The sequence below is a fragment of the Phyllostomus discolor genome, chromosome 1 (assembly GCF_004126475.2).
Source record: "Phyllostomus discolor isolate MPI-MPIP mPhyDis1 chromosome 1, mPhyDis1.pri.v3, whole genome shotgun sequence".
Lineage (NCBI taxonomy): Eukaryota > Metazoa > Chordata > Mammalia > Chiroptera > Phyllostomidae > Phyllostomus > Phyllostomus discolor.
This window is the reverse complement of record NC_040903.2, coordinates 128,308,520-128,452,698: the sequence shown is the minus strand read 5'-3', so window position 1 is coordinate 128,452,698 and position 144,179 is coordinate 128,308,520. Positions and strand designations below refer to the sequence as shown.

The 144,179-nt window shown below is 35.5% G+C and overlaps 1 pseudogene; it reads right to left on the bottom strand.

Annotated features, from left to right (window-relative positions):
- Window positions 1-63,267: 63,267 nt before the first annotated feature.
- On the bottom strand, window positions 63,268-129,942 carry LOC114492058 (annotated as a pseudogene).
- Between the last annotated feature and the right edge of the window lie 14,237 nt (window positions 129,943-144,179).

The window sequence follows — 144,179 nt, the reverse complement described above, 5'->3', positions numbered from 1 at the left end:
TCACACAATCTCTGCATTTAGATAAAGATGAGGGGTAAAAACTACTGAATTTGCTGAGTATAGGATTAATATACAGCAATACAATTCAAAAAATATTAATTGATAGTCCTGAAAACTAGATGGATATTTCCCTTTGCCATAGAACTTAAAGTTTAGCATAAATACATGTAATTAGTAACAGGCACCTTAAGTGTTACGAAAGAAGACATATTAAGAAATTCAGTAGTCTCTTTTAAGGTGCTTAACCTAGTACAGGGAGTTAAAGAAATCTTTCCTGAGTGACTATAAGTTACAATGAAACTTAATAAAGCCTGATAGCTTGGTAACAAGCTGTGGTAGAGTACACTCTCTCTAGCACAGTGGTAACCTGTATTTACAAACAGAAAATGAGCAAGCTGAGCAAAGCAAACTTCCTGGCATCAGAAAACCCCACAATAGTGGGCCACACAATAGTGACTAAAAGTCATATTAAATGAATATGATGTTTTCACTCTAGGTGGGGCAAGCCGATAGTAGCCATTACTCATGGACACATCATGTGTCAGATACTTCTTACACCTTAATCCATGTAATCCTAACTGTATCCTGAGAAGATGGCTATGTCATCTCCCAGGAAGACTGATGAATTTTCCCATTGCTGAACAGAATCGGGTAGGGACTCTTTTCAAATACATATCTGAGGTTAAACCTCAGAATATCTTTTATCCCAAATTCTTCTACTAATGCCTTACTGCTGCTTAAATACACATGTAAGGATCTGTTAGGAGTTTAGTGGTTGCTGTAGATGCCCCTTGAGCCTGGCTTCACTGGCCACCTCTGATTTCAGCTGCAGCTGGGTGCTCGGTTCCAGACCACACCAATACTGCACTTCAAGCACCCACATCATACTATGTTTTTCTGCCCTTGGTCTTTCCCTGAAACAATGGGATTTGCTCAGCCTGGGTAATTCTGTGGGTGTTATAGCACCCTCTGAAGTAACTCTTACCCAATGGAAGAGGGTAGTCTGGTTGATGAAGGCCCCCATCTTCTCTCCTTTGAGGGACAAATCTGAGGCACCTTCTGCATATGAGGCACCTTCCTCAGAAGGGCTCCTGGTGGACTGAAACCCAGCTGTCCTCAGAGACGGCCACCTGAATAAGCACACTTCATTTTTCTTTCTCCTTTGTCTCCCTCTCCCCACTCTTTCTGAGATTATTTCCCAAATAAATTACTTTCACCCCACTTATCTCAGGTGTTTTTATCAAGGGAATTTGAACTAAGACAATGGTTTCTAGCATTTAATTTTTAGTAAAAATTTACCACTGCATTCATGTTGGAATCTGTTAGATCTTTAGCTAAAAATAATGTTATATTTTACTGGTATTTTACTATTATATGGGAGTCCTCAGAAATTTCATTTAAAAAGAAAAAAAACAAGAGCAAAACATACATGAAACATGGTATAAAATCTGAAGGAAATTCAACTACTTAGAAAAGTATCATTGGAAATATCTCTTATAGAAACTAAATTTCAGAGTTAAAAATATCAAAGTCCAGATTCTATTAACACTACATACATTTATGAAGTCATCACTGAGTCTGAAAATTATTTGTGCCAATTTCATTGAGTTTGTATAATTGCATTGATATTCATTTGATCATCTCACTGATGTTATAAGATAAAGAGTACCTTCCTATAGCCATTTAAAACCAATCCTCTTGTAAATGACTTTTAAAATATAATTAATGTTATTTAATTTAGTGTTATATACATGGCACCACTGATTTCAAATTTATCTGAAGTAAGTGAAATATCTCTGATCTAGCTTCCTTATAAAATGCTACACAATTTTTCAGAAAATAGTCTCCTCAGCTTTTTTTCTCTCACTCTCATATATTTCAGAAGCAATTGCTGTTGTAAAAGGTTAGTCTTTGAAGAGTTTCTGTTTTTCTGTCTTTAAGTGTCAAATATAGGAATATAGAAAAAGCAAACATCTTGTATTGAACAATCTATCATTCATTGGAAGGTGATAGATGGGGTCAGACTCATTCAGGTAGTAAATTCACATCCATTTTCTCAGAAAGCTTTTTGACATAGTTTTGAAAGTCCTCTCTTGATGTAAAATATCTCCCTCTCCTTGTTGCTCCTCTTTCTCCATTTCCTTCTCCCTGGTGTAGAAGATAGTGAGCTTTCAACTATTCACATTAAAGACCTTTTAAAAAATCAAGCACAGTTGATGTATTCAGTGAAAATCCATGCCTTGAAAATCTAGAACTTTAAAAAAAGTAACCTGTGAGTCTTCTCTTAAAATTCATTAAAATGAGTTGGAGGCAAAGGTAATTATTTGTTTCACACATTGAGAAACAGGTGTAAAGGCTATTTGAAGATGCAAATAAATATGCCAATTAGTGCATTAGGTTTATGTGCAAATGTAGAGTCACTTAATTGCCATGTCTGAGACAATTTGACTTTTTTTATAAAGTAAGTTTTGGAAAATAACACTGCTCATGATTCACGAGTTATGATGATAGAATGCTAATGGGTGAGTAGAAAATGTCTCCACACTGCATCTGCATCTGGACCTTTTGGAGATGCCAAATTGCAATGCCCTGGGTTCTGCCCTCTCAATTAACACTTTGGATTATTGCATGTGCCACCAGGGTCATACACTGCCTGGAGCACAGAGCTAAAGAAAATCGGTTCTGATATAGCCTATATGTGTAGGTGATGGGAAAGACAGAAAATGATGATGTTATATTTTGGAATAATTTAGTAAGGCAGGAAAGCAATGCTTCTCAGATCTGATACCATGATTACATTTCAAGAGAAATAGCAAACTTAAGAAACATTCTTAAGTTTGCTATTCTCTTGATATGCAATCAGGGAAAGAAGGGAAAGGGTTGTCAAGGAGCATGTATAAAGGACCCATGGACAAAGCCAAAGTGGGGAAGGAGTAAGGGTGGAAGCTAGTGATGGTGGGTGGGGCAGGAAAAAATGGTGGTGGGAAAATGGGGACAACTATACTTGAACAACAATAAAAAAGAGAAATTAGTTTACTAGAAAAAGAAGCATTTGTCTTAAATAATCTTGTTAAAGATTAATGTTAAGATGACAGATTTTATTTTCTTTTTAAAATAGTTTCATTAATTTTAATCTATAGAATGGAGGCTAACTTTATGAATTGTGACTTTTGTTAGATCAGGAAAATAATACATGTCCAGCAGAATGAATTTCTATAAAGTAAGCAATATGTAAAACAACTGATTATTTAGAAACATCTTTTGTGTATATAGGTTATGACTTGTGGTAGGAGGTTGGCAATCTAGAAATAGAACCTCTTTTGAAAAATGCTGGTGCTCTCACAATGTAGCACTTGTTTGAATGCCTCTGAACTTTGTTTAGAAGAACAAAACGTTGTCAGGGAAGGCAAAGCCTGTCCTTGCAGTGAGAGGAAAAGCATGACATTCTTACCTGGACAAAGTATATCAGTTTTAAGTGCTGGGTCTACTCAGAGCCTTCTTGCTTTTGTAGCAGATAATTTCAAATAGCTGTGTTTGAAATGTTTTTTGACAATACAGATATTTTGAGGACACAGTTATAAGAGTATAGAACAAAAGAATGTTCTAGTGCAGTTAATGTAATCAGATTCCTCCTGTTCAGGGAACTTTAGAAGCTGACACACCTGCAAGTTGTTACTTGGTCTGTATACAAAACAGTCAGTCAATATTTTAGCAAGATTTACTACTTAATGTGCAGACTGTTTTTTTTTATTAAATGTATTACATAGCATTTCTTTCACTACATGGTGGGAGAAATAAAGTTCAACTCTACTATTGGTTCTACAACCCCTCAAAAAGCTTGCAACCTAGTTGTGAGGACAAAGCATAATCACATTAATAAAATGGAGCAACCGAAAAGTCATAAAACTAAGGGAGCAGGCTGTGTAGCCCACATATGTGGAAAATACAGTTATTTTATATGCAATAAGTATTTTTTTCAGGGCAGCTTTTATCTTATCTTCACATAACTTCTTGATTGAAACAAGGATGATCTCTTTATTCCCACCATCCCTTGACTTTTTAATATTTCTTAAGGAAAAAGTGCTTTTGCTTTACTTTATGTTGATGGCTTGACTGGCCTACTCTTGTGGTTTAATTAATTGTTCATAGCTTAGAATGTTGTTATAGTAAACAATATAGTATAAATCTCTCCTGTTTAACATTTCTTATACATGTATTTTTATTTTTAATTTCTAGTATTGTTTCTCAATCCTCTTCATTTTACATATATGTTTTTGCTTGTTTCTGTTGTCTTAGAGTTAAGTCCATGCTTCCTAAAAAGGAAGTATTTGTTGAGAAGCTAAAAGAGCAGTAACCAAAAGTTTACTGTTGGTTTTACGTTTGGTATCACTGATATACTCCATGAAAGGTTAACAGGTCAGATTTAAAAAGCCATTCAGTCTATGTTAAAACTTTATATAGGGTCTGAATATCTGTAGCATTTATTTGCTATATTCTTGAGTCAAAAGAAAGCATTTTGAGAGACATAACTTTGTTCTGCTGGTATAATAGTCCATTTTGTTAGTCACGGGCTTCCAGCTGCTTCTTAATGAGGTACAAGCATAATTCAGAGAAAAATAGATGAAGAAACCAAGACTCTTAGCAGCAAACAATGTAATAAGAGTTAAGGAGGAAAGAATATGAGCCACAAAAGGACTTTTTACCAGGCTGCCCTGTGGTACACTGATTGCACACAGATGCGAAATGAGACTCATCATTATATTCAAAAGTTACCAACTGTTAAATTGGCAACTTTATAATGGAAAGAGGAAAGTTTAAAATTCTTGCAGCTCTAAATAAAAGTTATCTTTTAATGACGTATGTAACATTTGAACTTTTTTCTTGATAATTAAAATAATTTTTGATGCAAGTTCTTTGAAATGTGATTATTGTTAAGAGTGCTTAAGCCCAATAGATATCTTAGAAATATTGTAAAGTTTCAAATGTTATCAATTGATCGTTTTACTTGAGAAATTCTGGATTTTTTTGGTATGAAATCACTACAGATTAGATTTAACACCAAGCCAATGCCAGATATATTTTAGATGCATATATAATTTGCCAAATAGACAAGCAGACAGAATTCTAATGGACCAGTTGAAGGATGTCTACTCTCCTGAAAGATGCTAATCTATAACTTTGTGGAAGAATTTTTTCTATGATAATCACCCAATGTATTTAGTTCTCTGAATGACAGGATGTAAAGGAATTTGCTGCGTAAAGCATTTGCTATGCAATTAGTAGATTAGCCTTGGACAGGTCAGCCCTGAACAAGTTTAGTGAAATATTATAGAGAGCCAGTCACAGGGATTTGTTTGCCTTTCAAATGACATGATGTTCAGTGGAATTATGAAAAGAAAGAATTTCAGCTGAAATGAAAAGGCATATACACAAAGGAGTGAAATAATATAATCCATTTTTATTGGAAACATATTTTTAAATGCATGAAAGCATCTGATATGCATCGGTTTTCTCAAGAGGCTATGTATTCACTGTGAAAAATGAGTGAGTAACCAATTACAGGTCATCTAAATTATTGAAGTGAGAAATTTGTCATGCTTTTAATAAAAATGTATATAAGTGAAAACAATTTTCATCATATTTGTCATAAGATCCACAGCGTCTCCTACTTGACAGTATCAACATAAATTGAAGTAAAAATATTTTGTTACTACACCATTTCCAAATATTCCCTCACATGAAGTAGCATTTTTTGTAAGTTCTGGTGAGTCCTTTAATTTGTATGCATCCCATTTCTTCTATGCAAAAGACAGACCACTCTGACATGGAATGTCATCCAATTCACTTTTATGCAGATAAGGAGAATTTTACCTTCAGTTTCCAAAATGATGATTGTTCTCGCTTCAAGATCTCTAGGATGAAAATTTGATGAAATAGTAATTTCATTACTTGATCACCCTTGTACAAGATATGTATTTTTTCATCTTTTCATCAAATATTAAAAATCTAAGTTACAGGTTAAATGGTTTTCCTTTAACTCTGAGCATTATGGCTCTAGGTAAAGGCAGCAGAAGCCCCTTGAAACCACTCTCTAAGTTCTGCCTCCCTTCAGGTGCAATACTTCTCTCATGCTGACCATTTTTTTTGTGAAATGGCTCATGTAGTTTCAGTAGATATTAAAAATTCATTCAAGTGGTATCACTGTTTTTCCTTAGAATATGTATAATACATGGAGTCTATGGAAGTGTTCATCCAGAAAGTTAGGTTTAAGAAATGATACAATTTAATTCCTCATTCTGTAATTTTCCTTAGAGATGTTATTCTGATTAATGAGGTAGCTCATTAAAATTGCTGTACATGGTATTTAGACAATTTGGAAATTAGTCAGTACACTATTAGAGTGACTTAGATTTCCTGAGATCTAAGTTTTACTTATGACTCTGATTCTTGAGTGACCTTGAGTAACTGTTGAGATATATGAACTGGAGTAAAGTTATTATATTTAGTTTCTATATTGTTAATGTAATATTAATTGAGACAGTGTGTGTGCATGTGTTCTTTTTGTTTTCATTCAAATACAGTTGTCTCTATTTTCTCCCTAGCATACCCCTGCATCTCACCTGTTCCCATCTCCCACCATTGAACCCACCCCCTTTGGCTTTTTCCATGTGTCCTTTATACATGTTCATTGATGGCCCTTGCCCTATTTTCTCCCATTATCCCTCTCCCCACTCCTCTCTGGTTACTGTCATTTTGTTTTTTATTTCAATGTCTCTGGTTGTAGCTTGATTGCTTGTTTTGTTGACTAGATTCCACTTACAGGTGAGATCATATGGTATTTGTCTTTCACTGCCTGGCTTATTTCACTTACCATAATGCTGTCCAGTTCCATCCATGCTGTCACAAAGGGTAGGCACTCCTTCTTTCTTTTTGCTGTGTAGTATTTTATTGTGTAAATGTACCATAGTTTTTTGATCCACTCATTTACAGATGGGCACTTGGGTTGTTCCCAGCACATGGCTATTGTTAATTGTGTTGCTATGAACATCGGGCTGCATAGGTTCTTTTGAATTGGTGTTTCAGGATTCTTAGGGTATTATGTCAGCAATGGAATTGCCTGGTCAAAAGGCAGTTCCATTTTTATTTTTCTGATGGAATTCCATACTGTTTTCCACAGTGGTTGCACCAGTCTGCATTCCCACCAACAGTGTGATACGGTTCCCTTTTCTCTACAGCCTGGATGAAGAGCACTTGTTTGTTGATTTGGTTATGATGGCCATTCACACCAGTGTGAAGTGGTATCTGATTGTGGTTTTAATTTGCATCTCTCTGATAGCTAGAGACACCCTTTCATATGTCCCTAGGTCCTCTGTATGTCCTCCTTGGAAAAGTGTCTGTTCATGTCCTTTGTCCAATTTTTTTATTGATTTGTTTGTCTTCCTGGAATGAAGTCATGTGATTTCTTTATAAATATATAAGCCAGGTGGTGAACCATGATCTCACCTATTACTGGAACCTAACCAATAAAACAAATAAGCAAGCAAAATATAACCAGAGACATTGAAATAAAGAACAAACTGACAGTAACCGGAGGGCAGGGGGTAGGGATAACAGGGGAAAGAGGGGGAAGAGTTGTCAAGGAAGAAGTGTAACAAACCCATGGACAAAGCCAAAGGTGGGTAGGACTGAGTATGGGAGGTAGGGGTGGTTGGAGTATCAGTGGAGACAACTGTGCTTGAACAATAACAAATAAAAATTTAAAAAAGAAAAGAAATAAAAAAAAACAATGAACAAAGCTAAAATGTTAGAATATCACTAGATATATTGTGGGAATAATGGTGTAGAGAAGAAGAGATGAAAGTGAGGCAACATTAATGAAGCATGTAGATACCTCTACTGAAAATAATTTTGAATAGCAAGCAGGTAGAGAATCTGATCTTCATTCCATATGAACAAGGAACACAGGTCTGACAATAATGATTTGGGTAGATTTGAGAATGCTATTTAATGAGAAACTAAGATTTAACTTTGTCTTTACTTTTCTATTATTCACTGTTGATTTTTTTTGTATTTTCTGAATATTTATGATTTGTTATTACAAGAAATGATTTTCAGCTTTTAGGGCTTGTTAATCTTACTCAAGTCTCCAGAGATAAAATTGTTTTAAACTTTCTTTATGAGTATGGTCTCTGCTATTCTACTTTTTACTTTTTTATTGTACAATTGCAGTTGTCCCCATTTTCCCCCCATTAATCTCTTCTGCCTTACCCACCCCAACCTCTCACCTTAAACCCCTCTCCTGCCCATTTTCTTTGTCTATGGGTTCTTTATACATGTCCCTTCCCCTTTTTAACCCAATTGTCCCCCTTCCCCTGACACCAGGTGACTGTCAGTTTGTTCTTTATTTCCATGTCTCTTGTTCTATTTTGCTTGTTTGTTTGTTTTGTTGATTAGGATCTACTTGTAGATGAAATCATATGGTATTTGTCTTTCACCACCTGGCCTGTTACACTTAGAATAATGCTATCCAGTTCCGTCCATGCTGTCATGAAGAGTAAGAGTCCTTCTTTCTTTCTGCTGGGTAGTATTCCATTGTGTAAATGTATCACAGTTTTTTTAAACAATTTTATTTTTGTTCAAGTACCTTTTTCTGCCTTTCCCCTCACCCCTCCTCACCACTCCAGCCCTCCCCATCTCCCTCCCCTGTTTCCACCCCCCTTGTTATCATCCATGTATCCTTTATAATTGTGTTCTATAATTTATAATTATGTTCCTGCAAACCCTTCACCCTTTTCCCCTGTAATCCCCTTCCCACTCCCCTCTGGTCACTATCAGCCTATTGTCAATTTCAGTGTCTTTGATTATATTTTGTTTGCTTGTTCATTTTGTTGATTAGGTTCATGTTAAAGGTGAGATTATATGGTATTTGTCTTTCACTGCCTGGATTATTTTGCTTAGCATAATGCTTTCCAGTTCCACCCATGCTGTTGCAGTAGGAGCTCCTTCTTCTCTGTACTGTGTAGAATTCCATTATGTAAATGTACCATATTTTTTTGATCCACTCATTTACTGATAGACAATTACATTGCTTCCAGCACTTGGCTATTATTGATTATGCTGCTATGAACATTGGGGTTCATAGGCTCTTTTGGATTGGCATTTCAGGGTTCTTAGGATATAACCCTAGCAGTGGAATTGCTGGGTCAAAAGACAGTTCCATTTTTAGTTTTTTGAGGAAATTCCATACTGTTTTCCATAGTAGTTGCACCAGTCTGCAGTCCCACCAACAGTGCAGTAGGATTCCCTTTTCTCCACCACCTCTCCAACACTTGTTGTTTGTTGGTTTGTTTATGATGGCCATCCTGACTGTGTGAAGTGGTATCTCATTGTGGTTTTAATTTGCATCTCTCTGATGGTTAGTGATACTGAGCATTTTTTCATGTGTCTCTGGACCCTCTGTATGTCCCCCTTGGAGAAGTGTCTGTTTAAGTCCTTTGTCCATTTTTTAATTGGGTTGCTTGTCTCTGTAGAGTGCAGTCATGTGAGTTCTTTATGTATTTTGGAGATTAAACGCTTGTCTGAGGTATCATTGGCAAATATGTTTTCCCAAACGGTTGGTTCTCTTTTCATTTTAACACTGTTTTCTTTAGCCGTGCAGAATCTTTTTATTTTGATGAGATCCCATGTGTTTATTCTTTCCTTTATGTCCCTTGCTCTAAGGGACATATCAGTGAACATATTGCTGCATGGAATATCTGAGATTTTCCTGCCTATGTTCTCTTTTAGGACTTTAATGGCATCACGGCTTATATTTAAATCTTTTATACACCTTGAATTTATTTTTGTGTATGGTGTAAGTTGGTGCTCAAATTTCACTTTTATGCATGTAGCTATCTAGGTCTCCCAATACGATTTGTTGAAGAGGCTATTTTTACTCCATTTTTTGCTGCTGCCCCTTTTGTTGAATATTAATTGACCTTGGAGACTTGGGTTTCTTTCTGGGCTCTCTGTTCTGTTCCATTGGTCCATGTGCCTGTTTTTATGCCAGTACCAGGATGTTTTGATTACAGTGACCTTGTAATACAGTTTGATATCAGGTATTGTGATCACCCCTACTTTGTTCTTCTTTCCCAAAATTGCTGCAGCTATTCAAGGTTGTTTATAGTTCCATACAAATTCTGGAAATGTTTGTTCTATGTCTGTGAAATATACCATGGGTACTTTAGTAGGTATTGCATTGAATCTGTAAATTGCTTTGGATAGTATGGACATTTTGATGATGTTAATTCTTCCAATCCATGAACATGGTACATGTTTCCATTTGTTTGTGTCTCCCTTAATTTCTTTCTTTAGTGTTGTGTAGTTTTCTGAGTATGGGTCTTTTACCTCCTTATTTAGGGTTATTCCTAGGTATTTTATTATTTTTTGTTGCTATATCAAATGAGATTTTATCCTGATTTCTGCTTCTGATGTTTCATGGTTGGTATATAAAAATGCCTTGGATTTCTGAAAATTGACTTGTACCCCACTGTTTTGCCAAATTTATTTATTAGGTTGAGCAACTTTTTAGTGGAGTCTATAGGATTTTCTATGTACACTATCATGTCATCTGCAAACAATGACAGTTTTGCTTCCTCTCTTCCAATTTGTATGCCTTTTATTTCTTTTTCTTGCTAAAACTTCCAGTACTATATTGAATAGAAGTGGTGAAAATGGACAACCTTGTCTTGTTTATGATTTTAGTGGGAAAGATTTTAGTTTTTGTTCATTGAGTATGATGTTGGCTGTAAGTCTCTCATATATGACCTTTATTTTGTTGAGGAATGCTCCGTCTACTCCCACTGTGCTGAGTGTTTTTTATCATAAATGGGTGCTGTACCTTATCAAATGCTTTTTCCACATCTATTGATATGATCATATGATTTTTGTCTTTGCTTTTGTTTATGTGATGCATTGCATTTATTGATTTGTGAATATTGTACCATCCTTGCATCCCTGGGATGAATCCTACTTGGTCATGGTGTATGATCTTTTTAATGTACTGTTGGATGCGGTTTGCCAATATTTTGTTGAGGATTTTAGCATCTATGTTCATCAGCAATATTGGCCTGAAGTTTTCTTTCTTTGTTGTGTCTTTACCTGGTTTTGGGATTAGAATGATTCTGGCTTCTTCCATTTTCTTGGATTTTTTGGAATAGTCTGTGAAGGATAGAGGTTAGCTCTTCCTTAAATGCGTTGTAAAATTCTCCTATGAAACTATCCAGTTGAAAGCTTTGTTGTTTGAGGAGTTTTTTTGATTACTGATTTGACTTCTCCAGCTATTACTGGTCTGTTCAGGCTTTCTGGTTCATCTTCATTCACTTTTGGAAGATTATATCTTTCTTTCTTTTTTTTTTAAGGTTTTATTTGTTTATTTTTAGAGGGGAAGGGAAGGAGATAGACAGAGAGAGAGAAACATCAATGTGCGGTTGCTGGGGGTTATGGCCTGCAACCCAGGCATGTACCCTGGCTGGGAATCAAATCTGGGACACTTTGGTTCCCAGTCTGCACTCAATCCACTGAGCTATGCCAGCCAGGACTGGAAGATTATATTTTTCTATAAATTTGTCCATTTCACCTGGGTTTTCAAATTTCTTGCCATATATAGTTCTTGTAATTTCCTACAATCCTTTGTATTTCTGTGGTATCAGTTGTTATCTCTCCTCTTTCATTTCTAATTGTGTTTATTTGGGTCCTTTCTCTTTTTATTCTTAATGAGTCAGCTTAAAGGCTTGTCGATTTTGTTGATCTTTTCAAAGAACCAGCTCCAGGATTTATTGATCCTTAGAATTGTGCTTTTAGTCTCTATGTCATTTAATTTTGCTCTGATCTTGGTTATTTCCTTCTTTTTACTTGCTGTGGGCTATCCTTGTTGTTCTTTGAGTTCTTGTAGGTGTAGGGTTAGGTTGTTTATTTGAAATGTTTATATTTTTTTTTTTTTAGGTAGGCCTATAGCACTGTGAACTTCCCTCTCAGGGCTGCCTTCACTGTGTCCCATAAATGTTGGCTTGTTGTGAGTTCATTTTCATTTGTTTCCAGAAAATTTTTGATTTCCTCCTTGATCTCATTCTTGACCCATTCATTTTTTAATAGCATGCTATTCAATCTCCATGAGTTTGAGTGTTTTGTTGTTTTTTTCCTTGAGGTTGGTTTCCAGTTTCAGTCCCTTGTGGTCAGAGAAAATGCTTGATAGGATTTCAATTTTCTAGAATTTGTTGAGGCTTGTTTTGTGTCCTATCATGTGATCTATCTTTAAAAATGTTCCATGTGCATTTGAAAAGAATATGTATTTAGTTTCTTTGGGATGAAAGGCTTTATCAGGTAAGTTCATTTGATCTGGGACATTGTTCAGTGCCTCAATACCTTTGTTGATATTTTGCTTGGACGATCTGTCCAGTTTTGACAGTGGAATATTGAAATCTCCTACTATTATTATGCTGTTGTCAATATCTTTCTTGAAGTCCTCCAAGATTTTTTCTTATATATTTGGGTGCTCCTACATTTGGTGCATATGTGTTTATAACTTCTTGATGGATTCTTCCCTTGAGTATTATGAAGTGTCCTTCTGTGTCTCTTTTAATGTCCTTTGTTTTGAAGTCTATTTTGTCTGATGTAAGTATTGCTACCCCAGCTTTTTTTCCTGTTCATTTACTTAGAATGTTTTTTTTTTCCAACCCTTCACTTTCAGTCTGTGTAGGTCTTTTGTTCTGAGGTGGGTCTCTTGTAGGCAACATATGTGTGGTTCATGTTTTCTTATCCATTTAGCTATTTATTCTATGTCTTGATAGGAACATTTAATCCATTTATATTTAAGGTTGTTATTGATAGGTACTTATTCACTGCCATTTTTCATACCTGTGTTTTTCTCTCTCTCTTTTCTTCCTTTTCTTAAAGCAGTTTCTTTAGCATCTCTTGCAGAGCTGGTTTAGTGGAGGTGTATTCTTTTAGAGTTCTTTTGTCTGGGAAGCTCCTTATTTGGTTTTCAATCTTGATGGAGAGCCTTGCTGGGTAAAGTAACCTTGTTTGCAGGACTCTGGTTCTCATTACTTGGAATATGTCTTGCCATTCTCTTCTGGCTTGGAGCATTTCCATTAAAAAGTCAGGCACTAGCCTTCTTGGGGCTCCTTGTATATTACTTCCTGTTTCTCCTTTGCTGCCTTTGAGATTCTCTCTTTGTCTTGGAATTTTTCCATTTTAATTATGATGTGTCTTTAAGTGGGCCTCTTTGGGTTCCTCTTGATTAGGACTCTCTGTGTTTTCTGGATTTGTGTGGCTTTTTCTCTCATCAAATTAGGGAAGATTTCCATCATTAGTTTTTCAAACAGGTTTTCTATCCCTTGCTTTCTTATCCTTCTGGTATCCCTGTTATATGAATATTATTACATTTCATGTTGTCCTGCATTTTCCTCAACCCTTCTTCATTCTTTCTGAGCCTCTTTTCCTTTTCTTGCTCTTTCTAGGTGTTTTTTTTCTACCTTGTCCTCTAGTTTGCTGATCCTATCCTCTTCTTCATCTAGCCTAGTTTTGATTCCTTCTGTGTTCTTCAGTTCAGAAATTTTATTATTCATTTCCTCTTGGCCCTTGTCGATAGTTTCTATTTCCTTTTTCATATCTATATAGTTTTCAGTGAGTTCATTTTAATTTCCCTGCAGTTTTTGGTAATTGTCTGTGAGCTCATTGAGCTTCCTGATATCCATTGCTGTGAACTCAGTATCTGATAGTTGACTTGCCTCTATTTCATTTAGCATTCTCTCTGAGACTTCCTCCTTTCCTTTCATTTGGAGATTGTTTCATTGTCTTCCCATTATTTGTTAGACTCTTCTTGTTAGCCTCTGTTTCTTCAATCGATCTGTTCTGACTCCTTGGGTTTCTGGTGTGAACTGCTATGGTAGAATATCTGTGAGATTCAGTTGTGCAGTCTCATTAATCTCCCGAGCTCACTGATCTTATACTGTTGTTTCTATTGGCTCTCTGTATGTCTTTGGGTTTTGATTGTTGTTGGGTCTTTCTTTGGTGGGTCTTTCTCTCCAGCTGGTTAACTGAGGGTCACTCCATTCACCATGTCTTGTAATCTGTTGTTCATATGTGGACAGGTTGTGTTGAAGCTGATTCTTCTGTGTGTAGAAGGTTTTGAGGCTTCTCTCTTACTCTTGTTCAGTTGTTTGTTCTGGGTAATTTCTTCACTATTTAGTTGTATTTCCAGATTAGTCCTGTATTGAGGTTAGTGTGGCTTCCTCTCCCTCCTTCACCTTCCTATGTTGTTATCTGTTGGTGGTTTCTTTGTTGGTGGGTTTCCTTTTCCAGCAGGTATCCTGGTGTTCACAGCTCCCACCTACTCTTTTTTGTGATCAGTTGGAGGGGGACAGCAAAATGGTTTAAGATAGCAGGAGTGTATTCTATGGTATTTAAAATACCAACCTATAGAGAAGAGATAGGAGATCCTTTGAATATGTATAGTGTTAACCATGATGTTTCATCCAACTAGCCACTTTTTGTAAAGGGTGGGAAAAAGATACGACTCTTATAAGGGGTGGGGAAGGATTATGAGTTGGATCTAGAAAGCAGTGAGCTTGTGTGGGGGTCAGATTATGCAGTAAAGAGTAAAGGATAGAAAATAGGTGTAGTATGTGAGAGAATAGAGTTAACCACCATAGTAATAAAGTTCAGGAAACAGTGAAGTGAGCTAAGATTTGGAAGGGATGCTGTGTAGTATTTGCAATTATGGAACAGCAATTATTTGGAGCAACAGTCATAACAGTCAAACAATGCAACTTAACCAGCCAAGTGAGGAAGACTAAACAGAAAGAAGAGAAATACAGAAATACTAACAAAATAAAAAATGTAAGAATAATGAAAATAATAATACAAATATACAATAACTTGCAAGTTCTCTGGAGTAGCAAAGTGAAATTTGCCTGTTTCATTTGTTGGGATGACCTTTCTTTGGGTCCAACTTTGGTCTTTTCAGAGCTTCAGGTTTTATTGTCCCACTTGTGGGAATAAAAAAAAAAAAGGAAGGATGGAAGGAAGGAAGGAAGAAGGAATACAAAAGAAAGACAGGAAAAAAAGAGGGAATTTTTTAAAAAGTCTTCTGCTGGCTTTAAACCAGCCAAGCCAGTTCTTCTGGTCTTCCTGGCTGCAGCAGGGTGAGGAGCAAGTGGTTTCACTTTTCTCACTTCCTAAGCCACACTCTGCTATTGCCCAGTCCCCAGCCCAGTTCCTCAGTTCGTTCCCCGGTCCCCAGTGCCCTTCTGTGCCCAGTCCTATACCTTCAGTCCACCAGTTGTGCTTTCCTTGAGGTGCACCAATTAGGGACAACTTGAACACCACCTTCTTGATCTTACTGTCCTAGTTGTTAGGGACTCTCAGAGTCCCTTCAGGGTAGTTCATCGCTCCACTGAGTTAAGTCTTTCTAGGGATTGCTAACTCCCTGAACCCTGCAGCTGTCCTCTGTGGGGCATCTCTGCCTTCCTCTTAGAAAACTAGTCTGCCCTGCAGGGCCCTGGGTGCAGGGCCCAGGTGGGAGGGGCTGGGTTGTGGGGCTGCAGGTCTGGGCCTGAGCACTCTGAGGAGCTGCTGGGACTGGACAGGCAGCAGCCGGGCCACGTGGTCAGGTGCGTGCAGTCATAGAAGATGCTTGATATGATTTCAATCTTCAATTCAAAACACTTGTTCTGTACCCTAACATGTGGTCTTTTCTAGAAAATGTTTCTTGAGCTCCTGAAAAAGTGTATATTCTTTTGCTTGGTGTGATATGCTCTGAAAATATCAATGAAATCCATCTAGTCTAAAGTGTCATTTAAAGTTCCTGTTTCCTCATTGAATTTTGGCTTGGAGATCTATTTATGTCAATGGGATGTTAAAATCCCCTACTATCAACAAATTGACAGTAATCAGAGGAGAGGTGGGAAGGGATAATGGAGGAAAAGGGGGGAATGGTTGTCAAGGAACATGTATAAAGGACACATGGACAAAGACAAAGGGTGGTAGGATAGAGGGTGGGAGGAGTGGATGGCTTAGGGGGAGCGATGGGGAGAAAATGGAGACAACTATACTTGAACAAAAATTAATTTTTTTTTATTTTTAGAGAGGGAAGGGAGGGAGAAAGAGACAGAGACAGAAACATCATTGTGTGGTTGCTGGGGGTCATGGCCTGCAACCCAGGCATGTACCCTGTCTGGGAATCGAACCTGCGACACTTTGGTTCGCAGCTCGTTCTCAATCCACTGAGCTATGCCAGCGAGGGCTTGAACAACAATTTTAAAAAAGAGAGAAAAATAAAATAAAATCCAATTATTTAACATAAAAACATCCCCTACTATGACAGTATTACTGTCAATCTCTCCCTTTATGTTTATCAAGATTTACTTTATGTATTTAGCTGCTTTTATGTTGGGTGCTTAAATGTTTATGAGGGTTATATCCTCTTGTTGGACTGGTCTTTTCATCATTATGTAATGTTCTTCTTTACCTCTTATTGTAGTTTTTGTTTGTTTGTTTTAAAGTCTATTTGTCTGCTCTAAGTACTGCTACACCAGCTTTTGTTTTTTGCTTCCATTTGCATCACATATCCTTTTCCATCTATTTATTTTCAGTCTGTGTGTGTCTTTAGTTCTAAGGTGGGTCTCTTGTAGACAGCATATATATAGGTCTTTTTTTTCTTATCTATTCAGCCACCCTATGTCTTTTCTTTGAAGTATTTAATTCATTTACATTTAGAGTGATTATTGATAGGTATATATTTATTAACATTTTATTATGTATAACTATGTTTTTCTGTTTTTTTCTTTTCTTCTTCATCCTCCTCCTTGTCTTCTTCTTCTTCTTCTCCTTCTTTTCATTCTTTCTTCTTCTTTTTGACCCTTTAACATGTCTTATAATACTGGTTTGGTGGTAATAAACTTCTTTAGCTTCTTCTTATCTTAGGAGCTCTTTATTTCTCTTTCAATTTTAAATAATAGCTTTGTTGGGCAAAGTAGTCTTGGTTTAGGTCTTTGCTTTTCATCACCTTGAATATTTTATGCCACTCCCTTCTGGCCTGAAATGTTTCTGTTGAGAAGTCAGCTGACAGTCTTATGGGAGCTCCCAACAAGGTTGGGTATCTGTGGACATCTCCCTTTGTGTATGCTACTTGTGGAGCTAATTAGGTCATGCTTGGGTGTGTTTTGAACCACTTGTAGCTTTGGTTCTGGGGCTTCTAGGGAGGGAAACCAGCGTCCATCAGTGTCAGGTGCTTCCAGTGATGGGCTCTGGGCTACCTTTTTGGAACTACAAAGAAATCCACAGTTTTCAGCTGCCTCTGCTGTGCCTGGGTGTGAATGGAAGGGGTCCAGCTATTCACCAAGGTTAGTTTTCACCAGCTCGAAGCCTGGGAGCAGGTCAAGCAAGGATTTCCAAGCTCTGCTCTTGTTAGCTGCCTGTTAGGCTCAGTTGCTGAACGGGCCCATAGTAGTACATGATTTGCTTACAGGAGGCTCTCAGTGACTCACCAGGTAGAGGACAGTAGTGTTCACCAGACTGATACAGATCTAAACTCAATACCAGTGCTAGGTTTGAGGTCATTTGTCCTTCCTCTGCAGGATCCCAAGAAAAGTGGCTACAAAGATTGTGTGTGCTGGTCCTTTAAGAGGTCACCTGGCTATTTCAGGGGGCTCCAGATGTTATATGAGCACCTCCTCTCCTCTGTTACTTCCACACAGATTAGAGTTTAGATCCCATGCTCCTCAGGGAGGACTTTGACATTTCCGGGATTCTTAGCCACGGCACATGGGCATGGGAACAACCCTCCTAGCCACTCTGCTCTTCCTACCACTGTCAATGCGGCTTCTTTTGTAAATACTTGATTCTAAGACTTATGTTTAGCTAATCTTCAGTTGGTTATTCAGGTCTATTTTTCTAGTTTGGGGCTGGGAGGAGGTGAGTGCAACTCCATTAACTCTGACACTATCATCTGGAAGCTAAAAATATATTTTAAAAATATATTTTAGTATTCTGTCAAATTTACACAAAGAGATTTGACCATTTTATGATATTGCTACAGTGAAAATATGAATACTTTGTATATTTAATACATTTATTTAGGCATAATTTAATTTATATACCGTAAAATCCATGCATTTTAATGATAAAATTTAATAATCTTAGTAACTTTATATTCATAGTTATGCAGTCATCAATGTATTCCAGTTTTAGAACACTTTTATCAACCCCCCAAATTTTCTCACATCAGTTTGCCATTAACTCTGCTCCCATCCTAGCTTGGGTAACTCTTAATCTGATTTCTTTCTCTATATTTGCCTCTTAGGGAAATTTAATAAATATAGAACTGTAAAATATGTAATCATCTGCATTTGAATTCTTTCATTCAGTATAGTATTTTTAGGCTCATCCATATAGTGGCATGATTGATGGCCTCCTCTTTTTTGCCTTTGGGTGCATTCTAAGTCAACCCAAAGGTAATAATTGCCAATAGCAAGATATTTTTGTCACTTCATTTTCAAAACATTACATGTGTATTATACAAAGATTTATTTATGAGCACATTTAAGATTTTGAAATATAACTGAGTCATATTTAGTAATTAAAAGTAATTATAGGCAACAAATACTTGAGACATGCACATCGTGCTATAGATAAGGGGATTACATAGATATTTAAAACATGATATTTTCTAGAAGCTTATTCTATCAAAAAACAAATATGCTAATTCTTGTGCACACCATTTCATATCTATTCATCTCTTCCAATGTAACAAAACACTCTATATTTGTAGATTGAAGCAGGGTTCACAAATTATAGTCCATGGGACAAACCTGGACATATTTTGTGTGACCTTTGTGAGCTAAGAATTATCCTTACATTTTACAGTAATTATTTAAGTGAATAATATGCCACCTGTAGTTTGCTAAGACTAAAATATTTATTATATGATCCTTTACAAAAAAAAGTTCTGTCCCCTGGCTTAAACAATAATCATTATCACCTCTGGAGATTCTGCAGTTGACTGAGTTCAGATGGGTGATTCTTGCTTTGAGTCTTTTATGGTAGTCAGCTCTTGACTGGGATGCAACCATTGTTCATTTACATGGAAGATGATGCTTGCTATTGTCTAGTAAATCAGCTGGAACTGTTTTCCAAAACTTACTCTTGTTCTTTCTATGTGGCCTTACCCTTCTTGTTCTCACATCATGGATTCTGGATGCTTAAGTTGAACATCCCAATGGTAAACATTTTTTAAAATATTTTTTATGGATTATGCTATTTCAGTTTTCCCAATTCCCCCCCTTGTCCCCCCTCCACCCTGCCCCCCCAACCCTCCAGCTTCCCCCCACCATTAGTTCATGTCCATGAGTTGTGCATATAAGTTCTTTGAGCCCTCTGTTTCTCATACCATTTTTATCTCTCCCCATCTATTTTATGACTACTAATTATGCTTCTTCTTCCCTGTACCTTTCCCCCCATTCCTCCCCTTCCCCTCCCCACTGAAATCCCTCTGTGTGATGTCCATTTCTCTGATTCTGTTCCTGTTCTAGTTGTTTGCTTAGTTTTTGTTTTCATTGTTTTTCATTCATTTGTTGATAGTTGTGAGTTTGTTTTCATTTTACTGTTCATATTTTTGATCATCTTTTTCTTACATAAGTCCCTGTAACACTTTCATTTAATAATGACTTGGTGATGATGAACTCCTTTAACTTGACCTTATTTGGGAAGCACTTTATCTGCCCTTCCATTCTAAATGAAAGCTTTGCTGGATAGAGTAATCTTGGATTTAGCTCCTTGCATTTCATGACTTTAAATACTTCTTTCCAGCCCCTTCTTGCCTGCAAGATTTCTTTTGAGAAATCAGCTGATAGCCTTATGGGCACTCTTTTGTGGGTAACTCCTGTCCTCTTGCTTCTTTTAGTATTCTCTGTTTATATTTAGTCCTGGGTAACTTAATGATGATATGCCTTGGTGTGTTCCTCTTCGGGTCCAACTTTTTTGGGACTCTCTGGGCTTCCTGGACTTTCTGGAAGTCTATTTCCTTCACTGGATTGGTGAAGCTTTCCTTCATTATTTGTTCAAATAAGTTTTCAGTTTCTTGCTCTTCCTCTTCTTCTGGCACCCCTATAATTTGGATATTGGAACATTTCAAGTTGTCCCAGAGATTTGTAAGACTCTTCACCTTTTTTGAATTCTTGTTTCTTCATTTTGTTCCTGTTGGATGATTATTTTTTTCTTTTGCTCCAAATCATTGCTTTGAGTCCTGGTTTCCTTCTTGTCACTGTTGGTTCCCTGAATATTTTGCTTCATTTCACTTTGGGTATCCTTCATTTGTTTTTTCATTTCTTGACCAAGCTCGATCAGATCTGTGAGTGTTTTGATTGCCACTGCTTTAAATTCTCCATTAGATATGTTGGCTATCTCCTCTTGGCTTAGGTTGGCTATCTCCTCCTCGCTTAGTTCTCTTCCTGCAGTTTTTCTCTGTTCTTTCATTTGGGCCATATTTCTTTGTCTTGGAACACCTGGTATGCTGTAAGGGTGTTTGGCCTTCGGTATTCACCTGGGCAGGGCAACCGGCTTTGGTGCACTGCAACTACCTGTAGGGGAGGGGCCAGAGAGGGAATAGTGCATCTCATTGCACTTTCCAACAGACTCTTATGTAAGAGGGGAGTTTCTCCCACCATGGCAACCACTGTAGTCCATAGTCAACTCTGAGTCTCAGTTTCACCTTTAGACTACCCTGCCCACCCTGTCCACCTCCTCACTGCAGTTTCTCTGAGTCAACCTGCGTGGTCTGATGGTCTAGTTATTCTGGTTGATTTTTTCTTTTTTTTAATTTTAACCATTGTTCAAGTACAGTTTTCTCCCCCCTACTCCCATTCCAGCCTACCCACCCAACCCTCCCCCCTTCCCCCATTACCCCCCTACCCCTAGTTTTTGTCCATGTGTCCTCCAAATTTGTTCCTGTAATCCCTACCCATTCCCCCCTGAAATTCCCTCTTCTCTCCCCTCTGGTCACTGTCAGACTATCACCTATTTCAGTGTCTTTGGTTATGTTTTGCTAGTTTTTTTTTGTTTTGTTTTGTTGTTTAGATTCCTGTTAAAGGTGATATCATGTGGTATTTGTCTTTCACTGCCTAGCTTGTTTCACCTAGCATAATGCTTTGCAGCTCCATCCATGCTGTTGCAAAGGGTATGAGCTCCTTCTTTCTTTCTGCTGCATAGAATTCCATTGTGTAAATGTACCATAGTTTTTTGATCCATTCATTTACTGATGGGCATCTAGGTTGCTTCCAGCATCTAGCTATTGTAAATTGTGCTGCTATGAACATCAGGGTGCAAAGGTTCTTTTGTATTGGTGTTTTAGTGTTCTTAGGATAGAGTCCCAGCAATGAAATTGCTGGGTCAAAAGGCAGATCCATTTTTAGTTTTCTGAGGAAGTTCCAAACTGCTTTCCATAGTGGTTGTACCAGTCTGCAGTCCCACCAACAGTGCACTAGGGTTCCCTTTTCTCCACAACTTCTCCAACACTTGTTGTTTGTTGCTTTGTTTATGATGGCCATTCTGACTGATGTGAAGTGGTATCTCATTGTGGTTTTAATCTGCATCTCTCTGATGGCTAGCGATATTGAGCATCGCTTCATGTGTCTTTGGATTTTCTGTATGTCCTCCTTGGAGAAGTGTCTGTTCAAGTCCTTTCCCCATTTTTTAATTGGGTTACTTGTCTTCTTAGAGTGGAGTCGTGTAAGTTCTTTATATATTTTGGAGATTAAACCCTTGTCTGAGGTATCATTGGCAAATATGTTTTCCCACACAGTTGGTTCTCTTTTTATTTTGATACTGTTTTCTTTAGCTGTGCAAAAGCTTTTAATTTTGATGAGGTCCCATTTGTTTATTCTTCCCTTTATGTCCCTTGCTCTAGGAGACAAGTCAGTAAAAAAGTTTCTGCGTGAAATATCTGAGGTTTTCCTACCTACGTTCTCTTCTAGGACTTGAATGGTGTCACACTTTATATTTAAGTCTTTCATCCACCTTGAATCTATTTTTGTATAAGGTGTAAGTTGGTGCTCGAGTTTCATTTTTTTGCACGTAGCTGTCCAGTTCTCCCAACACCATTTGTTGAAGAGGCTATTTTTATTCCATTTTATGTTGCTGCTTCCTTTGTCAAATATTAATTGACCGTAGAGGCTTGGTTTATTTCTGGGCTCTCTGTTCTGTTCCATTGGTCTATGTGCCTGTTTTTATGCCAGTACCAGGCTGTTTTGATTACAGTGGCCTTGTAGTATAGTTTAGTGTCACGTACTGTGATTCCTCCTACTTTACTCTTCTTTCTCAAAATTGCAGCAGCTATTCGGGGTCGTTTATGGTTCCATATAAATTGTTGAAGTGTTTGTTCTATGTCTGTGAAATATGCCATTGGTACTTTAATAGGTATTGCATTGAATGTGTAAATTGCTTTTGGTAGTATGGACATTTTAATGATATTAATTCTTCCAATCCATGAACACGGTACATGTTTCCATTTGTTTGTGTCTTCCTTGATTTCTCTCCTCAGTGTTATGTAGTTTTCTGAATACAGGTCTTTTACCTCTTTGGTTAGGTTTATTCCTAGGTATTTTATTTTTCTTTTTGCTATTTCAAATGGGATTTTTTTCTTGATTTCTGCTTCTGCTGTTTCATTGTTGGTGTACAGAAATGCCTTTGATTTCTGGATATTGACTTTGTATCCCGCTGTTTTACTAAATTCATTTATTAGGTCAAGCAGTTTTTTGGTGGAGTCTATAGGATTTTCTATGTACACTATGATGTCATCTGCAAACAGTGACAGTTTTGTTTCCTCCTTTCCGATTTGGATTCCTTTTATTTCGTTTTCTTGTCTGATTGCTGTGGCTAGAACTTCCAGTACTATATTGAATAGAAGTGGTGAAAGTGGACATCCTTGTCTTGTTCCTGTTCTTAGTGGAAAAGATTTTAATTTTTGCCCATTGAGTATAATGTTGGCTGTAGGTTTCTCATATATGGCCTTTATTATGTTGAGGAATGCTCCCTTTATTCCCACTTTACTGAGTGTTTTTATCATAAATGGGTGCTGTACCTTATCAAATGCTTTTTCTGCATCTATTGATATGATCATGTGGTTTTTGTCTTTGCTTTTGTTTATGTGATGTATTACATTTACTGATTTGCGAATATTGTACCATCCTTGCATACCTGGAATGAATCCCACTTGGTCATGGTGTATGATCTTCTTAATGTACTGTTGGATGCAGTTTGCCAGTATCTTGTTGAGGATTTTAGCATCAATGTTCATCAGCGATATTGGCCTGTAGTTTTCTTTCTTTGTTGTGTCTTTATCTGGTTTTGGAATTAAGATGATGTTGGCCTCATAAAAAGAGTTTGGGAGTCTTCAATCTTTTTGGATTTTTTGAAATAGTCTGTGAAGGATAGGTGTTAGTTCTTCCTTAAATGCTTTGTAGAATTCTCCTGTGAAACCATCTGGTCCAGGGCTTTTGTGTGTTGGGAGTTTTTTGATTACTGCTTCAATTTCTTTTGCTGTTATTGGTTTGTTTAGGCTTTCTGCTTCCATTTTTTGAGTTTTGGAAGGTTATATTTTTCTAGAAATTTGTCCATTTCATCTAGGTTTTCAAATTTCTTGGCATACAGCTCTTTGTAGTAATTTGTTACAATCCTTTGTATTTCTGTGGTATCTGTTGTAATCTCTCCTCTTTCATTTCTGATTGTGTTTATTTGGGTTTTCTCTCTTTTTTTCTTGATGAGTCTGCTTAAAGGCTTGTCGATTTTGTTTATCTTTTCAAAGAACCAACTCTTGGATTCATTGACCTTTAGAATTGTGCTTTTAGTCTCTATGTCATTTAATTCTGCTCTGATCTTGGTTATTTCCTTCCTTCTGCTTGCTCTGGGCAGTCTTTGTTGTTGTTCCTCGAGTTCGTGTAGACGTAGGGTTAGGTTGTTTGTTTGAAATGTTTCAAACTTTTTTAGGTGGGCCTGTATCGCTATGAACTTCCCTCTCAGGACTGCCTTGGCTGTGTCCCATAAGTTTTGGGTTGTTGTGAGTTTGTTTTCATTTGTTTCCCAAAACCGTTTGATTTCTTCCCTAATATCATTCTTGACCCATTCATTGTTTAATAGCATGCTGTTTAATCTCCATGAATTTGAGTGTTTTGGGTTTTTTTCCTTGGGGTTGGTTTCTAGTTTCAGTCCCTTGTGATCCAAGAAATTGCTTGGTATGATTTCAATTTTTTTGAAATTGTTGAGGCTTGTTTTGTGTCCTATCATGTGGTCAATCTTTGAAAATGTTCCATGTACATTTGAAAAAAAATGTGTATTTAGCTTCTTTGGGATGGAGGGGTCTGTAAATATCAGTAAAGCCCATTTCATCGAGGGTATTGTTCAATGCCACAATATCTTTGTTGATATTTTGTTTGGAAGATCTGTCCATTTTTGATAGAGGGGTGTTAAAATCCCCCACAATAATTGTGTTGCTGTCCATATCTTTCTTGAAGTCCTCTAAGATTTTCTTTATGTATTTGGGTGCTCCTATGTTGGGTGCATATATATTTACAATATTTATGTCTTCTTGGTGAATTCTTCCCTTGAGTATTATGAAATGACCTTCTGGGTCTCTCTTTATGGACCTTCTTTGGAAGTCTATTTTGTCAGATATGAGTATTGCTACCCCGGCTTTTTTTTCCTGTCCATTTGTTCGGAAAATTTGTTTCCAGCCCTTCACTTTCAACCTGTGCAGATCTTGTATCCTGAGGTGGGTCTCTTGTAGACAGCGTATGTGTGGGTCATGTTTTCTTATCCAATCAGCTATTCTATGTCTTTTGATTGGAACGTTTAATCCATTTACGTTTAAGGTTATTATTGACAGGTACTTATTCATTGCCTTTTATGTACGTGTGATCCTCTCTCACTCTCTCTTTTCCTTTCTTTCCTTAAAGCAGTCCCTTCAGCATCTCTTGCAGAGCTGGTTTAGTGGAGGTGTATTCTTTTAGACTTCTTTTGTCTGAGAAGCTTCTTATTTGGCCTTGTATCTTAATTGAGAGCCTTGCTGGGTAAAGTAGTCGTGGTTGCAGGCCTCTGGTTCTCATTACTTGGATTATTTCTTGCCATTCTCTTCTGGCTTGGAGTGTTTCCATTGAGAAGTCAGCTGTTAGCCTTATTGGGGCCCCCTTGTATGTTACTTCCTTTTTCTCCCTTGCTGCCTTTAAGATTCTCTCTTTGTCTTGAAATTTTGCCATTTTAATTATGATGTGTCTTGAGGTGGGCCTCTTTGGGTTCCTCTTGATTGGGACTCTCTGTGTTTCCTGTATTTGTGTGACTTTTTGTCTCATCAAATTAGGGAAGTTTTCCATCATCACTTGTTCAACTAGGTTTTCTATCCCTTGTTCTTCTTCTTCTCCTTCTGGTATCCCTATTATACGGATATTATTACATTTCATATTGTCTTGCATTTCTCTTAATCCCTCTTCATTTTTTCTGAGCCTCTTTTCCTTTTCTTGCTCTTTCTGGGTGTTTTCTTCTATTTTGTCCTCTAGCTCGCTGATCCGATCTTCTGCTTCATCGATCCTGCTTTTCATTCCTTCTACTGTGTTCTTCAGTTCAGAAATTGTATTCTTCATTTCCTCTTGGCCCTTGTTGAGAGTTTCTATTTCCTTTTTTATGCTGATGTAGTTTTCATTGAGTTCATTGTAGCTTCCCTGTAGTTTCTCATAGCTCATTGTGAGCTCATTGAGCTTCCTGACAATCACTGCTTTGAATTCAATATCTGATAGTTGAATTGCCTCTGTTTCATTTAGCATTCTTTTTGAGGCTTCCTCCTTTCCTTTCATTTGGGGATTATTTCTTTGTCTTCCCATTGTTTGTGAGACTCTTCTTGTTCGCCTCAGCTTCTTATATTGATCTGTTCTGGCTCCCTGGGTTTATGATGTCAACTTCTTTAGTAGAGTAGCAGTGAGTTTCAGTGGTGCTGTTTCCTTGACCCCCTCAAGCTCACTGGTCTTGGGCTGTCGTTTAAGTTGGCTTTGTGTTTGCCTTTGGGTTTTGATTGTTGTTGAGTCTTTCTTTGGTGGTTCCTTCCCACCAGCTGGTTAAATGTGGGTCACTCTGTCCACCACCTTCTGTGTTTTGTTGTGCTGGTGAGGGCAGGTTGTGTTGAAGCTGGTTCTTCTGTGTGTACGCGGTTTAAAGAAATCTTGTTCAGTTGTTTGTATTGGGTACTGTCTCTACTGTTTAGTTGTATTTCCAGATAAGTCCTGGATTGAGGTTTGTGTGGTCACTACTCCCTCCTTCACCTTCTTCTGCTGTTATCTGTTAGTGGTTCCTTTGTTGTTGGGTTTCCTCTTCCAGTGGGTATCCTGGTGTTCACCTCCTCCACCTATTCTTTTTTGTCATCAGATGGAGGGGAAGGCAAAATGGTTTAAGACAGCAAAAGAGAATTCTATGCTATTTACAGTAGTAGCAAGTAGGGAAGATATAGGAGATCCTTTCACTATGTATAGTGTTAACTGTGGTCTTCCACCCAGCTAGCTGATTTTTAGAAAGGATGGAAAGAAGATAAGACTCTTGTTGGGGGAGGAAGGATTGTGAGTTGGATCTATAAAGCAGAGAGGTTGTGGGCGGTCAGATTCCGGGGTAAGGTGAGAGTAAAGGATAGTAAATACGTGTAGTGTGTGAGAGAATAGAGTTAACCACTACAGTAATAGAGTTCAGGAAACTTTGAAATGGGATAAGATCTGGGGGGGGGGGTGTTGTGAAGTAATTACAATTGCATGGAACAGCAGTTATTTACAATAATATTATGACAACATTCATATGGCAGAGTCTATGAGATCTAGGTAACAAGAATAGGGAGTACAGAACATAGAGTAGTATGCTGATGGGACACAGGTGAGTTAATGGACAGTAGATTAGTAATACAGTATAGAAAATGATATCAGGGGAAAGCTGTCAGGTCATACAATAAAACCAGCCTAGCAAAGCAGGCTATATAAAAATAAGAGGGATATAAAAATACTGTTACAAAAAAAGATGTAGGAACACTGAAAAAATAATAATAATACAAATATGCAATAACTTGCAGGTTCTCTGTAATAGCAGAGTGACATTTATCTCACTGTCCCAGCTGTTGTGATGCCCCTTCTTTGGGTTCAACTTTGGTCTTTTCACCGATCCAGGATTTTGTCTCACTTGTAGGTATTTAGGAAAAAATTTTAAAAAGTAAAAAATAGAAAAGGCAGACGAAGGAAGGAAGAAGAGATAAAATTGGAGGACAGGAAGGAGGAAGGAATAAAACAAGAAATCAGGTAAGAGAAGAAAAAGAAATCAAAAGAGAATAAAAACAATAAAACTTAAAAAGTTAAAAATTGTTAAAAAAATAGAATCAAATTAAAAAGTCTCTTGATTTCAAAGTGGCCAAACCGGTTTTTCTGCTCTTGCTGGTTGAGGCAGGCTGAAGGATGATTTGTTTGGCTTTTCTTCCTTGGCCCGTGGAGTTCGCACTGGCTCCTCAGCTTTGGGCCCTGGGTGTGGGAATCAGGTCTTTCCCCAGGGTTACTGCTGTGGGCTGGTGTGCGGGGATGCTCCCCTTGCAGGCGCCGCCCCTGCGCCAGTGCTCCCGTGAGTGGGTGCGGCCCGTCCGCCGCTGGTGTGACCGTGCCTGCGTACTCACAGCTGGGGAGCAGACAGGCCAGAGCCACTGATCACTTCAGGAGAATTCCCCAAACAGTGTCTGTGTCTATTCACTCCTTCCTCTTGAGAAATTCCTCCCGTTCGAGCCCGCCTCTCCCCACAAAGGCCTGGCTTCTCTCACTGCCAAAGCTCCAGCCAGAACAGTGACCGTGGGAGTCCGGGTCTGCTGCACGACTGGGCTCTGGTGTTCACCGCCTCCAAAGCTGCTCACCACCCCGGTGTGTTTGCCAGCACCTGGATTCCTCCCAGAGCCGCTCAGACCTTGCTCGGCTGGGGAGGGAGCAGTTGACCTGGCTCTCTCCCAATAACCCTATGGTAAACCCAGCCGCGGCCCCCGGGCCTGGGGCTACAGCCCCGGGACCACACGCTTGTCCTGGGACCCTACCTTGTTGCAGCACTCCCCTTAGGATCCGTTCTTTGTTCTTTCAGTTCTGCCACAATCCTTGGTCCTCTGTTTTCAAAAATGCTGAAATATGTTGGTTGCTTGCCTTTCTACTCCATAGATCGGTCAGGATTTTCTCCCCTGAGCAGAGGAAAGCCGAATCTGCTCCTTCCTACTCCGACGCCATCTTAGATCCCTGATTTTTTCTTTATTTCCTTGGTTGTCAGAGTTCTGTGCAGTTTCATATTCTGGCTATTTTGGTTATTTATTTGTTTTAGATTGGTTGTTATCCTTCTTTTGGTTGTACAAGGAAGTGAAGGGTTTCTACCTATGCCTCCATCTTGGCTGGAACTCGATCCAATGGTAAACATTTTAAGAGACCTATGCAGAAGATGCAAGTGTTTTTAAAATAATTTCTGCAGCAATCTATTGGATATACAAATCAGCTGAGATTCAGTGTGTAAGGTGTCCATCATACTAGAGAGTAAATACTGGGAGGTGTGATTCACTGGTCGGGGTTAGGGGGTTCTTTGGAGACTAACTTCCACAGTCTCCACTCTGGATTCCAGTGATTCTTCTTCTCTAGTACAAAATACACTCAGCCCCTCCCAAGACTCCCAAAGTTTTATCACACTATGCTGTGAGGATCAGGTTTTGAATCTGGAATTCCATGATCTAAATCAGGTCCAGGTATGGATAGGATTCCTCAAATAAGATGCTTCTTAGTATGAAGATCTGTGGATCAAAGAAACAATTTATCTCCCTCCCACACACACTCGGCATGGGGATGGTTGTTGACCAAATACATTAATGTGATAGGCATGCCCATTTAAAATGGAAAGAAGGCACATAGAAGTCATTGGCCTACAGAAATCTGAAATACAGAAGGTGATAATTCACCTGCTTTGGGTGCAGGAAACATGCTTAGGACCCAGTTGTGCCTCCTGGGACATTTTACTTTTGATTTGGCTTTATCTTAGCTCCAAATTGAGTCATTTCTTATTTTTTATAGAAAATGCCTCATTACCGTGGCTGGGTGGCTCAGTTGGTTGTAACATTGTCTTATACACCAAAAAGTTGTGGGTTTGCTCCCAAGTCCAGGCACATACTTAGTTTGCAGGTTTCATCCCTGGTCAGGGCACAACTGATCAATTGGTTTCTTTCTTACATTAACATTTCTTTCTCTCAATCTCTCTCCCTGCCCCCGCCCCCCATCCCCTTCCTCTCTAAGCATATCTTTAGGTGAGGATTTTTAAAAAAAGCCTCATGTCCTCAACTAAATATATTTTATAGCCTGCATCCTACTCATGGAAATTTGTAGGGCCTGAGACATCTTTTTATTTTAACTGTCCTTTTCAGTACAAGTTGGTATAATTATTTTAAAATTGTATTTGTGTTTATGTATCAAATTATAAGTCTGCTTGATTAGACTAGGGCCATATCCACATTTTTTTTTTCTGAGAGAGTCCCTTTTCTAGCTGGGATCACTCCCACAATTTTTAAGTCTTTATCTAGTAAAGAGGATCTAAAGGGCAACACCTTCAGATTCATAGCTAACATTTTCTTTAGGCAAGAAAATATGAGAAACGTACCATTAAGATCTTGAAAAATATTTTTTCTGAGAGGGTCTAGAAGGCTTCCCCTTATTATTTGTGGAAGTTATTCCTTTTTCTAGCTGAGAAAGCCTATGTGGAATTACCTTAAATCCTCTGAAGCTTTAACAAAGGGTCTTACAGATGCTCTCTCAACCTGAAATTTATCCTGAGGCCATATTTTACAAAAAGCCCTGAATTTTACCTTTTCCCAAATGTCATTTCTTACTTTGAGAAACTTCTTGTGTTGGAATAACTAGGTATAAAAAACAATTTTTTATTTTAGCAAGCATGTCCATGTTCTTTATATTTTTTAAAATCCTGATAAAAATTTTAAGTGTCTTATATAGCTGTACTTTCCATATAATTTTTCATATGCAGCTAAAATGAAATAATCAGTTTGTACTTTTGAGATTCTGCTAGAAAAAATCTCCTGAATTCTATTAAATATCCCATTAGGTAAATTTTTTGATATCACCAACAGTAATGCACCATGGGAAAACTGGTCAGAATAGTCCACCCAGAGGGCAGGCAATAAGGAATGCATATTCCTTAGAAAAGTTAAATATAATATTGAAACTAACTGTCATTCTCCTTTAGAGTATCATCACTGAGCAGCAATTCTGAACAATGTCACTGTGAAAATGCTCCTCTCTTCTGGGTCAGAATACTTCACTACTCTCTTCTGGGGGTGTGTTGGGATGTCACTCTCATGATTGTTATTATGTGGCAAAAAGTATTTTGCAGATGTAATGAGGGTCTCTAATCAGTCAAATGAATCAAAGAGGTGGTATCCTGGGTGGGCCTTACTTAATCAGATGAACTTCTTTATAGGGTTCTAGATGTTAGAAGTAGTCAAAGATGTGCAGTTCTGCTCACCTTGAAGAAACACATTCATAGTGCATGACCTGTGAGAGCCATGTGATTTCAGCTCAGTGAGACTCTGAGCAGAGAGCCAGACATACAGATAATAAATAGGTAGTGTAAATATGTAGATAATAAATAGGTATTGTTTTAAGCCACTAAGTTTGTGATGATTTCTTACACATCAATGGAAATTAATATGTTTGGTTTGCATTTTGTTATGCAGTGGTTTCCTATGGGATAATGGTTAGGAAATACTGAATAATGGCAAGTTTTAAAAATCATTGCAATATAACATAAATAGTTACCAACTATTTGTTAAATATTTCTAAAGTAGGAAAAAGGTACTCTTGGAGATAAATATAAAATTCTTTGGAACCTCAGATGATGAAGTAATTACTTGTCTCTGAAGGTTTTGAAGTAAGCTGCATCATGCTGACATTTGAACTAGGCCTTGAAGTATGAATTATAGCTGGCCAGGCTGACAGAAGAGGAAAGGACATTCTGAAATGAACAACATGAGTTGTCCCCCTGAGTAAATGTTAGATGCTTGGGATTATGAAAGAGAAACAGATTGAACATTAAGGTGAGCTTAATGCACATTTAAGTTTATTGCCAAGAGTCTAATTTTAGAGGATATAATATTTCTTTGAGTTTCTGGATAAAAATAATTTTTTCTTAAAATGTGGAGACCTTTCAGAATAAAACTACTGGGAAATATTAAATTAAATCTCTTGTATTTCTGGACTTTCTTATTTGTTAATATCATCTAAAGTGCCAAGCTGGGACAGGTGAAAGAATTTAGAACTAAATGTAATAAACATTAACTCAGCTACGACAATTGTCTTAATACCAATGTTATTTATATGTAACTTTAAAGAGCTGCTTACTTTATATATATGTATATGCTGTCCCAATAAGAAGTTTTATAAGAAATTATAAGATTTATGGCATATGAAATGCTGGTTTACATTTAGCTGTTACATCAATATTAAACTATATGTTATTTATTCTTTTTAAGATTTTGTTTGTTTATTTTTAGAGAGGAGGGTAGGGAGGGAGAAAGAGAGGGAGAAAATCATTAATGTGTGGTTGACTCTTGTGAACCCCCTACTGGGGATCTGGCCTGCAACCCAGGCATGTACCCTGACTGGGAATCAAAGCAGCAGCCCTTTAGTTAGCAGGCTGGCCCTCAATTCACTGAGCCACACCAGCCAGGGCTATACATATTCTATTTAAACATATGATAACCCATAACAAAATTATTCCGTATTTGAACATCTCTTATGTCAAGTATAAAAGAATGCATTGTTTAGTCAAAATGCACAAGAAAGTCATTTCAGATCAAACAGGAAGTTTGAAGTTCTTCTATTTTTTATTTCATTGTGGATCATTTTAGTGTGAATAGAAGGAAAAACAAACAGCCAAAAAAAAGTTCAGTGACTAAAAGTATAACAAATTCTGGGCATACAACAATACTGAGATACTAATCCAAAAGTAACAAATTATTGTGCTTTTTTCCCCTCTAATTTAACAATGCTGCAGAGATGAGCCCAAGCACTTGTGTAACCAGGGTAAGAAAAGCATGAGTTAGCAATAGTTAAGCTGGAAGAGTAAAGTTTTATAATGTAGGTTCCTAGAGGGGTTTACTGAGCAGAGCTCACATTTTTTGTCCTGTATCCCTTATCTCAATTTTAAATTTGACTGGTTTATACTTAACTATAATGGCTTCTTTTTAGATGAGGAAACTGAGGTTCAGAGAATCTCACATTATCTCATAGTTGGAATGGAACACAGAGGCCATCTAGTACACTCCTCTTTTTGTTTATGTCTCCTGCCAAGCCACAGGAGCCCTGGTGTGACATCTTGTGAATATTGAAAATGTCATTACCTAATAAGGTAGCCTGTCATATATTTAAAGATAGCTTTCATCACTGATGTCCACTGTCTACTTGGCTAATTCTTTGAGTAGGTTAAGGGTTGAATGGGATTAAAGTTTATACCTCATTATTCCCATACTTTTTTCACTTTTCTGTGTGTCTAAGAGAAAATTCAGGATGTGTTAGTAAAAAAGGGCAAGTCATTGTTGCCTTTCAAGCAAATCTTATAAAGTTTTACTGATATTTTTATATTGTTGAATTTTTAAAATGCTATACAAAATGTTTATTCCAGAAATTGCAATAGAAATTATATGTGATACTCAAAGTTATTTTAGTTTATATAATTTTCACAAAGTGGGACTAAAGAAACTTGCAATTTATGGAGAGCATGAAAGGTAATTGAGACAACTTCCTGGAGTAATTGGGCATACTCATACTAGGAAGGAATCAAGGAATTTGTTGCATATAAACCTGTTTTCTATTTGACAACTGTAACATCATGTACTATGTATAGATTGGCTCATGCATTTTTTCACTTTACTATAGTGGTGATTATGAAATTATTTAAATCCTACTAGATAGGGAAACATCCTAACTATAGCTTTCTAAACAGTCCAGGACATATAATACATTTGCAAAGGCATTTTTAGTTAGCATATTATGACAGTCTTAACAGTTGACAGATGTGACTCGCTCCTTTCTTGTCATGGTTTTAAATTGGGAGAGATGTGTTATTGGAGAAGAGAAGTTCTGCCAGCTAATTATCACATTAGATGCTCCATCAGCTTTGCTGGTTTCCTGCAAATAGTATAATTCAGTATATTCAAACTTATTTGGCATAAATAAATGAAGCTGCCTTTTACATTTGAACTGGTATAGGTGAAACATGTTACAATGTGCTATGCCTGAATGTTTATATTCCTCAAAATTCATATGTTGAAACTCTAATGCCAATGAGGTAGTATGAAGAGGTGGGGCCTTTGATAGGTAAATAGGTAATGAGGGCTGAGCATTCATGGATGGGATTAGCTTTCCAATTCTGCCTTGTCAAGATACAATGAGAAATCTACAACCTGGAAGAGGGCCTCTACCTGACCATAATCTCAGACTCTTCAGTTTCTCCAGAACTGGGAGAAATATATTTCTGTTGTTTATAGGGTACTCAGTATGTGCTACCTCTTTATTTAATTCTTTATTTAGTTTTAAATAGCAATGCAAGTATTTCTTTCTCTATGACAAATCAATTACTCCATAATAGTCATTAGGATCCTGATGACTCTTGTTTTTAGCACTTCCTTTAGTTAAAACTTTGCATTTTTATCAGTGATTATTAAATATGTGCCTTTGCTAGTCAACTGTAAACTCCATCAGGAAAGATATTAAGATTTTTCTTCTTTATTATAAATACTTAATGTTCAAGAAATAACTTATGATGTGACTTAATGCTCCTTGTATTTGTTCCACCTGCTTTCATGAGAGTTTATCACTTTGGATTCCATTCCACGTTTATAATTTTGCTTTCAACCCTCTGGTCCTAGTATTCCCTTCTGTTCTCTCTGGCTCTTGAAGCTAAGCATTTTTCTAAGGACTTGATTTAAATTTGTCCAATGCTACTCTATTCTAAGAACTTGTAGACTAGTTTACCCACTAAACCAAAATTCAGAATTTGAACAAAATCTTGTTATTTCTGAGAGCTTCCATTCTCCTTTTTTTTTTAAAGGAAAATCTTGAATACATGTTTTTTACTTAATTTACTTATTTCCTGTTTATTTATTCATGCTTTATCTCCCTGAAACTTTTAGCTCCTGACACTATAAGTGTCCTTAGGAACACTATCAAATATCTGATTAATATTTGAGTTTTCAAATCTAGCACATTTGCTTAATGAACTTTTGAATGTATTGGTGGCTTCTTATCTACCTTCTTCCTCTTGCTCTTTCATTATAACTGCTTTTTCAGCCCTGGCCAGTGTGGCTCAGTTGATCAGAGTGTCCTCCTGCAAATCAAAAGGTCACAGGTTTTATTCCAGATCAGGGCACTTGCCTAGGTAATGGGTTCATTCCCCCGTTGGGGTATATATGAGAGGCAACCAATCAATGTTTCTTTCTTACTTCAATGTTTCTTTACCCCTCTGTCCCTTCTACTCAAGGGTGGCTTGTGCTCAATCCACTGAGCCATACCAGCTAGGGCTAGAAACAAAAATTTTTGTAAACTAGAGACTTCATATGAAACTGAATGGTACATGTTTATTATTTTGTTATTTTTTTGTTTTATTTATTTTAGGTATATTCTTAAGTCTGTGGCTTAATTGAGGAAACAGTACCATGTTCCAGATGTTTTTCAGTATGTTTTGAAAAGACTGGTGTATTACTTATATTTATGACCTGACTCTAGAAGCAAGGCTACTCTTAATAGAATGATATATACTTCTAGGGGGCCTGTGGCCTTCTCTTAGGGCCATGTGAGATAACAGTACCTGCTCTGATCTGTTGCTGCTGTCACACCTGTTGAGACCCTCAGAGTTGTTTCTCTGCAGGGTCAACCAGGATCCTTGGGCACTTGGAGACCCCCAGACTCACTTTCTTCCTCCAGGCTTCTTTGTCAGCAGATACTGTAACCCATAGGAAATAGTGATTAACAGTAATTCTGTTGGGCTAGGGATCCCTTCCTTTTCCCTAAAAGATATGGAAGAGGATTATAGATCTGCACTAACTGTGCAGGGAATCACTCATTTTGAAGATAATAAATTGCCCTGACAAGTTAAGGAACATGAACAGAGGACTCATGTGCACAGACAATGGGGGTGGGAGGTTGACTGTGGAAGTCGGGGGATACAAGGCAAGGGAGAGCAATGGGGAAAAATGTGGGACAACCATAACTGAGCAACAATACAAAATATATTAAACCATTTCAAAATAAAAGAGAAAGAAAAGAAATTGCCCTGGAGATAACAATTTAGTTTTTTAAATATATGTTATTGATTATGATATTATAGTTGTCCCAATTTTTCCCTCTTTGCTCCACTCCACCCAGTACCTCCCATTCCCTCCAATAATCTTGCCCCTTTAGTTCATGTCCATGGGTCATGCATATAACTTCTTTGGCTTCTCCATTTCCTATACTGTTCTTAACATTCCCCTGTCTATTCTGTACCTACCAATCTGTATCTCTTAATCCTTGCACATTCTTTGCCATTCTTCCCCTGCCCCCTCCAAGTGCTCTCCATATCTACGATTCTGTTTCTGTTCTGCTTGTTTGCTTAGTTCATTTTTTAGATTCAATTGTTGATAGTTGTGAATTTATTGCCATTTTCATGATCACAGTTTTGATCTTTTTCTTAAATAATTCCATTTAACAATGGAATTATTTCATGTAATAATGACTTGGTGATGATGAACTCTTTAGTTTTGCCTTGTCTGGGAAGCACTTTGTCTACCCTTTGATTCTAAATGATAGCTTTTCTGGATAGAGTAATAAAGGTTGTAGGTCCTTACTTTTCATTACTTTGAATAGTTCTTGCCAGTCCTTTTTCCCTGAAGTTTCTTTTGAGAAATCAGCTGACAGTCTCATGGGAACTGCTTTGTAGGTAACTATCTACTTTTCTCTTGATGCTTTCAAAATTCTCTCTTTATCTTTAACTTCTAGCATTTTAATTATGATGTGTCTTGGAGTACAATTCTTTGTGTCCATCTTGCTTGGGACTCTCTGTGGTTCCTGGACTTGCATGTCTATTTCCTTCATCAAATTAGGGAAATTTTCTTTCATTATTTTTTCAAATATATTTCCAATTTCTTGCACATTCTCTTCTTTTCATGGCATCCCTATGATGCAAATATTGGTATGCTTGAAGTTGTCCCAAAGGCTTCTTAGTCTATCCTTATTTATTTGACTTTTTTTACTTCTTCCTGTTGTGATTGAATGTTTTGTACTTCCTTATATTCCAAAACAGTGCTTGAATCTTGCCTTCATCCACTTCACTGTTGATTTGCTGTAAATTTTCATTATTTCACTTAGTACACTTCATTTCTGCCTGGCTCTTTTCTATGCTGCTAAAGTTCCCAGTAAGTTCTTTGCACATCCAAATAAGCAGAGTTTTGAAGTCTGCATCTGATAGATTTCTTATCTCCATTTTGTTTAGTTCTTTTTCTAAAGTTTATTTTAGTTCTTTCATTTGAATTGTCTTTCTTTGTCTCCTCATTTTGGCAGCTTCCCTGTGTTTGTTTCTATGTATTAGGTAGAGCTGCTTTGACTCGCTGTCTTAGTAGTATGGCCTATTGTTGAAAAGTGCACCTGTAATTTGGATGAGGTGGAGTCTTAGGTAGTTGCCAGGGCCAAGCAACCCACGTGAGTAAAGTTGACAGAGTCTCAGATATGGTGTTTCCACTCTGTGGCTGTGTGTGGGGGAGGGCTCAGAAAGGGGACTGTGGCTATTGCCTGGCCTCTGGAGTTTTATCTGGGAGAAAGCTGTCCCCTGGTGCTCACCCTGATGACAGACACTTCAGTTTCTGCCTGTGTACCACTGCTGCTGCCCTTCCTGCTGCTGCCTTGATGCTGGAGCCCAGAGGGAGTGAATCTGCATGAATCCTGTCTGTTGCAGGCCCTTTAAGAGAAGACACCTGACAATCCCGCAATTTCTTCTGCCACCCCTACTCCCAGGGGATTTTACAGCCGGAAGTTATGAGGACTTATCTTCCTGGCACTGGAATCCTGGGCTGGGTTGTCTAATGTCCCTTTCTCTTGAGGTATCTCTCCTGGTTTTTATCTACCAGACATGGGTGTGGGACCAACCTCTTCCACACATATACATCTCTGACCCTCCTACCTATCTGGATGAATGTGATTTCTTTAATTCTTTGGTTGTTGAACTTCCATACAGCTTGATTTTCTGATGATTCTGGGTGATATTTGTTTTGTATTCTAATGGTAAATTTTGCTGTGGTTGTGAGAGGAAGCCAGCCATGTTTACCTATGGCAGCAACTCGACCATACAATTCGGTTTTTCATTACCCAAAAAGACTCCCAGTTGTTGAAATCACTGAAATAAATATTCTTCTGGCTTCCTTCAATGAAGCACTATAATCTGGCCTTTATGTATTTTTACAAATTGTTTTCCAGCTTATCTTGATGGTAACCAGCTGATTCAGCAAAGACCATTGCTTCCGTTTCCACAGACATCAACTTTTCTTTCTTGTCTTTTCACTTTTTTTCTTTACACAGGAATGCTTTTATTGTTTCTGAAATTAATATATATTTGACATAAACAGTATCTTAGTTTAAGGTGTATAACATAATGATCTGATGTTGATATTTGTTTTATTGTGAAATGATCACCACAAAAAGTCTACTTAACATTTGTCATCATCCATAGTTACAATCTTTTTTCTTGTGGTGAGAACTTTTAAGATCTATTTTCTTAGCAACTTTCAAATATGCAATACAATGTTAACTATAATACCATGCTTTAATTATACCCCCATATTATTTATTTTGTAACTGAATCTTTGCAGTTTTGACCTCCTTCTTCACTGTGCCCACCACCCCAAACCCTGCCTCTGGCAATCACTTGTTTGTTTGTTTGTTTTTAATCCACCTCCACACGTTGGGGATATTTTCCTCCATTGCTATGAAACCTTTCCTGTTATAGAGGTACACAGTGTTCTCACATTTTCTGAACTCTATAGAATTAATACTCAGCACTATGCCCTTTTGGCACTGAATTGCTTTCCTAATGAGATTATAAAATTCTCAATAGTTTTTATACCTCTTTGTCCCTACCAGTGCCTAGCATGTAGTCTACTCAATACATATTTTTGAATGAATAAACAGAAATTTGGTATAAACTGAGAAAAACAGATACTACTAGGAAAATCTCTGTTAGAAGGTTGATTTGAGCAATTTTGTTAAAAATTAGAAAGCAAGGACTTAATTTTAAAACCAGAGACAAAAAAGACACCTAAAAAAACTATGAGAGAGTTTATCAGTTAATTAAATTCTGAAATTAGTCACTTTTATATGCATGCAATATTCCTGTTCGTATTCTGAGTTCAAGATGAATGCCAATGTTGAATTCAAATAGAGCTTTGGAGAATGAGTAAGTAGCTCAAGGTCAGAAACAGGCTAACCATGCTGCTTGTCTGCTTCCTAGTAAGTATCATGGAAGTTACAGGTATAGATGAAAGGTCACTGCAACATCTCATAATTTGCATTTTTAAGGCATTTGGGAATATGATTCTACAGTTTGATGCCACCTTCTAGACTGATTAAGTTTTTAAAACAGTGAGATTTTATGACCTTGGGAAATGATATCCATTCCTTAAACCACCTCCTAAAGCACAGAAGAATGACATAATAATGCCAATGACATTGAGCATCCTTGTATAATATTGACAGGTTGAAAACAAGATCTAAGTGACAAAAACCTATGAATACATAGATATGACTTTTATTTACTGAGCACTCTATAAGTTAAAAGAATTCATGTTGATTAATTGGTCTAGCATCCAATTTAGTGGTTTTGTCTCTACTCAGGTAATATCATTGAACTATTGAGTCTGTGTTGGGGTGTGTGTGTGTGTGTGTGTGAGTTTGTGTCTGTGGTAATGATGCTGAGACCTGTGGTCTCTGCTCACCACTTGATCAATGTTATGGATGTTTTAGATAAATAGAAATATGGCTCCTCTCCTTTAGGAACACATGACTACAACCCTAACTCGAAATCTTATCTAAACTTAGTAATTGAAACCAATACACTGTTATTTTTTTAAAGCAAAATATTCTGAAACACTGATATGACTGACCACTGTTGGATTTTTAAAATACTTATTATTAATTTTATATTGAATGCACACATAAGGTATCTTGAATTATTATCACATTATTATCTATTTAAAAGGAAAGTAATGATCATGTTATTCTCCCACACTTTGATTCTTACCCTAGGAGGGACTTAATGAAGAAAGCCAGGTCAAACATCTACAACATACAAATTTCAAAATTAATAGTAGGCAATGAACAGAAAACATTGAACTTTCTCCATTTATCTACAGGAGAGAGACTGCTGACCCTTTCTCTATCCTGAGATGGATTGAAAAGAATCCTCTTTTCACTATACCCTTTTGAAACATAAGTGTGTCTTTTGAAGTGTCATAAACTGTGGGTATCTCCTATTTTTATGACTTAGAAATATTTACAAGTTCCAGGTTTATATTTTTTGAAATGTAAATACCTGGAGAGATAGTGCTCATCTCTTTCTGGAATGTTAGGGCTTAGCCTCGTTGAGAACATTTGGTGCTCTTGGACCAGAGCGATTAGTAGACAAGTGGCTGCTGATCTAACCTGTATGGTATGTGAAGAGTAAACTGCTTCTAGGGAAATTGAAAGCATTCATTCCTATGTTACACCATATGTATTTACATGTTTTAGGAGCTTAGGACTTTTCACAAAAGCACTTAAAAAATCTAGGGACATTTTATTTTATAACAGGTTAGATTCGGAGACAGGTGCTTTCTAATATATTAGTGGATTGTCACGATAAGTCTGCATGATAGCTATTACTATGATATTTTGTAAAGCTGAGGAAAATGATTCAGCAGTTTTAATAACTGGCCCAAGATTATACAGCTAGAGTAGTTATTGGTTTAGTAACTATAACATTCTGCCCAGTTCCAAGCCTACCCTCATTCCACTGTGCCAAACTAAAGTAAAAGCTAACAATTTCAAAACATCTCTTGTCCCAATATTTCTTTGACAAATAAAACAAATTTTATTTTATTTGTTATTTTTATTCTATAGAAAGTTAAAATCTAAAGACATATGAATTCATTTTGGTGCCTAGGGTCTGGATCAAATCTGGGAGGAAAAATATAAAACCGACATGAAACTTTTTCTGTAATTTTTAATGAAAAATTTTTGATATTTGAGAGGAGGTCTTTCTGAAAAGAGAAATTATAGTCATTCAGTGTATAATAGTGTTTTTGTCTACAACAGACCACATAAGTCAATGATGGTCCCTTAAGATTATATTAAGTTAAACAATTTTAATCACCTAGAGACATAGTAGCCATCCTAAAGTCATAGTGGGACACATCACTTATGTGTTTATGATGATGGCGTAAACAACCCTGTTGTACAATACATAATACTTGATAATTATAATATATAACTGTGCTATCAGTGTATGTATTTACAACACTATTTATTGTTATTTTAGAGTGTACTATTTTTACTTGTAAAAAAAATGTTGGCTGTAAAGCAGTATGGCAGGTTACACCGGCAGTATTCTCATGAGTCATCTTCTTGATTGCATCATTTTCTCCAGTGCTTGATTCAATCTTGTATCATTTGGTACAGTAACATACTGCACAGGCTTGTCATCTAGGAATAATAGGCTATACCATCTAGCCCAGGTATGTAGTAGGCTATAGCATTAAGGTTTGTATAAGTGCACTCTTTGATATTCACATAATGGCATCGCCTAAGGGGGCATTTCTTAGAACATATTTCATCATTAAGCAGTACACTACTGTACTTCAAAATGTATTATTTTCTGGCACTAGTTACTTCCTCAGATGGACTTATATTCTCTAGCTTTTCAGTGACTTTCTCTTTTTCCAAGTTAACATGAGAAGACCTATTCTGAGAGTCAAGATAAGTGCTGCTAGAAAACTGTACAATAACACATCATAGATCTGAGAGAAGCTTTCCACATATCTGGAGCCTAAGGATAGAATTTAAATAAAGGAAACACACTAAAGCTGGAAAGCTAGATGTTATTGCTATACTGAGGGCATATTTTCAAACTAATGCTGAATGCAAGGCAAGAAATAACATCTTTTTTTTCTTGAAATAAATAATATCTATAACCTAAGCAGAGCATATCAACCAGTAGACTCCTTACTGCCTTGGTATGTATCCCTCACTGCACAACAAAACAAATGAAATTAGTCAAAGCAAGCAAAACAGTGTCTTTTGAGTTATGATTCAAATTTCTCTTGCCTTTTTGAAAAGTGAAGAAAAAGGAGTCCAGTATTCATAAACTAAAACCTCTTCCAATTTAATTTAGAGAATTCTAAGAATATTTTAGGCAATAAATATTATATAATATTTTAATAATATGTCCTCAAAATATTTTATATACTTTTTATATTTTATAGTTTTATATTTCCATAATTGTAAGTAATAGAAAAAAACATTTATTTGTGGAAGGTCAAATAGCTAACATCAGATTCAAAGACCTAGTTGAAGAAAAAAGGAAAGAATAATACGAATTATTCCAGTTAGAGTGGAGATCTTGTTCTTTTTTTCTTAACTTGACATAATTGTTTTTATGAGGGAGAAAGGTGACAATATATGGGCATATGTACATTTTCTGAGGTTCTAAAACATTTATTTGTAAAGCATTTACCAAGATTATTTTATTTTTAGAAAAGTCTACAAATTATAAATAAGGGTTGAGAGAATTGTGTCAAAAAGGACATGGAGAAGTATCTGTTTCTCCTCCAGATATCCTAATAGTGTCCCTGATCACTTTCCAAATCCACTTCATTGTGAAGCTTTTCATCATACAAAGCCCTTTTAGGCCAACCTGCTATGCCTCAAAACTTCTCAGTACCTCACAGATCCACCTGATTTTTATTCCCCAGGCTCAAGTCCTTAGACATATATCCACTTGCCTTTATCAAAGAATATGTTTAAGTTGGTTCATAATTTTCCAGTGTGGTCTTTTAAATTGAAAGTGCCTAAGATGTATTTTCTCTTACATGCTATATAGCTCTACACAAAAACCCAGTGGAACTAAGATGTTATTTGCAGAAAGAATTTTTAATTTTTTAAAATTTTTCAGTTACAGTTTAGAGTCAATAGTATTTTTATTAGTTTCAGGTATGCAGTACTGGTTAGACAATCATACACTTCACAAAGTGTCCCCCTGATTTTTACAGTACCCACTTGGCACCACACATACATTTCTGGAAGTAGAAGATGTAAGTCACTAGCCCTGAATGAAACAAGCTTAAGCAATTCATTTAAATAGAGATGGTTCCCTCACAGATGTTCACAGAGAAGTAGACACTAAATGGAGGAAGGCTTTCACTAAATGTTAAATACATGACTGTCTGTTTGTTCTTGACCTTGGGAAAAATCAGCATGTTATATAGACAAGTAGTTGTTGCTAGGTAGGCATAACATTAAGAGATTTAAAAATACTGTTTGCCTGTATCAGTAGAGTCATTTCTAAAATAACATATACAATAAATATAAGTTAAAGTAGAAGATATAAAATGCTTAAAATCCTATAATAATAGAAAATATAAATGATTTATTCACCAACTCTACTAAATAATAAAGTTAAGAACAGTTTTTACTTTTCCCAAATGAACAGTATCACTACAAGGCACTAAATTACCCAATTACAACTTGTTTAATTTGGCAATTTAAAGGCAAGTGGAACAGAGGAGTGAGAGAAAGGAGCAGTCCCCACAGTATGAGTTAAAACAGATACATCAGACATCAGGGGATCTCGAATAGGTGCTTTTATAGTAGTTACACAAATTGCTTCTCTCATACATCATAAGATTCACTTCCTTTCTTTCAAGGAGCTAAAACACCTTTATTTCTTTCTTTGAAATGTGTAATAAAATATCATGCATAGGAAACCTCTTAAAGACTCAATAAGATTAAAAATATATCGGGATTAAATAGGGTATCAAGATTTCCACTACCAGTATAAAATGTAATTAATTGTACTAAACACAATGAGAAAGAGATTTTATGGATAGATTTTTCTTTCCTCATCTGCACAAGTCACATTGGATTTAATGAAGAGTTTGCACTACATATAAAGCAGGTGAATTTATCTCTTCACATTTTATGTTCTCTACATCTACACCATGAATAATGCTCATTTTTAAATGCTGTATATTACCACCCCTCTCCAGAAACAGGTCTTACCTTCAGCAGTCTTTGAGCCTTACTCTGCCTCTCACTATATTTTTTTCTCCAGTGGGCAGGGTTGTTTTTTTTATGTTCATATTCCTTTCAAAAGCCTACTAATTTTTTGAAGCTAGCTCAGATTGACTTACCTTCTTGGGTTGTGTCATCACCAATTCCAGTGCATCTTGCCCCATCTATTGGTTAGGGAAAAAGTTCCTCTGAGAGGCAGGTGAGTAGTAGGGCATCAAGAAAATCATCTGTCAGATAACCTCTAGTTTGTTGCCTACTTGCTGGCAATCAAAAACACTCTAGAATTCATTAATGACTTCACTTTGTGCTTATTTTCATGATGAAAAAGGAGAGCACACAGCTGAGTGAGGCCAGAACACAAAGGGCTGGTCTGACTACAAAGCTTTGCAAGAAAGACAACTTGTTTCTTTTTAAGATTGATCTCCCTCTGGGTTATTATGGGAAGCAAACACTTGGAAATAAAAGATAAATACTACATAAGAATGTATGAGCAGACACAAAATAAGTGTTTGACTTCGTTTCCCTCCATCCCTTGGTTCCTCTTAAATGCCTTAGTTCTTCATAGAGGTGATTATTGTTCTTAATCTGAAAGTTACTGTAGCCTGTTTCTAATAAGGGGGGGAAAAAGCTAAATTGGAGGTGGAAAGAAATCGGAAGCTTCTTGCCCTTTATGTGGATAGTAAGAGCATCTGCCACTTACTCTAGACTGTATCTACTACCCTATAAAGCAGTTTGCTGCTGAGCCAGTTACTTAACTTTTGTTGTCGAATATTTCTGGTGACAGTATGATTCAGCAACAGCTTTTGCCATGGCTTTCCCAAAACATTTTAACAACATTGATGTTTTGGCATCAACCAAAGTGGAATTTGACAGAAATATCTGAGGATGAATGAATTTACAAATAGCTCTTCTACCTGGAGACGAAGAACAGATACCACCTGTGCCCAGAGATACAAGCATGTTTGTTCTTAGTGAGTTAAATTTTTTTTAAGTAAGGTGAGGCTGAATTTGGCTCAGTAGATTAACATAGTTGTTTTGTCTGTCATTACCTTGCTTATCATATGAATTAATTTTTTTTAGATTTTTATACATTTCCAGAGCATTCTTTGCTTCTTTTAGTTCTGGTCAATTTACCAAATTCTCATTTATTGTTTTCTGCTTTGGTTTTCATTTTTTTATTTCCTCTGATTCCTTCAGGATTTCCTACTTTTTGGTGGTTGTAGAAAATGGCATAGTAAACTGAATTTATTATACCTATTCTTTTCTTCGTTAGCTTGCACATGGCTTGCCGCCCTTGCCTGTTGCAAATACCTTACCATCTGGGACTCCTCGTTCTGTTCTAAGGTCATAGCTTAAAGTAGATATGTAGGGATATTAGACCTCTTAATAATTTTGTGAAATTATGAAATTCTCCTTTTCTAATATAACTTTTCTGATGAAAACTTTGTGTTTTTATTGTCCACTAGATACAACCAAAACACCTTTATTGTACATTCATGATCCTTTACAACCTTGTCCTAATTTGAAATTACCTCTTCTGCAAGCTATTAATCTCACATGTCCAATATCCATGACTTGATTTACATCCTACCACTTAGAAAATTTTTCCTTTTTCTCTCATCTGATATAAATCATAAGCATTCTTTCTTTGTTACTCAAATATTACCTCTTTGATTTTATATTTTAACTCTCTACCTCTTCTGAACTGACTTTTGATTTATAGTCTCTGCTATCCATTTAGTGCTTTTTATAAAGTCTTACTTATAAACTATCTCCACACATCAAATACTTTAAAAATTAGATTGGAAGTGTCATAACAAAAGAAGCCATTCTTTTTTGTATTTATTACTACTCTAATATGGCTTCTCTGACAGTAATTGCTTAGAAAATATTTATTATTTGCTAGACTAATGTGGTAGTTTATACCATGTCGGCTGTAATCTAGTGCAGAAGAGTTCTAGTGGTTCCTAGTCAAAGAATAACTCAGGTAAATGTGTTAAGACCAATCATGTCCATTATGGCACAAAAAGCAAGGGATGCATTCATAGAAGGAGATGGTAATTTACATATTAAATTTTATGTTCAACATGCCACCCATTTCCCTTTATTTTTTGAGATTTATTGATTGATGTCAAGCAGTGACTTTTAAAAAGACAAATATTAGTTTAGCTGGTAGTTTATTGGTGAGTTTTTATTAACCTAATTAGCTAATAATCTGAATATCAAGGCTTTATGAATCATCTATATTTTTGACCAGGACTTACATAGCTTGTAATACCACTCCTCTCCTAATACCACATTATACATATCCACCAAAGTTTAGCTTTATACAACATATAATAGGTCCATCACTATTGCGTAACAAAGAGTGTAGAGGAATATTAAGAAACAAAAGATTGCTTTTTGATGTTTGTCCTTGGATTTTATTCCCATTTTCTTTTTGGTAGGCCTCATCATCTTGTGACCTTTAATATATACCACTAAACTCTAAAAAGTGAGTTATATACAGAATATTTTTTAAAAGCTACTTTCATAGAAATAGTAAATAGAAATGGTGGTTACCAAGGGTTGGGAGGAGAGAGAAATGGGGAGATGTAGATCAGTGTATAAATTTTCATTTGTAAGATGAATAAATTCTAAGGATCTCATATAGAGCATGGTGACTAAAGTTAATAATATAATATTGTATACCTGTAATTTGCTAAGAGTAAATTTTAAACATTCTCACCACACACAGAGAGTTAGTTATATGTGGTGATATATGTGTTAATTTCCTTGATATTGGTAATCTTTTCACAATGTGTATTATATCCACAACATAAGTCATCATGTTGTACCTGTTAAATATGTACAATTATATTTGTCAATTATTCTTCAGTAAAAAAAAACCCAGATTATTTATGAAAAACAAGTTCACTTCTAACTCATAGAAAGTTCATACAATAATTCGGAGATCCAGGCATCTTCTTTCCAGTAATTCTGTCAGCTTCAACATGTAGCTTCTGAGATTACTCTGGATGTTGTCATCAATCAAGCCAGAAAGTCAAAGTCATGTAGCATAGATGACAGAGATTCTTATGGTACTGTTGAGGCAGTGGTATACTTATTTATTCTCGTATGCTTTGGGATAATGCTCTGTCATATGGTTGATCTGAACTATTAATTACAAAGGAATGTAGGGAAAACCTAGGTGTGAGCTGGGTTCCTGTCACATTCACCGAGGTAAACTCTTTTGTTTTATGGGCTTTAAAACTACATAGTTCTAGTTCACCTTGGGACTAAATATGGTATAAAGAAATCCTAAGATTCTGAACATAAATTTAAGATAGTTTTACAGTTGTTTTATATATTTTACCTTTTTTAAAATTAAATATTTTATACTTATTTTGGAATAAAATTAAACTGTCTTTTAAAATTGTATACGAAGGAACTCTTGTGCACTGTTGGTAAGAAGGCAGTTTGGTGTGGCCACTATGGAAAACAGTATGGAGGTTCTACAAAAAATTAAAAATGGGACTGCCTCATGACCCAGAAATTCCACTTCTGAGTATGTATCTAAGGACACCAAAAATAGTAATTCAAAAAGATATATGCACCCATATGTTCATTGCAGTGTTGTTTACACTAGTCAAGATATGGAAGCAACCCAAGTGCCCACCAGCAGAAGAATTGGTAAAAAAAGTGGCAGTACATATATACAATGGAATATTATTCAGCCATAAAAAGAGTGAAAATTTATCATTTGTGACAGCATGGATAGACTTAGAGGGTATTATGCTATGTGAAATAAGTCAAACAGAGAAAGATAAATCCATATGATTTCACTTATACATAGAATCTAAAGAACAAATTAAATGAACAAACAAAATAGAAAGAGAATCCTAGATACAAGGAACAACAGACTGATGGTTGCCAGTAGGGAGGGGAGGTGGGGGTGTGTAAAAATAGTGAGGGGATTAAGAAGTACAAGATGGTTGTTAAAAAATAGTCTTGGGGGTATAAATTTCAGCATAGGAAATATAGTCAATAATATTATAATAACTATGTATGTTGCCAGGTGGGTACTAGATTTGTTAGTGAGGCAGGAGATAGTCAGGAAGGAAGCTCCAGAGGCCCCCCGCAGGGCTAAGGTAGAAAACATCTATACATGACAAAGACCCCCTAAGACGGGTTGTTCCTGTTTTCTGGGATAACTCTGAATCATAGAATGCGCCTGGGCGCTACCCCTGATTCATTAGAATATCATTATAATGAAATAACATTGTGGGACTCCCTTCTCCAGTAGCCAATCAAGAAAATCATGGGAAACCACACATGCGCAGTAGCTTTGAAACCCAACTCCTTGTACCTGCGCAGGAAAAGCCCGCCAAAGACTAGCCAGGCAGCTTCTGCCCTATAAGAATAGAATCCCCCAGCCCACGTGCCCTTTTTTCTCTGCTCAGAGCTGGCCCACTCCAGTGTCCTGTGGAGTGTACTATCACTTAATAAATCTTCCCTCTTTCTTTGTGCTATAAATTTTGTGTGGTCGGTTCAATTCTTTGTCCTCGATCACTAAGAACCTGGTTACCTGTGCACACCTGTGACATTAGGGTGATCACTTTGTAAAGTATATAATTGACTAACCACTCTGTTGTATACTTAAAACTAATACAAGTAATATTAAATCTAAACTTATTGAAAAGTAAAATTTAAAAAATAGACAAAAATTCTTAGCAGAATATTTTAAATTTTCATATATTTCATTAAACACTGTTAAAAATAAAATTATATATGAAAATAGTTACTTTGTACATAAAGAATACAGTAAAATAAATCTTCTGAAGCACTTTAATCTTAATTCTTTGCGTGTTTTTGGTGTTGAAAGTTTAAGAAATTAGCATTTATTAAATATGGAAGTGCTGTAAATGATGAAACCAAGTACACAAAGCTCATTGCTATTTTCTTATAAACATATTTTAATAAATAATAAGTTTCTTTATTACAAAATTGAGAAAAATGCTTTATATAAAGACAGATGTAAATAACACATTTATATTGATATTTATTTAATATTCCTAATACAAAGAACATTTTAAGAGATCTCTTTATCAAAAATATCTCCTAAAATACTAATTAATAAGTAATGAAACAGGAATCTAAGTAGCTAATCTAAAATTTGCATTTTCTCCATTCATAAAGAGAGAAAAAACATCAAAACGTTTTTTTGTTTTATATTCTCATATTTTGCTCTCCACTCCTTCATACATATAAGACAAGTGAATAACCTGTGCAGAAAATGAAAATTGCAAACATATACAATATTTTTTGTTTTCATTCACACAGAAACAAAATTTAAAAATGAAACCTCAAACAAAACAGCAAAAGAGCAGTATATGTACCCCTCATTCTGTGGTACAAGAATGCTAATTATTTTCCTTTGAAAATCTCTGAATTTTTCTAGTGACACTAGGTATAAAAATTACTGGTCACTAAAGTTGTGATTCACCCTGCATTCCTAAAATTACATAGAATGTAGCCTAATTTTCTTTTACTAGTTAACATCTTAAAAATTGTATTTTCGTGTGTGTTTTGTAGAAACTGGGGCATCGTGCTTAAACTTTGAATATTCAAATTTGATGTTCTAATTATACATATTATACAAATAAAAGCTATAGAGACTAAGGTAGAGTGAAGAGAGAAAAGTGACTGAAAATCAAGTCTGTGTGCATTACTGTAAAGATTTTAGCATTAATAACTTTACCTATTAAGTAAAGAAAATATTAAAATGCTGTTTAGATGTTTGAAGAATGTAGCAAGAGTTAGATATCCCCAATAATATTAGCATAAGGCCCCACAGGTTCTAATCATTGAACACTATCTTGTATTTCAACATTCTATAGTTTCATTCCAAATTTCCCCCTGCAATTTGCCTTTTGCATGCCTCACTCTGAGTGGTGTGAAATTACACCCTGCATTTGTTTATGTTTTTTGAATTTTGTAATGAACAATATGTTCTTGGAGAGACAGAAAGAGGAGGGGACCAGGGAGAATAATTTAAAAACAAAAGAAATTCTACTTGCTATTTTATTTAAGGCACTTATGCACCAAGATGAACCTAAAGTGGAAAGTGGAATTTTTGTTGTTAGGGGTGGGGGAAGGGGAGGCTGAGCTGATCAAGGAAAGTGTCAGTTTCATAGGACCCCTATATTGTAAGCATCTTTTAGCCTGAGTGTAATATTAGTGTTTGAGGATTCATGATTGAAATGCTAATGGCATTAAGTGCCAGTCAAAACTTCCATCTGTTGCCAGCTGACAAAACATCTGCTTACCCATTGTTGGAGGAAAAGCTAGTTTTGGTAGTGTTATTGGAGTATAATGACATCTATATTACAGAATTTTTATGTCATGGTCAAAGGGATTACTCATGGTAATTTGATTACATATAACTTAGAAATTAAGGACTGATTTTAGAACATTTACCCTGTGCAAAATGGGATTATACTGGATGCGATATTTATAAATGCTGTGTCATTTTCCCTTTTCCATTGGATGTTTACATAGATCTTCATATTAAATGCGTTCTTTTTGTATTCTTTTCTTTATTTTTCCAAAGAAAACTTGTTATTCTTTTAGCACCATTTGCATGTCCTGTCTCTCCTGCCTTTCCTTGATTTATTTATGATTTCCAGACCCAATCTCTAAGAGTCACAAAGTAATAAGATATAAAATTTATAACCAAAAATATTTCTTAAATTAGAAAAGTATCAAAAAATTATATGCCCCAAATAGTACTGGAGAGGGATCAATAAATGCACATTAAAATTTATGAAATATTTCATATTTCCAAAGATATAAAGAATAAGAGAATAATATCATGAACTGTCTTATAGAAAATGTTAAAGTATAGGAATATTTCATAAAATAATGAGCTTCAAGAAAATATCTCTTATTGTTCAATTAGAATAGCAAGAAAAAGAGGCCCGAGGAAGCCCATCAGGAAGCTCTTCAACAAAGACAACAGAGGTTACCAAAGACAGAGTTGTGGCTCTTGCCTGGGCTGATCCATATTGTGCTAGAGTAGTAATTTCCCACCTTTTTCATGTCATGGTTCACATAAATCAATTACTAAAATTCTGTGGCACATGAAAAGATATATTTTTTGCTGATCTGACAAAAAATAGGTATACATTTGATTAATTCACACCAGACAGCTATTGTTGTTACAGGGTGTAGCCAAGAGGGGGGACCCCAAATAGGCATTTGAAATGGGGTCCAGAACTTAAGGTGTCCAGGAGATTTTAAGATGTCTCCATCCCCCACCCCAGGGTGTGGGTTGGGGGAAGGGACAAATGAAGCAGGGCCATTGAGAGCTGTTTTGCATAGCAACAGCCTTGCAGCTAACCTCTGGGTTGGTCATTTAACATATCTATAGCCTTTGGCTGGTTGCATAGATAGGTTAAGTAGCTGTGATCAGCTCTAAGCTAGGGAAATGGAAGTAACTTCCCCACCCAGACTGGGGAGGGTGGGTCCCCTGAGTTATAGCGCCTGCGTGGGAGCTCAGAGAGGATTGGCTCCAGGACATGGGGCCACGCCTGCCCAGACTCATGATGGCAGCCCAGTAAGGCTGGAAGGACACGAGTTCTGGCACGTGAAGCCAAGTGTGGGAGGAGTCGGAAATGAGGCTGCAGAGGAAGATTGGCCGTGGGGATTTAAAACCCGGACTTGGCGGCCATTGGGAGGAGAAGGAGAAGCACGCGGACTTGACGGAGTGTAGACTCCTGCAGCCCTGAGAACCACGTGGCCTGGCAGAGTGGGGACCCCCACAGCTTTAGAAGGGGGAACCACCACCTGGTTTTAGCAGAGATCCTGGTGACTCAGCCGAGGGTGCCGGGAACCCAGGGAGGTCTCCCAGTCGAGATGGAGTACTAACTGGGAAGAACCAGAAGACTGCCTGAGCCATGGACTTCTATTTCCTTTCCTGAGATACGGTACTCTGGACTGGGCAAAGGGGGAAGGAAGGAAAGACTGTGTCTGTTTGTGAGTGTTTTAAGGGACTTTGGGATTTTGGTAAAGACATTAGGTCACTACTTTAAGTTAGTATAGCATTAAATGAACGTTTCCTTTCCTTTTCACGAATCTCTGGCATTGAGAGACGCCTTTCCCCTGGCGGCGGACATAACGGACCCGGGGCCTTCTTTCAATAATAGTATATCATCCCAGGCCCCCCTTGTGTGTTCTGTAACATTGTTGTGTTAGTTGTTATATTTCAATGACAATCTAAGGAAAAAGAGGTCAGTGTTCATGACTAAATAGTCGGGTATTACATGTTTTAAAACTTCTTGTGGCTTAAAATCACTGTGGTACATGAGTATTAGAACTTTTTATATATTCATATATCATTAAAATATCTTTGAATGTTTTAAAATAAGATTAACATATTAAAATAGTATTTCTTAAGTGATTATAGATCAACATACATATTTGGATTTGATGGGGAAAGACTTGGAAAACTTTTAGTTTTAAGTTATAGTTAATAAGCTTAATAATTAATGCATATAAAAAGCTATCATTCCAGGAACTGAAGGCATGACCCAGCTTGACTCCTGGAGACCACAAGCAATTTGACCTTTGTGACCCAGGAGGACTGCAAACAATCAAGATGGTACTGAGCCATTGTGCTTCAGGGAGAGATGATGCAGACCCCAGCTTGTGGGGTCTGCCACTTTGGGGATGAGACACAAGACATTCACACAGACTACCGAGTCCTGTGGAGGAAAAGGGCGAGCATGGCTTTTCTCTCAGGGGAGAAAAAACCAAGGTCTCCATCATGACAGGCCTTTATTTCTTTTCTGATGGTCCTCATTTACTATGCACAGGCTCGCTTTAGGTGATTACCTTTTACAGAAAACAAAGGAGATGATGCTGCTAATCATGTCACAGAGGAAGGATATTTGCAAATGAAAAGGGAAAAGTAGATGAACTGGTTACACTTGTCCTTGGAAGGTTTAGCAAGGATTTTAGGAAGTTACTTTGGAGTAAATATTTGATGCAATTCAGGGTGAGGGAGTTTTTAGCAAAAGCAAGTCTCAAAGTGGCCTAGGTACATTGCAAAGCTGATTCCCCACAAGTGAACCTATCCATGGGTGTGGGTCTTATACATCTCCGAGGGGGATCTGGGCCCACACCATGAAGAATGGTTTCCTACAGATATCCACTGCCCAGGACACAGATAAAAAATCTCCAGTCAACAGATGAGGTTGCTAGGAAAATTGCTCTACTGTAGCTTCTATCTGATTAATCTTTTCCCTGAATTCCAAACCCTTACCTACTTTTTTCCTGAATTCCAAACCCCTTACCTACACTTTTCTTCTCCTTATAAAAAAGGTCGGCTTTATGTTAAGTGAAATAAGCCAGTAAGAGATAGACAAATATATGATTTCACTCATGTGGAATCTAATGAACAAACTGAACCAACAAGCAAAACAGACAGACTCATAGATGGAGAGCAGATGACAGCTAATGGCGGGGAGTTAGGGAGTAGATGGATTGAGCAAAAATGAAAAGGACTCATGGACATGGACAACAGTGTGGTGATCGTTGACAAGAAGTGGGTGTAAGGGGACTAAATGATAAATAACAAAAAATAAAAAACCAATGCATGATGTTACAAAATCATACATGGAATAACAGATTTATTCAAAGTTAAAAAAAAAGTTGCCTTGAAATGAAATGTAAGATGGTCTTACATTTCCTGTCATATTCTCAGATTGCCAGCCATCTGAATGAGTGCCCATAAAGATTCAATCCTTGTTTCTACTTACTAGTTCTGGTAGTGACAGGCAACATGAATGCCAACTTTTCTGGTCTCAGATTTATCCTAAACTTTGTTTATTAGATTGTCAAGCAAGATATCAATACTTAGGTTACAAGGGGTGTCTAAAAAGGACTTCATGGAGATTTACAGGAAAAAAAACTTAATTTCCTTATTTTCTTATAAGCATTTCTTTCTACTTTTAATATGAGTATACTTTTCTCCTATAGACAAAAAGTATAGTGTAATTTTTGAATTGATTTTTTAGGAACTTGTCATAGTATTAAAAGATTTATCATTAACTTCATTTCTAGTCCATCTCCCCTTCCTGGAGAATGGGAAAATTCCAAGCTTCTAATTAATCATGGTTTGATCTTTCTGATGACCTTTGGATTAAAATGTAACAGGGTACCAACCAAATTGCTAGGGACCAGGAGAGACTGCAAACCAGGGAACCCTAATCTGGTGCAAGAGGCTGCTCCCCACTCCCTCCAAGAGGAGGCAGGGGTGGGGAGAGCTGCAAAGGTGGCAGACTGAAGCAGCCTGCCTTTCCAGAGAAGGGCGGGGCTGCCAGAGAATGGAGATTGTTCAGGGTAAACTGTAAACAAACACAACTGTAAATAAGCCAGCTTGCAATTACAAGTAATTTCTTGGGCTACAGATAAGAAATAATGGAAAACTTCTGGGTTTGTGTCAGATTTTAATCCTCCCAGAGGTGGCTGGTTTTCTGTATTTTGCAGATGAGGTTGGCTTGGAGCAGGAATGTTCCCAGCCCCATCACATTGGGAACTCTGTTAACGAAAACCTATTTCCTTCCCCACGAATCTTCAATCTTCTTGTTACATGTAAACAAGGTGGCAAGCAGCCGGATCCTGGGCTTCCTGGTTACAAAAAACCCACCATATTACCCAGGAGATACCAGGGATTTAGGAGCTCTGTGTTAGGAACTAGGGGCACAGACCAGTATATATATTTTCTATATTTTCACAGTGATGGACTATAATCACATTTCCTTTATTGACTTTAAGTCTGCTCTCTTGTAGTCATGTCATGTCAGCAGTACATGACTTGTAAGAATTGCACTGGATGGACCTATAGTAATGATTAATGGAAAGAAATAGGGGATGGTTTGCAAATGTGGCAATGAGGTAAAAATTAACAATGCTTCTAAACTCCTGAACTTGGGTGAACAAGATGTTAGCTTTACTGACCTGAGTATTTGGAATAATGGGTGATGGTTAAGCAAAAGGAACTTTGTTAGTTACTGTAGACCATATTGTAAAGGTAGTCAAATGTGCTTTCTTGATTATCATTTATGAAAAAGTATCTGCAAGTTCTTTAGTTTTTTAAAAATTACGTGAGCCTTTAGCATCCCAGAAAAAGAGATTTGTTTTTTCTTTTTAAGAATAACCAAATACAGTAAGTGTAAGGGATCTTCTAAGAGTCACAGAGAAAAGAACTAAAGAACTAGGAAGAAAGCTCACTCTTTATTTCTAGGTCATTTACATGTTCCGTGAGCCAAAGAGATAATCAAAATAGAAGAACTAAAATCAAAATAAAAGAACTAAAACCAAAATAAGAAAATTGGAATGTTCCATTTATAATTATGTTATATAAATTTTGCTTTTGAAAAATCTTCAATTTTTATAAGCGGAATTTTTAGTAACATACAGTTATTTAAATCTATTTTCTGAGGGATATGTGATTATGAACAATTTCTAATTTAGTTTCACAGATCGAGAATCTTGCCAATTAACAACAAGCTCTTTTTCAGGATATTGTTGCAATTCTTCTAAGTGCTAATGGGAATTCAAGATTTCTGCTTGCTTTTAGGATTATATTTTAAAGGGACAAAATTACTTGTAAATACAGGCTGAATCCCTTGAAGAGTGTTTTTCAAAATATGGTTCATAGTCACCTAAGCTTCTTGTTAAGAGGCAAATTTCTAGATCCAATTAACTGAATGAAAATTTCTTAGAGCATAAAACTGTGTTGTAATGAGCAACATAAAATAATTCTCATGTACATTAAAGTGGGGAAAGCATTTTGTACCAAGTCTTCTGGAAAATGTGATATGAAACAAATTTATCCATTACTTCCACGCATAGTTTTCTGGATAATAGAACATGAAAGCATCTATACCTATAGGCATTTCATGCATACATTTGTATCTAGAATATTCTATTATTTTATTTCAGGATTTTAAAGAAGTCAATATTTTCTTTTAATGTGTTGTTTCTTAGTATGGTAAAACTATATTAGGGATATTTATGAAACAGGATTAGTTGTGAAACAGTATTATAAAAATAAAAAATTTTTACAAGTATAAAATATAAATATTTTTATATTTATATAAAATATGCTGTTAGTGAAAAAGGCATTTACTAACAATCACTAAAAGAAATATATATATTATACTTTATGCCCATTAAGTGCATCATTATAAAAGTTTTTCAGCTGTAGCATAACCTATCAAACTGTGATATAACCCCTGTAGTGTTGTAAAAGCATTTCATTATACCACTGAGCCATATTGTAGAATCAAAGTTTTCTGTGCAAGTGAAGGACTTGTAATGAAAAATAATCAAACTAGGCATGTGGAACATGGATATTTCCTTTGTATCAGAAAATTGTGTCTAAAATACAGACTGGAGCGAATAGATCATCATTTAAGATTGCATGAATATTGTCTGGGCATTTTAGTAATCTTCAAGTATAAGAAAATAATTTTTTCTTTATTTCTATGTCTATTTCTATGTCAAATAATTGAATGTAAATTCAATTATTTGACATTCATCTCAAAGCATTATTGTGTTTTATAAGAAAGTGTTTTTTTTTTTTCTAGTTGTTTTAAAAACATTTTTAAAAGTCTTCCTTTGGTATTCAGTGTTGCCCTTTAACATTGGAATTAGGCATGCCCAAATTTACTTACTTAGTAAATAAGGCAATTTCTTTATTAAGAGAAGAAATTATGTAAAGAACATATTTTGAAAAGGAAAAAACTTTTTGAATTCTTAAACATTCTAAGATGCTGAATGAATATATCCACAAAGTTTCTTGATATTTTAAAACACTTATTTTCTTAATAATTTTAAAAATTATGGTATAACCCTGCCCTGGCTGGCATAGCTCAGTGGATTGAGCTTGGGCTGCGAACCAAAGCATACCATGTACGATTCCCAGCCAGGGCACATTCCTGGGTTGCAGGCCACGGCCCCCAGCAACCACACATTGATGTTTCTCTCTCTCTTTCTCCCTCCCTTCCCTCTCTAAAAATAAATAAAATAAAAAAAATTATAACATACAGATAGTAAAGTATGTACAGTTCAGTAAGTTAATCATTACATGGATACAATTGTAATCTTTACTCAGGTAAAAAAAATATTACTACCACTCATAAGCCTCCTATGTGTCCCTTCCCAAATGTAAATTCTGATCTCTCCACATAAAAATAAAATAAAATAAAATAAAAAACTCTGATTTCTAACACCACAATTCAGTTTGTCTCCTGTATATATCTGTTAGTTAATATCAGCAAATAACACAAACATATGTGATTATTTACATGTGATTTCTTGTACACAAGAAAAAAACAATGATAGACTGGTTTCTTCTGACAAAGACAAAAACAATTTATATACAAGAAAGAAGGGAAATAAAGAAGTAAATACTGTTATTAAAATAGTACATTCCATTTTCCTTTTCTTCCATAAGTTGCTGATTATCTGACAGTAAGTAAAGATGTCAGTCAATGGTTTTCTTTCTTTGGATACTGAAATGATTACCAAAGAAACCAATTTAAGTTATTTAAGGGATTTCGAGAACAATTTGTTGTTTTTTTTTAAACCATGGACACGTAAGTAACAGGGTGCCTCTGTAGTCTGAGTGCCAGTGTTTTCTTGAACCTCTTAGTCTCAGTTTTGCCAGATTTGTACCAATTCCCACATCCAATTTTATACTTAAGTATGCATTTTGGTTAGATAAAATACTTTAAAGTGGAAATGGAGTATCAGAGACAATCTTTTTTTTTTTAGTACATAGGAATTTTATTCTGTTCTTTATTTTTTTAATTATATTTTAATCATTGTTCAAATACAGTTTTCTCCTTTTTACTCCCAATCCAGTGCCCCCTCCCACCCTCCCCACTTCCCTCCCATTACCACCCTCCCCTTAGTTTATGACCATGTATCCTTTAAGTTTGTTCCTGTGAACCCTTCCCACTGACCCCTTAAATTCCCTCTTCTCTTCCCTCTGGTCACTGTGAGCCTGTCCTCTATTTCAGTGTCTTTGGTTATATTTTTCTTGTTTCTTTGTTTTGTTGTTTAGGTTCCTGTTAAAGGTGAGACATTTGTATTCACCTTTAGTGGACGCCTTTAGTGGTCACTGGTAGTTTGAGACTTCTCTTTCATATCCTCTTCAAACTTTTAAATGCCTTTTATAAAGTGTGTGTGACAGTATCACATTAGTTTTAAATTTCATTTCCTAATGACTAATGGAACAGATGTTAACATTCTTTCCTCTAGGTTCAAGGATAACCCAAGGATTTGACTCTTCATTGAGTCTTCCTTGCAACGTGAACTCAGTGAGTTTATGGAGTGTATAGTATCCTATATAACTATTATGTACTAGTACAGTCACCTGTGTCTTATTGAGATTGTTCATTGAATAATAAATAATTGACAAGTTTTATATATATTGGAACACAACAGCTAATCATATACTCTTGAGACTATAGGGATAGCAATATATAGCTTTATAGACAGTTCAAGCTCAATTGTTCTTTCCCCTTTGCATGCAGTCCAAATGGAAAGTAGAACCTCAAATTTTCACCTGAGAGTTATAATCTTTCTCATATGCTTAATGCGCATGTTGTGTTGCTCTCTTTGGTGCTGAGTGAAGCCTATTGTGTCTTGTGAATTTGATTGTCCATCTGTGACTATGAGTATATTGCTCTTGGTTCATTAGAATGGGCTTTGTAGCTTATGAATTGAGTACCTTTTCATGTAATTTATGGTCACCTGCATATACTTAAGAAATTGTATGTTTACTTTTCTTATCACTTTTTCTGTTGGACTTTCTTCTTTTTTCATATTTATTTGAAGAAATGCATTATAAATATTTGATATAAGCCCTTTGCTAGTTACTTATAGTCTAAAAACCATTTTTTTTGCATTTTTGTTTTCTTAATAAAGAGTTAAGTCACAAGAAATTCTGTGTTAATATTCTAATTGGTTAATGTTTTTATTAGGTTCATGCTTCTTGTATCCTAATTAAGAAACCTTTTATTACACTAGGACATGAAAACATTCTTTAGTATTAACTTCTGAAGCCTGTGTTTGCCTTTTGCATTTAGATCTGTAATACATCTGGAACTGATTTTTGTATGTTGTGAATAGCAGTAAAGTTGTATTTTTCCCATGTGGATCTCAAATTGATCAAGAACCACTTGTAGAAAAAAATTGCAGCTCTCCCACTTCTCTATAGTACCCTTATTATTACAGATGAAGACTATACATGGATTTGAGCCTGTTTCTGAATGCTCTCTTCTCTTTTATTTATTCATTTATATTCTTGGCTATACCAAGTATTAATTATTGTACTTTTATAGTAAGTTTTGATGTATGATATGGTAGATCTCCTTATTCTTTTTTAATTTTAAAGTCTTTTTAAAAAAGATTTTGTTTATTTATTTTAGAGAAATGAATGGAGAGAGAAAGAGAAGGAGAGAAATATCAGTGTGTGGTTGCCTCTCGCACACCTGCTACTGGGGACCTGGCCTGCAAACTGGGCCTGTGCTCCGACTAGGAATTGAACTGGCAACACTTTGGTTCACAGGCCTGCACTCAATCCACTGAGCCACACCAGCCAGAGTTCCTAACTTATTCTTACAGTGATGTTTAGCATTTCTATATGAATTTTAGAGATAGCCCATGTACATATTCATATAAATATACATGCAAAGACTTAGCATTTTTAGGAGGAACTTGCACTGAATTTATAAACTATTTGGGGGAGTATTGACATCTATAAAAATGAGGTTTAAAAACAGTTTATTCATTTATTTATTTAGATATTTTATAAATTTCCCTTAATAATGTTCTCTTTAGAGTTCTTACATATCTTTCATTAACTATATTTCTAGGTATTTGATGTTCGCTGATGCTCTTTTGAATAGTATGGTTTACTATTTCATTTCATCTTATTTTATTGTCAGTAGTCAGTACAGAAATTCATTTGATTTTTGTATATTGACCTTTGATTCAATAATATTCCAAAATCTGTTCTAATTCTAATGCTTCTCTGTATATCCTTTTGAACTTTCTTCATAAACAAACTATAAGATCTATTCATGGCAACTGTTTTGTTTCTTTCTTTTCTACCCGTTTTGCTTTAATATTGCCTATTGCCTTCATAAAGACCTGGAGTACAACACTGGAGAGAAATAGTACAGATGGGTTGTGATTATTGTGTTTTCTTCTTTAAATTGCAATAAAATATGCATAACATAAAATTTGTGATCTTAACCATTTTTAAGTGTATTGTTGCATAGTATGGAGTATATTTACATTGTTGCACAATGACTACCACTATTAACCCCCAGAACTCTTCATTTTGCAAAACTGAAACTCTGTAACCAGTAAACAATAACTCTCCATTGCATGTCACCCCCAGTGCCTGGTAACCACCATCTTACTTTGTCTCTATGACTTTGATCTACTTATATAAAAGAAACTCTAGCTACTTCATATAAGTCGAATAATATAATATTTATATTTTGTGACCAGTTAATTTGATAGCATAATGTCTTTAAGGTTCATGCATGTTTTATCATGTGTCAGAATTTCCTTCTTTTTAAAGGCTAAATAATAATCTATTGTGTGTATATAAATATTTTTTTTCCTAATTCATCTGTTGATGGATATTTGAGTTGTTTAACCTTTTGGCTATAGTGCATAATGTAGCTATGGACATGGATGTAAATTGTTTTTTTAAGCAAATATTTACTTTCTCTACAATGGATTGATTATGCTTTCCTGCTCTGTTAATGTGGGAGTAGTCTTGTGAACTTTTTGGACAATCAATGCTAGTAGATGTGATAATAGTAAAGTTTTCAAATAGCTTTCTCAGAGGAGCTTGACCTCTTATACTTCTTCCACCATCATGACGTAAACCTGTCTCAGGCAGTTTACTGGTCCTTGTGGATATGGGTCATATTGGATAGACCTAGACAAAACTTCAGAGTGGTACCAAGCTCATTTGCACTCATTATGGATTAGTTGAACTAAGGCAATCTAATAGGTTGGGAATGGAGTTATTAAGCAGTGTTATTGTGGCAATATCAACTCTGTATTTTATCATTAAACCTGATTGTTACAGGTTTTATTAGAAGATATTATTTATCATATAATAATGTTTCCTTCAATTTCTAAGTTTATATTTTTCTTTCTTTCTTTCTTTATATATTTTAATTTAATCTTTAGTATATTTTTTCCATTGCCCTTTTGCCCCCTAACACTCCCTCCCCCTAGCAATCACCACACTGTTGTCCGTGTCCACGAGTTCTTTTTCCTTTTTGCTCAATCCCTTCACCCTCTAACTTCCATCCACACTAGCTGTCATCTTGCTCTGCATCTGTGAGTCTGTCCCCATTTTTCTTGTTAGTTCAGCTTGTTCATTAGGTTCCATATATGAGTGAAATCCTATGGTATTTCCAGGTCTCCAGGTCTATCCATACTATCTCAAAGGATAAAACTTTCTTCTTTTTTATGGAAGAATACTATTAAATTATGTAAATGTCCCATAGTTATTTTATATTTTTCTTTCTTAATAAACAATCTTACTGAAGTGTATTAAATTACCATCCTTTGGAGCCTGCAGGTGGCTGCTAAGTGATCATTCAGGTAGCTGAGCTTGTTTCCAGCTGTAATCCAGCTTCAGACTCCCTCCTGAAATCTGCATGTTGATCTGGCACAACAATGGCCATGCAAGTGCTAGGACTGCAAGGTCATGTGCTCCCAAAAGGGAGAGCATGCAAACGCACTCTCGAATGCTTCACCAGATCAGTGAAAGAGAGAGTGAGAGAACCCCTCCTGGTGGAAGTTGGCCATGTGACTGTTAAGATCATGTAGCCCAAGGAGAGGATAGGCTCATGCACCATCTAAGTGCAAATCCTGAACAAAAGCATATTTTTTTGTTCCCAGGGACTACATTTGTTTAGGGACTGGGATGGGGCCAGATACTTTCTTAGAATGATCAATTAACTTCCCAAACTCTCCTGTGCTTTGAATCGACCCACCTCCCAACCAATCCTTTTTTCCCCCAGGTAGACTGACAGGCCTCTTTGGTCTAGCACTTCCTCTGTTGCAATTTTAACTTCTATTGTGCATGTACCTGTCTCCCTGGTCCCACCCCTATCTGGTACTGGAAGGGGGCAGGAGGGCTTTTTCCTCTATCCAATTATCTTGTTAGTCTTGCATATGTTCAGTGTAAGAACTTCCCTCTGTTGTCATCTTGGCCAGGGGAGGGAGACTCCCCGGTGCTCCATCAACTCTGCACCCCCATGCCGTAGTTCCTGTATGCAGTGAGTTGCCCACATTCATTTCCACTGACAGAGTGACCAAACCAAAGGCCTGAATAAAAAGATCCTGGAAACTGTGCATGGTCCCTTAGGTGGTACTGAGGATGGCTTGAGCAAGATAGGCAGTGCATTTACAGCCAAGAGCAGGACCTCTGTACTGGAGGCTTAGCATCAGCAAGGCATGTGCTTCTGGGCAACATGGCCTCCCAGTCCCAAAGTGAAACCTGGTGCTTCACTGTGAAACTTAATGTCCTCACCATGGCCCTGGGGTGGTTCACAAAGGCATTTTTTTTGACTGGCAGCATACCCTCAGTACTTGAACCTCTGACCATCATCCTGGAGGAGCATGGCTTGGTGCACAAGTGGCTCCAGGTCCCATCCCTATGGCCTAGTTCTACCTCCCCTGGTGGTCCCTCTTGTCCCCTGCCCTCAGCTTCCTCTCAGTGCTCCAGACAGGCTGTCTGGTAGTATCAACTTCACCATTTCTGCTTTCTAGATTATTTATGAGTGAATGTTTAGATACTGAATTCCATCATCCTTTTTTCTGTCTATTGAGATGGTCAGACAGTTTTTCTTTGTTCCCTAAATGTGGTGAATTCCATTATTTGATTGCATGTGAAAACAAGCAGTGCAGATATAATGTGAAGACAAGGCAGCAGTACCAGATTGTTCTTATCTATACAGGTGAGCTAAAGTAGGTTTACAGTTTATATGGAAAATAATACAATAATTAATAATATAAGCATAAACTGTTTTATTCACATACAACTGTACTTTTGCCCCATCTTTATAACTATATAGCATTTATGTTTTTGAAATATGTTGGATTCTTTTATTTTGTAATGTTTTTATCATGCTTAGGTATTTATGCTACTTAGACTTGTGACATAACTTGAAAAACATCACCTTTTCCATGTTCTCACAGTTTTTATTTTTATTGGTACTATTTCACCCTTACATGTATGATGGAATTTACTGTGGACACAAATACATTTTTCTTTTGTTAAAGAAAATGATGTTTGTGCTAGAAATTCTGAAGAGATTTGTGAAAAACAAACACAAAGGCTAATCCTCTGGGTGACTAATTTATGATGCCAATTGATTTCTCAAACATACAGGGTCTATTTGATACTGTTAGGTCACTGAGTAGAATAGATAGGATCCTTAAATATTGGATGGGGTCTGTGTTAGAGTACCAAAGGCCACCTCACATTACCAAACAGAGATAGGGTCCTGCTGACTGCTGCCCATGGTCAAATTCGGGAGGCAGAGGTTTGGTGAAAAAGGAAAGGAGTCTTAATAAAAAGCTACACAATTTTGGAAGAATGGCAGGCTTCTGCCTCAGAGCCCATTCCCTCAGAACAACCAGAGAAAGCCCCATCATCCTTTGCAAGATTTGTCCAAGTCTGCACCTGTAGTTCCTTCTTCCATTTAAAAATCTGTCCTTTCAGAAATGCCATTGGCTGCAGCAGGATCATCCAAGTAGCTTAGCTTTCTTGTTCGTAGTCAGGCTTCAGGCATCTTTCTGAAGTCTGCATGTATGCAGCCCATGCAGCCATGCCACCTCTGTCACTTCCCATGCCCGGGGTCTGGGGCTGCTGCTGGACTACACAGTTGCTAGGGTCCACCAGTCTGCAAATGCTCCAACATCTGACAGAACAAATGAAGAGAAGGAGAAGGGCATAGTCTCTGCCCTCCCTCCTTTAAAATCTGGGCCCCAAATTCCATACACTCCAGAAGCACCCAACTTCCCTAGCCAGTCTGTCCCTTTGCCAGGCTACACTGGTAGATCTGCATCTCCTTCCTGCCACCCTGTTCTGGAAGGGAATAGGAGGGCTCTTCCCTCAGTCAGTCACCCTCACCAGCCTGCACAAACTCTGTGTGAGGTTTCCCTCTGCCACCACACACTGTGAGCTAACTGTTTCTGGAGCACTGTGAGACTGCCTTGTTGGTTCCTTTAGGCTTTACCCTGGGGTAGGGTAATGTATGACTCAAAGCCCTTCTATAGCTTCAGTCCCTCTGCCTCCAGCATTTCCTGCAACTCCTCCCTCACTCAGCCCCTCCTCTGCCCTGTGGTCTAGTCAGGTCTCCCTGTATCATCAGGCTTGCTGATTTACTACAAGGACTCACAGGACTCATAACTAGTTGTTATACTCAGTATATGGTTTGCTATAGTGAAAGAATATCTATTAAAATCATCAAAGGGAAGGGTCATATGGGGCAAAGTCCAAAAGAAAACAGGTGTAAGCTTCCAAGTATTTTTTTTCCCAGTGGTATTTCCCAGGGGCACATTTAAACCTCCCATCAGTAATGTGTGACAATGGTGCAAAGGATTGCCAAACAGGGAGCTGCTCACCTGAGCTTCAGTGTCCAGAGTTTTATTGGGAGGCAATCATGTATGTGAGTAGCACTCACGTGACTAATCTCATTTATTCACAACCTAGTCCCCCAGAGCAAAAACAGGCTTTTACCATAAATCATGCTTTTAGAATAAACTTACCTGGTCACAAGGTATGTGTGGCCCAAAGCCTCAGGCACCCTTGACACTCTTATCAGGTGCAGTATGCCAGGGATCAGAAAAGATCTCTCAGGGTCTGTTCATGGGCAACTCTTGAAGACTAACTTTTCTTTGGAGTAGTGTTTTCCAAAAGAAATTTCTTTGCAACGTGCAGGATTTGAGCAGTCTAGTCCTGATGAATTATCCATTTCCCATACTTCTTATCTCTTGTCAAAACTCTTGTCTCAAAATCTATTTTAGATGATATCAATTTAGCTACATCAAGCTTTTTTTTGATTATTGTTCATATTGTGCATATTTTCCATATTTTACTTTTAACTTTTCTAAGTATATTGAAAACTTGTCTCATAAGCAGCATAGAATTGTGTCTCTTTATTTGTTTATTTTATTCATCAATTTAAAACTGTCATTCATTTGTATTTTTAAATTTCTGCAATATATAAGTGAAGTTGAACATGTTCCATATTTTCTTATCTTTTTAAAAAGATTCATTATATATTTTTATTATTTCATTCCCCCCACCATATTAACTTGTTAGATATACAACATTTTACTCTCTTGTTATCCTACAAATTAAAGGTGGGAAAAAAAATAAGGCAGGGGATGAATTACAGAACAGTTAACAAGATTATATGCTGTCTTGAAGGTAGTTTTATCTCCAAGGGCTCTGGAAAAAAGGATTACTCTGGCATTTCCAAGGTGTGTTAACCTAGATGTATAAAAACAATAGATAGACCTTTATTTAGAAAGTTATATGTCTGGACAGTGACTTCTCACCATGACCAGCCCAGTTAGGAATATATGATCACATCACACTGTGAATTATTTTCCATTATGAGACTTGTCAGTTTTATTACAGAACCCCGTTTTCATCCACATATGCTATGTCATATGCTTTTCTGTCATTTTTATAGCACTTAAACACTGTAATATACTGTAGAGTTGACTTGTTACTTTTTATTATTTTATTTTCTGTCTCCCCTGCTGGAATATATATGCCGTAAGGATAGGGATATTTACATTTTTTTTTACTTATGTATCTCCAGACCCTGATTAGGCACATGTAATAAATATTTGCTAAATGAATGAATAAATAAAAATAAAGGAATCAGGAGATATCTGAAACTCCCTACTCCCACCTACACAGATACTCTAGTATTTGTCTGAGAAGTCCAGGGGGATAAGTAAAGCCTTATAAAATTTGAATGAGCAATAACAAGAAATGTAACAACCATTTCATCATTCACTGACAAATGTAGAAGACTTGTGATTTTATATATATGAAGGTTTAGACTATCCCCTATGACTTATTATCTTTTTAAAAAAATTTTTTTCAAAGATTTTATTTACTTATTTTTAGAGAGGAAAGGGAGGGAGATACAGAGAGAGAGAAACATCAATGTGCAGTTGCTGGGGGTCATGGCCTGCAACCCAGGCATGTACCCTGACTGGGAATCAAACCTGCAACACTTTGTTTCACAGCCCATGCTCAATCCACTGAGCTACACCAGCCAGGGCCCTATAACTTATTATCTTAAAGAACTATTTTTAAAACTATTGTTTAGAAGAGTTTACTATATTTTCAAACACTAATAATCCTGGTTTAAACTTTGTATGTTTTTAAAATTTATTCACAGTCCAAGTGTGGAGTTTTAAGAAGCTAATGTGCTATCTGAACATCTACTTTGTGTTTGTGTAAGAGAGTGTTATTTTATAACTCAGCTGAGTCATGCACTCCATGCTTATCTCCAGGATAACTGATACTGATCCTTGGCTAAGATAAGGCTGAGACAGAGTAGCTTGTGATTTATGATATGACATTTGGATTTTGAAATGCTCCTGGGATACCCAGGGCTAGTTTGTTTACATTTCTTTGGGTTGTATTGATTAACGGCTTTACACAAGGTTTAACAGGTCACATACCCTGGCTTTGCTAGAAAGCCCTTCTGGAAATGTGCTAAAGCTCTCCAAAAAATCTGTTTCCTTACACATGTCTTGGTGGTTCACAATAATAAAATAAAGACATCTGCTAATCGAAATGGACCCTAGAGAACTGTGCCTGGAAGTTTATTAGGCTCTCCAGTCTTGCCTGTGCTTTTTTTCTTTTGATGTGCTACGTCTTTTACCTTTATTAAAGATTTAATATGTGCATATAAGCTAGGGTCTTGTAAATTCTTCCCATGATACTTGTATAATTGATACAGTGTTTACATTTTCTTTCAGGAGTAAATTTTAATCTATTCTCAGTTCTAATTTATAATTTCATTTTTATAATATTTAATTAGGAAAAGGGTAATATTTTAATAAATAACCTGATGTAATAAACTTCTAACTTCTCATAAGTTGTCATTTGTTTTCTCATTCTTTTGAAACGGTAAAATAATCAAAGACTTTTAGACGCATAGGCTGCAAATCAAATTTTCATTTTTATGAGATAGTTTGGCTATAGTCTGATCACATTTTCTGTATGTCACATCAACTTTTAAGACCATGCTGTATTATTTTTTAAGTATGTTTTGTTTTTTTTTCTTCCTTTTTAAAATAATGGCAGGGGTTATATTTTACTAAACTATACACCTAGTTGTCAAATATATTTTTAAACTTTACTTCATTTAAATGAAAAGGGAAGTATTTTTCCAACATACCCACAAAGTCTAGAAGGAATACTTCCTAAAATGTACTCTTTTTGTTAATGTGCTGAATTTTCGGATGATTTTTGCGTAGCTGTAGAATTCCTTAAGTGAACTTCTAGGCAAAATCATGTCATCACTGATCTCCTGCTCAACAATGCTTGAAGCACTAATAACTCCAAATGGTTACAATATTTCATTACCATGGAAATTGAAAGTGATGTCTGTGACCTTGATGGATGAGTTGGTGACCCAAAACATGAAATGGATTCAGAGTCTCGAGGTGGTGGACAATTATGTTTGTATAACCTTTTGGGATCAAAATATTTTGATCCTAAAATGAATCCATTTAAATTTTTTGGTAAGCTGCATATTTAAAACAATTTTCTTACAGTGCTGGTTTTTCTCTTTGAATACAGATATAGCATTTCTAATAAGCTATATTTATTAAATAAAGCACTACAAAAGCATCTTGAAATAATGGTATCCTTTAAAGGAATGTTTGCTTGGAAAACATTAAAATAGAAATAATAATCATTAGCTCACAGCCATATCTAATGGTTAATCTGTGATGTGTGCCCTTTTCATACCCTGAATTTTCTTTTCACCAAATAACATTTGTTAGTGTTTTGAAATATCCCTTTATTTATTCCCAAATTTTACAAATCTTTTTGTGGCCAAAATTGGTCATAGGATCATCGTTACTATTTCCTCTTCCCAGCTTTCCTTGTATTTTTAGGGAGAGATTGTTCCTAATGACCAAAAGAATATTGGCAGAGCAAACAACAACATTTGCACCCTAGATCTCCCAGAAATTCTACATTTTCTTTTTTAACTCTTGTCTCCCAGCTGAATTCAGAAGATTCAGCATAGGATTCCATAGTCCTAGGGTACACTAGTAACACAAGACTTAAGGACCTTCAGTTGCTGAATTATTGCTAATAAGAGAACCAGTGAGCTAACAATATCCATACTATACTTTGCATGCACAAGACAGTCTTTTCTTGTCTTAATACAATGAGATGTTAAGTTAATTTAAAGAAAAGAATTTAGTACTTTTGGCACATCCCGACTAATAAAGCTTCTTATTCTAAATTTAAAAATGTGTACCATCCTTAAATTGTTACAGTTTTGATGAGTTTTGGCATATCACAAACTACTAAAGTGTGAAACTACTAAAATGAATTTTAGTCATTGACTAAATTTTCTAAGTGTGTCTTTTCCTATAACATAGTTATACTGACAGCAGATGTGAAAAAGTAGGGTTTAATCTGATTTTAGTGTTTTATTTGAAGGAAGATAGAGTGAGTAAAGGTCAAGATGATGTGTAATTCTTGCTTCTAAATTTATGACTATAATTTTAATAAAAAATTTTAGCTGATTGTCAAACAAATAAAACACTGTCAAAATGGTGATCCTATGCTTTCATATTATCTTTTTACACTTTGAAAATCCAGCCAAAAATCTCTTATTTTAATATATTGTCTTAGGTGGTTCTGTTTCTTCTTTTGCATTATTTCCATGTTTTATTTTGCTTTTGTCAAGTACTGGTAAAATGAGATGCAATGTTATTCAACATTTAGTTAATACAAGTTTATGAAAGACCTAATATTGACAGACAACATGGGACAAGGATTTGCAAATTAGAGTTTATGTCCTTAATTTAGGGATTGAGAGTAATTTTCATTTCTCTGAAATATAGTTATCAAATTTTTGTCCTCAGTTTTTGTTTATGAACAATTTTAAATTTTTATAAAATTTATTTTCATTAAAATAATGAAAGTTTGTCATGTTAATATAACATTTAAAATAATTATCAGAAATCAAGTAGGTTTTGTGAAAAGAGTGAGGTTATTTATACTTTTGCAAATCTCTTTATCTCTAATTTTATCTTTTCCTTCCCTCTTCCCCCCTTTCTTTCTTTCTTTTTTTTTTTTTAGAGAGAAAGCTTATTTAAAAAGTGACAGAGGTAGAAGATATAATCAGTGGTTGAAGAACTGGGCCCAGGAAACAAGTTACAGGAAGAGAAGTGTCCTCGCATTTACACAGTGAAATACTGCTCTGCCATAGAAAAGAAGAAAATTTTACCCTCTGCAATGGTTGAACCCGGAAAGCATTATGCTAAGCTAAATAAGCCAGTCAGAGAAAGACAAATGCCGTATAATTTCACTCATTTTTGGAGTCTAGTGAACAAACAGAACTAACAAGCAAAGGCTGACAACTCTGGGAGGGTGGCATAGGGGATGGTGGGATTGAACAAAAAAGAGAAAGAAGTCATGCACGCGAACAACAGTGTGGTGATTGCAATGGGAAGGGGGCCAGGGCAGCGGTGGAAATTGAAGTGGGTATAAGGCTGGTAAATGGTAATGGGAAAAATACAATAAAAAAATAAACCACTAAAAAAAAGAAGAGTGTTGGAACACAGGAGAGAGGAAGGTAAAGATAACTGCCTGGGGGGAAGCAGAGGGGTGGGAAAGGCACAGTCACACTCTCAGAAGGGAAAGCACCTTTAATGTTTGTCTTTAATAGAGATTTTTGTGACTACTTCTACACTAGAAAATCCAGTGTCATAGAGATAAGTAATTGGAAATAGAAGTATTTTAATAACCTAAGTAGAAAATTATATCACCAATTCTTAATATTATACTAAATATACCAAAGGGCCTTTTTGGCCCTTTGAATAATTATGTAATATGTATTGGTCATTGGAAAAACATTGATTAACTGAGTTCACAGATTTTCAAACATATTTACACACTCATGACACAATATTTTAAAAGATTACATTTATTAATATAATTTGTAAATATTACCACGAATTTCATCAGGTAAACCTTTGGGCATTAAAAACTCTCATGTTCATGCAGATAGAATAGCCACAAGTTTTCAAAAATTCTTATTTTCACCTGAAAGATGATTTTTTTATTAGCAACAAATACCATCACTTTATTTTTAAAAATTCCCATCATATATCCAAATGTGAATTCTTATGACTTTTCTGCTATTCTTTCAAATAAAAATGGAGTTCTGTGGAAAATTTACTGGTTCATCCTAAAACACAGTAAGTGCTTTTCTTTGTGACAACCATTGTACTTCATAATGTAGCAGAAGTGCATTATGCCTATTCCCCATTTACACACACAGAATATTAAAAAAAATATTTACTGAAGGGTTAAAGTCAAATAGCATAAATATTTTGTTGTTTTATCAAAGACATTCTGAAATGAAACTGGAGTTTTTTAATGGAAAGTGCATGGCAGTGAGGAATATGATGACCAGTAGCATAGTTTGACACCACAGCCTTAATTGGTGCTAAGGTGCTGGAGGTTTTACACATCATTACATGCCTCATCATTAAATATAGTGAAAAAGACAATGCTTTAATATCATAATAAAATAGGTTTGACCTTGAAAACCTCCTGATTCTCAAGGGGCTACATTGATCCAGGGATGGATTTATTTGGTTTAGAAGTAGAGAGTTCTCAGTTCTAATTGAGGCATGAGTGAGAGTCTACTGAAAGGTATTGAATGAGTTTCTGACTTCTTAACATCATGAAAACCATAGTGCTTTTCTTCAACAAGATACTGTCTTCTCTGTATACTTATATCTGGACTTCAGTCTCAGAACTCCTACAACTGTGGCAAGAAAAGAAACTGCTCTTTGTAACACTTGCAAGTTTTGACGGGCCAAGCGCTGAGTAAAAGTTATTTTTAGGTAAGGAGCCGGCTAGCAGAAGTTGCTAAGTAACGATATCTCAAGGTCACTAACCTTGCTCCTGCTTCTGAATGCTTGCTTTCAGCAGCTGGTTCCCCCTCCCTTTCTGCCTGTGTAACTGGTATATAAAAAGGACCCCTAACCCAGCCTTTTGGGGCTCAGAATTTGGGATTCTCCTCTGAGTTCCTCCTGGTAATAAAGTTTGTGCTTCGTTATCTCCCCGAGTATGGGTGGATTTTCCACAACACAACCAACCTGAAACAATTAACACCAGAGAACAAGCTGATGCTGAGAGAATGGCAACATTTAAAATGTCCTTAGGTGAAGATAAAATAATAATAATAAATAATAATAACTAGATCTTTGATGATGTCATTGAGCTACTCTGAATTAAGTAGCCAGAGAGCCAGCCATCCACCATCTATTATTACATGAGTTGCTTATTAGCTTTACTATTTAACTACATCAGAATTGGGATTTTGTTACTTTTAGTAGAAGGCATCCCGAAGACCTGATGAATAAGTTCAATCCTTTTTTTTCTATCCAGAAAGTAGAAAAATAATCACTACACAGTTGTAAGAGAAATTCTTCCTGGGTCACCCATTATACCAGAAAAAACTTAATCTCACAAGAAAATTTCTGTGATTAAAAGTGGAAAGTCATGTCAGATTGCTACAGGCATGGGCATACTTGATATCGGGAGGCTGCTCAGACTCCTTATGTCACCAATGACTGGCATCAGGGTTACTTTTAGGTTATGGAATGCAGTTGAGTTTCTAAGAATAAGCTAAGAAGTTTAAATTTACAGAATTATTTGGCATAAGGGTAGGGGCACACTGAAAATCTATAGAGTTAATAGATCAATTGATGTTACCCACGTATTTAGATGTTTAGTAACTTGGAGTGTTCATTTATCATCTTCTGCCTGTATCATAAGAGTCAGATTATCCTAGAACATGCATGTTATGAAAAAAGTAAAATGTCTTTTTACTTTCTCATCTGACAACATCTGTCATAAGGCTTCTCTGTGGAACAGCATTGATTTTAATTTGACTAATGCTCAGTGCATTCACTCTTGCCTGGGGATCAGGTACCTCAGTGAAATGTTCATGTGAATTGATGACCAAAATAAAACAAAGAAAGATTCCTACACTGTGATAGTCCTTTGTTTACATAGAGGGAAATAAAATGCCAACAGTTCTGGTAAGTATTGAAATTGTTTTAAACATGCATATTAATATGAATTTTTCCCTTAGACCATGTTTCCATGTAAAAACATCATGTAATGATAAAGAAAATTTAGTAAGTAAAAGAAAGAAGGAAAATGTTTATTCCTAACCAAACTATCCAAACACAATCACTGATAGGTTTTCTATAAGTTTATCATCTTTTTACATAACTAAAAGTCATGCCATTACATATATAATTTATATTTTATACCTTTAAATGAATTAGTTAAAATAATTGTGAAATGTAACATTGAATGTTGAATAGGTTACTTAGCTACTTAACTTCTTGTTGAATGCTCAAATTGTTTCAATATTTATCATGACTCATTATTTACTGAGATAAAATCCTTTGGCATAGTTTTATTCTTAATAAACATGGATGGCTGCCCTTTATTAAAGGTTTTTCAAAGCATAATTAACAGATCAAATAATATGAATAATAACATGATTAATTATATGTAATCTAAATGCATTTCCAATAAACTATATTTATTTGCAAGTAAATTCACAGTGTGTGTAGAGGTGACCATTTCATCAATTCTTCCTTAGTGTATTACAATTTTAATAGGTGATAATATAAATTGAGTAGTGAATAAAATGACATAGCAGCTTCTACAATTTTTAGACTCATCTAGACATGTGTCCAATATAGGAAAATTTTTGGACTGTTCAGGGGTGTAATGGTTCACCAATGTCACTTATTATTTACATTTTTATGTTGTTCATTGTTTAAAATTTGGACAAATATGAAATTAGAACTAATAAAGTGACAGGGTCCAACAAAGCTCAATGAGGTAAGTGACTTGTGTTATGCAAGGGTTGGGTCTTTATTTTAACCTAAAGTTTTAATATTTTGTTTATTACAGATTTTGCATTAATTTTTACACTTTATAAAAATCTTAAAATAAATATTATTTATTGTTATTACTGAGTCTTTCTGTCATTTTCTTAAATTTTGTGTGTGAAACCAGTGCCTCACTTGCCTTATGTTAGTTACAGTTATGGTCTAAACATATAAGCCTGAGTGTATTTTCTACAAATTTTCTAAATTTAAATAGGTCAAGTATTTTCCTCAAAGATCTTAAAATTAATTTTTAAAATTACTTTATTCCTAAGAATAATTCTTATTTCATTTTGCTCTTCAGCGTAATTATACAAAGTAATATAACCTCAACCAAGAGATGCTGTGGTTATATGTACATAAAACACTTTAGAATTTATGATATATAAAAGAAACAGTAGAGTTTAATAAAAATGTGATATGACAAAAGCATTTTTTCTAGTTTTAGAAAAATGCATACACTGTAAAACGTTATACAACTACAACTTATATATGTAAACTGTATAGACCAGAGATATCTGACAGAACTTCCTGTGGTGGCGGAAATAGTACACACCTGTGCTGTTTGATATGGGAGCCACTAGCCAAAATGACTATCAACACTTACAATGAAGAACTTACCTTCACATTTTATTGACTTTGTATCAGTTTACATTTAGCATTAAATAGCTTCCTGTGTCTAGTGACTACTTGTAATGGATAGGTGATGTGGATCCTGTGCCATTTGTCTTAAAGGATGACTCAGTGTCCTCAGTTCAGGAACAGAACCATATATTACATATCTATTAAATAGTGTACTTTAGGACCTCCTTGAGGACCTCCAGTGGCCCAATTGGTCAGCGTGCAGTACTTATAAAAAGTATACTTGGAAACTTGTGGAATATTTGACAGGTAAGTCCTATCAACCACCTTTTTCATAAGTGCTTTAAACCTTCTGAACACATCGGAAATTATCCCCAGCCTCGTGTGTTTTAGGGTCATGTGTACCTCCATATGATCTTTACTAGAAGTGATAGAAAAAAGTATTGTCCTCAGTAACATGATAATCCTGAAACTTAGGCTAGCTGGAAAAACAAACAAACAAACAAACAAGAAAACTCAGTGTATAATTTGTATAGAACAGATCCGAGAAACCTACTTTTATAGTCAGTTTGAGAATTTTGTATTATCAGCTCAGTGTAAGTGTGGTGAGCACCTGTGTTCTGTATGATCGATCACACAGCTAAAACTGCTGTGATCCTACAGAATGTTTCGTTAGTTTCTAACCACTCTCTACCCCCTCTGTGCCCCATAAATGAAAGAGCCCACAGGTACACAAAAGAAAGAGCATGTCTTTGGGGAAATACAGTGATCCTCTTGTCAGGCATATAATTGTATTTAACAGTGTCGACTAATGATATCAGACAGTGACAGTTAATTATCTGAGGTGATTTTAAGTAGCTTGCTTGAAATAATTAGTTTCCTTAAATGATAAACAACAACATTCAAAGCTCCCTCTGCTGATAGCTTTTGCAAATGATACCTGGAAACTAAAAGAAAGCAGTCTTAGTTAATAGACAATAGAACTCCATATGGATCTTCATATATGTTTGTATGTGTTTCTGTGAGTTTCTCCTTGTAGTTTGAAAATATGTTAAAATAATTATTTGCACACTACAACATAGCCACAATAGATTCCATCTTAGATTTTAAAAAGTGGTCTACTTAGAAAAAAGAAGACACATGAAAACCAAAACAATTTTAGAAGACAATATAGAAATATTTTTTTCATGAATTCAAGGATGTCTCGCATAACCCATAAAAGTGCCAACCACTGCATAATAAACATGATTGATAAATTCTACTACATTATGTTAAGAATATTGAACATCAAAGAAATGATGAAATGAAAAACAAGCAAAAAGTCTGGGAGAAGATTTTTTAATAAATAACATAACCCTCAGAGAATTATAGTTTACAATATATGAAATACTGTACAAGAAGACAGAAGAAAAATAAAACTCAGTGACATTTTATATAAGAAAAAATAGAAATGGTCAATCAACATGATTTTTAATTTATTTAGTAATTAGGAAAATGCTAATTCATACCATTGTGACATAGCATTTTGCATAATATAGTATAGCAAAAGTTAACAAGAACTTCTGAGAACATGAATGAAAGAAAAACTCATATATTAATATTGACATATAATTGTACAGCTACATAAGAAAGCAATTAAAAAGTATCTTGTAAAGCTGAATATGGTCATCAGTGTTTCATCAATTTTACTCCTAGGATTATAACACAAATGTATTGTCACGTATGTTTACCATGGGATATAAGCAGAAATGTTCACAACTAATATAACTGTATTAGCACAGGCAAGAAATTACTCAAGTTATTTTGACTTGAGAGTTTCAGAATGCACACAACAGGATGGTATGTATAACAGTGAAAACTCAATGGATAATTACCTGCAATAATTTGAATGCAGTTTAAAATGTCATTTTTTATATTGCAATTTAAAAAAAAAATTTTTGAAGATGGCATACAGTCTTCCCTTTTTATAAAGGCCATAAAACCCCCAAATGGAGCAAAAATGAATTTTCTAAAATCACAAGAGTGGTCGTAATCCAGATGTATGCAAAGGTACTGGATAGAACCATTATGGGTAATTTTTAATTGTTTAGTTAGGATTTGAGACTACAAATTTATATTTAACTTATTTAACTAATAATATGTTAATTAAATTTTTATATTTTGCAGATAATACATTAAGTATTAAGGTCAGTAAACCTTGTTATATTTTTAAATGTTCCATGATTGAAACTAGGGCTGATTTTTTTTAAACCATAGACTTGTTTAAAAGACACAGTAAACAGCCACTTCTTGAAATAAGATCATCTTCTACCTTTTATCTTGATTAATTATTTTCTGAGCGGAACTATATGACATTCTTTACTTATTAGTCAGGACAGCTGAAGATTTAATATACATTTGATGTTAACATTAAATATTTGTGGTAGTTTTCTATCACACAACTTCATTTTATTTAACAATGTATACTTGGCCCTTTTCATGGTATAATTTTAATATCCCAGAAAAAAAATTCCTAGCAGATTTAGTTTCATTTTAACTGTTCACTGATTTCAAAGAAATGACAAAAAATCATCTAGGCTACTTTTCCAGGTAAGTGGTACCATCTGTCATAATTGGGTTCAGAATTTACGAATCTAATACAGAAATAGAGAAAGATGCATATTTTGTGATGAAATGATGTAAGCCTTGAATTTTATTTCTTTTTTCCCATGATATTTAATAGCTTGTTGATCCAATTCATGCTTGTTCAAATCTCTTTTTTTTTGCTTATCATATAGCTTATATTTCTAGAATAATGTTAAACAAATGAAAAATTTAAACATTTTCATTATATTTTGTTTTAGTTGTATTTTAAAATTAAAAGATTATAAAATAATTTACTGTGTGTGGGGGGGTCTGCCCACAGCCCCCTCTCCCCCCTAGAGCCCCCCCCCCAGCCTCCATGAATGAGAATAGGTCTACCAAGACATGATCTGCTTGGGGAAGAAAGGTGGCTGATCTCTCAAAGGAGAAGAGCCAAGAGCCTTTTCCTCAATGGGCTTTTATTGGGTTCATTTTGCACAGGAATACAGGTAAAAGCTCATTAATCATTGTCAGGCAATAAGGATCAAACAATAGATAACATACAAAGAACTACTAGGGCTTACTCTGAATCTGGGTCTGTTAACTAAAGGGCTACAAAACTTTGGGAAACAAACTCATTTCTTGCTCAGACCCTTATCATTTAATTGAGAGTATTCTAAACATAGCAGGTTTCATAGGATTTTATATATTCTTTTTTAGGCCTGATCACCTGGGGAACCTGCCCTTTCTAGCACAGGGCTGCACGCTCTCTGTCTTTGTTTCAGGCTTAAGTCAGGCAGGGGAAGTAAAACAGACAAGAGATTAGGAGACTTCTCACAGACAGAATGAGGACTCAGGCTATGTCAAAGCCAAAGGGGCGTGGGTCCATCACTGCCTTTTGCTATAGCCCCCCAAGTCCTTCCCTGGGGGCTCCCCATGGTCATGCCTGTCTTAGGACATCCCTCCCTTGAGGAATCTTACCCATCATTGGCTAACCAATCAAGCACTGGGGGCCAGACAGGGTGAAGTAAAAGGAGCAGTGGTGGCGCCCCTGCCAGGGAGATAAGCTTTGTCTTCTTAGTGGCTTACAGTCTGAAAGTTGCTCACTCAGCCTTAGCCATGGGGGTTACAGCTTCTGAAACCAGGCAGGGCAGTTCCTGACAATTTATTATATAAAGAATAACTACATGGTTTCTGTTAAGATATAAATTATACTCTTGAAGATAGATTTTTCTGGCACTTTTCAAAATTTCATTGTAATAGCTTATTACTTTTCAAAACATAGAAATTTAGCATGCAAGCAACTAGATAGAGAATTATTTTAACTAGTGATTATGTATAAAACTGGACATTTAAGTCAAAAAAGTCTGTTGTCTTAAAAGTTTTGCTAAAACTAGATAGCAATAGTGAGGTTATAACATAATTTTTAAAGGATATTATTTTAGTAATTGTATTTTTATGAAAAAGCAATATAAACAAGATTTCTAAACTACATATTTTTACTAGTTACATAGCTAAGAAAAAAGTAATTGCAATTAGTTTAAACAGTTTGACATTTCTGCTTTGCACAAAATAGAGTTTAAACACTGAGCTCTTTCCAGGCGATAACAAACACACTGTCTCATGTTCTTTGTCTTTCTATTTTATGATTTGAATTTGAGCTAGTTAAATATTTTTGAGATGAATATTGCATACAATAAAATGAATCTTCTGGGCTGAACCAACTAGACTAGTTACAGCTCAAGGGAGAGGTGGCAAAATAATATTGATATTGGTGCCTTGTGCTTTCCTATCTGCTGTTTTTATTTTTATAACAGTGAAAGTACATTCCACGCCAGAGCTTTATAAAAAATAAAAAACATGCCTCTAGCAAAAGTGCACTTTGTGAATTTTAGCACCAAGCAAAATATTCTAACAATAAAATCTGACGTTTGTGTTCAGTGGTTAAAAGAGCTTGATATTCAGAGAGTGCATTAGAAAATGCATGTGAAATCAGGCAAAGCCAAAACTTCATCTAAATAAAATCTATTTCACCTTCATGTGATAATTTTTATTGAATTAATATGTCAAAATTAGATGAAGTTAATGACCAAAGTTGATGTGGTATTCCAATATATGTTATGTTTTATTTTTTTAATTTATTTTGTTTTTAATTATGCTATTACAGTTCCCCCATTTTTTCTCCTCTTTATTACCCTCCACCCTGCACCACCCATCCCACTGCATTCCCCTCCCTACCTTAGTTCATGTCAATGGGTCACACATAAAAGTTCTTTGGCTTCTCCATTTCCTATACTATTCTTAACCTCCCCCAGTCTATTTTGTACTTATCATTTATGTTTCTTATTCCCTGTATCTTTTCCCCACTTCTTCCTTCTCACCATCTTCACCTGTAACCCTCCAAGTGATGTCCATTGTTGTGATTCTGTTCTGGTTGTTTGCTTTGTTTGTTTGTTTGTTTGTTTCTTTCTTTCTTTATTTATTTTCAGTTGTGGATAGTTGTGAGTTCATTGTCATTTTACTGTTCATATTTTTGACCATTTTCTTTTTCTTAGATAAGTCCCTTTAACATTTCATATAATAGGGCTTGGTGATGATGAATTCCTTTAACTTGACCTTATCTGGGAAGCACTTTACCTGCCCTTCCATTCTCAATGATAGCTTTGCTGGATAGAGTCATCTTGGATGTAGGTCCTCGCCTTTCATGATTTTGAATACTTCTTTCCAGCCCCTTCTTCCCTGTAATATTTTTTTTGAGAAATTGGCTGAAAGTCTGATGGGAACTCCTTTGTAGGCAACTCTTTCCTTTCCTCTTTTAAGATTCTCTGCTTATCTTTAATCTTGGCTAATGTAATTTTGATGTGACTTGGTGTGTGCTTCCTTGAGTCCACTTCTCTGGGACTCTCTGAGCTTCCTGGACTTCCTGGAAGTCTATTTCCTTTGCCAGGTTAGGAAAGTTCTCCATTATGTTTTCAAATACGTTTCCAATTTCTGACTTTTACTCTTCTCCTTCTAGCACCCCTATGATTCAGATGTTTGAACATTTAAAGTTGTTCCAAAGGTTCCTAAGCCTCTCCTCATTTTTTTTTGAATTCTTACTTTTTCATTTTGTTCTGATTGGATGTTTATTTCATTCTTTTGTTCCAAATCATCAATTTGAGTCTCAGTACCCCTCCCATCACTGTTGCTTCCCTGTACATTTTCCTTTATTTCACTTTTCATAGCTTTAACTTTTTCCTCTATTTTGTGACCATACTCAACCATTTCTGTGAGCATCCTGATTACCAATGTTTTGAACTGTGCATCTAATAGTTTGGCTATCTCTTCATTGCTTAGTTCTATTTTTGAAGTTTTGATCTGTTATTTAATTTGGGCCATACCTTTTTGTCTCGGCATGCCTGTTATGTAGTAAGGGGTGGAGCTTTAGGTATTTGCCAGGGCAGGGCAACCATGTATATTGGGGAGAAGTCAGAGAGGAACAATGCCACTTGCTCAGGTTTCCACCGGCTTTCAGTCACTTCCCCAGCTGCTCAGAAGCAAATTGGGCTCTTCCAGTGCAGATTCTTGGGTGGGTTGGTTGTGCACATTCTGGGACCCTGTGGGTCTCTCCAATGAACTCTCCAGTCAGTTGGGATGTTCTGTTGCTGCAGCAACCCAGACAGTTTTTGCAGCCAGAGGTTTTGAGGCTTTAAATTTTTGTGCTGGAACCCTGGGTTGCATGATCTGTCTCACTCCCCAGTTATTCCTCCCAGTTTATCCACACACAGATGTGGGACAGTGCTGCCTCCAGCTGCTGCCTTGCTTCCCATCCTCCCCACCCAGGCTGCCCATCTATGCCCCTCCTATGAGTCTGAATGTATTTTTCTTCTTTAACTCCTTGGTTCTCAGTTATTTTTCATTTTTAAATTTGTTGTTGTCCTTCTTTTGGTTGTGTAAGGAGGTAAAGTATATCTACCTACACCTCCAACTTGGCTGGAAGCCTCAATACATATTCTTATATTTTAAAGATTGATTTTATTTATTTTTAGAGAGAGGGGAAGGGAGGGAGAAAGAGAAGGAGAGAAACATCAATGTGTGGTTGCCTCTCATGGACCTCTACCTGGAGACCTGGCCCACAACCCAGGCACGGGCCCCTGACTGGGATTCGAACTGCTGACCCTTTGGTTCACAGGCTGGCACTCAATCCACCAAGCCACAACAACCAAGGTCATATTTTTTATATTTTAAATGCCTACATGTTTATTAACTTTTTAACTGTCTTATGTGATTACGTTAAATAAACATGAAATTAAATTTTTCTTATTTTAAAAATATACATCTTATTTTTTATACCTCAAAACCAATAATAATAAAAAATATTAATCTAAATATTTCATCAGTTGACTTGGTAAGCTGTAACCTTGTGTGATATAATATGAGCCCAGGAGAGTTTCTCCCTAAAGATACTATTTGAAATTTCTAGCAACTGATTTTGTGTTATTAGCAAAACCTTTTACTTTGTTAGTATTTTTCTTACAACCATCTCATTAGGAAGGCATATTTATCTGAAATTAACCATTGAAAATTTTAAATATTTTTTACTGATTGATTTTAGAGAGGAAGAGAGAGAGAGAGACATCAATTTGTTTTTCAATTTTGTTATACATTCATTGGTTAATCCCAACTGGGGACTGGACCCTCAGTCTTGGTGTACCAGACCAGTGCTCTAGTCAACTGAACCACCTGGCCAGGGCCTAAGCATTGAAAACTTCCAAGGGTGTCCAACCTTTTAGCATCTTTGGGCCACATTGGAAGAAGAAGAGTTTTCTTGGGCCACACATTAAATACACAAACACTAATAAAAACTGATGAGCAAAAAGAAAAAAAAAGGTTTTAAGTAAATTTATGATTTTATCCTGGGCCACATTCATAGCCATCCTAGGCTGCTTGCAGCCTGTAGCTTGTGGGTTGGACACTGGTACCTGAGAGACTGAAAAATTTATGTGTTGATGTAAGCCAAATAAAAGGTTCACAGTAAAAACAATTGCCTATTAACTAGATTCATTTATTAAGGTTTATTTATTAATTTATCTATTTTTAGAGATAAGGGAATGGAGGGAGAAAGAGTGGGAGAGAAGCCCAGCCTGAAACCCAGGCATGTGCCTTGACCAGAAGTCAAACCAGTGACCCTTTACTTCACAGGCTGACATTCAACCCACTGAGTCATACCAGGCAGGTCCATTTTTTTTTTAATATGAGTTTTATTTGACTTAAAAATTTCACACTCATTTGACAAGAAATGGAATTAAGTTCACATTACTTTTAAAATTTAATGCTTACTACCTTTTTCATGGTAAAAATGACATTGCATTCATCTGGCAAATTGAGCAGTGGAGGGTTCCCTTCTGCTAGGCTGGTCATAGCAGAGTACCATAGACTGGCTAGCTTAAACCACTAAAATTTACTTCCTTACAGTTCAGAAGGTTAGATTAAGGTGTCAGCATGGTTCTTTAGTAAAGGCTTGCCTGTGTGGCTTTCAAATGGCCATCTTTTCTCTGTGTCTTCACATGGTGTTCTGCCTGAGCATACCTATGTCCAAATCTTCTTATAAGAACACCAGTCATATTGAATTGGAGCCCACTATAATGACTTCATTTAACCTTAATTACCACTTCAAAGATCCTAATTTCAAATGTAGTTATATTTTGAAGTACTGAGGATTAGGACTTTAACATGTGAATTTTGAGGGTACAGAATTCTGTTGTTAGACTTTTGTTTTCTACATTGTATTTGCTCTACCGCGTGGATTAAGTATAATGAAAATACATTATGTTGCAATCTGGAAAAAAATTTTTAAAGGAATTAAGAGGCTGGAAACTGGATTTCAACTTACACTTATGGTACCTTAAATAAAAAGGATGCAAAATATTAACACATATGTATAAGCAAATCCATATACACATAGAAGGTTATTTTGGGTCATTTAATACAAGGACAGAGTTTGAAACACCTCAAAAGCTTCTATAATATCACTAGATTTTTATAGAGAACAATAACTTACAATAATAATGGTAAACCAGGATTAATAAAAATGTGAAAAAAGTCAATTATTAACAACACATAATATTTAATATAAAATAAGACTATATTGAAGGATGGTTAAGATTTAATGTGCATATTGATTCTTTTTTATGTTAAAACATTTCATCTTCAAGATATCTACTAACTGAATTATATTGTTTTCTCAAGTTAGATTGGTTTGGTAATATTTTGGGAAGTTTTTCAACTATGTACATAAGTGATATTGACCCTTCTCAGAGTCTTTCTATGGTTCTATAATCTCATATTTACTGTATAATAGAATGATAGTAAAGTAAAACTTTTGAAGCAAGTTTCCTCATTTTGTGTATTCTGTAACATTGGAGAGATTTGTTCCTTGAAAGATTAATGTAATTGCCTTTAAAATTTCTGAGCCTGGAATTTTCTCTGTGTGAAAAATACTTTAAAGTTCTTATAAAATAATTGTTAATTATTCTATTGGTATCAATTTTTATAAATTATGTTATTTTATGAATTTTATAAGTTTACCTAAACTTTCAAATTCCATGCCTTATTTTTAAATTAAATTTATTGGAGTGATGGTTAATAAGATTATATAGGTTTCAAGTGTTCAATTTTACTTATACAATGAAATATTGCTCAGTTGTAAAAAAGAAGAAAATTTTACCCTTTGTGGCAGTGTCGATGGAGAACATTGTGTTAAAAGAATTAAACCAGTTAGAGAACAATAATATGGTATGATATCATATGTGGAATCTAATGAAAGGAGAAATTTTCTGTGAACCCCATTTCTTGCTGTCATCTCAGCATATCTAAGAAAATTCTTTGTCATCTGGATTCCTTTATTGGGATGTTTAATTATCATTTCTATGTAAGCATTTCTCTGGGGCTGCTTTTAAAATCTGTTCATTGTGAACTTCCGACCAAGACGGAGGCATAGGTAGACACACTGTGCCTCCTTGCACAACCAAAAGAAGGACAACAATTTAGAAACAAAAAACAACCAGAACTGACAGAAAATCAAACTGTATGGAAGTCTGACAACCAAGGAGTTAAAGAAGACATTCTTCCAGACCTGTAAGAGGGGTAGACTTGGGCAGCTGGCAGCAAAGTGGCAGCTGGCAGACTAGGGCACACAAGGCAGCGGCTGGTGGACCCAGTGAGGTGGTGGATTGTGGAATGGGGCATGGTACCGAAGGCTGTAGCTGGCCAGCAGGGCAGCAACTGGTGGACTGGGTGGTCCCACATTCACATGCAAATAAACCAGGCAGAACTGGGGATCAGTATGGACCACACAACCCAGGGTCCCAGCATGGGGAAATAAAGCCTCAAACCACTGATTGAAAATGCCTGTGGGGGTTGAGCCAGAAGTGGGAGGAGCTCCCAGCCTCACAGGAAAGTTTGTTGGAGAGACCCACAGGGTCCTAGAATGTACATAAACTTTCAGGAAGTCCAGGAAACTCAGAGAGTCCCAAAGAAGTTGGAACCAAAGGGGAACACACCAAGGCACACTGTAATTACATTAGCCAAGATTAAAGATAAGGAGAGAATCTTGGAAGCAGCAACAGAAAAAGAGTGTGTACAAAGGAATTCCCCATAAGACCATCAGCTGATTTCTCAAAAGAGACCTTAAAGACAAGAAGGGGCTGGAAAGAAATATTCCAAGTCAGGAAAGGCAAGGACCTACATCCAAGATTGCTCTATCCAGCAAAGCTTTCATTTGGAATGGAAGGGCAGATAAAGTGCTTCTCAGATAAGGTCAAGTGAAAGGAGTTCATCATCACCAAGCCCTATTATATGAAATGTTAAAGGATTTATTTAAGAAAAAAGAAGATAAAAAACATGTACAGTAAAATGAAAGCAAACTCACAATTATTAACAACCACACCTAAAACAAAAACAAAAACAAACTGAGCAAAATACTAGAACAGGAACACAACCACAGAAATGGAGATCACATGGAGGGTTATCAACAGAGGAGTGGGAGGGGAAGAGAGGGGGAAAAGGTACAGAGAATAAGTAGCATAGATGGTAGGTAGAAAATAGACAGGGGGAGGGTAAGAATAGTATGGGAAATGTAGAAGCCAAAGAATTTATATGTATGACCCATGGACATGAACTCAAGTGGGGGAATGTGGGTGGGAGGGGGTGTGCAGGGTGGAGGGGAGTGAAGGGGGGATATGGGACAACTGTAATAGCATAATCAATAAAATATATTTTTAAAAAAGTAAAAAAAATCTGTTCATTGTTCTGTAGCTTCAGGGGAATGTACATTATGAGAATGAGTTTTTTAGTTGTCCTATTTTTACTTTATGTATCTGTGGATTTATAATTTTATCAATGCTGGACAATTACCAGCTATTGCTTCTTCATTCTAATCACCTATTTTATTTACCAAATTGACACCTATTCTCAATTCCAATTAGATGTACATTATACTTTCTCATTTCATTCTCTGAATCTTACTTACTTTTTAAAATTTTATTTTATTATTGTTTAAGTACAGTTGTCTGCATTTTCCCCCACCACAAACTCCCACCCCAGCAATTCCCACTTCCCTCCCCTGATTCCACCCCCACCCCCAGTTTTGTCCATGTGTCCTTTATAGTTGTTCCTGAAAACCCTTCTCCCTCCCCCCTCATTATCTTCTCCTACCTCCCCTCTGGTTATGGTCAGGTTGTTCTTAATTTCAATGTGTCTGGATAAATTTGCCTGCTTGTTTGTTTTGTTGATTATGTTCCACTTAAAGGTGAGATCATATAGTACTCCTATTTCACCACCTGGCTTGTTTCACTTAGCATAATGTTCCACCCATGCCGTCACACAGGGTAGGAGCTCCTTCTTTCTTTCTGCTGTGTAGTATTTCATTGTGTACGTGTACCATGGTTTTTTGATCCACTAATTTACTGATAAGATAATGGATTAAGAAGGGGAAGGGTCATCAAAGAACTGTATAAAAAACCTATGGACAAAGATACTGGGGAGGAGGGTAGATTAAATGGTGAAAGTGGGGTTGGGTAGGGCAGGGGAGAGGAAAATAATGGGAGGGAAATGGTACAACTCTCATTGAACAACAATAAAAAATAAATGTGTAATTTGTTTTTTCTGTCCATTCTCACTCATAATTTTGCTATTGTATTCTAGCAACATTCTATCACTATAAATATGGAAGAGACTGTCTTTCTCTACAGAAGATTTATATTGTATATTAGGTTGTTTCAGAAGCTAGGTAGGGGTCACTAGAGTCTAAGAATCATGTTATCTTACCATAAGACCCTTGGATTACTGTGGGATTATCGCATCAGCCTTTAAATTTTTTTCTCTTTTTAATTAATTTTGGGGGCTGACATTGGTTAACAACATTATGTATGTTTTAAGTGTACAATTCTATAATACATCATCTGTATATTGCGTTATGGGGCTTGTCACCCAAAGCCTAGTCTTCCTCTCTCACCATATGTTTGCCCTCATTTGCCCTCTTCATCCTCCCCTCCCCCTCTGGAAACTAACCATTCTGTTGTCTGTGTCTATGAGTTTCTTGCTGTCTGTCCTATAATCACACATATGAGTTCAATTACTTGCATATGGTTCTTGCCCTTTTCTATCTGACTTATTTCACTAGGCATGATATTTACAAGGCCCATCTGTGTTATCACAAATGGCAGTATTTCATCTTTTCTTATGGCTGAGCAGTGTTCCATTGTATATATGTACCACACTGGTTGTTTTCATATCTTGGCCACCATGTGTAATGCTGCAATGCACACAGGGGTGCATATATCTTTGTGAATAAATGTTTTTGAACTTTTCAGGTAGATACTGAGTGAGTGACTGCTGGATTGTATGGTAGCCCTATTCTTAATTGCCTTGAGGAATCTCCAGACTGTTATCTGCAGTGGCTGTGCCAGTTTACATTCCAATCAGCAGTGTACAGGGTTTTTTCTCCACAACCTTTCCAAACCCTTGTTATTTGTTGTCTTATTGATAACAGCCATTCTAACAGGTGTGAGGTGGTATATTGTATTGATTTTGTTTTGCATTTCCTTTATACCTAATGAAGTCGAGTATATTTTCATGTAGCTCATACATCTTTTGACTTTTTGAATGTATTCTTTGCAAAAATGTCCATTCAGGTCCTCTTCTGTGCTCATGAACTGGGAAAATCAACATAGTTAAAATGGCCATATTGCCTTAAGCAACATTCAGATTTAATGCAACATCAAAATCCCAATGGCATTTGTAAAGAAGTAAGAAAAAAAACATCAAATTTCTATAGAAACACAAAAAACCTTGAATAGCCAAAGAAATCCTAAAAAGAAAGAACAAAATTGGAGGTTTCACACTCACTGCCTTTAAATTATATTAGAAAGCTACAAAAATCAAAACAGCATGGTACTGGATGAAAAACACACAGATCAGAATGACCTTTCAATCTAAGTTCCAAGGCTGGTAACCCTGACCACTGCAGTGCTAGTTTTGGCATTTACTTTTAGAGCTACAGTTAATGGTGCCTACCCTGTTGCTCCTTCCCTGCTTTCAACTGTTGTATGAGTGTATTTGTGTGTAAGAGTTTAACCCTAGATACTTAGATTACTTTCTAGTGAACTGAATGATGCAATAAATTATATTTGTTGTATTTCATTGAAGAGACAGTTTTATTTTATGAGGAGGGTTATTCAAGTACCTGGTTTACCATCATGTTATAAGAACAAGCATACAAGAAGATTGTCATCTGGAATTGTTATATTCAAAGGGTTATTTAAAATTATATAATAGTTTTTAGTAAATTTAATTTATATAAGATATTTCATTCATAAATACTCCAAATGAATAAAGTGATGTTTAAGAATTTGGTGTCCTTTTTAATAATTATATCTCTATTTTGAATGGGTTAAAGATTTTTAGGTATTACTGGGGATGTAATTGAATCAACAATGTGTGTAATAAATAGTTTTGAGAGCAATGTGGGGAAGCAGCGAGGCATGATAATATGCACAAAAGTCAGACAGATGAGCTAGTTAAATTCATTAAACTTCAAATATGTTGTACTTAATAGAAATAATAATTACAACCTTTTAAGTACTGCTTAAAAGATTAATTGATGCTGCAGCAAATTTGAAACATGGCATATATCAAATGTTCAATAAGTAACATTAGCCATTTGATAAGTACTTAGTTATTAAACACATATGTGCTAAGCATTACTTTGCTGTTTCTTTGGGATGGAATATAGCTTCAAAGAATTTCAGATTCTTAACATTTTAAAAAATCCTATTGTGAAGACAGGAGAAAACCATATAAAATTAATGTATAAAACTTAGTGCATAGTCAATTTTTAAAAGTACACCAAAGATAAGGATTTCTAATCAAGTAGGGGAGGAAGGATAAGAAAAGATCTTTCTGAATCTTCCTTGTTTTAAGGTAAGGAGTGAAGACTATATTCCTATTCTGATTTTTAAAGAAAACAAGGTATCAATGTTTCCTTGTAAGTCTCTGGACTCACACCAAATTTTAATGATTCTCTCTATATCAAAAATTGAAAGATTATGGCATTTGAATTAAAAAAGTCAATTGTTTGCTATTTAAGCAGGTGTTTGCTATTTAAAGGATTCTGAAAATGTATTAATGTTAGAACTTTATAAGTTATACTTCTCACAAAAGAGAATACTGCAACTATAATTTATTAAACATTCTATTCATCTCTTAAATATAGTTGTGGATGAAATATTTTAGTTTAATAACTCAAAACTATGTTATCATCAGAATTTTCCAAATTTGTAATCTTATAAAAATCAAGTCTCTTTTCTTTTCATTTTTAAGTGATGTAATAATCTCTCAACACCATGTGGTACATTTACACAATGGAATACTATGCAATGGTTAAAAAGAAGTAACCTTACATTTTGCAACAGCAGGGCTGGACATGGAGAAAATTATGCTAAGTGAATTAAGCCAGTCAGTGAAAGAAAAATACTACATGATCATATCACATATATGTGTTATCTGATGAACAAATAAACTGACTAATAAGATAGTAACAGAAACTTAGATACATGGAACAGACTGACAGCTGCCAGGAAGGAGTGGGACAGACAGGATGAAGATGGTGAAGCGATTTACCAAAGAACATTGGTGAACAACTCATGGATAAGGACAATGATTGGGGATTGGCTTAGGGTGGGTAGAGGGTAGGGCCAGGGGAAGGAGAGAAAGGGGAGAAAAGTGGGAACAAATGTAACAGCTTAAATAATAAAAAATAAATAAAATGATGTAAGCAAATGACTTCTGTTCAACTTTATTTTTAAAAATTGCTTTGGGAAAAACTCTGATAGAAAGGAAGAAGTGAGATGGAAAACACTAATTAGCTGAAACTAAACTAAAATAGAGACTATGGGTTTCCTCCTTTCTTTTCTAAACTATTAATACAATATATTGTGTGGGGTGAACTGTAGCAGAATTATAAAGCATTAAAAAGAAAGTTTCTGGAGGCTTGGTGGAGGGTATTAATCTGGATTTTACCTGGAGTAAGAAGAGTTTAGATTTCCAAATTGCACACATTACTCCCCACCTTTCAGTTTGAGGGCATTGTGTAGCCTCAGAGGAGAAGGGTGCAGTTTGACCTCATGCCCTATCCTAAATCCATTAGCTTCATATAACCTCAGATTTATTCTGTGGTTTTAAAAGATACATAAAAATATTTTAAGTAAGTGTGCAATAACTAATGAACATTCTTCTTTGAACATCATTGGTAAATGCATGGCTACTGGTGATACTTCTGGTGGTGATGTGGTGGGTAGCACTGAGGAACTGGACAGAACAATATCATTTAGGAAGAAGAAAACTCTTTTATGTAGTTACTTGTGCATTATCTGTTGTACTTTATATATATTTTTATTTGTGGTGATGCCACCCTATATGATACCTTTCTTCCGAGTAAAAGTGCCAAAATTCCATTAAAAGAAATTGCTGTATTGAGTCATTACATTGGGAACAAAGATGCTCTGAGAAGAGTGAGTCAGAGACAATTATATAGGGAGGGAAATGAATTTTATTGTATAATGCATTAAGGTAGGAATTAGCAATATTTCATTTTGAATAGATTCTTGAGATGTAAGTAATGTATTAAAAACTCACCAGTGTAAGTATATATTGTAATGTTTGTTAGTGTATTTTCAGAGTTCTGTTATAACAACTAGTATAATACTTTACTTTGAAATACTTTCATTCTCCTCAAAGAAACCTCTTGCTCATTCAAAGTCACTTCTTATTCTCCTTTTCCTCAGCACTAGATAACTACTAATCTATGTGTTTTCCTTCTCTAAGATTTGCCTATTTGGAAGCTTTTATATAAATTGAATAATGTGATAATATGTTAGCTATTGTGACTAGCTTCTTTTATTTAGCACAAAGATTTTGAGGACCATCCATATTATAGCATGCATCACTACCTCATTCCATTACCACACATTACTCTATTGTATGGACATACTAAATTGTGTTTATCCATTTGGGTTGTTTCCACTTTGTGGCTATTACTGATAATGCTGATATAAACATTTGGGCAAAAAGCAATGTGTAGACATATGTTTTCATCTCACTTGGGTAGGTACCCATGACTGGAATTTTTGGGTCCATGTTTAACATTTTTTTGAGAAAATGCCAAATAGTTTTATATAGGGGTTATAACATTTTGCACCCCTATCTGAAATGTAGGGGTTTAAAAAACTCTACATTCTTGTCAATATTTGTTATTGCCTGCTTTTAAAAATAATTACCACCTTAGTGATAAGAAATTTTATCTCATTGTAGTTTTAATTAGCATTTGACTAATGTCGAATAACTTTGAACATATTTTATGTACTTATTAGTCATTTGTGTGTCTTAGAAAATATTTATCCAAATTTTTTGCCCATTTTAATTGTTTTTTTGTGATTTTATCATTAATTTATGAGTTCTTTATATATGTACTGTATAGAAATCACTTTTCAAATATAGAGTCAGCAAATTATTTCTATAATATATAGTTTATTTTTAATTTCTTGATGGTATTGTTTGAAATTAAAAGATTTTAATTTTATGAAGTCAAATTTATCATCACTATTGTTTTATCACTGTGCTTGTGATGCCTTATCTAACAAGTGATTGCCTAACCCAAGGTCCTGAAGATTTATTTTTTTCTAAGAGCTTTATAGTTTTAGCTCTTACACTTAAATCTATCCTCCATTTTGTGTTAAATTTTGTGTATGGTCTGAAGTAGGGGTCCAACTTCATTGTTTCGGACATGAATTGCAACACCATGCATTTCAGAGATATTATGTATTCAGTTGTTTCAACATACCACTTGCTGAAAAAAAATTCTTTCTCCATTGAATTACTTTGCTGCCTGCTGAAATCATGTGATTGTAATTATGTAGAACTATTTCTGGAATCTCTTTTGTTTTCTTGATTTATTTGCTTATCTATGCTTAGGCCATAAATTGGGTAGTTTTATACTAAATCTTGAAATCAGATAGTATAAATTTTCAAGTTTTCTTTTTCTTTTTAATTAATATTTGATTGTTCTATCTAGGTCATTCATATTTCCATATAAATTTTAGTAGTATTGTCAGTAATGGCAGAAAAGCCTGCTAGGATATTAACTGAAACTGCATTATATTTTTGATTAATTTGGAGAGAATATTTTTATAATAGTTACTTAGGTCATCTCTAATTTCCCTTAAAGTTTTGTAATTTTCAGAGTAGATGTCTTACTCAGGTTTCATTAGATATATCTCTAGGTGGCTTTTAAAATGACATTGCAAAAAGTATCGATTTTCAAATTTCATTTTCCAATTGTTTGCTTTCACTTTGTAGAAAAATAATTGATTTTCATATTTATCTTAAATCCCACAGTGTTGCTTAAATCCCACAGTGTTGCTGAATTCACCTGTTATATTAGTATGTTTTAAATATATTTCTTAGAAGTTTCAATGTAAACAATTTTGTTTTATATAAAAAAAAGTTTATTTCTTCCTCCCTCTCTTGCCCCCTCCTCTTTTCATTCCTTCCTTCCTTCTTTTTTTAAGACTTTATTTATTTAATTTTAGAGGGGGAAGGGAGGGAGAAAGAAAGGGAGAGAAACATCAATGTGTGACTGCCTCTTGTGCATCCCTCCACAGGGGCCCCACCTGCAACCCAGGCATGTTGCCCTGACTGGGAATCCAAATGACAACCCTTTGGTTCTCAGGCCAGCACTCAATCCACTCGGCCACACCAGCCAGAGCCCTTATTTTTTTTTCTTAAAGTACTAGCTGAGACCTCTAGTACAAAATATGTTGAAGCCCTGGCTGGCGTAGCTCAGTGGGTTGAGCGCGGGCTGCAAACCAAAGTGTTGCAGGTTCGATTCCCAGTCAGGGTAAATGCCTGGGGTTGCAGGCCATGACCCCTAGCAACCACACATTGATGTTTTTCTCTCTCCCTCTTTCTCCCTTCCTTCCCTCTCTAAAAATAAATAAATAAAAATCTTAAAAAATATGTTGAATAAAAATTGTGAACAATGCACAATCTTTCCTTCCCCCAAGTGTTGGTGGTAGTGAGGGAAATATAGTATTTCATCAATAAATTTAATGTTATATAATATTTTCTCATAGATTTTTTCAGATGCAAGGCATTTTCTTCTATTTTTAGATCCTGAGAGGTTTTAAATTATTGAGTGTCAGATTTTGTCTATTTCTTTTTTTGCCTCTATTAAGATAACAATAAAACTTATCTCCTTTATTCTTTTAAATGTGAGGGATTTCATTAATTGACTTTGGAATATTAATGGAATCTTGAATTCCTGGCCATGATACATTTTCTAATTACACATATGTTAAATTGCCTGATACTTCCCCCCTGGTAGTTAGTATTCTGATTACTTGGTTTTACTTTCTTTTGGTCCCTTTCTAATTTCTTTTTTTTCAGTTTGATTTTTTTTAGAAATATTGAGTTTTATATTATTCTTTTTTATTCTATTACAGTTGTCCTAATTTTTCCCCCTTTGCCCACCTCCATCCCACCCCATCACCTGCTCTTATAGTCCATCCCCAACCCATTGTCTATGTCCATGAATCATTGATACATATTCTTTGACTACTCCCTTCCCCTTCTTTCCACCCTTCCCCCTCAACCCCTTTCCTCTGGCAGCTGTCAGTCTGTTCCCTGTTTCCATGTCTTTGTTTATGTTATGCTCATTAGTTTATTTTGTTCATTAGATTCCTCTTATAGGTGAGATCCTATGGTATTTCTCCTTCACTGAATGGCTTGTTTCATTCAGCATAATGTTCTGCTGTTCCATCCATGCAGTTGCAAAAGGTAGGAGTTCCTTCTTTCTGCTGCATAGTATTCAATTGTGTAAATGTACCAAAGGTTTATGATCCACAAATTTACTAAATTTCCACAGTGGCTGCACCAGTCTGCATTCCCACCAACAATGCAGTAAGGTTCCCTTTTCTCCGCAAACTCACCAGCACTTGTTGTTTGTTGGTTTATTAATGATGGCCATTCTGACAGGTGTGAGGTGATTATTTCATTGTGGCTTTAATTTGCATCTCTCTGATGGCTAGTGATGTTGAGCATTTTTCATATGTCTATGGGCCCTTTGTATGTGTTCTTTAGAGAGGTATGTATTCAGGTCCTCCAACCATTTTTTGATTGGATTGCGTGTCTTTCTGGTGTTGAGTTGTGTGAATCTTTTCTAATTTTTTTAGGTCAATTTCTATTGACCAGTTGGTAAATTCACTGATCATTTCTTCTGCAATAAATTTAATTATAGCGTTTAATTCTAGTGTTAGGCCCATTTTATATTACAGGTCCTAGAATTTATAAGTTCTAGTCATTTTCTTTTCTATTATCTCCTATCTGTTTTTCCATACTTTCTGTTCCTGTAAATTGATGTACTTATTTAGTATAGATATTTTAAAATTCATGTTTACCTATTATAATATTTAGGTTATTTAGGAATTTAATTGTTTTGAACTTTTATTATGATCACGGGGTCCAGTTTTTTGCTTCTTCACATGGCTTATTATTCTTTTATTGTTTACCAGTCACTCCATGTAGAAGAACGAGAAATGTTGGGTTGTGCTATTGTTTAATTTTGTTTTCCCAGAGCATGGAAGCCTTTTTGTATTTGGGGACTAAAGTAAGAGAGTGATCATTCAGGTTTTACTATTTTTGAACAGTCTAGATTAATGGAATTATAGCTGTAGGATGAGCTCACTTCTGGTTAGCCCAACCCAAAGCATCTAGTCTGTGGATGCTGCCAGCTGCCACTGCTGTCGAGGAACTACTCTTTTTGTTTTTACCAAAATTTGAATGATGAATCAAGAATGTGTTAAACATATCCACTTTGCATTTACTGGTTCCTGCTACTACTATTAGAATAATGTTAGAATTTTTCAAATGTGTAAGTTATTTCCATTTTTCAGTCTCAACTTCTCTGCCTTTATCTTAATAAATTTGGGAAGGAATGAGATCAGGAAAATTCTTGTTGCGTCTGGGATTTCTCAATTTCTGATGAGTCCTGTCTGCTTAACAGTTGCCAATATCTTGCCATACTTTGTCCTTCTTGGATACAGTCTCTAAGTCTTTGGCAGGTCTTTCTAGACCCAGACCCAGTGCTTGTCCAAAAGTTGTTGAAAGAAGCAGATTGCCTCTGAAGACCTCTATGGAAATCACTTTGTCCAGGCATTCTTGCATCCACTACTCTTAGATAAGTCTATAGACAAGTATGATATTCATATTTTCTAGATTTTTCTTGGGGTAACCATATCTGAAGTTCTTTATCTTTTTCATGAAATACAGAAGCAGAATTCTGTTGTTTATACATCTGGTATATCCTGATGTTGATTTCTCAGCTGTGTCCTCTGAAGAGTCTCCAGATACTCAGTATTAGGGAATAAATATTCCTGTAGACTCATCTCACTGAATAATAATAGGAAGTACTGCAGAACAATTTTTATAAATATAATTTATTTTAATAGCCTCATATTTCATACTATGAATTCATCATAATGTATTTCACCATTCTGTTATTTGAAGTGCAATAATTTTATTTCTATGTATTTACAATTATAAATAATTCTTGCATGTATATACATACTTGCATGATAAACATCCTTGCATGTATATTTTTAGACACTGACACTTATTTCTGTAGTATAGAAGCCTATGAGTGGGATTACTAATTATGTGTGAAGTAATAGATGTTTCTAAACTTACTTTTTAAGTGAGAAGAATTTATATTTTCACTTATAATATAGATTGTCTCATATATCACCAAAAATAAGAATGATCACTTTTAGCCCTGGCTGGCGTAGCTCAGTGGATTGAGTGTGGGCTGCGAACTAAAGTGTCGCAGGTTCGATTCCCAGCCAGGCCACATACCTGGGTTGTAGGCCATGGTCCCCAGCAACCTCACATTGACGTTTCTCTCTCTCTCTCTCTTTCTCCCTCCCTTCCCTCTCTAAAAATAAATAAATAAAATTTTAAAAAAGAATGATAACTTTTTAATAATTTGTCATTTTTGTGGGTGTAAAATGACGGCTGATAGCTATTTTATAGTATACTTTGCTGACTGTTGGAAAGTTTTAACATTTTAAATATATCTATTATTATTTGATGCACTTCCTTCTGTGGATCACCAATTCAAACTATTTTGTACATTTTCCATTGTTGTCAATTTTTAGGAGTTCTTTGTATATCATAAGTAACAGCTCATCTGTTACTATATTAGAAATAAGTCAATGTACATTTTTGCATTCCTGAGTTTTTGGGAAAATAACCCAAAAAGTACTACATATGAAAATAGGTAGGACATATGAGTTTATCTGGAACTTTCTCAGTTTGCTCATGTTTTCCCAGTATACTGATTAGTTAATGTCCCTTTCATTCTCAAAAGTTTTCTATTGTGATGAATACTTACTTCATATATAAGACATATCTGAAGGAACTAAAGATCTTCAAACCAGATAAAAGAAAGTTTTTGCTCACATATGAGGTCTGTCTGGAAAGTATCCAGCCAAGTAATAATGAAAAATAGAGACCTTTATTAAAGGATATACAAGATACAAGAAACATTGCACATAGGACAATGACACCTCCTTCCTCTTCAAAGTAGGGAAATTGGGACCTCACACATTTCTCCTACTGGCCATCAGCAACCCCATTGTATTTTCCTGAATCTCATTGATGGTCACCTTCGAAAGGTGACTTTAGTTTTTGGGAAATCCAAGAGTCACAGGGTGCTAAATCTGGGCTGTAATGGTGTTGAGTCACCTGGGTGATTTGATGTTTTACCAAAAATCTAAGCAGGAAATGTGACACATGAGCAGGCACATTGGTATGATGAAGCTGCCAATTACCAGTTGCCCATAGGTGTGGTCGTTTTTGTCATATTGCATCTCTCAATCCATGCAGAACATTGAGGTAGTACTTTTTATTAATTGGTTGGCCTGGAAAGGCATACCTGTGATGGACAACACCTTCCCAATCAAAAAACACTATTAACATGGTATTGATCTTGCTGCGACTTTGCCACACCTTCTTTGGGCATGGAGAACCAGGCAACTTCCATTGGGATGACTGGGCCTTCATTTCCAGATCACAGTTGTAGACCCATGATTCATCTCTTGTTATAACCTTCTTGAGGTAATCTGGTTCGTTGGTAGTGGTTTGAATCTAGTCATTAGCAATGGCAGCACAATGTTCCTTCTGCTCTGGTGGCAGAACCCATGGAACCAATTTTGTCATGACATGTTTCATGTCAAAATCCTACATCAAAATTTTGGACACAGTATTTTTTGCAATCCCTAGATCAGCTTCAATTCATAGTTCTCCACTGTCAGTCACCGATCTTTGTTGATTGGCTCCTGTACACGTTCCAACATTTCCAGGTGTTCTGCTTGTTTCTGGCCTTCCAGAAAATGGATCACATTCAGCAGATTCTCGACCATCTTTGAAGCATTTGTGACACTTTTATTTGCACTGCACTCATTGCATAGACTCTGAAAGCCTTCTGAATCATCCAATTAGTTCCGTGGAGGAATGTTCAAGCTTAACACAAAATTCCATGCAGATTTGTTGCTCTACTCATTTTGTCATTTTCAATGTTACAGCCACACAGTGCACATGATCACTTAATGGCATCTACTGCACCCTTGACTAGTATAGTGAAGTTGTCATTGTATATGCATGTGCATTCCAGTCCACTCTCCTTGGCTGCTGTTACATTGATGTCGTGCAAAGCATTCTCATTATATTAACAATGGAAGAACTCTTCCTGGACAGACCTAGAATACATGTATGTATAATCTTTTTCCATTACAAACTATGACTAGAACTAAACTATTTTGAGGGAAGCATAAGATAATAGATTTTAGTTAACACTAAGGAAAATACAAGATTTTTTGGGAGGACGTGTTTGAGCTTACCATTACAAATACATATTATTGAGTAACTATTTAATGTGACTAGTATTGTAGGATTAAGTTCTCCAGAAATCTAGTATGTCTTCTCTGTCTATATATTATGATTCCATGTGATTGGAATAATAGCAATTTTGAAAATGTTTAAAAAGTATTTGGATATTCTGTAAACTAATTGGTGAGCCTCACAGGCTTTGGAATTTGGAATACAGCAGGGTTCTAATTCTGGCTAAGCCACTTACTTCCTACCGGGCCTTGGTTACATTACTAGACCACTCTGAGCCTTGATATTCTACTCTCATAAAATGATAAAAGTAGCCCTGGCTGGTGTGGCCCAGTTGACTGAGCACTGGCCTGTGAACCAAAGGGTCACTGATTCAATTCCTGGTCAGGGCACATGCCCAGGTTGCAGGCCAGATCCCCAGTGGGGGGCTCATGAGAGGCAACCACACATTGATGTTTCTCTCCCTCTCTTTCTCCCTCCCTACTCCTCTGTCTAAAAAAATAAATAAATAAAATCTTAAAAAGATAATATGATAAAAATAACGTTACTTCATATGGCAACTTTAAGTTTTAAAGAAGAGTATGAATATAAAGTATATAACCTAATGTTTGGTATGTAGTAACACTGCAGTGCATGGTGGCCTCCCATTAGTATTCTTAGCCAGGATGAAGTGTGTTGCCCTGAACAACAGAGTTCACTGTGGGACAAAGTCAACATATTAATCTTTGAATGCTTATAGAGTTTGCTTATTGTGGAATCATAGACTAAGATTAGTAGAAAGAGGTCAAAATACTATATTACTTAAAGTTCTCTTATATATGGAAACAAGTAATTAAACTAAACATAAACTTTCACATCAAGAAAACTTGATTTAGTGATTTTATAGATCATGCTCAACTATGTTTGAGGCCATTCCTGAATAACATGAGTTTACAGATACCTGGTTTTATAATGTTATCTTCTCTATTTTAGAAACAAACAAAAAAGTATAAGAAATAAGAATGAAAGCTCTACATTTAATTAAACTAAGGGCATCTCTTATCCTTAACAATCAGATCTTTAAAAAGGTTGTCAAATGCATAGGGAAAATTCTGAAAGCTTCTATGGCTACAAGTCTTGAGCCAAGCTGACTGTGAAGAGTTCTTACTCTGGGGAGCAAAACAATAATCTTTTTTAAGAAATGCACTTGAATAACAATGAATGAATGAATGAATGAATGAATATGTATTGTGCAAACAATAAAAAATAAAATGAAAAAAAGAAATGGGCATGGGACTTCATTTGATTCTGGTCTCTCTCCATGTAGAGTAACAGGAAATACAAAAATAAGTGCATTAGAAATGTGGCATGAAAAAACATGCTGCATTTTATGTAGCACTGTTCCTGGAGATTTTTTTAATGGAAAGAAATAAAGTTTAACAACCCAGACATGAAGATTACCTATATTATAACCCAGAGAGAATTCTTATTAGTTTGTAATCTTGCTCAGCATCCATCTGATAAGAACCCTAGAAATATTGATAGAGAAAAATTTTGTCATTTGAAGGTAAGAATTAATTTTTAAAAATTTCATTAATTTGTTTTTAGAGGGTAAGGGAGGGAAAAAGAGAAAGAAAAACAGCAATGTATGGTTGCCTCTTGTGGGCCCCCCCGCAATGGGGACCTGGTTTGCAACCTATGCATGTGCCCTGACTGGGAATTGAACTGGCGAACCTTTGGTTTGCAGGCCTGCACTCAATCTACTGAGCCACACTAGCCATGGTGGCAAGTATTCATTTTTTAAAAAGGAGTCAGTGCAAATAGACTATAAAGAAAAAAGGGCAAAAGAGAAAGAATGAAATATATACCCAAATAAATGATGGATAAAGAAAATGTACCCCCCCAAACCTGTCATTTATTAGATAAACTGTGATTTAAAACACCAGCATGAAAGAGCACAGCTAACGAAACAAACATGAACTTATGTCTGAAAAATGAAAGGTTAAGGGTATAAGGTGAGACCAGATATGCAGAAGAAACAGCACGAGGAACAGGAGCCAGGGGATATTCAGAAGGTAAAAATAAATCACAGAAATAAACTTAACACTGACACTTGCACATATGAAGATATTTATGGAAAAAACAATGAAGGTCATGAAAGACAGGATTTTTTTTAATAAGCAAAAAGGAATAAAAATGAACAAATAATTTTAAGGATTAGAAACAAACCAGTGTCTATGAAACAATCAACATACATTAATTATAAACTGTGTCCACACAAAGGTAAATCAAGCAGTTTAAAGAAAAAATAAACATTTAATAATATATTTCAAAGGGAATTTTCACAAATAAGAAAAGACTTGAATATGTAGGTTGAAATGACATACTGTGTCATGTGGAAAATATTCACATGATATGTTTAACAGTGAGAGAAAGCCTGGTGATGAGTTTGTGAAAAAGAGAAAAAATGTTTTTAGTATCTAGGTGACATGATCTAGACACCATTGGGGAAATAAAACAACAATGTTAATTGATCTCTCTTTTAAAAAGTGGTCAAATGTATGGTGAAGGGTGCAACTAAACTTTTGACAGTGAGCAAACTATGGAGTATGTGCAGCTGAAACCAGTGTAATCTTATAAAGCAATGTTATCTCAATTAGAAAAGCAAAAAACTACCACACAGGATATAGAACAATGTTCCTGAATTTCTTCTAATGACCTAAAAATCTTATGCATAGCCAAAGCATAATGTAATTATAAAAGATATAAGTATATAGTTGTTACATGTGTAAGAATTAAAGGAAAATAGTTTCTGTAGACCCTTTTGAAGAAACTATTTTTCAGCCAAAAAGAAGAAAAATGAACAACCAATGATGAAAGTCCTGGTGGCCAGTCTAAAACCCAATTCCTGAAAGGGAAGAGATGGAAACAAATGTGTTAATTAGTTCACAAAATAGGAACTAAAGTCACATAGTTTATAGATGATTAGATCTGTTGTTCATAAACTCGGAGAATAAAACAAACAAAAAATAGAAGAATTTGATAGTCACAAAGTTATAGAATTAATAAACAAATGTCAACATTTCTCTATAAAAAGTGTTTAAAGTAATGCAATACATAATAATATTTGCAAGAGTAAGAAAAATGATAAATTAGCTAGGGATAAAGTTAAGTAGAAATGTGTAAAATGTATATGTAAAAAACATGAATTACTACTCATAGATATAAAAAAGGAATGAGCAGACAAGCATACATGTTAGGGCTCAAAAAAATTAGTAGCATAACTATTTAAAATATTTCCACAATAATCCATAAAAGATATAATTATAATGCAAATAGAAACTGAACTTTTAAAAACAAGAATGGCTTATTATAATATTTGAGTGGAGAAACAAAGAAGTTAAATAATCTACAAAGAAGATTAAAAAATGAAACAAGCACCTCCGAATAATAACATATGTTATCAACTAAAGAAATGAAAACCACATGCTACTTATAGATAATTGACAGGTTCATCAAAAGGGAAGAATAGAGGGTATGGAAATGACCAAGCCATACAGGAATTTACTATACAATAAAGGCAGCTGTGTTTATTATTCTGAAAAATAGGGATTATTCAGTAAATAATGTTGATAATAATAATGTCCATACCCGAGACAGTAATTTGATGTTGATCTCACCATTTATGCAAAGAATTTCCAGATAAATCCCAAACCCCCAAAATTCTAGGGAATGTGATGGGAGATTTTTCCCTATGATTGAAGAGTAAGATACAAAATGTAGAAATTTTTTGATATACCAGTTTAAATGTTTAACAATATAAAAAGAAAATAATGTAAACTAAGAAAAATTACATGTATCAAAATTCTAATTATGTTTAAAATATATGACAATAAAAGGGGTAATTTAATTTATATATAAGGAGCTGTTAAACTGATTAAAACTCAATAAGAATCAAAGAATACTCATGAACAGTTTCAAGTAAAATAAACACAAGAAACTATTCTCAAATTCCTTGAAAATTAAAAGCAAAATTATATGAAAATTTTCAATGATCATCTCTGACATATTATATAGGTAAATGACTATTTTAGACCACATCAGTGAAAATCATGGTTTTCTCTTCATATAGTGATAAATTGGATGTTTCTGAACCTAACTTCCACCTGCAATGGTCAGGCTTATTCATCAACTTTGTCAGAGAGCATTCAGCAGCTATTCAGTCAAACACTGCTCTAGGTGTTGTGACGGTATTTTGCATATGAGATTAAAGTCCGTACTTGTTTAACTTCAAGTAAGGGATTATCATATACAAACTGGGTAGGCCTGGGGCAGTCAGTTGAAAGGTCTTGAGAACAAGGTTGAAGCTTTTTTCTCTGAGGAAAAAAAATTACTGCCTGTGGATTTCAGTTTCATCCTGTGCTAGAGGGTCCCAGCTTGCCCTGAGAGCCTGCCCTAAGGATTCTGAATTAGCCTAGCCAACCACAATTACATCACCCAGCTCCCTGCAAAAAATCTCTTAGTGTGTGTGTGTATCCTATTGGTTCAATTTCACTGGTTGAGCCCTGACTAATATACTTGTATTCAATTTGTATAGCTGATTTTACTTACAGGCAACCAGATTCCTTCACATTGTAGAGGGTTATGATCCTGAACTCTGTCCCAGGTGGGCCTATATTTTACTTTCTAAATTTATTTTAGAAATATAATGACATACTAAGAATGACTCTGGGTTTGCCTTGGGACATGGATTGAAATAGATATTAACAACAATATAATGTTTCAAATGGATGTAGAAGTCCATAGGAAAACTGAAATAAATGGGTCTCAGAATAAGATGAGTCCAATTTATCATTCTGTATTCATTCATTCTACTGTTGAATTTTTGTTTTTTGTTTTTTTCTTATAATTTAAAAAATGTTCCAGGGAGAATTCTTGCTCATATCTGCTAAGACCTATGTACAAGAGTTTCTTTAAAGCAATGGATCTCATCCCTGACTGTATATTAATGTGACCCAAGGAGCCTTAAACAAATATTGATGTCTGGGTTCCATCCTCAGAGATTTGGAATTAATTGGTCTGAGGTTTGCCTAATAAGATTTTAAAATCTTCTCAGATCAGTCTCATGTGCCAAAAAGGCTGACAATTAATAACTAGGAGTGAAATTGTTTAGTTGTAAGATGTGAATGTTTATTTTTAGTAGGCAAAGACAAAATTGTTTTCAAAAGTGGTTATACTGTCTTTTATTTTTACCATCAATGTAAAGGACTTCCCTCTTTGGCCTTAGTCAGATATCTATGTCTTCTTAATTTTTGCCCCTAAAGTCCTTATAAAGAGAATACATTATGATTTTATCTTGCAGCTTTCTGATTACAATTGAGTCTCATATGTTTAAAATGGTTATAAACTTTCAAGCTTATTGTCTTGTTGGGTAATTTATCTTTTTTAAAAAAACTGATTCATAGGAATTATTAGATAGTCTAATTCATTGTAAATATATGCAATTATCTTCTCCAATTCTGCAGGGTATTTTTGTAATAAAGGGGGAGACTCCATTTCTTATGTTTTAAATCCAAACATCTTTTGAACCATCCCTCTTCTCCTTTTACTTTAAACCTCAGCAAGCCAATAATTGGTGTTTACCCTCCCTTGGTGCTTGCCCGAAGTTGAAGCCACTCCCTGGACTCCTGATTCCTCCCCATTTCCTAGCCACAGGGCAGTCAAAACCCACCAGCCACTCAGACCAGCCTGCACATGCTCTATTCTTTCTGTAAAGTCCAGGAGTGTAATGAAAAGAAATTATTTGATATCCCTTTGGTCTATTTAATAATTATAGTCTTGATAGCTTGTCGAAATTACTAACTATAGTTATTTTAAAAATTATGTTTGCAAACAAACAAATAAACTCACAGAGACAAACAAGAGAAGTGTAGTTACAAGAGGAAAGGGGACAGGGGAGGATGAAGCGCATAAAAGTGTCACATTATGGTGACTAGAGGAGTCTAGTCTTTTGGGGGTGAACATACAACACAACACACAGATGATGTATTATAACATTTTACACTTGAAATACATAATGTTATTAATGAATGCCACCCTAATAAATTTTAAAACCTCATAAAATAGTAGACAAAAACAAAAAACAAATTAGCTGTATATAAATGTTAAAATAATAAATACATTGATATATACATGTATATATATGTATATATAATTGTGATTTCTTTCCTGTATTAACTGTGTTTCTGCAAATGTCAATTCTTTAGTTTCTTCAACTGGCTATTTGTATGGCATCCACTGGTTTCCTTACATATTTTAGATCTTTGCTAAACTTCTTGTATTTATTAATGAAGACTGAGAAGGAAAAGCATAGACAGCTGGAGTAGATATCATCAGTATAATTAAAGTTTCTCCCTGTGGTGGTGTATTAAGATTACAATGATAAAATCTTCATTGTGATGACTGGGCAGGGAAGAGGGATTTTTGCAATTTTCAAATTGTCACTTTTGTTTAGAATGGTGAGGCAGTTTGCTCTCTGGGTGTGGGGCTGTACATATTCCATTTTGTCCAGAATTTATTTGGGCCACTGCCTAACTTTACCTCCAACCCCAACAACTTGTTTAGCAGATTTCTGTGTCAAATTTCCACTTTATTGCCCAAGGGAAAAGGCTGGTGGCAGTAATGCTGAGATCTGGTAAAACTCATTTATAATTTTTTCGTTGTTATCCTAGTGACAAAACCCAAATTCTACTTTTACTTATGTAACTTGTTCCTTTTTCCTGGGGTTATTCTATTATTTTAAGGTTTGTTGGTTTTCTAATACCTAACTTTTTAAAGAAGTCCTTTGGATCACTAAAAGGTTTCAAGTTTCTAATTTATCATAAGTTTCTTTTAATTTTTTTATATCTGCCTTCTATTTCAAGAAATTTTCCAGGCTTATACCTGCTGTTGACTCATTTCAGTTCTCTATCATGGCTATGGATGTGTTTGTATTTTTATGCTCCTCCTCTCATTCCAATGATATTTTAAGCAGGAGAAATAATTGACTATCAGATACCTTGAATGTTAAACTTTTACTTTTCTTCTTTCACTTTTTAATCTACATTTTCTCTCCTTTAGGTTTGCTTATTTCTAATTTCATGGGTGCCATTCCTAAGCTTCACTTTCCTGAGTAGGCTCAATTACTTCAAGATGTATTTCTGCTTATTAGATTTTATGCAACTATATTTTTCTCTAAGAAAATACAGAAAAATATAAGAAATATAAGAAAATAAAAAAATATATCTCTAAGATATATTTTCGTAATCTATAAAGACCACCCCAGGCATACCATACTTGCTATGTTCAAGTATTGAATAACTGTATCTTTCCTCCCAGTTTTGACAATGATGCTTATCATTAAAATAAATTTGATCTTATTCTCACCATAAGTATATTTATGAAACTAAGTTTTTGAGAAACAAATTGTATTTTCATCTTGAAATTGTCCAGCAAAACAACCAAATCATAGCCCTGGCTATGGTGAGTTTTATAATTATACTATTTATGTTACAAAAACTCTAATCTAACACAAAATTTTATTTACTTAACCTTTATGCAATAAACTTCTCTATTTTAATTCAACACATTTTACTCTGATCTTACACATTAAAGATTTGGTTAATGGTTTAGGTTGTTACTAGGAAAAGAAGCAGGAGTGAAAGGTTGTCAAGGTCAACCCCACAAGAGTAAGACTGATCTTGTAAAGTAGGGGTGCTTGGACACAAATCAAGAGGTAGTTAAAATCTAGACATGAAGGAACCACAGAGTAGAAATCAGCACTCTTTAATGAGTAGATTAGAAAGTTTAACAGAGATAGAGCAGACAGCATGTGGTCAGTGGCAAAAATAGTTCTAATAGACCACAGAACAGCCTTTTAATTAGCCATCAAAAATATTGTTCCTTTTATCAGAATAATGAGATATTATTAAAATAAGTCAAAAAAGAAATTAACTCTGTATGTCAGAGTACTGGAAGAACTAGCCACAGCAATCAGACAAGAAGAAGAAATAAAAAGCATTCAAATTGGAAAAGAAGAGTAAAATTGTTTTTATTTGCAGATGACATCATACTGTACATAGAGAATCCAAAAGATTCCACAAAGAAAGAAAGTACTAGAACTGATAAATGAATTCAGGAAGGTAGCAAAGTAAAAATTAATATTCATAAATCAGTTGCATTTTTACATGCCAATAATGAACTAACAGAAAAGGAAATTAAAAAAACAATTTCATTCACAATTGCTTCAAAAGGAATGATGATATACCTAGGAATAAACCTAACCAAGGATGTAAAAGACCTGTACTCAGGAAATTATAAGACATTGAAGAAAGAAATTGAAGAAGATACAAATAAGTGGAAGCACATGCCATGTTCATGGATAGGACAAATTAACATGATTAAAATGTCCATACTACCCAAAGCAATCTATAGATTCAATACAATACCTATCAAGTTTCCAATGATGTATTTCACAGAAGGAGAACAGATATTTCAAAAATTTATATGGGACCCCAAAAGGCCCCGTGTAGTAACAGCAATCCTGAAAAACAAGAACAAAGTTGGAGAAACCATGCTACCTAATGTCAAACTATACAACAAGTCCATAGTAATCAAAGCAGTGTGATAATGGCATAAAAACAAACACATAGACCAATGGAACAGAACAGAGAGCCCAGAAAGAAATGAACACCTTTATACTCAGTTAATGTTTGACAGAGGAAGCAAGCACAAACAATGGACTAAAGATAGTTTTCTCAACAAATGGTGTTGGGAAAATTGGACAGATAACTGCAGAAAAATGAAACTTGACCACCTTCTTACACTACACACAAAAATAAATTCAAAATGGGTTAAAGACTTAAATGTTAGACATGAAATCATAAAAATCCTGAAGAAAACATAGGCAGCAAAATCTCAGATGTTGTTCAGAAATTTTGTTTTATTGTTATTGAAATACAGTTGTCTCCATTTTCACCCCACCATGGCCCCCTGCCCCACCTTCAAACCTACCCCCTTTGGTTTTCTCCATGTGTCCTTTATACGTGTTCATAGAAATTTTTATTGGATATATATCCCCAGGCAAGGGAAACAAAAGAAAAAATAAACAAATGGGACTTCATCAAACTAAAAAAGTTTTTGCACAGCAAAATAAATCATCAACAATATAAAGACAACCTACAGAATGGAAGAACATATTTACTATTACATCTAATAAGGGGTTAATATCCAAAATTTATAAAGCACTTATAAAACTCACCATCACAAAAAGAAACAACCTAATTTAAAAAATGGACAATGGACCTGAATAGATACATCTTCAAAGAGGACATACAGATGGCCAACAGACATATGAAACCATGCTTAACATCACTAATCATCAAAGAAATGTAAATTAAAACCACAATGATATACCATCTCACACCTGTCAGAATGGCTGTCATCAATAAATCAACAAACAACAAGTGCTGGCAAGCATGTAGAGAAAGGGGAACCCTTTTGCACTGTTGGTGAAAATGCAGACTGGTGCAGCCACTGTAGAAGTCAGTATGGAGATGCCAGAAAAAATTAAAATGGATTTCCTTTTGACCCAGCAATCCCACCTCTGGGAATACATCCAAAGGAACCCAAAACACTAATTTGAAAGAACACTAATTTGAATGAACCCCTATGTTCACTGTAGCATTATTTACAGTCGCCAAGATATGGAAACAGCCCAAGTGTCCATTAATAGATGAATAGATAAAACAGCCATGTGACATTTACACAATAGAATTCTAATCAGCTATAAAAAAGAAAATTTTACCCTTTGCAACAGTATGGATGGACCTGGAGAACATTATACTAAGTGAAATAAGCTAGTCAGAGAAAGACAAATACCATATGATTTCACTCAGATGTGGAATCTAACTAACAAACTGAACTAACAGGCAAAACAGAGACAGACTCAGATAGAGAACAGATGACAGCTAATGGGGTGAAAGGAGAAATTAGGGAGTTGAAGGGATGGAGCAAAAAGACAAAGGACTCATGGACATGGACAACAGTGAGGTGATTACTGGGGAGAGAGGTTTGTAAGGAGACTAAATGGTAATGGAAAAAAATGATAAAGATTATATATTTTTAAAAAAACTGAAAAAAATTGCTGCCCTGGCCAGGCAGCTAAGTTGGTTAGAGCATCATCCAAGTATGCCAAAGTTGCAGGTTAGATCTCCGTTCATGGCATAGACAAGAAACAACAAATGAATGCATATGAATATGTACACACATACACACACATGTGTATATATATGTATATATATGCTTATATTTCTGAAACTTTATTGTAGCATTTTCATTTGGGAGGACAAGAATAGAGATGGCAATGGTGGTCTTGAATCTCCACACAGTCAATGGGAAGAAGAAATCAGTAGAGTTTTGTGACTGTTACTATGACTCACATTTTTTCTGACCTATTATTGATCTCCCTAATTTCTCTCACTGATTTAATGTTCTGGAAACATGTTACAAATGTAAAATGTTTGTCTTATTGAGTGAGCATGCAATGAGTGGTGTGACTATGACCACATTTTGGAGACCTTCAATGCAGTGTTCAGAATTTTTGTAATCACCCCTCTAGATGTCAACACAGATCATATTTTTAGATATAACTTCAGAATAAAACATTTATTTCTGAGTCAGAACACCTTCATCTCAGTTTGAAAGTCCACAATGAAATATTTTTGTTAAGAGAAACAGGCACAAATAACTTTGGTCACAATAATTTAATGTTACTTATAGTTAATGACATATAGTATTTAGTGTATAGAAGATTATACCAGAACTCAGAAAACCCACTCCAAAATATACTTTATCTGTTACCCTCAAAACCTGATCCTCATTTAAATTTTCTCTTCCTTTTTCTTTAAAATTATGATACCGATTTTACTGAGGGATTATATAGATTAATAATTGCCCATCATTTATAAAATAGAATATGCAGTATAAAGGGAAAACAGCAATTATATAAGTAGTCATGGTTACAGTGGAATTTATAAAGGTTAAAGTAGAATAAATCCTTTGGAAATGTGACATTTTAAAAATATATTTTAATGAAATACATATCTCTTAAGTGACTAAATGGAAGGGAAAATTCATTATATTAAATCTTAAAATTATTTTTAATACATTTGGCTTTTGCTGTCTTTTGAAATCAATTATTTGTCAATTTTATAAGGTATTTTAACTCACAAATGCCTCTAGATTATAGCATTCATTAAAATCTATGATTCTTGTTCCATAGATAAGTGATATATTTGAGTTTACATATTAACATATTTATTTTGTTCAAAGAAAAGGTTTTGATTTTTAAAAGTTATGTTGGTAAAAGTGACAGTGTTGGTATTCCTGTGAATAATTTCCACAGGAATAATTTTCATTTTCTTGCAATAGTAGTTCTTTTACTTGGTAATCCTTCACATATGTTATTTAAGTATAGAAAAAACTTAAATATGAAAATGAGCACTTTTGTATAAATTCAGCTATTTCTGCAAGTTTTTCATCACATCATTTATGACTGTTAAATTTTATTCTCATTAATTTTAAAGTATAGTTATAGTAAATTTGAATAATGCAGATAGTAAGGTAAGAATTATAATTATACTTATCCAGATATTACTTTTATTACTATTTTGCATCTCTCCTGGTTTTTTAAAATCTTGTGTGTGTGTGTCTCTCTTTCTTTTTAAATAGTAACATCCATTTTTTGGAACATTTTTGGTTTTTGTTTCTTAGTCCTCACCCCAGGACATGCCCACTGATTTCAGAGAGAGGGAAAGGGAGGAAGAGAGGAAGAGAAACATTGATGTGAGACAGAAACATCAACTGGTTGCTTTTCATAAGTGCCCAACCAGGGACTGAACCCACAATCCAGGCTTGTGCCCTGACCAGAAACTGAACTAGTGACCCTTTGGTTAGAGGAATGACACCCAGCCAACTGAGCCAAACTGATCAGGGATGTCTCTTTCTCTTTCTCAGTGTATATTTACTTTTAGCATTGAAGTCATATCAATTAAGATGGCATAGTTTTTATAAATATAACTTGAATGATGCTATATCTATCTATTATGTAAGTGTACTAAAATTTACCTAAGAATTTTCTTAGTGTTGAACTCCTAGAATGTTTGTATTTAATTGAAATTTTACATTTTCAATATGTGTTGCTTTTTGACAGAAACCTAAAGATGTCATGATTGTGACATTCAGGATTGAACATTGGGAGAGGGGCATACTGTAAAATTTTTCTCTAGTCTTTTCATCATTTATACATTCATCAATAAATTAAGGCAGCATATATTTCCAAGAAATCCTATGAAAGCAGAATACTTTTTTTATGAATTGGTTAGATAAAAGAAAACCTACTATTTATTTTTTAAATATCATTGAATATTAGTGAAAATGGGCACTTTTTCATAAACTCATACATTTACTTTTCCCATGTGTTAACTAACCAAATATTTTCATTAAAGTAAAATCTCTTCTAATTGATGCCAAATCAATTATAGATGTTTGATTTACCTATTTGTAACAATTGCCTATTTGTTACCATACTACTTTTAAATGGTCTGTTAAAGTTAACAATACAACAGTTAATCCTGTCACTGTACGTGCATATATTATCTTCAAATTATTCTTTATAGTTAAATATCTAGATTACTTTTAATGGATAGAAATTAAAAAATTTGTAGTGAATTTTATATATTTCATTGATGATTATTGGCCTACTTCAGGCTTAGAAATACCTTCCTTACTGTAAGATTGCATAAATATACTTTTGTTTAATTTGTACCTTTATGTCTTAATTATTAAATTTCAATGTTTACTCCACCTGAAATTAAATTCTATAAAAATATTTTCCCTATATGACTATTTAATTATTCCCAGACTTTGTATGGATCCTTTCTATTGAGTTATATTTTCACTTTTTAATAATCATGATAACTATAACTTAAAATATTTTTAGCATCTAAATTATTACAGTGATACATTTGCCTAAACCTGCTGTAGTATTTAAGCCTCATTAAGTAAAGAACTTGGAAATCACTGACTTTGGTGGTTAAGCTTCTGAACCACCCAATGGAAAGCAAACTGGATGTATTACTGTTTCTACTTTATAATGCACAATGACACAGTAATGTGCACATTCTTCATGATATTTTGTTCTACTTCCTTGGTAGACTGGGTAATAGTAGCCTCATGCCCATTTCAAATCACCCTGTTCAAGACAAATGAATGCATGTACTTTTTAGAGGAACTGGCATCTCTCTATGTACCACATATTTGATCACACAAACAAGATTTGAAAATATAACTATTTTGTTGTTTGAAGTGTACCCCTCATTTTAGCATGGGCTTCCAAAGTTCTTGATTTGAAAATAGTTTGCAAAGTTGTTCTCTTTTCTGCTGTCATTTCTCTTCACAGATTTATTTTCATCACAATAACAATTTTTTCTACTTATGAAAATAAAAAATCAAACAACTCCTTTAACTCATTCCATTCTACAGTTGCATTATCTGTACTATTTTCTTTTCCTTTTTATCCTTACTGGAGGACATTTTTTCATTGCTCTTTAGAGGGAGAGAAATGGAGAGAGAGAAACATCAATGCTAGTGAGAAGCATTGATTGGTTGCCTCCCACATGCATCCAGACTGGGGATCGAACCTTCAACCCTTTGGTTATGGAACTTGACATTTCAGCCAACTGAGCCAAACCGAGAAAGGCACATGTCAGTACTCTTTTCAAAAAATGTTTAGTCTGTAGTCATTCTTTATACCTCCATTCTTTATACACTTAAAGTGCCTTTTCTCCTTAACTCCAAGTGTGCTTCTGTCCCACAACTACCCTAACACTGCTACAACTGAAGATCACCTATGATATGCAATTGCCATTGTTCTTTTTTTCTGTCTTACTTGACTTCTGAGCAATTTGGCAATTTCCTTTAAAATTTTTCTTGTGTTGGCTTCCATAAAACCTTTTTCCTAGATTTCATATCATTCAGTGTCCTCTCATTTTCTTCAAATATCTCTTTCCTAGTACTTGATCTCTAAATATGGGAATTCTCAGGAATCTACCCTTGGCCTCTTCTCTTCCACTTCTATATTCTAAGTTTTTATTCATTTGATGTTTGAATGCTTAGAGTTCCCTTTATCTGTAGCATAGCTCTAAAATATTTGTGTCCTGCCATGAATTGTTTCTCAAAGCCTCAATGAATATTATCAATTTTCTTGGTTCATTCTGAGCTGATTAAACCTTACATTGAGCATTTCTTAAACAATATTCTTTTTAAAAACATGTTTATTGTTATTCTATTGTGGTTGTCCCAATTTTTCCCCCTTTGCCCTCCTCCACCATCCCACACCCCACTCCCACAGTCAATTCCCACACTGCTGTCCATGCTGGTGGGCCATTCATACATGTTTTTGACTAGCCCTTCCTTTTCTTTCCAACATTACCCTCCCTCCCTTCTGGTTACTGTTAGGCTGTTTTATGTTTCCATGCCTCTGTTTCTATTTTGTTCATAAGTTTATTTAGTTCATTAGATTTCTCTTATAAGTGAGATTATATGCTTTTTGTCTTTGACTGACTGGCTTATTTCAATTAGCATAATATTCTCCAGGGCCATTTATGCTATCACAGGAGGTGGGAGTTCTTTCTTTTTTTCTGTTGTATAGTATTCCATTGTATAAATGTGACAGTTTTTATATCCAGTCTGTTAATGATGGGCACTTAAGCTGTTTCTAGCACTTTGCTATTGTAAAAAGCATTGCTATGACCATAGGGCTGCATAAGTTCTTTTGTATTGGTGATTTGGAATTCATAGGATATATTCCCAGCAGTGGAATCACTGGGAATCACTGGGTCAAAAGGCAGTTTTATTTTTAGTTTTTTGAGGAAATTCCATACTGTTTTCCACAGTGGCTGTACCAGTCTGGTTTCCCACCAACAGTGCACTAGGGTTCTACATCTGCACATCCTTACCACCATTGTTTATTCATGGTGGTATTCTGACTTGAGTGAGGTGATATCTCATTGTAGTTCTAATTTGCATCTCTCTGATGACTAGTGATGTTGAGCATCTTTTCATACATCTATGGGCCATTGGTATGTCCTCTATGAAGAAGTGTCTGTTTAGGTCCTTTGCTCATTTTTTAATTGGATTATTCACCTTACTGGTGTTGAGTTGTATGGAATCTTTATATATTTTGGAGATCAAACCATTTTCTGATGTATCATTGGCAAATATGTTCTCTAATATGGTTGATTCCCTTTTCACTTTGATGATGGCTTCTTTAGCCCTGCAGAAGGTCTTTAATTTGATGTAGTCCCATTTGTTTATTTTTTCCTTTATTTCCCTTGCCCTAGGAGATTTATCAGCAAAAATATTGCTATGTGGGATATCTGAAATTCTACTGCCTATGTTTTCCTTTAGGACTTTTATTATGTCATGACTTATATTTAAGTCTTTTATCCATTTTGAACTTATTCTGGAGTATGGTGTAAGTTGGTCGTCTAGTTTCATTTCTTGCATATGTCACCATATATTGAAGATGATATTTTTTACTCCACTGTATGTTCATGCTCCCTTTGTCAAATATTAATTGACCATAGAGACATGGGTTTATTTCTGGGCTCTCTATTCAGTTCCATTGATTTATGTGTCTGTTCGTATGCCAGTACCAGACTGGTTTGATTACAGTGGTCTTATAGTATAGTTTAATATCAGCTATTGTGATCTCTCCTGCGTTGTTTTTTTTTTTTCTCAAGATTGCTAAGGCTATTCAGGTTCTTATTTGGTTCCATATAAATTTTGAAATGTTTATTTCAGATCTGTGAAATATGTCATTGGTATCATATTAGGAATTACACTGAATCTATAGATATTATTTTGGGTAGTATGGATATTTTGATGATGTTAATTCTTCCAATACATGAAGACCCTTAATTTCTTCCTAATAGCCCTATCTCCAAATATAGTCATAATAGGAACTTGGGATTTAATATATAAATTTTACTGGGACACATTCAGTCCATGGAATTCCCCTACTGCATCCTCCAAGTTCATATACCTTTCACATGCAAAATACATTCATTTCATCTCAACAGCTCCCAAAATCTTAACTCATGTCAGCATCAACTCTGAAGTACAAAGGCTCATCTAAGTACCACTGAATATATATGGGTGAGACTAAATAAATGAATTCATCCTAAGGGAAAATTCCTCTGCAGTTATGAGCCTGTGAATCCAGACAAGCTATACTCTTCCTAAATACAATAGTGGAGAAGGCATAGGACAGACCATCTCATTTCAGGAGGGATAAATTATAAGAAAAGAGTGGTATCAAGCACGTTCAAAACCTAACAAGGCATATTCCATGAGATCTTAAGGTTCAAGAATAATCCCCTTTCACTCTGTGTTCCACTTTCCAAATGCAGTGGGGCAATGGTCTCATCTTCTGGACCTACCCGAGTGACAGTCCCCTGTCCATGGGTCTGCTGGGGAGGGATCATACCCTGATATCTTTGTCAATTGAACTCTGGCCCTGAGGCTCCACAGCAGCCCTGCCCCTAAGCCTTTAGTCAGAAGCCTTTGATCTGTTGAAACAGAGGCAGTGGCCCCACATGTTAAAACCAATGACTAGCCCTAATATTCCCTGACTTGCCTTCAGGGTCATTCTTTTCTTTTTTTTTTAATTATTTTTATTGTTATTCTATTACAGTTGTCTCAGTTTTTCCCCCTCTGCCCTCCTCCACCCATCCCCACCCCCTCGTCAATTTCACACTATTATGTTCATATTTGAATAGCAATGTGGTCCATTCCTATAGGATCTAAGAAGTTAAATAATCTTTTATTTTGACTATTTTTCCCATTTAGTTCAAAAGGGCATTGTGTCTGCTGGTATAATTCCATCTCTATTCCTGGCTTCTGCTGAGATGGCTAGGTAAGTCCCTGAGTCACAGCCCCTTCCTCTTTATCAAATCGTTGTTGAGCTCCACCCTTAGTGTTCTTTTCAGGACAAGCTTTCTCACTTTGTGTCATAGGGATAGACCCAGATTTTTCAAATTTTCAAGTTTTAGTTTCTTTTTGCATAACAGTTTTTTCTTCAATTAATTTCTCTGTGCTCACATTTTACTATTAGCTGTCAGAAGGAACTAAGCTCCTTCTTCAACACTTTGCTTAGAAATCTGATTTTGATCACTTGCACATTCTACCTTCCACAGAACACAGCAACACAATTCTGCCAAGTTCTTGTCCACTTTTTAACAAAGTTTGCCTTTTTTCTAGTCTCCAGTAACATGTTTGTTGTTTTTCTCCAAGAGCTCACTAGAGTGGCCCGAATGTCCATAGTTCTGACAACATTCTGTATATGATCATTCTTGTATTCTGTAAGAAGACGGAAGCTTTCTCTCAAGTGCTTCTTTTTTTCTTTCTGAGCTCTCACCAGAATCACTGTTAACATTCTTTTTTGTAGCATTCACCTCAAAACACTTCCAGCCTCTCTACCTACCCATCACCTACTTCCAAAGTTGCTTGCATATTATTAGGCATTTGTTACAGTAGCACTTCACTTCTTGGTACCAAAATCTTTTTTGGTCTGCTGAGGCTGCCATAACAAAATACAGTACAGGAGTACCTTAAACAATAGAAATTTATTTTCTTACAGCCTTGGAGGCGGGGAGTCTGAAATTCAATTGCTGACCAATTTGGTTGCTGGCGAGAACTCTTCTTATGGCTTACAGATTCTCACCTTCTCTCTGAGGTCTATTCTCAGAGTGAGTGTGTTGTGTGACATATCTATTTTTCTTGTAAGGGTCTAATCCTATTAGGTCAGAACTTCACCCTTATGACTTCATTTCACCTTAATTATGGACAAAAAAGCCCTATCCCCAAATACAGTCATATTGGGCTTCAAAGTTTGAAAGCTGGGGGGACACAAGTCAGTCCATAATAATTTCCAGTTGTTCTTTATTAATAACACTTGTTTATGTTTTATAAATAACCGCTCTTGACTTAACCAAAAAGCACATTGAAATGACATACTTAAAAATTCTGGCTGTTGCTCAAATGTCATTTACATTCTGATTTAGCATAGGACTGTGGGTGTCCTTGGAAACGTATTTGTTGTAAGCCATATTTTTTTGTACAGTATGTTACCAATTCTTGGGGACAACTCTTCTTCATAAAAGCCAAATCCAGTTTACAGGAACTGACCTAGACTGATAGCCAATGATTTAGCCTAGAGAAGAAACAAAGAAAAATTACACTCTATATTCAGAAAGAAAAAATGAAATCAATAACACTTTCCCATAACCATCCGTCCATCTTTACTGCATTTTATAGCATGGCATTATACTTATTTGGATTTTAATAGTAAATCAGAGCTATGCACTTTATTTATAAAACATAAAGCACAAAATTAAGGTATTTCTATACATACAATAAAATGGGATATTCAGAAAATTATCTAGAACCCCAAATATTTTTTCTAATGAATTTGGTAAATATAGTTTTTATATGTTACTATACAAATATAAAAGTGATTAACTAGCTAAAATTGTATTTGAGTTCAAGGACCTGACTATCTTCTTTTTAGAATTTAAATAATTAAGTTGATGCAAATGTACTTGAATTAATTCTGGAACTCCTTCTTATGTTTCAATCTTACTGCAACATTGAATTCAGAGAAACACTATGTAATCTAGAAATAAAACATGTACTTTCATTTTCCCAAGTCCACTTAAGTTTAATTTATAGCTCACAGCATGAGCTGTAAGTCCTCCTTCCTCTCCTTCCCAAGTGTCCTGCAGTCTTAAACTCTTTCAAGTCATCTCACTCTGTAACTCTCATTCTGGTCTCCTTACTAAACCACTCTCCTTATTAGTCCCTGTGATCCACATTCCTTCAGATATCTGTTACCCATACTTCTCTGTATAGCCATTAATTTCTTTAATATGTTGATAACATATGAACTCTGGAGAGAAGCTGGGATCCCTCTGATATCAGTGATGCCTTTAAAAGGCTCTCATCCCCACAGATGAAGGAATGCTGCTTATTCTGGGGAAGACATGGGAATAGGGAAGCTTCTGTTCCAGAAGTGTCTGGGTTTTCATGTTTAAACATGTTCTGCTTACCACCACTCAGTGATTTTTCAGTGTTCAAGAAATACTACAGTTAAGGGAACACAAACCCTTAGCACTTTTTGAATGATTTATTAAATCACAAGCAAAGATGCGCATTCATTTACATTAGGAACACTTCCACTATAGTATTCTACATTTAAGTAAAAATTCTGTGTTCCTCTCCAATATTATAACTTGCTGAAATCTTCTAATGTCAACCAACCTCACTCCTTGAAAATATAAGGTTTTTCTTGAAAATATGTAGATAAACAACTCAGAAAAACAGAAAGAAAGTGCAAAGTATTAAAAGGGATATATGAGACCACTGCATTGAGGTTCTGCTGCATTTTATTCCCCAATCACCAAAAGCAAAGAGTTTGCTTTTGCTTGATCAGATTGTGTTCAGAAACTACTCTCCTGTGATAAATGTTCTTAACCACATTTTTCAAAATTGATGCCACAAAGGCTTCTTACTCATTTAAAGCAATACATGTTAATTGAAAAATTATTTTAGTCAATGAAATGTGAGTAGCACTAAATATTTCTGTCTTAGCATTTTGTACAACAAAAGACAAATGGCTCATATGGGATTTATTGACGTCCGTGTAATTAATTCAAACAGTTTTATAAGAAGTTGATGTTTCTTTTTTGAAACCTCCTGAAAATGTATATATTGGCAAAAATATTTCTAGTAGTACATATTTCAAATGCCTGATAAACCACCCTCCTTAATACAGTCCCCTGCTGATGTACTTAAAGCACTTCTAAACAGAGTCTCTGTCATAAGCAGGTGCTCTTTGTTAGAAAAAACTAGATAATGATTTGGGATATTCTTTGATTCTTCCCAACTAATTAAGAGGACTGACAGCAATCAGACAAGTGTAGTAGAAGCAAAAGCAGTAGAAAAATTGAACCCTCCAACTTTAGAGTCAATCTTTCTAAACCCTATGACTAGATATTATTCACAGAGATTAAACATTGTGAGGAAGGCAAAAAGGACAATAGTTTTGCCACTATTCTAAAGTTTTCACTGAATATTTTTGATGTTATATAGATAAGTGAGAGACTGAAATCTGATAACCCAAAGCCTAAATTCTTTGTCCCTGAATTCTGTTATTAACTTCATGATAATTTTTCAAAGGTTAACCGTTCTTTAACATCAATTCTTGTACATTTACATCTCTGTAGCTATAGATTTTATGTGCCCCGCCCCACAAATTTGCCTCTTTTAGCCTCTCTCATAGTCTCATTACTCTTAGGGGCAAAGGTTTCTCCTTACTCCTAAATCATACTTATGTAAAAATATAAATAAATTATATTTATACACTGTACTTATATATGCATATATATGAAATTATTGGGAACACACTTTAAAAGGCAAACAGATCAAAAGCATAATAATACATCACAATGACTTATAAATGTCTAAAATATGACTATATAATATAGGATCTATCCACTTTTTTATAACTCATTATTTTCTATAGAAGGAATTCTGCCAAAAAGTTTTCTGTATTTTTTTTATAATGACCTCAATCTTTCTAATTCTTATAACTCAAAAATTCTGGATTGTATTATAGTTCACATTTTTAAAATAATAAAAATACAATGTTTTTGTTAAATCAGAATTTCTCAAACTGGCAATAGTAACATTTTGGGCCAAAAAATTCTTTATTGTAGGAAGGTGTTCTGTGCATTGCAGGCTATTTAGCAGCATCCCTAGCTTACCCACTAGATGCCAGTGGCACCTCTCAGCTGCAACAAGCGAAAATGTCTGCATTTTTGACAAATGTCCCCTGAAAAATGTCCCCTTGGGGGATAAATTCATCCTCAGTTGAGAACCACTGCTTTAAAATATAATATTCCACTATTTAACATTATTAATATAAGAAAATATCAATAATGTTTTAACATTATTAATATAAGGTAATATTAATAATGTCCTTATTTGGTAGACCTCTGTGTATGTGAATAGATATGACTCTATATCCCAATAGAAATCAACATAATTTATTTGTCCTTATTTAGTAGACATTTCCCCATTTTAATGACTCTTGAAGCTCAACCAAATAATCTTCTTTGCTTTTGGATTCAAATTATGAGGACATTTAAATTTCTCTTCCTGTGCTTATGCCATTTTCTCTCTTTGTTTCCTATGTTAAACCAGGAGGAGATGATTTGATTATTGTCTCTCCACAGTTCATTGATGACATCTGCTGCTTTGCCCTCCACATCTCCCAGAAATCTCAAGGCAAATTAACAGCCAGATGGCTTTACCTGTACAAAAACTTTTCAAGATATCCAGCTTATTTCAGCATAATACCGTATGTCCTAAAGGAAAAGCCAGAGTAATGTAATGTCACTAGGCAGAGTAAAATTTAGATGATGCAGTCTATTTATTCTTTACAATTCTACTTCTATTTTTGCATTTTTTCCCTTTTATATAACTTCATCCTCTCTTGTGGTGCTCTTCTTCAGTTAGTATTGACTGCTGTGAATATTGAATTTTTCTCCCTCATTAAGTTTTTCATTCTGTATTATTTTAGCAACTTTTCAAGTCAGTTTGGCTTGATATAAATAAAGAAGGAATGATAATAATTAAGAAGTGGCTTCATGCTTTTGGTTCTTCTCTGGCCCTGGATCCTGTTACTGGCCTACACTGTTACGTGTACCTATGGATGGATCCTGTAGCTACATACCTGTTTGCCTTCAGCCCTGACTCCCGTCACCAGCCTTCACTGCATTGTGTCCCCAGGGGGAACCCCTGTAGTTACATAAGTGCATGTTGACAGCCAAGGCCTCCAAAGCTACTCATGGGCCTGGACTTAGTCCTGATTCATGTTACCAGCTTGCACTGCCACATGTGCTCATGGCTAGCCCCTGCACCTGCACCTGCATGTCCCCAGCCTCAACTCCTGTCACTGGCCTCCCCTGCTGTGTGTCTGCCCATAGCTAGTACCTGCAGCTGCACAGTGCACACCAACAACCAAGGTCAACAAAGCTGCTCAAGGGCCTGGATCCTGCCTTAACTCCTGTCACTGGCCTACAGTGCCACCAGACCCTGCAGCCAGCCACTGCTGTTGTACACCTGCATATCACCAGTGCCAACTTTTGTCACTAGCGTCCACTGCCATGCACATGCCCATGGCTAGTCCCTGATGTTCCATGACTACAGGCTGAAACTATGGCTGGCCCCTGTAGCTACTTGGGTACAAGGGGCTGCCCTGCCAGCTGGCCACAGCCTACACTACCACACATGTAGGCAGCTAGGCTCTGTAGTTGCATACTTGCTCGCTGCTAGTCCTAACTCCCATCACTTGCTCCCACCATTGAGAATACGTATGTGGTTAGCCTTTGCAGTCACAATGCAGATGACCTACAGATTCAGTGAAATTCCTATCAAAATTCCAATGGCATTTTTCACAGAAATAGAAGAAAACATTCCTAAAATTTGTAAGAAACCATTAACAACCCCGAATAGTCAAAACAGTTTTGAGAAAGAATCATACTTTCTGATTTGAAACTATACCACAAGGCTATACTAATCAAACAGTATGTATGATAGTGGCACACGAACAGACATGTAAACCAATGGAACAGAATCAAGAGCCCAGAAATAAACCCCCATATACATGGCCAATTAATTTTGACACTGGAGCCAAGAATACTCATTGGAAAAGAAAGCTTCGATAAATGGTTTTGGTTAAACTAAATGTTTACACACACAAAAATAACATTGTTCTAGTAGTATTTCAAAGGTTTTTCTAATTAAATTTGTCCACTAATCCTAACCCTATCTCTCTTATTTATGCATTCGCTGTTCGATTCTTGTATATAACCCTGACCAAGGATTGAACCCACAACCTTGGTGTACTGGGACAATGCCTTAAACAACTGAGCTCCTCAGCCAGGGCTTGCCCCTCCTCCTTGTTCTTGGTTCAAATACTAATGTAAGAATTGGAGCTGCAGCATCTTTCTTTCCTGTCTTCACATTATGAAGGTAAAGTGAAGATGATGCCACTCCTGGGCCCTGACAGCCACAACCAGTTGATATTAATGTCAGCAACTGCCTAGCTTCTAACTTTTTGTAATCTGGGAAAATAAAGCTCTGAGTTATTTAAAGCTCTAGACAATGATCTCTTTCCTTTATAGGTAAAGACCACATTTTAAAATCTGCATTTATGAGGAAAAAGCACTGCACAATATTCTCTTTCTCTCAAAGAACTCTCAAATCTACATTTTATACAATTGAATGTTAACAAAATGTATCTGTTCATTTGTCCTTCAGCTACTAAGAAAAGACTTGAAATAGACTGGCTATAATTTGTTCTTTTGGGACTGGATACATAGTCCAGTATTTTTTTCTATGATATGTCTCTCTAGTTGCTTTAAATAAGCACTTAAAATAAAGGTGGGCAATGAATCAAATATGAGATATTATTTAAAGTTATAAATTTATTTTCAAATTGTGTTCTGAGCAGGTGAATATCTAATAGAACATCCATTCAAAACTAAGCCATTAACACCAAGATGTTGCATACCTTTGTATGCTAATGTTATTCATGTGCCCACAAGATATAGTCTATTATACAGATATTGACTTGTTCAGCCTTATATTTAAATCCCTAGGTATTTATGTTTAAGTCTCAGATGTTTTTACTATTTTCCTTCTAGGGTTCAATTCTGTATCCTGATCAAATAATTATTCAACTAATGTGTATTATTCTATCTGATGTCTTGTATCCCCCAGATTTTGGGGAATATGAGGGGATAGGGGAAATACACAGGGAGGAAGATGTCCTGGAATGGGTAGAAGAAAAACAATGGAGAAGAAGGAGAGAGAGAGGGAGGAAAGAGGAGTGGTGGTATTTTTTCAGTATTTGCTTTTTGCTGGGTACGGGGGTAATTCTATTGCATGCATAAAGTCATTTAATCTTCTCAATGATTATATACAAAAGGCACTACTATGATAATCATTTTAAAAGGAGAAAAGTCAAGATTTAGTTGTTTGTGAGATTTTCCCAAGTTCAGACAGACAGTAATAAAAAAAGAGCCCAATCCACTCTACCTGTCTCAAAACCAATGCACCTAGTAACATATAAACTGTGTTTTCTCAGACTTTTCTTTATTACTAAGGCCCAAAGGTGGCGGAGGGTGTAACTGTGAGAGACACAAGGCAATGCCTTTCTTCTCCCACATTGCTTCCATTCATCCCACTGCTGACTTTCTAGGATTTAATGCACTATTGGCTGGGACCCTCTATCACTGTCCATAGTTTTACTGGGATTTTTCTCCTTAAAGGAAAAAAATTAAGAAATTTCTTAATATAATTGATATAAATTTCTTAAAATTTTCTTAATTTTTTTCTTAACATGAGAATTAAGAGAACATTTCAAGACATATCTTATTTGAAATGGGTGTAGAACCCTTTATATATATTTCCTGATGACTGAAGGATATGTTTAATCTAGTCTATGAAGCAATTTTATTTCTGAAATAGATGCACCAGGTCACAAATTTGTCATGCAGTATAGTCCTTTAGGGCATTTGATGTTCCTTCAAAGTGTCTACTCTATACTGAGAAGGGATTCTTTGATTTGCCAAGAAAAATAATTCACTTTTTATCACTATGTCATGTGTAAGTTATACACTTAATAATAGCTACTTGCTTCATGCTCTGCCCAATTCTACCACTCACAGCTTCCAGTTGTGTTCACAATACATACAGATACAAGTCTAAAGATCTAACACAGTGTTTTAAGGTTCCATGTTACCATTACCATTACTCTATTGCTCTAACACCATTCGCTGCTACTTTCCCCTCTTCACTGGTAAATGATTATGTGCCTCCTCAGGGCCTTATGAGTATAAGGCCCTGAGATGTCTGCCAGGTAAACGATGGCTTCCATAGTTGCACCTGCAAAAATGACCTGTATTTGTAAGAGCAGATGCAGTAGAAAGAAAATGACAAGTCTCTATGTTTTGGTCTGTACTTGACAACAAAGCAGATAAATAGATGATAATTGGGTAAATGGTGAGTTATAACCCTGTCACTGCCAGATTAAGTGAGAAATTATTCTATTCTCCAATTTCAGGCTTTGACATTAAGTGATTTCTCCAAAATATCTTTTTGTTAAAGAATAATGTGATACATAAAAATAACAGAAGAGCCATTGCATGTCTTATCTTTTCTTGACACAAACTATGCAGGAATTTTATATCACCAGTATGCTTTCCAGGAACATCTTTTGTAGTGGATTTTCCACAAGGTCCGACACTACACAATCAGCAAGATGCTTGTGTCTGTCTATCACTAAAAACTGATCTGAACAACATCTAAACACATACACACACAATTTGGAATATGCTATCAGGAAAAACGTTGTTATCCTCATTTTTTACACTCAAAAGAGTTGGTTATGAAAATCCAGCTGCATCTTACATATATAGCATAAATTCTGTTCTTTTCACAAAAATTTACTGCTTTGAGAATCATGATCATCCTACACATGTAGCCTAAAACCCCTACCAATTATAGGCACACATTGATCAAATTATTGACATGATCATCAATTGGAGGCAAAGTCAAAATTTTCTCAATGCTATGAGATAGTGTTTGACATGGTAAATGATCTGTTGCTCATAGAAAGGCACCTGCTCATTGTGATATTTTCATAGAATGCCATGCAAGGCTATATGTCTATTAAGGCAGCTTACCTGACAGTATGATATGAACAAACTGGAATTTACCCAGTGTTTTTTTTTTAAGGGAGTGGAAAGTTTTGCAAGCCTAAAATATGATTTCTCTATACATATTTTCCTAGGCTGATTTAAGAATCAAGACCTTCCAATAGTGTCACCATGGGTAAACATTGTAAAATTGCTAACAAAATAAACATGCAAACCTCACTTTCCTTCACTAGAAATGTTGTGGCCAGAGCTAAGAAGGTGAAGACTGGCTGTGCCAGAAAAAACTTTGGGCCCCAATTCTTCATCCACCCTTATGACTGCATCTTTGCCATGCGACTTTGTACATCCTAGTTCAAGGTGTACTTCTCTGCCTCTTGACTATGAACTTGGCCATTTAATTTGTCTGACAATGGGATATTAGCAGAAGTGACTGAAGCAAAAGTTTGAATTGTGCTTGTGTGGTTAAAGTTGCCATTTTACACTTGGGACATGAGAACAAATGGCCTCAGGAATCCTGCTCGTCTCAGAGGCATGAGCTATATCCAGCTGGGAGCTACCTTACTTACATCTTGTTGGTACCTGCAGAGATATTCTCATATGATTTACAGACACATGCATAAGAATAAGTAATTGTTATTTTAAGCCAGTGAATTTTGGGGTGATTGAATATGCAACTTTATTTTGGCAATAGCTGACCATTACAGAAGGTGGTATCGGGAACAAGGTGCCATTGCAACAATAACCTGAAATATAGTTGTGATCAAGGCTATAGGCTGAGAGAACGGTGATATAAATGACTGGAGAAGCAGTGAGAAAACTATAATGGAACACTAGAAAAAGTGTGACTTACAGTATGTAGAACTGAAAAACTAAAATTATTGCCTGAAATAGAGGGATGATTATGTACCTGATAAATATATGTGAGTATTAAAATAAAATGATGAAATCTGAAGAGAAATATCTAGTTTTTAATCTGCATTTAAAAACTAGAATGTTTAAAAAGTAATGTTACAGAACAGACCTGGGGGATAGCTAATGATATACTATTACTGAATGGACCCAGCCTTGTGTTCCGGGGTCCCCTCCCTGCCTGAACTAGGTTCACCTTGCCCCTCCACCAGGGAAAGATGTCTTTCAATGCCAGAGATTGGTGAAAGGGAAAGGGATTATTTATTTAAAAAGTTATATGGACTTCGAGTAATGACTTAATGTCTTCATTAAAAATACTAAAGTCTTTTAGAATACTCACAAATACACACTCCTTCCTTTTCCCCTTTGCCCAGTCCCAGGTACTATATCTCAGGAAAAGAAGTAGAAGTTTGTGGTTCCAGAAGCCCCTTGTTTCCAGCACCATCAGCTGTGTTGTCGCTGTGATCTTCAGTGAATCTAAAACCATGTGGCACCTTCTCATGGCCCGCCAGCAAGAATCCTTTAACCTCTTTTCTTCCAGGCAAAGTATCTCCTGCTTCCTAAGCCATGCGGCACAAAAGGAGCACCCTAAAACTGCATGGTCCTAACTTTTGCCAAAATTGAGTGGTCCCAAAAAGCCCCTGGATGGCTGTTGTGCCTGGATTTTTAAATCCCAGTGCCAATATTCCCCTGCAGCACCAATTCCAACTCCTCCCACAATCAGTTACACCTGCCAGCATTCCCTATTCTTTCAGCTTTACTGGGCTGCCATAGTAAGTCCAGGCAGGTGTGACCCCATGGAGTAGAGCCAATCATCTGCAAACTTTTACACAGGTGCTTGTAAAAGTTTCCCAGACTGCCTCCCAGTTACATCATGTGTTGAAGTCACACCCATCCCCCTGGCTTAAAGAAGGGACACAGCTATTTAACATAGCTATGAAACCAGTTAAAGGTTATAGACATGTTAAATAACCGTTGTAGAAGTTATCTGCAAAACAGTTGCTATGCCAAACAACTCTCAATGGCCCTGCTCCATGTGTCCATCCCCCAGTTCAGACTTGTGGTGGTAAGGACACCCTATATATATATATTTTTTCCAATATTTCCTGGACACCCTGAGTTCTGGATCCCATTACAAATCCCCATTTGGCACCCCCATCTTGGCTGCACCCTGTTACAGTAATAGAGCAGTTCAGAGTTTCAGGGTGACTAAATAAAATTATTTTTCACAAAATTATAGATGCAGCCATTAAGATATAGCCTCAGAGAAAAGAGGTTACTATGAAAAATCACCTGAGGGTAAAGATCCAAAGAGGGGCGTTGTCAGCAAACCTGTTGTTCAAACTTCTAAAATAATTAACATGCCTTGGCTATCATGCTTCTAAATTAACTAATAGGCCATTCAGCAGCAGAAAAGTGATGTTATGGTGAATGAAGTAGTATTTTTACTGAAACAGATATATCCAAAAACCACATAATTTAATCTAGAGAGAGAGGCTTGTGCAAAGAATTCTGGACATAGATTTTGGCAGAGTAGACCTGAGAAATACATAGAAAACTCATAATCTTGTAAAATAAAGCAGTGTCAGCAAAATGTACCATCACCTTAAGTTGAGTTCTTGAGTTGTTATATAATTTTTGGGTTCAAATTTCTGCCAGTAATGAACAGAGTGCCAAAAATGACATATTTTCCAATCCTATCTTCATAATTGGCCAAAGAAGATGATTAAAAAACAAAACGAAAAAACAACCTCTAAGAAGGCAGAGTTGAAAACAATGGTATAGACATACTGGCAGAACTTGTATCAAGAAATATTTTCTAACCGCAAGTAATATCAAGTGGGATTTCAGAATTATCATGGAGCAGTGACTGCTAAATACCTCCTATTCTTCCCTTGTTGGTAAGAGTGTTGTTGTAGTTATCATGTCTCTCTATATATGACCATTATATGACAGACAATTTGACTTTTTAGTTCAGAGGTCTCCAGATCAAGAGACATTGCATCTAGACCTCATGCAGATCATGAGATCCTGGAGTTTGTGTTCTCTTTTATAATTGGGTTTTTTGCAATTCCTGTGATGATTAGAGGAGAAATAATTAGATTCTTTTGGGAAGACATGATCTTAACACTTAAATATATACAGATAACTAAATAAGAAATCATAGTCTACTGGGTTAAGAGTATATTGAGTAGTTAAACCAGGATTTTAAATACTTACTAACTCTTGGCTATACTTTATATTTAAAATAATGGTAATAATATGCACCTAATATTGTAATGAATATACAATGTATTCTATGCAAGTCTCTACCATATATTTGACACACTATAATGATTCAATATGTTGTTGTCCATGTTGTTCTCAACTAAATTGCCAGTTTTAATTTATTTATACCTATTTTTGGCAGAGAAAAAAAACAGTATTTTTATTGATGCAGTAAATAGTCATGATGACACACAAAGATTTTGAAGGCTGATGAAATATTGTAACTATAATTTTGTTCTTACTTATAATGCCACCATTAACACAGAAATTTAGGCTGTTAAAATATCCAATTTTTAATGACATAATGGTGTACTTGTACAGCTATGCTAGTGGTATCTTCTAATTTCATCCACAAATTCTGGTCACTAAACTTTTGTATTACTAATTATAAGAAGAACATAATATAAATTGCTAAGAAAAGAGCATATTAATTGTCATAGCATACTTAATAAAATGTTTTAGTCAAGGTTTTCCTCTTTAAATGTTTCTTAAAAATACCCATTTATTAAGAATTTCCACTTGCTAAGCAGATACTGTAGTTAGTCTGTAGATATTAATTTTGGCTTTATATTTTAATTTTTTAAAATGACCATTCAACCACCATTGTGTACATTTTATTATGGTGATAGCTGACCATTACAGAAATTGGTACCAGGAATGAGCTGCCATTGCAACACTTGTAACAACACTTGTGATATTCTGTTAATCACTCTATTGCAATTATTATGACAGTCACATTTAGCCAACCTTGCACTATGTTTTAGAAAAATATCACAAGTTTTAAAAAGGACATGATCCTTCCCTTTACTACACACATAAATAGCCATAAACACATTCAGGGGTTGGGGACTGGGGGCAGTGTGTATCATAAACCCTGACTGCACATAATAAGCTATTAATAGCTTTTCCATGTAAAAATTTTTGGTTACATCTGCTACAAAAAGAAGCAAAAAATGAATTTTAGTAGGTTAATATTACTGAGCAATTATAACAAATTGCTTATGTTACACTGGAACAAAACTTACACTGGACTTTCTGTCCCTAAGATTCATGCTTAGAGATTTAGAGGTGATGAGGATTTAGAATCTCTGTCATCAAGTATTCCTATCCACACAATGGCAAAAGGAAACCTTGACTATCTATCTGCCTGTTAAGAACAAGTGGGCAAGTGGGCTTTCTCCAGATCTTCTCTTGGAGCTTCATGCATAAGGAGACCTTAATTGATAGTAAAGGCTAGAATTCCATAAATGTTTATCTAGATGTATAAGGTCCAAGGATGCACAAGGGCTAGTCCTTGGGGAGATAGTCACATGTTTCATCTTAGCTGTTTTACTTAGAAGTTCTCATCTATAATGCTTTTCTCTAGAATAATTGTAGCCCTTGGGTGGACTTCTATTTCTTGGCCTCAGTTAGCTATGAAAATTATCTCCCATCTTGAATTAGTTAATGCTGGAAAGTAGAGTATCATCTGAGACTTGTACCATGTAACTAATAGTAGTTTATTGCTTAATTTCATCACTAATTATGTCCATATATAATTGACAGAACAAGTGACAGTTTTAAAATATATCTATACATTTAAATATAAATAAATATATTCCATACAGTTTATACAATATCTATACTTTGGACATTTTTCCCCTTTGCTTGTATAAAGCCATTGGTATTTATTTGTGCTTTTATTTATTGAAAGGAATGTTGTTAATATTTTAATATGTTTTTACAGTTAACTGTCAGTTTTTTTCCTTCCCCTTAGGCCCATTACTACTCAAAGAAGTTACCATAAGTGCAATTGTAGCATATGGAATGTATAAATCATTTTACTCTCCTCTTTAAACTTGCTTATGCAAAAGATTTACTCGGGGGAGAGAAAATGAGATGAAAAATCCTTAGCTCAATAACTGTCAACTCTTAAGCAATTAGTCAACCAGAAAATTCAATAATACATGGAGCCTCATGTTAGTGGAAAACTGAGATATTTTGGAGATCTAACTCAGTCTTTCAGTGCTATGTTTGTTTAAGGGAACCAGTTGGTCAATTGGACCCCCAGAGACAACCAAGTGCAGCCAGCATGAGGTTTTGATAACATATGGGTTAATTAATAAGGTCTAACCAGTCAGGTGGAAGTGTTGAATTTAAAGACATTTAATAAGATTAGATTTTCAAACATTTTTTGGTGCATTAATTCAGATATGCAAATTGGCACAGCCCAGAGGCCCAGCTGTGAAAAAAAAAATGAGGGCAGATAGGAATAAAATTAAATTTTAGAAAAGTATTAAAATAAAAATATACTTACAACGTGAAATTGAGAACTTGAATTAGAGTTCTTCAGCCTGATAAAACTCATTGCTATGAGTGTATGAGACCACTAAAGTAAGTAGATTAGTAACTGCACACAGGTGTGTATTTAAAATTGGAAATTTTCATTTTTTCAGACATTAAATTTGAATTTTCTATACAGTCTGCTAAGGTAATTGCTGCCAATACTAGACCATCTTTATTCTTAAAGTATTAAAAATAGTACAGTTTTTAATGAATTATAATTAAGCATTTTGTTCTGTAACTGGTTTGGTATTTCTGACACGTCATGTTTATTTCTGCTGCCTTCAGTAGTCCATTGATAATTCAGATTCAGGCCAGTGTGGGAACAACAGGGGAAAAAAGTAAACTTTTGCTCTGAGAACTCAATATGACTGAAATTAATTTTGAAAACAAAAATTAAAAATCATTAAAAGCATTTCCTGCCAGGCATTTCTAAAATGTAATATCTTTTGCACTTACAAGGTAACTTTTTTGTACTATAGTTAGTAAATTAAAACTAAAGTGAAATTAGAACAGCTTGTTTCCACCTCATTGTGAATGAAAGTTATTATAACTCAATATCAAATATAAATCAGTGAATTCTACCTCACTGATATTTCAGAAAACAGCAGATGTTACCCCTTCTACCCTATTAATATACCTACTCAGTTTTTCAACTATTCTCTCTAGGGCAGACAATAGAGGCACATTTTCCTTCCTGTTCCTTAAGCAAAGCTATGTGCTTCCCCAAGCATAAGATTTAATTATCCTTATTGCTTTATATTTGCTTGAATAGCTACAGAGGTTATTAAGGGGCATAACATTTTCTGATCTTTTTCATAAAATCCAGCTATGATATTTATGCTGATTTAATTACCTCTAGCACATTAATTAATCTAGCAGTAAGAACTGAGGACTTAGTGTTTATATTAAATTTAATTTATTTCTATTGATTATTATGACATGTGACAGTTTGGTTAATGGAAGAGTTTCGACATAGAATTCACATATGTATATATGTTCCTGGAAAGAAGAAAATGGTATTAACTGGCTGTTTATGGGAGTATCAATCAAGACAGGATTCTAGAGCCATAGTGAATGCTAGATTAACCACTAAATGGCTGTGTGACCTCAGGCAAATAACTCCTCTGTGTCTCAGCTCCATCATTTTGTAAAGAGGACATAATGATAGTCCCTACATTATAAGGTTCTTTTTAGGATTAAATAGCTTACTGTATGTGAAGCACTGAGAGCAGTATCTGGCACATATGTTCTACATATGTATCAGTTATTATTATTATTTAGAAACTTTATTTTATATCAACCTTATTTCCATTTTGTTAAGAGTTTGTGGAAGAACAGCTGAAGAATGGGTTTTTCCTATCCGTTCAGTGGCCTGAGCAGTGGGGGGCTGCAGACCAGCCTTCAGTGCAGCTGAGCGCTCCAGGCTTCAGTGGGAAACTACTGAATGGGCACAGAGACCACCTGCACCTTCAGATGAGTCAGCAACCTCAGGATGAGCAGCAGTGAACTCGGGTGCCCAGGCAGTCCATTCACTGAAATTCCTCCTTGGTCACAGCCTTTTCAGCAACAGCCTGCTCTTCCTTCTCAATCTCTTCAGGATCTCTGTAGAAGCCGAGATCAGGCTTGACCTCCCATAGATGTTCATGGGAAATAGTGCCATGCATTTGCAGTACTTTCCAGGCCAGCATCCACCACATCAGACCCACTGAGTGAGCCCCCTTTCTGTTGCAAGAGATGGCATATCCACACAGTGCAGAAGAGGGCCTGTGTTACACAGAGCAATAGTCAGCAGGTTAACATAAGATGTCTCTGTTGGAAGCTGATAGTCAGCCCTGGGATTAGTAACCACCACCAGAAGTATCAGTTCTTGGAAGGATGCCTGGACCTGGTTAGTGAAGATTCTAGGAGTGAAGCAACCAGCAGCAGGAGTGGCTCCAGCGGCAGCAGCAAACTTCAGCATAGCTTGCTGGCCAGTATTCCCAGACAATATGACACTGACCTCACCAGGGTTTCAACGGCAACAATGTCATGAGCTGCCAACAGGAGCTTCTCCCAGTTTCTCTTTAAATTTATGATATAGATGCCATCACTCTCCCTTTTGTAAATGTACTGTTCCATTTGGAAGTCAGGTTGGTGCCACCTAAGTGGGTTCCTGCTGCAAGGAATTTGAGGACATCCTCCTCCTTCATTTGCTGGACATCAAGGGCTCCCAACGTTGTGAAAGTTTCCCTTTAAGTTATATGGGGACCAAGAACAATGGTAGTGCGGGGTGGGGCTTTCTGGGTAGTATGGTAAAGTAGTTATTATTATTACAAATAAGGGGTAGAGACAGACTTTGAAAAATAGTGAATTGGTGTATGTTGATGTTACCTAGAAATCTAATGAATAGTTAAAATACACAGGTCTATTCTGACTATGACCATGTAGTTGTAGGTCTATCAGAATTATTGAGGTTTATAGTTTGGTGTAATGTTACCAAACAGAAAGAAAAACAAAGGTTCAGCTGCCTGCTACCACAAAAGTCTAACTTGTGAGGTGTGTGCTGATGCAAAAGGAAAGAGGTTTTATTTGGATGCTGTGCCATCTTGTAGAATGGGGAACTCCCCATCTCAAAGCCCATCTCCTCCATAAAACCCAGAACAAACCCAGCCGTCCTTAGAAATATCCAAAGAAATGGCAATGCCCAGAGTGCCTGCTCCATTTTTAAAGTACTATCCTTTGGAGCTATTAAGCAGTCATTCAGGTAGCTTAGCATATGCCCACCTACTGTCCAGCTTTTGACTCCTTCCTGGAGACTGCATGTGGATCTGGGACAGTCATGCTTTATGCCACTGGTAGGGCTGCAAAGTCATGTGCTCCCCTAAAAGAGAGCATGCAAACACACTAGTGAGTGCTTCACCAGGGCAGGGGGGCGGGGAGAGAGAGAGAGAGAAGGACTTCCTCCTGGAGGCCATGGGCCATGTGGCTCCTAAGGCCACATGGCCCATGGAGAGGACAAGCCAGTGCACTGAGTGCAGGCCCCAGCAGCAGGCCACGGGCAACAGTGTGTTTCTTCATTCCTGTTGGTTTATATTAGTTTGGGTATGGGACAGGCCATGTGCTTTCTAAGAATGATCAGTTAACTTCCTAAACTCTTGGGAGCTTTGGGTGGATCTACCTCCCAAACAATCTCTTCTTTCCCCAAGCTAGCCTGACAGGGCTCTTTGATCCAGTACCTCCCCCTGCCACCATCCTGACTTCTATGGAGCATATGCTTGCTTTTCCCTGGTCCCACCTCTAATGTGTTACTGGAAAAGGACAGGGGGCAAGATGCTTCCCCCTTATTTAATTATCTTTCTAGCTTTTAGCATGCTTGGGCTCTGTTCATTCATATATCTAGCTTTCAGCCCACTTGGGACCCTATCTATTCATTCCTCTACCCCTTAGTGCACTCAGTGTAAGAGCTTCACCATGCCACCATCCTGCCATCCTGGCCAGTGGCAGAGATTCCCCTGACTCTACTGTATCCTGAGGCTGCCTGGCTTCCCTGCTCTTGGGTCCTTGGGCTGCACTGAGGCAGCTCTGTCATCTCCGAGTGAAAGCTCTGCTGCAGCTGGGCCCAACCAGCACTCCCATGGTAGGAGGTGAGCTCTGTGGCTCGCGGTATGCACCAGAGATCTGACTGTCACTGACCTGGCCAAGGTGCCATGATTAGTCAAGCCTCTGAGCTCCATGCCCCCTTGCATGGGGCACTCTCCTCCCTGCTGCTTGGCACAGTCTTCAGAATGTTGGGCATCTTCTTTTGCAGAGAAGGGGCAGGCAAGTATATAGGTTCCTTCACTGGTAGCAGTAACATAAATTTATAGTTAGTATTTGAAGTCAAGAAATGAAGGGAAAATTTGAGGAAAATCATTAAAAATTAAGAAGAAAGTTAGGACAAACATTGTGTATTAAAAGAATTTTGGCTGTCAGGAAAAGAGTGAGGAATGTGGAGGATATTAGGGTAGAGATAAGGAGATGATTGGTAGGAGGAGCAAGAAAAGCTACTGTACAGAAGACACGGAAAAATGATATATAGTGTTGAATGCAGTAAAATAATGACATTAAAGAGAAGCCAGTGCTTTGAACATAAAATGTATTGGTGTCTCTTGAGTGTACTTTCTGAAGAATTTGGGGGAAACAAACACATTGACCATAGTAATTCAATAGTAAATGTTCATTGATATAGAGGAAACATTATAGAAAACTTCAAAAATCTGGGTGGTAAGGCTGACCTCAAAACTTAATAAAAAAACCAGAAGGGGAACAATAAGTATGTGCCAGTCATAACGTGAAATTTCACCATCTGATTGTTTTGAAAACCTCAAGCTTTGTATTTAGTTTGAAGGGACTGGGTTGGTGGTGGCCCTAATTGTCTGTGAGAAGCAGAAGCAGAGCCTGGCAAAAGAAACCCATTTCCACACAGACCTCAAATAATTCCTGGACTTAATGTTCCAGAAAATGTCAGCTTTCTTATAGGAAGTCAGAAAACTCAAGATAACAAAGTATCAAGAGCGAGATTCAGCAGAAGCAACGCAAAGAAGGCTCAGAATCACAATCATGTGAGACATTGGATTTATCACACACAATGTTTTTAAAAAGTACTTCTTAAAGGAATGAAAAGATAATTAAAAAATATGAATAAACAGAAACAGATTATTAAATGACGAAGCATAATTGGAACAGAATAAAATACTAATTTCAGAAATGAAAAAGATATATAATTTAAAACAAACTTAAATTCCTGTATGTGAATATTTGTCCTGTTGAAACATGGAGTTATAACTTTCTGACAAATGTATTTTGTACTTTAAAGGTTTATATGTATATGGCATGTATTAGTTTCCATGCTGTATAACAAATTCTTACAAACAGCCATGTACAACAGCACACATTTATAACTTATAGTTTCTGTGGGTCATGAGTTGGCTATGGACTTTGCAAGGCTACAACCAAGGTGTTGGCCAAGACTGGGTTCCCATCTGGAAACTAGATAGAGTATGAATTTGCTTTCATGTTCACCCAGGCTGTTGCAGAAATCATTTCCTTGCAGTTGTGAGACTGAAGGTCTTGGCTTCTTACTATCTACATTCCCCTCAGCTCCTTTCTACATGGGCCCGCCAACATAGTCCTTTATTTTATCAAGCCATTCAAAAGAGAAAGAATGAGCCTGCAAATAAGGTAAAATCCCTTATTTTAATATAATGTAATTATGGAAGTGGCATTTTATCACCTTTGACTTATTGTAATGTTTAGAAGCAAGCCACAGACCTCCACACTCAAGGGGAGGGAAGTATATTAGAGTGAGGAATTATACAAGGAATAAATACCAGGATATAGACATTATGGGGAGTCACCTTACAGACTGTTTACTATGTGGTAAAAATTAAAGTCATGCAGAAATATGTAACATGAAGTTCATAAAAGAAAACGAAATGTAATAGCTGTTCTCTCCAATAGTAGCTACTGATCTCTTGTTCTTCCCAATAGTATAAACTATATATAAATTCCTTTTGCATCCTTCCACCCCTCCCCACTACCAAATACTCTGTTCTATATTTACAAAAATAAAAAAAAATGACCATTAGTGGATGTTATAGGTTGAAAGATGTTATCCTCTGTCTACCAAAAATTTATATGATTACGTTCTAATACACAATGTGACTCTATTTGAAAATAGAACTTGTACTTGGGGATAAGGAGGTAATCAAGGTTAAATGAGGTCATAAGGTGAGGACCTAATCCAAAAGGTCTGGTGTCCTTATGAGAAAAGGAAGAGATACCAGGGTTGTATGTGCCCAGACAAAAGGCCATTTGAGGGTCACCATGAAAAAGCAACAGTCTGTAAGCCAAGAAGAGCAGCCTCACCAGAAACCAACCTTAATGACAGATTTGTCTTAATCTTCTAGTTTCCAGAACTGTGAAAAAGTAAATTTCTGTTTAAACCACTCAGTTTGTTATAGCAGCCTTAACTGACTAATATAGTAGATTATATTTTTAATGAACTAGACAGATATATCTGAAGATATTAAATGTAACATGTCAACAAAAAAGATGAAACACATGAAAAATATATCAAGGAAGAAAAATAGAATAAAAATACTAAGAATATTTAATTGGTGTACCAAAAGGAGAGGAAAAAAAAAGAAATGTATGAAGTGGAATGTACAAATAAATAATTGCCAAGAATCCTGCAGACTAGTAAAAGTCTGTCAAGAGCTTTGAAGGGTTTGAGATTTTATACTACTTGTAAGCTAATAAGTTAGTCCACCACAATTTTACAGAAGTTGGCAGGAAGACACAAGAGGGACACAAGATTCCCAGTCAGAGAAAGAAGATTTTATTACTCATGGAATGGTAGAAATCTTGGATTCATGTTTATTTAAGTTCCTCTTGACCTCTAATTCTGACAAGATATAGTGTGCGTAGTGGATTGTGTGATAGCTGAGCAACTCTGAGCTTAAGGGACACAAATTCTTAAAGGTGATATTAGTAACCTATCCCATGTTTGTCTGGAGAAACACATTGTTTTCGTTACTCTGACCAAGAAAAAAATTTGTCCGTTAATTTGAAGGAAGACATTCTCTATATTCCAAGGCTGTTTTCTATGAAGACATCCCTAAAAAGACAACATAGAACAAAGTTACCAGTATCTCTTCATAAGATGTACAGAAGTATAAGACGGACCCATTGAGAATTGCCTCTTAACAAAGACATTGCCTCCCAAATAGTCCACTGAATTTCAAGATGGAAGAATTTAAAGAAATTCTCACCTGACATACAGTATCAAAATGAAACTGCAGGACACTAAAGGCAAAGAAGAATCTCAGAAGCAGCCTGAGAGCAAAGCCAGTTCACTTTAGCCAGTCACAAAGCCAGTCAACAACAGCTGACTTCTTCAGTGTCAAAGGAGAGGAGGCAGCAATTAACTACAACAACCGAAGGAAAACAAAACAAAACAAAACTGCCAATGTAGAACTGAACAACCAATTCCATTTTTCAAAACAAAACAATATAATAATAGAATTGAGTTTGTTACCAAGAGGACCTCACTAAATAAAATTCAAAAGAATATTAATTAAGCAAAAGGAAATTAAACTCAGGAAGCCTGAAATATATGAAGATCTGATGAAAAAGGAAAATGTCAATTATAGCTATATATCTACACAAATATTCATTATCTGAAGCAATAATAGATTTCCTGTGGGTTAACACAAGATAGACTTCAAATATAAAAAAGATAGCATGTAAATCAGGAAGAGAATGATAGGAGTAAAGTACTCACTAGAAGGGTAAATATGTAAATTTGATAGAATGATTTGGAGTTTGATAAGTTTAGAAGGCAGTTAAATTTTTATAAAAAGTACAAAAACATCTGAAATAAAGTACATATCTTATAGACTAATAGAGAAAAGTGAATAAACTATCAATCTACCTTGAACATCCATAAAAAATGTTTGATATAATGAAACATCTTTAGATTATTGAATAGACTCCGAGTAAAGCAAACAGAACAATGTGATTTCTCCAAAGCAAGATGCTACAAATGCCTTTGCTGAGAATTCAAGAGTATTAATATACTAATAGTTAAAAGAAAGTGTTTTCTCTAGATAAATTTCAGTTTTATGGATTATAAGGAATAGGCATTGAAAACTGACCATCTAAATTATCATTTGTTTAATGTGTCAGTACATATTTACCTCAAGCTATGTTTCATATTGAGCAAGGTGATTGATCATTTTTTGTGGATCATCTTAGCTATCAGTCAAATTACATATTTTATCAGATATGTTTTGTAATCTATTAATTTATATACTTATTTAAAGTTGACTACATTTTTTGAATCAATAAGTATTTTAGTGTCTTATAAATTCAACTTCATAATGATTTTCAATATATAAATTTATATTTTATATATTTTAATATATAAATTTGTGTGTAGACAGTTTTTGAAAAAAAAAAGCATGTTCTTTTAGTGAAAATCTACCAAAAATTGCATATAAGCTAAATTTATTAAAAGAAATAGAAAACAAAGTATTTTTTGATGCTAAGCATCTGACTTGATTTATCCTAAGAATGGGTGTTATTAACTAAATCTGCAATGAAAACAGAAAAATATAAAATATTGTAATATAAAAGGGATTTATATGAATATAATGATTCTTAACCATAGACCGATATACTTTTATAAATATGATCAAAAGAAGTGGGTAAGGTCTGAAACCATAAAACTTTCAGAAGAAAACATAGGCAATAAGCTCTCTGATAATGCTCTTAGTAATATTTTTTTTCTCATCTATCTCCTGGGGGGGAAAAAAACAAAAGAGATAAATAAACAATTGGTACTACATCAAATCAAAAAGGTTTTGCATAGCAAAGGAAAACATTAATAAAACAAAAAGACACCCTATTGAATGGGAGAAGATATTTGCTGATGGTACATCCAATAAAGAGTTAATATGTAAAATTTAAGATAAAAACTCATACAACTGAACACTAAAAAACAAACAAAAAATCCAATTGAGAAGTGAGCAGAGGGCTGAATAAACACTTCTCCAAAGAGAATATATGAAAAGGTGCTCAACATCTCTAATTATTAGAGAAATGCAAATTAAAACCACAATGAGTTATCACCTCACACTTGTCAGAATGGTTATCATCAATACATTAACAAGGAAGTGTTGGCAAGGATGTGGAGAAAAAGGAATCCCTTGTGCACTATTGTTGGGATTGCAAATTGGTGCGGCCACTATGGAAAACAGTATGGAGGTACCTCAAAATAATTAAAAATAAAACTACTGTATTATCCAGCAATTCCAATTCTGGGAATATATCTGAAAAAATCAAAAACACTAATTCAAAAAGGTATATGTACCCCTATGGTCCCTGCAGTGTTATTTACAATAGCCAAGATACGGAAGCAACCCAAGCTCCCATCAATAGACTATTAGATAAAGAAGTAGTACATATATGCAAAGGAATATTAGTCAGAAAAAAAAGAATGAAATCTTACCATTTGTGACAACATGGATGAACCTACAGGGTTTTATATACTAAGTGAAATAAGTCAGAGAAAAACAAATACCGTATGATTTTACTAATGTATGGAATGTAATGAACAAAATAAATGAACAAATAAAACAAATAGATTCATAGACACAGAGAACAACCTGATGGTTGCCATAGAGAAGGAGGGTTGGGGTGATAGGTAAAAATGGTGAAGGGATTAAAAAGTACAAATTGATAGTTACAAAACAGCCACAGGGATGTAAAATAAGCGTAGGGAATAGAGTCAATAACACTGTATTAACTATGTATGAGTGTGGTGCCAGCTGGGTACTAGAATTATCATGGTGAGCACTTCCCAAATTATATAATTGTCTGCCCACTATTCCATACACCTGAAACTAATATAAAATAATATTGAATGTCAAAAAATAAAAAAATTAAAAAGAAGTGGAGAATAAATCAAACATTTATCATTTCAATTGCTGTTTATAAAAATACTTTTTAAAATGAATATTTAGCAGTGACTAGTAATTAATCCATTTTAAACATTGATAGCATTCCTTATGACAGCCTGTAATTATATCCTTCACATGTTTGAAATTAATATGCATTATAAATTAAAAATGCGAGATGACTCTTTTAATGAAAAATTTTCAAATATAGAAAACTCCCTGACTTTCAAAATGTAATAAGCTATCTGTGTCTACTTTAATGTGTTTTTTTCAGTACTTGCATTATCCATCATTAATGGTCCTCCTCCCTAGAGGTTGAACACCCTGATTTTATATGGGCGTAGTGGTAAATATTTAAGAAGTAAACTTGAAAAAGGTTTAATTATGGACAGAAAGTATTTGTCCTTTGTTTTCTGATACATGGGGGCATTAGAGTATTATACTAATTGTGAAATGGGGATTTCTTCATAGGCTTGATTTATTGGACAGCATATATCCATTCTTTAAAAAACCAGTGCAAATGCATATATTGCATAATTTCATTCTGCTGTATCTCTTTGATCCATCTCATAGCTAATTATATGCTGAATGGAAAAAAGCTAAAGTGCAGGCAGGAGATCAAGTATTTCTGGTGACAGGAGAAAATGAATAGGCACACCAGTATGTAATGAAATGCCTAGAAGCAATTTTTTTGCCTTCAAAATGTTGAAACTAATGGACAAAATGTATTCCTTCTGTCCTGAGAGGAGGCTCACTTCAATTAACAAAATTTTTGGAAACAAAGAATGAAATTCTGTTAATTTTCTCCATTCAAGAATTGTTATGATAGTAGAATGTTTTAGAGTGATTTTAACATAATCAGAGAAGAAAATTATGTCCAGATAATCTCTGAGGGTTAGTATTTTAAAAAAAAGTCTGTGAGAGCTCTCTGTATAGTCTAAAGGATCTTATAAAATTTTATTTGAATAAATTTCAAGGAAAAATGATTTGAAAACTATTGGCTGAAAGACACCTATTTCAAATGCTTAAGCAGACCCATCAAAAATTATTAGTTATATTTCCCTCCTTTACTAATAATATGTACCCTGGAAAAATAGTACATGGCCTTGTTATGGTTTTACATTTATAGAACATACAGGAACTCATGAATTTCAAATTTAAAAGTAAATTAAAAAGTATGTGGTGTACTGTGGTCTAGTGAAACAAAAGCATTAGAGTAGGAAAGAGTAGATATGGCACTATCTTTAATAACTTTGAACTTTGACACACTCATTGAGGAAAATTACTTAATTCATTTGTGCATGAGTTCCTTTATCTACAAAGTACACATATTAAAATGAATGATTTCTTCTAGGATAAAAATAATTTTGTTTATGACTCAATAAATTCAAATAAATTTCTTCTGGTAGAGGTTTTATGTAATTTTAATTTTTTTTCTAAGTTTTAAAAACTTGGGGAAAAAAGAAAATTAAAGAAATATGAGGCATATCAACTAATCACAAAATGTGGACTTTATTTGGATATTTAAACAGTCAAAAAAGAAATATGACATTTATGATACATTTGGAAATTTGACTAGGTAAAGATAAATATAATAAGAATCAACTTTTTCTTCTAATATTGCTATTATGAGTATGCTTTTTAAAACTATCATTGAGAGATATAGTGAAATACAGGTGGATGAAATGACAGTGTCTGAAATTTGTTTCACAATGATATGGAGTTGGGAGATGGATGAGCCCATGAGTCTCATGATTTGATAATTATTAAAATTGTATGGTGGGTGTGTGAGAGTTGATTTCATTATGATGCCTACTTATTATATTAAATTTGTCCTTACTAAAAGTTTTAAGTATAGATTTTACATCAATAAGATAACCTTTTATTCAGTGGCCCATTATGTAGAACAAAGGAAAGCTCCTAACTTAGATATACATGTACTCTACTAGCCTTTTAATTGCACTTGGATCTTGGCAAATAGCATGACTTCGTCAAGCTATTTTATGGGGGGGAAAATCTCTTTTAATGCTCATGGGACAAATGAGTTAAACCCTCAACTGGATTGTTTTATCTTATTTTATTTATATTTTATTTTTCAATGAAAGTTTACCATCAATATTATTTTGCATTTGTTTCAGGTATACAGTATAGTGATTAGACTTTACAGCATATACTTTACACAGTGATCTCACTGATATTTCAAGAATCCATCTGGCACCATCATGAATTGTTTTAAATTATTGGTCCAGATTAGCAAAAGTATGCTGCATTTCCCTGGACTTGCAAGTCATTAAAAGATATTATATTGTCCACGTGTAAAAAAGTTAAATCCTACACTTAAAACAGACTGGTTTACACAGTTCTAAATTTGTTCTGTTTTTTATTATTTTTTTAAATCATTTTTATGGTTATCTTCATTTATTTGTATCATCCCCCTCTTTTTTTACCCTTCCATTTTAAAATTAGTATAAAGAAGAATTGTGAAAATATTAGGATCTTAGTATAAGCCAAGTGGCAAGCTTGTTTATTATTTTAAGTTTTAATACTTACTCAAATGATGCCTCACATTCTGACATTAGAAGTAATCTACAGCAAAGTTCAGGAGATCTAGATCTTGTAGCATGTCTCTGGTATTTAAGATAAACCATAATAGATCACACACTGTTAAGAATGACATTATTGTCTATTTAAAACAATATTTTATATGACTATATAAATATGGTCATACTTTTTTTCTTTAAAATATAGTCACACTTTTTATGTCTCTATATGCACAGATTATAGTTTGGAGTTAATTTTTGCCCTCCTCCTGCCATTTCCTGACTTCCATGTCACAAATTCTGGTCAGTCCATCGTTTTCTTCTGTCTTCTGTTCAGTAGTCTTCTCTAGGAAGTGAATGCACATCTGCTCCTTCCTCAGGATCACCTGGAAGGCCAGGGCCTTGCTGGTTTGGCTCTGGACATTGTTCTCATTTGCCAGCTTGAGTTTCTCCTTTGTGTGGGACTTCAGGGTTAGGTATCTCTGGCCTTCCTTTTCAATTCTTCTATGTCATCCTCAAGACATTTTGGCAACAATTTGTCCTTCATTCGTGCCTGGCCTTTGATCACCTCCTTCTGTTTCTCAAACCACTTGAAGAGTTCAGAGAAAAATTTTTCCATGGAGTTCAGGACTGAAGTAAGTTGTTCTTCTTCTTTCAGAACCTTCTGGATTTTGGCTGTGCCAAGTTTCTTTTTTTTTTTCAGAGCCTCCATCGTCTGGTGCCCAGTTCCCTCAGACCTGTCTATGATCGGCCCTGCCTCCAGGTTCTTCCCATGAAGATCCTCACACTGGCTCTTCAGCAACAGGTTCTCCTTTTGTATCGCTTCTACCACCAGTTCTGTGTTGTTCTGCCTGTACTGCAGCCCATCCACGATGGGCTGGGTGGGCAAAATGGAAGCTGGGCCCCAGAACACAGGCAGGTGGGCAGGGCACAGGAACTTCCAAACTCTCCCAAAATCAAGTTCCACTAGTTCCACCTCAGACAGACATCTAGAGGAAGGCGCTCCTGTGCACACACCTGGCTTGTCTCGGGTCTTCCCAGGTCTCTCTGCCTTCTGGAGCCAGTGGAACGTGAGATACAAGGACTGTTTCCTCAAGACCCACTCCTTAAATGGAAAGTACCAAGAGCTCTAGATAATGTACGTTGGTCCCTGTGCCTAGAGTGTCCGCTGGGCCCCAGAACGCTCTCATTCAGATCCAAAGCACACTCTAAACCCTGCAGAGGAGGGGGTGCACCCCAACTGCTGGTGCGAGCAGGTGCACCCCAAAAATTTGAGGTTCCCTCCTTCCTCTGCTGTTCCCTCGGTAGCTCACTCTGTGGTCCACTCCACAGGGCTGTCATCCCCTGAAGCTGAAAGCACCTGCTGGCTTGGAGGTGAGTTTTCTGTGGCCACATGCAGGCCAGGCTGCTTGGGTAGGGGGTGACCTGGGGAGCTGGGTTTCATTGCCATCTTTAACTGATTAAAATTTGGGTCACCCAGCTTGTCCTAGTCCAGGTTGTAAGGCCACCAGGGAGGGAGAATGGGACCCTTACAGCCTTATCAGGGAATTTTTCCTGCCTTGCCTCTGGTCTTGGGAAGCTTTCACATTGGATCCCTTTCCAGTTCCTTTGATGGGGGTGGCCTTTTGCTGGTAGCATCTTAAGAGAAGTCACATTCTTGCCTTGAGGCCCTTTCCTTCAAGACTTAGCCATTGGCCTCTTTTTTTCTGAGGTCTTGGGGACATCTCCCCTATGCCTTCAGAGGGTCAGCCAGGAAACTGAGGAGGCACAGCCTGGTGCAAGCTCGCTCTAGTGGCTCAGTGAGAAGCTCCTCCTTCTGTCTTGGGAGGCTATCCTGAGACGGTCTTCTAGGTTTCTGGATGTGGATGCAATGCTTTTCTCTAAGGGAGGGGAACAAATTGTCCTGGAGTTATCACTTGGTTTTCAAGTCTTCCCCAGGTCTGGGGAGAGCTTGAAGGATCAAGGAGTTTTCTAAATTCCTATACATTTCCCTCTAAGCCACATTTTAGCTGCCTTTTGCAAATTATAGTTAAGTTGTATTTTAATTTCCATTCAGTTAAAATATTAAAAAAATTTGTGGGGGAGCCTCTTCTTTGACCCATGAGTTATTTAGAAATGTGTTTTTTTATTTTGCAAATTATTGAGGATTTCCATCTATCTTTTTGTTATTGATTTTTAAATTCATTTCATTTTTGGCCGAGAACATACTTTGTGTAATTTCTATTCTTTTAAAACTAAGATATGGCCAAGAATGTGGTCTGTCTTGGTAAATATTAATGTGAGCTTGAGAAAAATAAAGATTTTTCTGCTGTTGAGTGGAGTAGTTTATAGATGTCAGTTAGATCAAGTTTATTGTTGTTTAGGTCATGCAAATGTACTGAATTAATCTACTTACTATGGAGAGAGGGATGTTGATTTCTCTGACTATAATTTTTTTCCTCCTGTATTTTGATGCTCTGTTCTTAGGTACATATGCACTTTCATGTTTTTTGAAGAATTGATCTTTTTATCATTATTCAGTGTTCTTCTTTATCCCTGATAATCTTCTGAATCTGCTTTATATGAAACTAATAAAGCTATTTCAGCTTTCTTTAGATTGGTATTAGCATATCTTTCTCCAACCTTTTACTTTTCAGCATATGTAGTGTTTAAATGTAAAGTGTATTACTTGCAGACAACATATCTTTGGATTTTGCTTTCTTTTATTTTTATGCACTCTGACAATTTCTATTTTTCAGTTGATGTTTTCAGATCATGCTCATATAAAGTGATAATTGTTCATTGTTATAGTTGACTATTATCTACTCTTTGTAATCATTGTTATCCATTGCCCTTGCTCTGTTTACCCTCCCCACCATTTTTTCTGCCTTTGCTGGTTTTGAAATCTTATATGATTCAGTTTTATCTCCTTTTTTAGTATATCAATTGTACGTTTTTTAAAAAAGATTTTCTTTATTTACTTTTCAGAAAGAGGGGAAGGGAGGGAAAAAGAGAGAGAAAAAAATCAGTGTGTGAGAGAAACACCAATTGGTTGCCTCTTGCACACCCACAACTGGGGATGTGGCCCGCAACCCTGACATGTGCCCTGACTGGGATTTCAACCAGCGACCTTTTGCTTCACAGGCCAGTGCTCAGTCCACTGAACCACACCAGCCAGGGCTCAACTGTGCTTTTAAAAAAAACTATTTCCCAATGGTTTCCCTGGATTTTACAAGATATATTCTAAATAAGTCCACCTTTAAAAAGTACTATACCACTTCAAATGTAGTATAGATACTCAGAATATTCCCAATACCTGTTGTTGCTTGTGATATTACTGTGTTAGTCTGCTTGGACCACTATAACTAAATAACACAGATTGGGTGGCTTAAATGACAGAATATTGTTTTCTATTAGTTCTGGACATTGGAAAGTCCAAGAAAATGGTGTTAGCCAACTTGGTTTTTCATGAAAACTCTCTTTCTGTCATATATATATGTGTATGTGTATATGTATATATGCATTTGTGTGTATGTATGTATGTATGTATGTATGGATCTATCTAAGCCGTGTCTTCATGTGGCAGAGATTCCAAGCTCTCCAGTGTTTCTTCTTATAAGGTCACTAATCCTGTTGGATCAGAGTCCCATCCTTGTTACCTCATTTAACCTTAATTACCTTCTTATAGGCCTTATCTCTAAATAAATCAAATTGGGTATTATTAAGGCTTTAACATAAATTTTAGGGGGACACAATTCAGTCTATAGCAATTTGTGTCATTTATTTCTCTTACCCATACACTATAACTACCCAATACATTTTTGCTAGCATTACTTTAAGCAAATTATTATCTTTTAGATCAGTTAGGAATTAAAAAATTAAAAATATTTTATTTTAACATCATTTATTCCTTCTCTGATATTCCTCTCTTTATGCAGAGTGAAGTTTTGACCTGTATTATTTTTCTTCTGCCTGAAAATCTTAAAATATTTCATGAAGGGCAAGTCAGCTGGCAATGAATGTCATGTTTCCGATTAGTCTGATAATATCTTTATTTTCCTCTATTTTGAAGAGTAATTTTACAGGATATAAAATTTCAGGTTGGCATGTTTTTTCTTTTAGCTATTTAAATATTTTTCTCAACTCTTTACTTGCATGGTTTCTAATGAGATGGGTACTATAATTATTGTTCTTTGTTTCTCTTGATTCTTCCACTATTTTGTTTGGTGTTGTGCAGCTTATATATGATATACCTGGGTAGAATGTTGCTTGCTTGTTTATCCTCCTTGGTGTTTAATAATATGTGTTTTGATCACTGCCATTAATTTTAATAGGTACTCAGCCATTATTATTTAAAATATTTTTTGTTTCATTCTTTCCTTTTTTCTTCTCTCCTTCCAATTATAGGTATGTTACAACTTTTGAAATTGTCCCACAATTCTTTCTTATTTTCATTTTATTGTCTTTGCA